The following is a 144,179-nucleotide window of genomic DNA, read 5'->3' on the forward strand; positions in this document are numbered from 1 at the left end:
CTGGCACAAACACAGGTGCTGTGCTCTGGTAAGAGCTGCTCTGACCACAGACACTGAGACCACGTCTGGCTTCTCCTTCCCATTAAATGCACACTATTTCCCTGTGAGCAAAGCTCAGTGTAACTCCTGTGGGAAGTGCTTCTGCAGAGCCCACTGTAGTTTTTTGGGCTGGATATTAATGAGTCTTTTCTGTGTCAGCTGATCAAGTGCTGAACATAAGAGGAGAGGATTTTCCAGGGGAAAACAAGCTCATAAGAGTATTTTCCAGGACATTATAATGCTCATAGGTTTACCAACTAACCAGTTCATGCCTTTTCTTTGCTTTTATCCTTGACCTTTGGATAGCAGAGTTTTAGATTCACCAAGCACCAACAGTTCTCTAACAGCAGAAATGTAGTCATTGACATGAGATTTTGGTCACTATCTAAATGTTTTAAGCATTTTCCTTACCTGCGGTTACCCATTTGTTGAGACTGGAATGACTCAAACATGAAGTTTTTCTGCAATAAAATAAGGAATTAAAGCAACTGAGAGGCTCCTGTTGAATCTTTTTGACTCTATGTTCTCGTTCTTGTACTCCCTATCCTTTAAGGTTTAACTGTATTTTTTATAGTCTATAAAGTGAGAAATCTAAATCTTGAACACCAGTGTGTTATTTTAACTGCAGGAAGATTCACAGCACAGGTAGGTCTGGAGTCAAAAGGAAAAATTAACTAGTAATACTCATAAATATATTAAACATGGATTGGGAAGTAGATGAGGCTTGTTTCACCAATATATTCTATTTATAGAGAGCTGTTCATGTGTGTATATGTCAGTATAGACACATTTCTACAGATGCACCCAAACTTTAACAGAAAAGCACTGATTGCTGGGCTGTGCTGGTGTTTTCTACAGATGGACTATAGGCTGAGGAGTCAGAAGTGGGACAGTGTTGAATAATGTTATTTATCACTTGGTGCAGGGATGCAGCTTACTGGAGGCCAGGAGGATCAGCTCAACTCCATACTCTGTCTTAGGTGAAGGAGAATCTTGCTGATTACCTCAAGGCTGCCTGATCTTTTTCCTGATTTCTCTATTAGCCTCCACTGAGGTCCTAAATGTACTTTGATTCTGTGCAGGGCTATCTCAAGGACTGAACAGGTGTTGAATACATGGTGTTTCAAAAAGCCCACCTCTGTCATCATCAAGTCTGAAAAATCCTGTAGCTTTGAGCCATGTCGTTCATGGGGGTTATTCTGTGTCTCTGTCTGAACTTAGAGTGTTTCATGACCAAATTCCTGCTCACAGTCATTTGTTCAGGACCTCACACAGAGACCTCACTTAAACTCTGCAGTTGCCGCATTGATTTGGTGCAACAGTTTCAGATGTCTGGATTTTTAATTTTGTTTGGGTTTTTTTTTCAGTATTCCATTGGTTGGAATTTCATTGCATCCTTTTAACACTTTTCTTCTCACAATTGCACTGTATGATTTTGCAATTTGTTCAGTTTTGCCACTCTGTTGGAGACTGGCTGGGCTTTTTCTCTTACAAAAAGAGAATTTATGTTTAAATAGAGCTTCAAATAAATTAGATAAAATAAACAACACTATATAGCTCAACAAAACTAATTCTTATTTTGATAAATCTAGACTTCCTTCAGCTTTGACAGGAGGAATCTCTCAATTTTGTGAAAAATATGTAATTTTTTTCTTATGTAAGTCCAGTGTAGCTATGATACATCATTCATATTCATAGCTGGTAACTGTTAATTGATACGAGGAGATGTGTCCATTGTGCTCTGGAGCATTTCCCCATCTTTCTCACAATATTGCAGAAATATTTGTCAATAGCTAGGATAATGTTGTTTCTTTTTTTTTTTAGTCATGGAAGAAATACATGAAAATATACTATCAATTTGTTTGTAGAGGGTTGCCAGCCTTAGTGGGAACAGACCAAGGCAGCCTCTGCCAGATATTTAGAATGCATGTAAATTTATGACATTATTCACTGAGGTGTAATTTTGGTTTGAATTGTGCTGAGGATTTCTTTGTTTATTAGTTTGCTTTGTGATGAATGGGGTTTTTTTTTAAGACTGTAATGAATAAGCTCAAAAATACAAATTTTATTTTATAAGTTTCAAGCAAGAACATGTTGAGGGCAGGATTTGTATGAGAAGTATTTTGTGTCATGTCAAAATGCTTGCCTTCCTTTAATCCCATTTAAGAACCTGATGAACCAAGTGTCTTCAGCCAACTCATTTTAATGGCTTTGGGAAAATGATGAGCAAATGATGGTGAGCCATATACAACCATATGTAGGTATTCACACGGATGCTTAAAGAAAGAGGCAGTGGGGTTGCACCACTATTGGGAGGGTTACAGGAACAAGTTATGGGGGCAAAAAGACTGCTGTAATGAGAAATGGCTGGCCACTGAGATTGGCAAAGGAGTATTTGGAGAGCAGAACCTCAAGCAGACTTATGAAACAAGGTACAGTAGATTCAGATCAAGTGGAAGCTTTATCCTTGATTTGAACTCATTGTTGGTATGATGAATTTGAAATTTGGGATCTAGGCAAGTGGGTGGAAATTGTTGCTTTGAAAGCCATGTAGTGAGGGTGTAAGAAGATGTGAAGCTGGAAGGTGAGAAGGAAACTGCTGAAACCTTGTTGACTCCTGCCTTTTCTGTGATATTAAACTCAGGTATCGTGAAGCCATCACTCCGTCACCCTGTTTGTTCCATTAGCCAGCAGTATTTTGGCACTTAAATTCATGCTGGCCCCCGGTGTTGTTCTGGTGCAGCAGAGAGACATGGGATCCCATGGGGTCATCCCTGCCTCTCTGCTGGGTGGTTTGGTTTCCCTCCACTCTGTCAGCATTCCCAGGTGTGAAAATGTGCCCTCATTCAGAACTTGAGGGGTCAAAGAGGAAGCAATGCTTTAATTTAGAACTTTTGAGGAGACCAGTTTAGGCAGCAAATGCCTGAGCAAGTTATTTGTAGGTCAGAGTTGACTTCTAAAGGAGGGAATGGTGACAGTGAGCTTCTCAGGGTAGGCTGGGAGAGCAACCTTTTCCAGGACTGGCCTACAGCAGAACAGAGTGTGTTATTCCTACATCCTGCTTGTTTCCACTCTGCTAGGCAGCTCACAAGCCTCTACCATGTCTGTCTGTGCAGTCCTTGGATGCTTTGACTAAGCCTGCCTACCAGTGCACTTTCCCTTCTCCCTGTTCTCTCCTGCCTTTTCTTTACTCCTTATTCCCTGTGGCTTTGCAGCTCATTAGACAAAAAATATCAGTTCAACTTGACACTGTGGGAACAGCAATTTACAATTTTTTCAGTTGATTTCTCTGCTGCTTCTCCTGGATTCCCGATGAAGTGGAGGGTTACAGACACTTTGACCATCGGAATGGTCGGTAATGACCTCGGACTGAGGAGTACCCAAAACAAACTCCCTGAATGATGAAGCTTAGGCTATAAGCAGAGCAAGGGTCACCCAGACACAGGCATATTTTCCCCCTGTTGCCTCAGGGTTAAGAGTGGGTAATTGGTATTTCCAGTTTGGCTTCTTTCTCATTTTGTGTCATCCCATCATGGCATGCCAGGATGCATTACATTAAATGGCATCAAATAGTTGGAGAGTGTGACACTATACATTATACGACATGTCATCTCACACCCTGTCATAACACAGTGTACTCAAAGATCAGTGGGGACCAAAAATTCATTTGTCTGATTCCATTTTATCAGTCAATCCAAAGGGAGGCAAGCATATTAATTATTTGCATCATAGTTTGCATCCAGTGCTGGTGGGAAGAGTTTGGGGAATGAGACAGAAGGACCATATCTATGCAGAAGGACAATTTCCAGGCTTCAGAACAATTTTAGATCTACTCTCTATGAATATTATGGTGGTCAGGGGGACATGATAGTGAAAGATCAGTCTCTAAAACTTGATGCATGATGAAAAACAACACAAAAATAATGAGAAGAAATGTTGGTTCCTCAGCGTGAGCAGGCACTGGAATATGAATTAAGTATCTGCTCTGCTAGAGTGATTGCACAAGCCCAAATTGTAAGGATGTCTAAAAAAACCTTTGTTCACAGAAGATCTTAATATGTAGATTTTTGTATGCTTCAGAAAACTTGCTTCAATGTTTATAAAGTATCTGATAAATGAACCTTCAATGGATTTAGCTGGGGTGCTTTATGACATTTGTTTCTTGTTTTTAATGTCCAAACTCTGCACAGAGGCCAACAATGTTGATCTCAGCTATATCCATATGTAACCTACATGTTAGCTGATACTCTCTGAAGAGTTCTTATGGCATGAGACTGGATATGTAGAAAAGGTGACAGCAAATGATTTGGGCACCTGAAAAGAAAAAGGTTCCATTTCTAACTGATTTGCTAAACTATAAATAAGTCTGAGCTCTTCCTGATTTCTCTATGTGCTTTTTTTTGTGATTAATTGTATTCTATGACCAGAAATTTGGAGCCCCAAACTGAGATTTGTATGAATAAATGAACAAAGGTTGTTTGAACTCATCAAACAGGTGAATGTCACAGCAGCTTAGAAAATGTTCCTTGATAAGTTACAGGTGTCACATGAACTCACAGACATAGTGTATGTAAAAGAAGCAGTCATGCATCTCAGTGAGTGAATTTAAATACAGGGGTATGTGCTGCAAACAGTGTGAGCAACGCTTACCTCTATGATTGCTTTTAAAGAGGGAGACACTGAATTGTGGAGCATATCCCAGGAATTTGTGTCCTAACCTTGCTGCAGAAGGTGTTGCTGGTAACTTGCATGTGCGAGCAAACCACTGGTGGTGTCTCGTACCGCTGGCTGTGGAGAGAAGCAGCTCCAGTGCATGGTTCAATTATATCCCCCACATCATTCTTGTTCTGTAATGCTTTAGCATTAGTTTTAAGGCACTCCTTGAAGTGGCTTCTGCTGTATGGTGTAAGTAGTAAGCAATGTTAGCGCTGGAGTAACACAAAGCTGTGTCCTGTGCCAGGGTATTTGCCCCTGGCCCACATTTCCCCCTGCTTTTCAGACCAGCTGTAGTTTGACTTGTGGATGAAGGCTCACATCAGTTCTTCCATATGAACTGGGCAGTGCTTCCCTATTTAGCACAGATCTGCAGAGAAGAGTACACATTAAACATCTGCACTGGCAACTCTGTTTCTTGTGGTAGGAAACTGCATTCCCCTCCTTTGTCTGCAGATATCCTTGGCAATGTCCCAGGTTTGTGGAGTGGGATGGTGGAGAGACCATAGTTTGCCTCTGGGGAGCAGGATGGAAAGGCATTGTTGGTTCCAAAGATGTGTCTGCAGCAGGGAAATGGATTTCACTCACACACATCCTTTAGGGAAATATCCCTGAAGTCTTTCAGCTTTATGACTTGGATCCATGCAGGCTGCACAATGGAGAGATGTGTGAAATCAGAATGTCAATGAACAGTGTATCCTCATCCTGTACAGCCAGTGCAAAAGTATATGGAAATTAAAAAATCTTTTCTGGTAGATGACAGCTTCAGATGAGTCATTTATTTTGGACATGAATGCTGCAGCCATGATAGACATATGCAAAACTCCCAAAGACCTGGTCTGGTCACAAACTTCTGAGAAAAGACATTTTTGGGTGGAACTTATCATTGCTTGTAATTAGACCGTGCTTTCATCCTCAAACCAGACCAAAAAACAGTACCCCAAAACACACTGAGGATGAAGTCATCCTGTTCCTGAGTTGGTAAAGCAAGTCATGAATAATGGCAGATGTACTGTGCAGGTTGTTCTCTGCTGTTTCAAAGAGACCTTTTCTCTTGGTGCAACTTGCTTTGGTTCAGACATGGTGTATCATGAAAGGGAAGAAAGGAAGTTAGTAGGTTTTATCAGCCATGGTACTAAGCCAGTATAGTCAAAAGGGAAATTATTTATATTTTCCCAAGGAAAATTCTCTGCAAACAAATACAGAAAGTGTGAGTGAATTCTAGGAAAGGGGGGTATTTTACACAGATTATGACTAATGAGTCTCCTGTGGCTCAAACCACAGTACAAAAGGGCTGAAATCTTTCATATAAACTCGTATAGACATTGTAAAGGAGAGAGTGGGAACGGGTGTGGTATGGAAAGTTCATGATGTATAGACTTAGAAAAGGTCAGAGGAGAGGAAGGGATTGAATATGAGTAGAAGGAGGAGAATAAAGAAGAAAATACACTTAGAGCTTTAAGATGTGAGTTTGAGTGACACTCCTGATGGTTGCCTGTGCTATTTCAGCTTTTGGTGAGAGAATGTATCTCTGCAAAAGCAGGCAAAGGGCTGGGGCTGTGATCAGGATGTGTTCTGTAGAATTTGTACAGATGACAGGTCCCAGTGCTACAAAGAAATTAGTGCAGAGAACATCAGGAAAGCAGAGATTTAGGCCACCTCATTGCAGCCACTCAAGTGAAGTGTCCCATTAAGGAGCCTAGCAAGCTTTAGACCCCTTCAATAGCCACTGAAGGCAGGGAAAGATGCAGGTCTCACAGACAATATGCATCCTTCTGCTTGCTTGCTAAGGCACAAGCCTTAGCTTGTGCTTGATCTGGTTCAAAGCCAAGTCAATAAAGTGGATTCCAATAAGCTCGCTGTCACATCCATTGAAAAGTGCCTTCTGAAGTCAGAAATATGGATGGGCTTCAGTCTACCTACCATGTCCATCTCACATTTGGTGCATCAATAGAGTCTCATTTGCTGGGGCAAATGAGTTATGCTAAGATGAATCCTTCTTTTTGACTGGATGGAGTCCAGACAAGCAATACAGACTACATAAACAGCTGAAGATGGACAACAGAGAGGGTACACTAGAAGTTTTGATTCGGTGATCTGCTCAGGACTAGTCCATATCATGGGCAAAATGCATGGTTTCCTAAAGACTGCTCAACAGATGACATCTCACTTTGCTATCCTCTGAGTGCTGTGGCGGATGTGAGTGAGAAAACACATCGTACTTATGGTCAAGAACTAGCCAGCTTCAATTCAGATGAATCTTTGGCTCACATGGCAAAAAGTGATTTGAAAAATTGGGGGTTTGATTTTCAAAGAGGCTTTCTCACAAGCAGCAGGGCTGGTTCTGGGAACAGTGCTGTGGTGATGGGGTGTGGAGAAGACAATGTGATTCCCTATGCTGGCCTCATTGTTGTTTTGCTTATGCAACATTCCCCTCTGCCCACAACGCTTGGGTGACCAGAACTTGCGAACTGTTTTTCCTCTTGGCCACATCTTATTGCTGTTATCCCTCAAGATCGTCAATATCTAATTGAATGTGGGTTTTGTTGTATGCTCAATGAATTCCATGTGTTCATCTCTTAGAAGCAATTTGACAACAATTAAGACAAGAAAAATTGCAAAAAATAGTGACAACTCCTTTTCAGGGAAAAGTAATTGAAATGACACAAGCCCAAGTCCTGGCTGAATTTCTCAGTCCATGACATGGCTTGAGCAGAAGGTGATAGCAGTTCTGGCAGGGTTTGTTCCAGAAACATATAAAAATGTCTAGAAATTCTGTATGTATCATGTAATGCCCTGTTGATTCAGTAAAATGCAGATGCAGGTTTAACCTTTGCCTATTACCAAATTGAAATGATCAGAAGAGTGTAAGTTTATTTATATCATGTGAATGAATATATAACAACAAAAACCAAAGCACATTGGATACCCTGATCAAAATTGGAAATTAAATAATGCACAAAACCGTGTAACTGCTTGAGCAGATTGAAAAAAGGATGTGACAATTATACCAGCCACCTTTCACAAAATACTACTTTCCATATCCTGGGATGTTATATTGCACTGATTCTGATCTTGTGTGATCACCGACCAAATGGCAATACAAAAGAATTAACACCCACTCACACACACACTGGGAACAAACAAACAAAGAAAACCAGGAAGGGGAAGCAATAACCTGAGGGGTGCTTGTGGACAGAATATATTTTGCTCTGAAGAAAAATCAGTTTCTCGTGTAAGGGATGAGAAGCTATCAAATTTACCGTTTCCCTCAATTTCTTAATTAATCACGACCATACACAAGCATTTCATGCCTTTCTTCTCGCTCTGTTCTTTCCCTCTAATAGACATTTTTCCTAACGGTGTCTGGCTCATTAAGCACTCAACAGCCTATTGCACGATGTTAACCCGGTGCTATCTGACCATGGGCTTTGTGTAGATTTCCAGTTTATCATATTTTTCTCTGCTCGGTGCCTGTGATCCATGCAGTAGTTCTGGTGATCGCCCATTCATTCACATTGTGTTGAAGGGCTGACTATAAAATTCTTCTTTCTTTCCCCCCTCCTCTTCTTGCAACTTAATGCCTCTTCTTGCTCTTTGATTCTGGCTGCATTCTTCTGGGATTAAGGGTTTTCTGTTTCCTAGAAGGAATAAAATATGACTATCTGAGCCAGAGGAGTAGGAAATCTCTCTGTACAGTCCTTAATGGGGGTTTTTATGGGATATATTTTCACCTCATTTAGTTTTTATTTCAGTATGGCCCTTTCATCAGTCTGAACATCTGAAGGAAATGACAACTTTATGGGAAAGCAAGTAAGAATCATTGGATTAAAAGGAGATATGAAAACAGAACTCAAAAAATAGAAAGGTTTAGAAAGAATAAAGGCCTAAAAGGTGATTCACTGAAGTTAAACTAAAAGGGTTTTTTGGATGGAGAGATTCCTGAGACATTCTACATGATGGCCAAGAGCTGCACGGGATGGTACATAAAAGTGGGCAGAATATCTTTCTTCACAAATTTTAAAACCAGTTAAGAGGCTTTGATCTCCCATGCTGCTTTCTTCTCAGCAAGGGCCCTGATCATCCCCATATCAAGGTGAATACTTCCTTCAGCCAGGTTATGGCATCATGGAAGACAAAGTGGCCTTTCAGATGTCATGAGATCTGCAAATCTACTGCTTTCCTGGGAAAGTTATTTCAGTGATTATCTGAACTCATCATTAGTATATATAAAAATGTATATTTTATCTCACCTGTGTGATTTCAAAATCTAGCTGGTCAGACATTGCATGCCTTTTGTCTGCTAAACTGAGCAACTTTTTCTTGTCAGAAATCCAGTTCCAAATACAGACTGTGATTCCATTGCTTCTCAATTTTTTCTAAGACAAGTAAAGAGGCTGAGCTTCTTACATCTTTTGTTTTAAGGCAGAATCTCCAGACAAAGAATCATCGCTGTAGCCTTTTTTTGATCACTTTCCAGTAATTCAGCTTCCTCCTTGGAATCTGCATGTTATTTGAAGAATGGACTCACCAGCACTGTGTGCTGAGGTAATAACAACATTCCATTTGGCTCAACATGCTCTTTGTATATCTAATACAAGCATTGTATCTTCTGTTTTACAGGATAGTATACAGGAATTTGAGTACCTGCTTCTGAATATGCTCTTAGAGTGGCTCTCCTAGATGTAGAAATAATGTGTTTTACGGCAGGACGATGTTGGGAATAATGGTGTCAATTAAGCTTTGAGGACATTTGGCCTGTTCCCATTATTGTTGAGTGTTCTCCAAGAGTTTGTGTCCTCTGAAAACTTCACCATCCTGGCTAAAGATGTTGAACAACTTTTGACAAAAAGAGATCTCTGTAGGATGCACAGAAAATGCCCCTCTTTGGTGATAATTTCTTATTAACAATTGTTTTTAGGAGTGTAACTGTGGAAGAGACCTCCTGGGTCACTGAGTCTAATCCTCAGCTATTTCAAGTAACCACATCATACAGTTAGTATTAGAAATCTAGTTCAATTTTAATCAATTTAATATGCACTGTATTGGTTTTAATATAGTGCTGCTTTTGTGCTGAATGCCATGTGATAGTAAATTATTAAGTCATTATTTTATTTCTAGTAATGACAAAACCCAGCTGAAGTGATTTTTATATATTGCAACTTCAGTCTAGAAACAATTAAACCCTCCCCAAAAAAAGAGTCTGAGGTTTTTCTTCTTTACTCATTTCAAATGAAATGTTTTTAAAAATTAAAATAACAACTAAAATGACACCAATCATTTTCTGAGACACATTGCTGAAAAAATAACATGTGGGAGGTTTTTAGTAGGATAGTTCAAAGTTCCAAACGGATTTTTTCCTAAGGATATTGATTCATAAGAACAGGAAGATAAAACGTAGATGGCAGATTTAATTGCCTTCCCCAGTACTTCCTTCCCTTCTTCTCCCAAAGGTTGATCCTTTCCTTTTCCTGGAAGCTGAGATCCATGTGAAGTAACTTTTGGACTACGGCCATTTGCATCTGCTCTGTTAAAATCACCCGGACTGGAGATGGCTGGAGACGGTTTGGGAACTGGAATACACACAGTGTGACTGTAACCTCTGCAGTGCCACAGTCTCTAGGAAGCAGAACGGGTTCTTGAGGGAGGTCCCTATTTAAGCTGCTGGCTGCCACAAGTAAGCAGCCCTAGGCCCAGGCTGCTGCTGGGCTCATGATGCTGGAGGAGGCCAGGCAGTGTCTGGCTCAGTGTCCTGCAGAAGTGACGAGCTGCAGGATGAGGTGGCCGCTGTCACCCATTGCTGAGTTCAGCCATGGCTGATGGCACCTACTGATGTGCTTCCTCCTCCTCTGTGTTCCATGGCCATCAGTGATCAAAGGAGATGCCTGTGTGTGTTTTGGGACGAGTGAATACAGCACTCAAGCCAGATGCCTATGTACTCTGAGGATTTTGCTGTATATCTTCCTTTCCATTTGGTAACTGGGAGCTAGATGGAGCTTGGTTGTTTATGGAAATATACTTTAATTTTTTGTAAGAGTGGATTTAGGTAACATGTATATCCTTCTGTCATAATTTCATCCCAACCAGCAACTTAGCATCACAGAGTCACTCACTCACACTACCCTGGTGGGATGGGTGAGATAATCAGAGGAGAAAAAGGGAGAAAACTCGCAGGTTGAAAAAAAAGACAGTTTGAAGGCAAAACAAAATCTGTGCATGCCAGCAAAGCAAAACAAGGAATTGATTCACTACTTCCCATAGGCAGGTGCTCACACCTCCAGGGAAGTAGGGCTCCATCAGCTGCAATGGGGACTAGGGAAGACAAATAAAATCACTCCAAATGTTCCTGCCTTCTTCTTCCCCAGCTTTATATGCTTTATAGGATGCTATATGGTGTGGAATGTCCCTTGTGTCAGCTGGGGTCAGCTGTCCTGGGACCCCTCCCAACTGCTTGCGCACCCCCGGCATCCTTGCTGGAGGGGTGGGGTGAGGAGCAAAAAAGACCTTGTCTGTATAAACACTGCTCAGCGGTAGCAAAACATCCCTGTGCTATCAACACTGTGTCCAGAACACCTCCAAAGCACAGCCCCATTCCATTTACTGTGAAAAAAAAAGACTCTACCCCAGTCAAAGCAAGAATATTTTCTGAAATGTTGGAGACTATTTCTGAGCTCATCTTTACGAGTTAGGGATGTGAGAAGAGTTGGAAAAATGTTGGGTCTCAGACAATATATTCAACCTCATTTATTTGATGAATTATACTTCTTGAAGCCAGCCTACAGTATATCTAAGGCTTCCCTACCCCACTGTCATAATCACAGATGTTTACAAGAGGTGTTTTCATGCCAGTGACTTGTGTCCAAACAAAGAACAGAGCTTTGGAGGCTTCAAAAAGGGAGTTATTTGGTCCTGCTCAAAACCTCAGAAATATCAATCCTGCCACTTCTATAAATGCATTTCATCAGGGACCTGTTCAGCTTTGGTATCAGAGTGGAAAACACTAGGGTAGTAACTGAGGGAAGCCATTCCCTGCACAGCTGAGTGCTGGTGGGATGAGGGCACTGGTGTGATGGTGTGGGACTGAAGCCAATGGAGCAAAACTGTAATCTCAGAACTTTTCCCCTTCCATTTCATGTGACTTCTATTTCCTGCTCCTGATAGACAGCTTTTACAGAGACTGCCTATGCAGAATTTAGGACCCAAAGATCTTTGTGATCTGCAAAGACCACATTTAAAAATGTATTTAAAAATAATCACCTGGTTTCTAAGTCTATATATTTACCAACTGCATTTTACTTGAATTCTGCTGGGTGGAAGGACTCTCTCATTTGTCAGTGTTCCAAAATGTGAATGTTCCAGGGAATTTAATTTTATTATAGATTACTGTCCTTGTTCTATCCAAGCGAGCATGCAGTCTTTCCTATTGACAGGTTAGGAAGCTGTCCAGATCTGACTTTTTAAAGCACTCTGATGTGGCCAAATGCCTAATTTCTAGGCATCACAATATCCAAACTGAAGGAAGCTAAGGCATTTTATTGCCCACAGCCTCCCTTTATGCCTTAGTTCCCATCTCAGCACTGGGGTAGCCCATTCCCCCTTCTAAGGATGGTGTGAGGATAAATACATTAAAAGGGATGAAGTGCTCAATTATTATGGTAATAGGGCTCCTATAAATACCTAAGATATATATGTATATTTGGATTTTAGCAGAACCTGAATTACAACTGCTGTTTAAAAAAAAAAAACCTGCCATAACCCCCATATAAATTCCATCTGTGAATATTTGATCAGATGCTATGTGGGTGGAAAAGTATGTTTCATTGCTATTGTGATTGCTTTCTTTCTTTAGCTTTTCATGAGTAATAAATGTGAAGAATGTCCCAATGCTTTTATGCTCTCCCAGTCAGTAATATTTTCTCTGAACCTGTATGTGAATGTTTAATTCATTAAATGGCATCATGCAACTTTATGGTGTAATCATAAATCTGCTCTGTTGCATTGCTTATTGGAAAATCTTCCACCCCAAGCAAGCCCCTAGCACTATAGCTTGCCTCCCTTGATTACATACGGCCTTTTTTGGCTGCTTCCCACTTTCTCTTAGGTTGTTTTCTCCCTTTGCTTCCAAACTCTTCACTTTATAGTAGTGAATCCCACTGGTTTAAGAAGAGGACTTTTTATGAGTGCATATAGCTGACAACAAGGAAGATACATCTTGTCCTGCCTTTTACTTCATAGGGATTTTGTGCTCAATACAGCCCAGATTTTCAGCATGATTGTCAGTGCAGCAGTGCTGGAAAATTCCCAAGGGGCATGAGACACCTGTGAATGTACTTGAGGTTAAAAAACTCAGAAGTGTTTTTACTTTCTTTTTAGCCATTTCCAGTATTACCAAAACTGTGCAGGATAGTGTGCCACATGCAATATCATCCATTGCCATCCTTCTCAGCATCATGCTTTGTTCATGGTCATGAGTAATCCTACAAGGCTTTCAGGAAATGTCTCGGGAGACCTGGAGGTGAGTGTCACTAAACTGAAGAGCTCCTAGGAAAGCAGTTTGATAGCAAGCACATAGGCAGATAAATCTCTGCAGAAAAGCCCAGCATGCAGCCTGCACAATCTGCCAGAGGCGTCCAAGTTTTGGCTGTGATTAGAGACCAAATACCTGTCCAGAGTGATGATAAATTAACTGCTTTTTCTAGAGTACTGTGGCCATGCTTTTTCCCAGAATCCCAGTGAAATGTAGTCAAAGCCAGCATAGCTGTGAACAGCACCCCAAGGGACAGATGAAGATGCTCCCTTCTTGTGGCTCCTTGCAGCTGCCTTATCTGTGAGACCATCAGCATGTGCAGCTGTGAGACAAACAGGGCAAGGTGCCCAATGCTCAACTGCTCCAGATTCTCTTGAACACTACCTTTGAATCCTTCTTCCTGAGCTGTGTTGTGCTTTTTGTGGTCACAAATGAGCTAGCTGGGCAGTAATTATTACTGAAGGCTTGTTGGGGGATCTTTGATGAATTCTTAGTGGTCCAATCTTCACATCAAGAAACTGCCCAGGCAATTGGAAATAGTTGGTGTCTTCTTGGTAGTGTCAGCTGAAACACTCAAAAGAAGAGATTAAACCTTTACTCTAAAGCTGGCTCAGAGGCCCGAAGTTACAAGAAAATTGCCTTTTCCTGCTATGTCTACTGCTTGTGGCTGCTACTGCTTTGGATCTCTTCTGTCCCCATGCTCTGATTTTGAGAATGCTCAGCAGAAAGGTTTCAATCCAACAAGATATGATGCCACTATGGTATCATTGGGCTTAACAGTACAACTCATGTCTGTGCCTAAAGGCAACTTTCTAAGTGCCTAGGTACTACCAAGAGCCATAGGATACAATAATTTTTAGGCATCTAAAGGCACAGAATGAGATGACACTGGTTTTTAAAACCCACATGTAAGCTCACACATTGTTTTATGGAATCCAAAAATCTCCTTTATTTAAGGTGGGCATGTGCTCAAGTGCTCTGGTCTATTTTTTCTTTTTCCTTTAAAGCCTCCTGTATTTTAAAAGAATGATTACATTTGCATTGAGGAATGTCCTCTGTACAAAGGGTGGGATTCCAGTATATTTTCAGGAAAGTGAACCAGGCAATTATCTTGCAGGACCAGTGCGGGCGCCAGAATGAGGAGGTGTGGTAAAGGGGAACGCGTGATTGATTTCTCTTCTACTCCAGAGCTGGATGAAATGCCTGACACAGCTGTTAGCTTACACTGCTTACAAGAACGAGGAATCAATCTCACCACATGTTGTTCATTTCCTCTGTTGCTGTGTGGCCAGCTCTGTTGTACAGCGGATGAGGGGGGCGGAGGGGAGGGAGGGAAAAGGGAGAAAATCTCAGTCTAAATTACACAAGAGGGCCCAGTGTGGGAATTCAGCGTAAACGAGGAACACAAAAATGAGCCATGACTGAGAAACTGGAAGCTGGAAGACAGAGTCTACTCATTCATGAGCCTGATTCATTCTCTGGGGAGCACAGCACACTCCTGTTCCCTGTGGGACAACACATGACCATCTTATGAGTTCTCCTGAAAGTTAATGTTTTCAATTAAAAGTATGCAGGAGGTCCACGGGGAGGCTTTGGTATCAAATGATTCAAGGCCACATCTGCCAGCTGCATCATGTGCTGTGTTGGGTGAATCTGTGGGGTGCTTACTCCCATATGTAGAGTCTTTGAGCAACATTCAAGGAAGGGATCACAGTTCTAGTGCGATGTGCTGCTACCACAAACAAACTGCCTGTGTGCTTGGGGTCCTGTGTATGCCAGCACCATTTCCAGCCACCTTCTTTCCCCAGGCCGGAACAAGCTCCTGTGCTAGGAGGTGCAGCTGGGGAGACCAGTCCTGACACGAGAGGTACCTGGTGCTGGGAAGCAACTGGGATGTTAATCCCCTCTTCCAGCTGTTTTCTCCAGAGCAGTTGTCTTCTGCAGATCCTTAAAAGGTTTCTTTGCCAGTGTGACTACTTGACAAGGAAATAAGCAGATGCAGAGGAAGACACCCTCAAATGAGGAGGGAACTTAAAGCTAAGGGTAAATGTTTCAGGAAGAGAGATATGAAATGAGCTATCTTTGCAGATGAGCTGTAGAGGTGCCACAGACCAGGAGAGGGCATGGTGATATCTGTTTCCCATGGAGAAAAGCTGTCTTCGTAAAGCAGTTGAACCCTGGCTAAATTATCATCATTTGTTCTGGAACATCCAGTCCAAAGTGAATTGATTTTTTTTGTACACTTTTTGGATACCTTTTTCTGCACATTCGCTATTTCTTTGCTGTATGGAGCATGTAGGTTACTGCCTCTGCTTCTCTACCATCCTTAGCAGGTGTAAGGAAAAGGGGAATGCTCACAGGGCTGCTGCCATGGTAGCTAAGACCAACTGCTCACCATCAAGCACTGGTTTGAAGTCTGTGAGGAAGGGCTACTGCCATGCTTTGTGACTTTCTGTGTAAAACACTTGAAAATAAGCCCATCTCTCTACTGTTTTACATTTAATGCATTATTGGTAAAAACAAAAATCCCAAAGACTTAAAAACCAAATAAAAAAGGATATTACTGAGGAAGGGACAGCCAGCCTCCTGCTCTCTGGATGTAGGACAGATATATTCTTGCTGAGGTGAGAATTGGAAACTGGACTGTAATGCTCCCAATAACAGTGTTGTGTTGCATGATGTATCGCCTGCAATTATGGATCAGGATCAACCTGCTCTTAAGATGTCTTCTCATGAAACTGTTACTTCTGCCACAGGTGGGAGACTGGGTTCTATGGAGCACTCCTTTCACTGTTGTGCCAGTTCTGGTTATCAAAGGGAGTATAAATTAACTGAGGAAGCTTTGTGTTGAAAGTAATGCAAAGGTTCTGTTCTCCAGATGCAAGGATGCTGAATTCTGAATCAGTCTATTGACATCAGTGCAGATAATCTAGATTTACACCAGTGCAAAATGTGGTCATTCAGATGGATTATCTGAAGTGACTCTTTATGGGTGAATAGAATGCTCTCACAGGGCATGTTAGAGGCTCTGGTGAAAGGAATTCTTGTATGGCTCCTGGGAATGTGGATGAGGCATCCTGATGCTCTATAGTTACTTTGATCAGATCCTCACTATTGCTCAAGGCAGCCTGGGAGTTATTCCTTGAAGTCCATAAATTTCCTGTTTCGTTGCAATTACATTCAACCAACTCCTACTTTGTCACATGACTTAAATAGACCACTCTGAACATCACCTTGGATGTCCTTTAATCACTGTACTTTTTGAAGTCTTTTATGCAACCCATGAGGTATGCCAAGGGGACCCTTTCCTTCAGTGCCAAAGCTGGCAGCTTCTGGTAAGTTCTTTGCTCAATGCAAACCTCCTTTGCCATTGCTGAAAAGCAGAAAATGCATGTGCAGTTTGAAGCAACGGTTAAAATTACATGGAAAGAAAATGACAGGAGCAGCTGTCATATTTTTAACAAAACTTGGTCACTGCGGATATGAAACCTGAGAACTTGCATAAGAGACCCGCTCCAGTGAGTGTTGGTTTAGTCCACAGAGCAGCTGCAGGAAGGGGGGCATTTCACCGCTCCTCTGGAGCTCCTTGTCTGGGGAATTGTGGCTGCAGGTTCCCGAGGGCCCCCTGGTGTTTTGCGCAATCTATCTTTAGAGAACTGCACGTTAATTTCTGAGAAGGGCACTGGCTTTGAGCAGGGGCTACCTCCAAACTGACAAACCACTTCCTGCAATCGTTAACTGAATTAAGAACTTGCTGTCCCCCTTCACTCCCCTGAAAAGACCCCACTTCCCACCCCTTCACCACCACCACCACCACCACCCCCTTGGCTTGGCATCAGGAAATATTGGTAAAGACAAAAGAACAGGGAAGGTTGAAGTGATACTAATTAATACATTTCCCCCTTGCCTGTGTCTTCTACAGAGAGCTCTGATATCAGTCCCATTGGCTTTCTGCAGGAGCTAAAGCTGTGGCAATTCCAGAGTGTTTTCCAGTCAAAGGAAGGAAGATGCCTGTGTGTTTGGTGCTTTGTTTGTATTTCTACCAGGATAACCCTCCTCTGACACTGATGCAAAAGGGTGTTGTAATTTTTGGTGAAATTTTTAGGAAGTAAAAGAACACCTGCAACTCCTGGGACAGGATTTCCTTCCAAAAATATCCCAGATCTTGTCAGTATCATGAAATGATATAGCAGAACCTTCCAGTCATCACTGTTGACTTCAATGATCTATTCTTGTAGCCATTGAGAAAAAGAATAGCAAAGCTATTCTGAATTCTTTCTGTTTGATTTTGTACTTGGTGATGGTGGTTGTGGGTCTTTTTTTCACTTTATTTGTTCCCAGATGTGTGGTCTTTTAATAACTACTTCATTCAATTTTGGCATATGTGTGTCTCCAAAATGTCTTTCTACTGGGTGAGATTTTCTGCTAAGTGGTTACTTAGTACACATTGCTCTCTCCCTGGGTTCCTGGTCCTCACACTTTGAAGGTCCTCAGGCAGGCTTATTCCCTGTGGACTTACAGATGCCAATCAGAATTTTGAAAATCATTAACTGAAATGGAAATGTTAACTCACTAACACTTTTCAGTTATTTATTTGGTAAGCAAATTTATTTAAAGTAATTTATTTGAAAGCATGATTTTCTTTCATTTTTAAGATTCTAGCAGTGTTGCAGATACCAATTGGTTCTCTACACATGAAACACAGAGGAAGTTTGAAGACTGTAAACACACTTTAAACATGCTCTTCTGTTTCATTTTTATTATATAAGCTCCATGGAAACATGACCCTTACTTCATAACTTAAATGGTCATGAAGGATATTCTTCCTGCAGACATGTCTATCTCAAAATATAATATAAGGGTTTTGACTGTTTTCACATACAAATATAAATAAAAGTTTGTTTTGCAAACAAGTATTTTCACTCAAATCAGCTGCTTTCCTTCTACTTTGCCACAGATGTGATGCCAACAAGAATCAAGGAAGAACTAAATGGGGAACATATGCTCTATAGTATCCAAAAGTGGGAAATGCATGGAGGAGTGCATAGGATGAGTAGAAGAAGCCAAAAATTGAGAATATATGCAAATATAGAAGAAACCATTTGAATTTCTTATTAAACTTTGAAGGTTACTTCCAGGTGCTTGCTTTTTATCTTGACAACATTTGCAGGGCTGAGTACTATGTGTTAAAAGACCTTCCAAAAGCTGCTGACTTCTGTCCCAAAAATAAACAGAAAAGGATCTGGAAGCCTCAAATTCTGCTGTCTGTGCAGGATGAGCAGGAACAAATGACCAGGCACAGTTTGTCATCCCTCTCCATCTGGAATGGGGACCCACAATGGTGCATTTTAATTTTTGCAGAAGATGGACTGAAGAAGCACTCAATCACCACAGTATCAGAGGTCCTGATCCAGTATTTCCTAAGTGTGTAGGGCACCTGAAAGCATGATGAGCCTTTCAATTAGCCCAAAAGACAGAACTAATGAAAAGATTTTCAGCAGAACAGATTCTCATTGGGAAATAACATTTCTTTGAAATAAGCACTTTCCCTGGGAACATACCAGTTGGAGTGAGACTTGTCATTGCTGAAAAATCTGCAAACTCCAGAGGTTTATAAAAACTGAAACTGCCTAAGAAAGACATACAGGCACGTAGCTTGAATACATTCTAACAATATATACACCCCAGGAGCCTGGAGTGTATAGAAGCAGGCATTTGCTCCCACCAAAAGCATTTGGAGTGTTTCCATTTTCTTAATAGAAGCAAGGCCCTGAGTATGAAAAATGCAGAGGCAGATAGTGTGAGCCCAGGCGAGATGCTCATTTGTTTGGCCATTGCTGCATGTCTGTTGGCTGCTCATGTTAGCTGCAATATTCCTTTTTCAGTAGGAAGCCACTGATGCCAAGGATGACATTTTTTGCACCTGTGCAAATTTCAGTTCAGTCCATAAATGCACTGAAGCTTTCACTGGCTCTTTGGTAATGCTGGGAGTAAGAGTGATATCCACTTCCACTTCTGTAAACAAGGTTTTTGAGATAAATAGATAAAACATGCTATGAACACACACAGGATTGTGTCACTGTGGTTTGCACAGGGGTTGGCTATCTAGCTGCCTCTCTCCCACGTAATTCACACAAGATCAATGGGCTGTGGTTCACAGCCAGCCGTGCACCCTGGGCTATCTGAACCCACTTCCCTCACCTCTGAGAAGAGCATCCTGCCAAGCGTGCCCAAAGGATATTTGCAGCAAGAGCAGTGCGAGCTGAATTTGGATTCTTCACTAGAGGTGGAAGGTTCTGAGAAGAGCAGGAAGTGTGAGTGAGACCGTGCAGCCCAGTGGCTGGGCTGGCTCTGGGCACTGGGAGGCCCCGGTCCAACAGCAGCATCTGGGCTTATCATCTGCTGTTGCAGATGGACAGGAGCATTCACAGAGACAATGAAAGGAGGAAGGTGAAGAACATGTCTCTGTAAGGCCTTTCTGAACCCTGCATTTCTATACATTTATCATCCCTTTTTGCATATTTATTTCTAACTTGCAGATACTCTATTTGATAATGGTGGGTTTTTAATGGTATAATTTTCAACTAAGCACTCTGTTGGTTGTCTAATGGAAAGACCTGTGTTAAACTGCTTTTACAGTCTCTGACCTAGGACTACAAACCTCTGCCTCAAGAGGCAGACTAAGATTAGACTAAATGCAGGTATGCTTGTTCACGGGTCTGTGTTCTAATGTATTTTTCACCCACCCACTGCCAGCATCTCCCACTTTGAACTTGATGTGATGTAGTCCTTTGACTCAAATGCCTAAGCAAAAAATGCATGCATGCAGAAGATCTACTAAGATCTACCAAAGCAAAGCACCACTACTATGAATTTTTCTGGGTTACCCCAGAGATCAGCAGTGACTTTTGAGAAAGATTCCTCAATGTCATGGGCCCATTTCAAGAAGCAGAGCTAACTTTTGGCCAGAGTTTGTCCCCACTGCAGCAGAGGTTGTCACTGCACTGAGTTACACCCCCATGCTGCTTGTGCAGTTGCCCATCCTTGTTGCTCTCCTTTCTTGGCTACTCCCCCAGCCTTTCCCTGTCTCTGCTCCTATTTAAGAGAGTTCAGCTTCTCAGTGCAAAGCAATAGAAATCAGGGCCTGAATGGATTTTGTGGGAGCTGTCTAGTCCCTCCCCCTTGCCCACAGAAATTCAGCTATACCTAAATTTGTACATGAGGAAGGGGAAGAAGGGGCAGAGAGGCTGTGAGGCTCCAAGCTACTTTTGGCTTGGCTCTGATTAGCACCAAGCACAGGTGTTAAGCACCTCTTCGCTGTCAGATTTTCCATGCAGTGTGTGTCCTTAATACAGGCAGAAACTATTTTTGGTTACAACACAATCAGCTATCTTTAGCAAGGGGTTTTCTACAGGACCCATCTGTATAGCAGCCAAGCACTTCCCAGACAGATTCAGTCTTCATGGCAGGAATGAGAAAGCATTTCTCTGACAAATTATTTAAAAATAGTATGGGCAGATTTATTAACACCTTATAAAAACCTAGGCAGCTGCTGCTAAGTATAAAGTCAGGCAGCAAAACGATGGGTAAAAGCTGGTTTGTGTTTTATGAGAAGTTTTCTAGACATAAAAGATCACTTTTTTAAAAGTGATTTTTTAAGAAAAATGATGCATTTGAAAAGTTTTGTTTGCGATTCACTTCTGCATTCTAGACACACAACCCACAAAATAAACATCTTAAACCTGAGAGACTCACTTCAGTTTACTTGATTCCAGTCACTAATTACAGATATTAAATTTCTGTAAATAACATCTAAGCTAAATTTACATTGTCTGCAGAAAGGTTTGCACCATTTAAATCTATTTAGAAATCTGTTAAGTAAATCTGACTCGAGTTTAGTTATAGCAAATATTTTAGCTAATAAATTTCTTGGGACTGTGTTTTATGTTTTCTGCATGCATGGATGAAACTCAAGTGCTCTCAAAGCCTCAGCAGATAAATAATAAATGATGCAAAATAGCTTTTTGATATATAATAATATCATAACTTTAAAATGTTGGGGTTTTTTTCCCCCTAGGACTAGAAATGAGTGAGTTGTGTCCCTCTGGGAAGTTATTAAATACCAAGAAAAAAGAGCTATTTCTAGTGCTGGAAGCTGGTCGATGCATCTCTCACCACACCCTGGTTCCTGGTAATCATTTACACTCATCTCTTACCCCCTTCCAAAGGGTGTAGCTATGAACTGTGAACTACTGCCAGCTCTGTATGTTGCACCTACCTTATCACAGGGGAAAACAAATTTCAAAGCCATGAAGATTCCAATCTTTGGTATACCCATGCACAGAAAAGCTGCTTCTTTGGCTTATCAGACACCTTTATTTTGCTTTATTCCATGGTAGCCTCATGTTTTATACTCTTAACCCTTTCTCAGCTAATACTTGAGCCTGTATATCAGAGGTCTGCTCTCTCTTGTGTGTCCATAAAGCTTTCTTACTCAGATTAATCTCCATTTAGACAAAAACTGTTTCTCAGCTCACTAAACTGATCACTATCCCTTGTGACCACATGGCTTATTCTCGGGGCTCTTGGGTTTTTAAGGCAATCCAAAATCTAGCCAAAGCTGAAATCACTTAACTGATGTGGTCAGGTGGAGTATAGTCAATATTACAGGTGAATAATATTTCTTAATCCATTTTCAATTATGATAAGTAAATTTTAAAAATCTCTTAAATATTTTAAGGCTCTATTATAACCTTAGATAACCAAATCTTCCCTTCTGTGATAAGTTTAAATGGAAGTTAGACTTAACCCTTGATTTTCCTTCTTGGCAGGAGGTGAACAGGCTGAGGACATGACATCTGTTCCTCTCTTTCCCTTTACATTTGCAGGAGCAATATCCTTCCTTTCAACACACCTGATGTCCCTGCACAGCCCCCTGCAGCTGTTACTGCAAAGCTCCCAGGACAGTTTCTTAGCACCTCACAGAGGTCTTGCCTGCTTCTCTGCTGCTGCCATGTCCCTGTTCCTGGGACACTCTCAGGACAAAGAGGCAGATATTTGCCATCAGCTTTGACAAATGACTCCTGCCACCTCCAGCACAGTAATTCAGAAGTGTTCCTTGTAGTATTTGTCAAAACCTTTATGAAAGTCCCTTTTTTAAGTATTGAAAGAAGCTTGCAATGGTGGCAAATTTAAATACTCCCAAATTAGGAGATAAAGAAGATGAAATTGTCTATGCAGCTCCAACTTGATTTCTTCATATCAACAAGTCATCTTTAATGATGCGATTGCAGACCCCTGCATTTCCTGGGGCTCCCATGCACAGTAGTCACTTAACACTGGGCACTTCCGATCAGAACTCCTGAGTGCAGCACCACTCTTTTTCCAAGTGTTTTACTATCATGGTAGGAGTCAAATGTTGTGCCAACTCTAAAGGAAATATTTGCTCACTAACGCCCAAAGACTTAAGCTATCACTCTCATTTTTGGTGGCAGAGAGATTCAATAGTTTTTAATACAGGTCATGATTTCTCAGGACCCTTGGTGCATTGTGCATGCTCAGGGTATGGGTTCCTGCACCTCCAGTCACAGCTGAGGATTAAAACAGTTTTATCGTTTGCTCTGAATAAAGATGGGAGAAGCAGGCTGAGTATGACAGTATGGATTTGAAACTACTAGAAAAATGGCAGAAAGAGGCTGGGTATGTGGCCTTTTTTCATCATGTATTTACAAACTTTGTAATCTAAATATTCCTTTCTAAATTGGAACAGAGTGCATTTTTAGATTATATTTTCAACACATCAAAAAATTTGAAAGCACAACATATAACATCATTAGGAATCTGAACTTGCCATTGGATCAACCAAACACTTAAATTCAGTGTATAAGCCCTGCCAAGTTAATCCTGAGAATTAGTGTGTCCCCATCTCCCCTACAGTCTTGAAGAAAATGGAACATGTGGCCTATAAGTGTCCCAGATGTTTGTGGAGAACAGAGGAATGAGGAGATTTGAAAAACAGGAGGCTCAGACCATGGAGGGGAAGTGGGTTTAAGACAGAACAAAAAAGAATTTGGGGCTGGAGTGTAGAACTAATGATTCTTTAATGCAATCACATCAGAAAAACTGGCATTTTAGGATAGAGGAAGAGGGGACCTTCATGCGCTGCTGAAGCCACTGCTATCAGTGCTGGCTCCCGTGACCACTGCTTTCAGCTCACACACGATGGGAGGAATACATTGTATTTTATCTCAAGCTTCCTAAAGGACCAATTACTCTAACACCTCATTCCTACTCAGAAGCAAATTAAAGATTTCCACCAGGTTTCAACCAATCTCTGAGCTGACCATCTCTGTCCTGTGGATATCTGAAGCCCTTCATGAGTTTTAACTCTGCTTTGCTCAGCCTTGAGCCTTCTCTTGCTTTATCTCTGACTTCTGTTGGTTTTTGTTTTGATATCAAGAGTCCAGATTTTTTTTACCTTCCTTTTGTTGTGGTAACTGTGGATCTGTCTTCTATTAGTAATTACATTGTGGGAGGGAGGCAACTTCACAAGAGGCTATTGTCCTCTGATGTAATACACTAGTCCAGCATCCTGCAGACCCATTACTTTCATGTTATCCAAGATCATGACAGATTTTCTGCTTCACTTTTTTTGTTGGTGAAAATGCTTCACTTCTTAGGCAGAAGTGCTCTCTGCAAGTGGCAATCCTGTTCAGAGGGTATTGCTTTGTTCTAAGTCTGATTCTTCATTTCTTTTAAGTGCCCTTTGAACAGTTTATTTTTATAGCAGAAATAAAATATAACTATCACAGAGCTGAAATAATGCTATTTTTAAATAAAACTTTTTTTCAAAAGAGAGCCACAGCATTTGTGGCCAGCGAGCCATTACTTCTGCAGATGGTATGTTGGGGCTCACAAAGAAAAAAGATTTTATGTGCGAGATGTCATGTTTGGGGTCATATTCTATAATAATGCTCTTTATGGGTAAAAAGGGATGACGATCTAGATTTTTTTTCCCCAGAACAGCTAAATGAATTGCTATCAGTCTTGGATATTTAAATTTTTTTGAGTTGTCATTCTGTGCTGCTTCTGTTTGTCTATTCTGGCCCTTTTAAATGGCCTTTTCTTTACAACATTACTCAGATCATATTAGTCAGTATTGTTCTGTGTATGAAATTTCTCTACATCCTGGGTATTTTGAGCTTTCTTTTGTAATTTCTATATTTAATCACTTCTCCTTCCCCCTTACCTCTCTTTTTTGCTTTCTATTTTCCTATTTCCCTGCATCCTTTTCTGATCTGAGCTCTCCAAGATTGCTGTGCCTCAGGTGGACCTTCTGACAAAGTAACTGCAAACCTCATCCTCTCAAGATTTTGTTCTATCTGAATATGTTCTCATGACAGAAAGGTTTGTTCTCTTGGTTTTCACAGGCATGCTTATGATCCACTAAGACTGAATATTTTTCCCAACTCTGGACACTTCCCTTCTCCTTTCCATTGGGAGCAGCTCAGGGAATTAATGGATAGAGAGGCTGTGACGTTACTGAGGATGCAGCTGGACCCTGGGACATGGGTCAGCTGCAACATGTGCTGGGACTGTGATGAGTTTGGTTAGGCCTCAGAAATGAATGGAAAAACTCTCTAGAGAGCAGAGGGCACTGGACAGTGTTTGCTGCCATGCTGCAGTGCTCATACAGGCTGGAAACAACAACCTCCAGGAGGAGCATGGACAGGAGCTGGTTGTGTATAAATACTGCTTCTTCCACTTGCCTTACCAAGCTGGGTTTTGTTAATTTAAAAAGTGAAGGTTTCATTCAAAATCAAAGATACCTTTTTGGGTAGTACACTTCCCAGAAGTCTCTGGGCAGTGCCACCACTCCAGCCAGATGACTGTCCTAATGTGCCACCTCTTCAGGAGTGCTGTGTCCCCTGTACAAGCTGAGCATTGCTGTTTCTGATTCTATCTTCACACTCTGGATTTTAAATCAGGTATCACCCTGATCTGTGCACCCATTTAAGTCAATAAAGTATCTGCTAGTGTGTGAGGTAAAATCTACTCCATGGAGGTATTTAAATCTTTCCAATAAAGAATTAGGCTTGCTTGCATAGAGGTAATATAGTTTACACCCTCTTGTGTAAATTCTGTTTTTATGGCAGGACAGGTAGAGAAGAAAATTATCTCAAGCAAATATCTGTGCATCAGGGTTAAGGGGAGACATTCTCAATGTGAAAGGTTGTGAGAGTTCAGATTCATTCTGAGATCTAATGCATGCATAATGCATTTATAATACTATAAATAGGTAGGAGGTCATGAGAAAATCTCCAGTGTTTAGAGCTGGCTGGACACGAAAGCTGTTTGTAAACAAGTGAAGTGAGCAAGAGTCACCATTTTCATGTGTGAGGATAAATCCAGAGCTGGTTCTCTGTGGATCACTGGGCATTTCTAAATTTGTCCGGATAGGATAAAGGCGACTGTGATTCAATGGCATTTCACTCACTGAGGATAATGACCTCTTCCTATGCCCATACTGACCACAGGATACCAAGAGATTAGGAGACGAATCTAAGTGTAAGAAAGGTATGAAATGGAATTGAATTTGTCAACTGTAACTAAAAGCCAGGACAGAAGCTCCTATTGAGAGTTTAGGTGACCTTAATTCACATTTGTCTGGCTAACTCTAAGTGAACTAACCACTGGCTTTCTTGTGCATAAGGACATCCAGGTTCATCTTCTTCATAAGGAATAACATACTCAGGATGTGCAAGACAACTCCAAGTTTCCTTTTAAACAGCTGGAGTTTTACATTAATTACATCTATCCATAAATATACTTTCTTCATCCTTCAATAAAAACAAAGAACAGCTGTACTGATGTTAGTTGTAATGTGAGTATGCACACATCTCTAGAGATTACCCCATCCCAGGCCTATGTGCTCATCTCAGATCTGACTTCGTGAGACAGTTTGTTCTGGATTTTATATCCAAACTTTTAAAAATTTCTTCATATATATATATATATATATATATATATATATATATGTGTGTGTGTGTGTGTGTGTGTGTGTGTGTGTGTATGTATGTATATATATGCTGGTTTTTGGGCTTTTAAAATATATATCTATCTTTCTAGGACCACTGGAAGCATAAAACTTTTTTTTGACACAGCTGTGTGGCAAGACTATTCCTGTTCTGGTCAGTGTTGAGTTATTGTAATCCTGTATCAGCAAGGCACAGTGTAAAGAAAAGTAGTTTCTAGATGAAAATGTCACTTTTACTTCTCACTAGCCTCCAGACAAATGAAGTGATCCCTGATGTTGTGCATTTCATCCCCTCATCCTCAGCACTTTGCTCTGTGTTCAGACAGTGGCTTTTTGAAGCATGATCTTGTCTGAGGCTGAAATTTACTGTAGATCGAATTTATTTCTGTCCTCTCTTTCTTACCTTTTTCCTGATAATCTTGCCCTTAACCTCTGTGTGCCATCACAGACCTTTCTAGCAGACGTCTCTATAACTTTGACACAAGGGACTTACCACCTTACTTGTCCCAGAGGAGGTTATGGTTGGCTGATAGAGGGGGAACCAGGTGGCTCTTCCTCTCCAGTGATGGCCCAAGAGACTGGAGGACACAAGTTTTGCGGTTATTACCCAGGGCGATTACTCCCAAATGGAAGGGAGGATTGAGATCACTCTCAGTTTGCAGATGACACCAAGCTGGTGGAATTTTCTGGAAGGCAGGAAGGATCTACAGAGGGATCTGGACAGGCTGGATCAAAGGGCCAAGACCATTTGTATGAGGGTCAACAAGGCCAAGTGCCAGGTCCTGCTCTCAGGTCACAACAATCCCCTGGAGTGCTCCAAGCTGGGAGCAGAGTGGCTGGAAAGCTGCCCAGAAGAAAAGGACCTGGAGGTGCTTGTCAACAGTGGCTGAACATGAGCCAGTGTGTGCCCAGGTGGCCAAGAAGGTCAATGACACCTGGTCTGTGTCAGTAATAGTGTCACCAGGACCAGGGTTGTGATTGTTCCCCTGTACTTGGTACTATAAAGCCAAACCTTGAATCCTGTGCTCAGGTTTTAGCTCTTCACTTCAGGAAAGATATGGAGGGGCTGAAGCGTGTCCAGAGAATAACAGAGCTGGGGGAGGGTCTGGATCATAGGTCATATGAGGAGCAGCTGAGGGAGATCAGGGTGTTTAGCCTGGAGAAAAGGAGGTTCAGGGGAGACTACACTGCTCTCTACAACTGCCTGAAAGGAGGCTGTAGCCAGGTTGGGTTGGTCTATTCTCTCAAGAAACAAGTAAAGAGACAAGAAGGAATGGTCTCAAGCTGCACCAAAAAGGTTTAGATTGAAAATTAGAAAGCATTTCTTAATCAAAACCATTATCAAGAGTTGGAATGGGCTGCCCAGGGAAGTGGTTGAGTCACCATTCTTGGAGATGTTTAAAAGATGTGTAGATGTGGTGCTTAGGGACATGGTTCAGTAGTGGAGTAGGCAGTGTTGGGTTTACAGCTGGATTCCATGATCTTAGAAATGATCAATTATTCTAAGGTTTTCCTGGAGGAGGTCCTGGCTGGCTGATACCGAGTGGGAGCCAGGCTGGTCTTCCTCTCCGATGACAGCCCAGAAAGCTGGGGGACACAAGTTTGGGCAGACATACTTGACTGGCATCTGTAGGGTGACACTTGGAACTTCTGTTTCCCAAGAAAGGTTGCAATCGGTTTTGATTTCAAATGTGATGACAAAGTAGAAAAAAAAAAAAAAAAAGATACATGGATATGTGCTGTTGAATTAAAGAAGATAAACTGACTACTCTAAGTGGCTTAAAAAGCCAGACAAAAAGTGACAATAGCTTTCAGGTTTTCTGCTGCATTGTGACAGGTGAGCAGTGGTAGTGCAGTATATAATTTTTAAAAAATCTCTAGTGAGCTTTCAAGATTTTTCCTCAAAATTTTTCCACAGTAAAATGTTATAACTTTAACATTTTTTTCTGCAGGAAAGCGAATTAAGTTTTACATAATTTTACAAGGAAATATATTTGATTTTGATATTTTTCCTTCCCTGAAGTAAAGCTCCCAGATTGTTTTGCAGAAAATGTTTCAGTATATTCTAATCTTATAAAAATAACTAGTGATGTTGCAAAATTTTGATATTTGGTTCAGATAATACCACTGCTGAAGCAGAGAGCTTTAGTCCTTGCATACTCAGAGAAAATTCTTAATGCAGTAATTTGGTTTAGTATGCAGTCAATTAGATACCAAGACTTAAACCACATGGATTTTGGAAAAAAAAAAATTATGTGTTATAAAACCGACTGGCTTTATGTGTTTGTGCTCAGACTTTCTCCAGGAGATTTTAATCTAAGTCAAGTCGATTGATATAAGATCTGATCTCTAAGGAATAGCACAGGAGCTTCTGGAAGGGGATGGGTGATTTAGCAAGAGCATTCTTTCTGCACTGACTGGAACAGAAATCATAAAGCTGATGGAGTTCCCAGCTAACACACCAGAGATAAAAAAGATCACCAAATATTTGTGTTTATGAAAGATCTCCTGGCATTTTGCAAAAAAAACCACCCAGGAAGCTGAACTTCAAATCTGCATCCTGGCTGATTGCAACTTGTATTCTCCTCCTATAGACACCCTTCTTCTAGCAAGAGGAAAAGGGTGTTGTGCTTCCCATCTCCAACTTCACCCTTTACTTCATCTCAGAGGGCGTGTGCACTGGGAGACCTGCAAAGGTCCTGTGTTCTGACAGTGGTGCTGTGAGCACATGGCACACATTAATTCAATCCTAGAATTTAGTTGCCATGACTGTTTATGACAGGAGAGATGGATGCTATAAATTTACATTAATGAAAGCATGAGAGTGGTAAGATTACAGAATCACAGAATCCCAAAATAGTCTGAGTTGGAAGGGACCCACAAGGATCATTACAGTCCAACTCCTGGCACTGCACAGGGCAGCCCCAAGAATCACACCATGGGCCTGTGATTATGGGATTATCTTCTCTGCTTTTGGTGTCCAGGCTCTGGGCAGGGTACATAATGCTAGTGACAATCCTGCCCAGATTATTAATAAATTTTAATTCTTCTTGGGCCCCAAAACAAATATCTGACTGAATTTCAATTTGCTATATACTGTGTATGGTTTTGATGCCTTTTGCTGTCCATCGTAATTCTGATTAAGATGAACTGCACTGACTGGCAGAGATGCTGATATTCATATGTGTGAGACACATGTTGGTACAATCCCTGGGTTCATTGATCATTCAAACTCCTGCTGTCTTTTCCTAAACTCTACACTCCACTTCTGGAAAGCACCATGTAGTCTTTTAACCATCAGATAGTGGTACAAATTACATCATTATGTATGTGATTTGTTTGAAGGACCAAGTTTAGATGGAACTGGTTATAGCAAGTACATGTGTAAGAAGATGAGGTCCTTTACATTTGGATTGTAAACCTGTGTATGGTTGAATCCCATGCTGGAAGCGGGGGAGACTGTAGAACACCATTGGTTCCACTGCTTTGGAGACCACTTAGGCACTGCAGGATCTGTGGACAGAACAGGTACATTCCTCAGGTACAAGAATCACACAGTCTGTGGTCCTCTGGGGGAACTGGGCCTGGTGGTATGGAATCCAGGCTTTATCCTGTCCTGTGACACACATTTCCTTCTTAAGCTTGGGCAACTTTTGATCTTGGGCATTAGAAATGCTAACACAGTTGGACTTCCTTTTTGGAAGGGCCATGGGGAAAGGAAAATATGGAATATTCAACCAACAAGATATAAACCAAAAAGGAAATAAAATAATTATATGCAAGTGATGTTTTCACAGAATCACAGAATCATGATTCTGTAATTATATGCAAGTAGTGTTTTGTTTAGTCTTACCAATTTGCTATGAATTAATCAAAAATTCATGCCAATCTTTCAACTGGCTGTGTCTGTCTGATGAGAGATATTTATTTTGGGTGACTAATGGATGTGAATAAAGATAAACCACAAGAGAACATGTGTTTTCACGATTATGTCTAATAAAAAAATTCCCTTGGCCAAAACCTTTTTCAGAGATTCCCAATTTCAAAAATACTCATTGCAAAACCAACTGAAATTAAAGCACATTTGTCTGAATCAAGTTTAGTTTTTCATTCTCCAACTGCTTTAGAGCCTTCTTTTTTCTTTTTTCTTTTTTCTTTTTTCTTTTTTCTTTTTTCTTTTTTCTTTTTTCTTTTTTCTTTTTTCTTTTTTTTCTTTTTTCTTTTTTCTTTTTTCTTTTTTTTTCTTTTTTTATTTTTTCTTTTTTTTTCTTTTTTCTTTTTTCTTTTTTCTTTTTTCTTTTTTTTTCTTTTTTCTTTTTCCTGTTACATTTCAATTCACATTAACAAAATTTCTCTGTCTGAAGGGTGTAAAATATTGACCATTTTCTCGGCGCTCACTGCAATCCTTCCAGGGATCAGCAGGGGCTCCTCTTGCACTGTGGCTAACCAGGCTCTCTGCTCTCCTCCCTTGCCATTGACCAGCCCAGGGGATTTCCTCACTGGCTACCTGGTGCAGATTCTGTAATGCTGGGGAAACACAATAGTGCAAATATGTTCATGAATTCTCTCATTTTCCCTCTCCAGAGAATATCCAAAAAGTGTAAATGGGTGGATGACTATAGATGGGTTTTCAAAGAAGACTGACTGTAGTTTAAAAGCCAGGCAATAACAGAGCGGTATCACCACCACATTCAGGAGATTATGATCACTGATGATGTGGGCAAACTTTGATACAGTTTTTCTACATCTGCAGTTAATGCATTATGAATCACAAATCTGGATAATAGAGGAAAAAACCCCACACAGATGTCTTCTCTGATGTTATTACATTGTCACAGCTGAATATAAGCCTACCTAGAATATAATGCTCTTGTTTGTCTGCAGTATGTTTAGTTTAGCTTCCTCTAGCTCAAGGATATTTGTACTCAGCATTTGGGTTTCAGGTCCCCTGGGAGCTGAGGAGTTTGACCCAGATGACAGGGAGATGCAGCTGACTTGGTGGCCAAGGTGGCTTGTGATAGCATGACCTACATTCTCAGGGTGACCAAATGACTCAGGTGCTTTCCTTCACATGCTGCAAAAAACAGGAACAGAAAGAATTAGCTCCATTCCACCAACAAGACTGGCCAAATGGTCACAAACCTGTGTTCCTGATAAACAGACAGACTGGACAGTTGGAAAACCATGTAATTAATGGAGGTGGGGCTTAGGACAGAACCAGCTTCCAGAAGAGAACTGAAGATGATGGAAAAAGTGAGTCTTTACCTAGTTTATGTTGAATAATTTATGCCATTACTTAAAATCTGAGAGGATAAATTATTCCTTTCAGCTACTTTCCATCATATAGAACCCCAAATCTCATACTACAAAACATTAATTGAAGGCTATTATGACCTATCATGAAAAAAATTAGACACTAAGAGCAGTTTCTGTAAATTGAGTTGTAGATATATGAAACAATGCAAACCAATGCCTCTCCATTTTTGCTACAGAAACACGAAGAACAGTAATAGTTGATGGCTCAATCTTTCCTAACCTTTAGTAATATAAAATTCTTTATTTTTTACGGAATGGGAGAGAAGGGAAGGAATATTTTTTGGAACCAGCATTCATGTGATCTTTCTTTCTCACTCTGCCATTTTCTATACCGTTTTTGTTCATCAAAGCTCAACTGAAAGAAGCTTTTAAGGTTGGGTTTCAAGCCTTTTACCTTAAGGTGTTCACAGTGTAGGTGTCTGGATCTGAGCTGGCTGGCAGTGATCTGACCTCTGTGACAGTCTGTGAGTCCTAATGAAGCCAGTGGAGTTCAGGGTGAGATATGACCTCCTGAGCCAGGGGTCTGTCTGTGCTGGGGTCTGTCTTGCTCCCTAAAGGACATAGATGCTATTGGTCAGCTCTTGATGGACTTTGCAGATGTGCTCACATTATAAGCCTATGTTATAAGCAGTTAGATTTGGCACCTCACCTCTTAGGACTTGCATTCCAAGTGCCACTTTGGGACTCTGGGCTTTTTGGAGGCTGCCCAGTCTGCCAGGGTGGACATGGATTCCTGGATGAATGCCAGTGAAACCTCTGGGTAAAATTCCAGCTTTCATTACAATTCTCTATGATTTGCTTGTACTTTTAGTGAGGGTGTGATTTCATTCCATGGCTTATGCTGCTCAAGCTGAAAAATATGTTCTGGACATTACCTAGGGCAAAAATAGGGTACATGTTCATGGCACTGTACCTAAACCTGGGAATTTGGTGCATAAAATACCCCAAAAAACCCAGGCTTATGCATTTCCTATCAGGCCACCTGAATGAAAGTGATGATTTGTTTTCTGGCTTGTGTAGCCTGAGATTGTATGGACCAAAGGTGAGGAGGCTTCTCCATGGATGTAGGGGATGAGTTCGAGGTCAGGTCCAGGCTTGTGCTGAAGCTCATTCCTCTTGATTTGCATGTGTGATAAAGCTGGCCAGGCACCCATCTCCAGAGAAATGCCTGCTCATCAGAGTACTCAGACCTTGCTTTGCACACCTTCATCTTTGCTTCCTAAGACCTGGGCTTTGTCAGGAAGAGCATAGCACCAGCTGTCTAACATGGAGAGAGAGTGGGAACTGGAATGACAGCCAGGAGCAACACCACTGGATCACACCTGGCTGACTGCTAGGACCAGCCACACCACCTGATGTGGCTGGTTCTGTTTGTCACTGGCTGAGTAGGTCAGCTGTCCCAGCTGCTGTAACATTGTCTTGTGCCACAGATCTTCTGTCGACTTGGCTTCAAAATAGTTTGGAGGAGGTTCTGTCTCTTGGAGAACTCATCTGCAATTCTGCTCTTGCAGGGACATGTAGACACTACAGCTATGCAAATAACATCTAGCTAATAAAACAATCCCAAATGTTGTGGTTATTGCAATGAGCACAAAACTGTTGTATCCCTTCTTTCTTCATACTTGCAGTATGCTAGAATGATAAACATGAATTACCAGGTAAGGATTTGTTTTGAGTACTGTTATTGAGGAATCAGCTGTGCTATTCTCCTGACAGGCAATGGGATGTGCATGACTAATTCCCTGAGAAATGAAAGGATAATGTCCTTTGTTAATATTAGATAGAAGGAAAACATTTACATTATGAATGCAATGATTTTGTTACTGAATGTAATCAGCTTTGCTCAGTCTATTGCCCTTAAATGATTTCTCTGTCTTGCATGCAGAGCAAAAAAACCATTTCACAGCTCCTCATGAAAAGTGTCCAATCATTACTGCAACCCTTGGGACAGCCCAGGCTATGATAACATTATTCAAGATGAATTGGTGGGGCATCTATGGAACCTTAACGCCTCTGGGTTGTATTTCAGACTACTGTAGACTGGTTTATATTTTTCTCTTCACTCACAGAGAAGTTTTTCCAGTCACTAAAAGTATCTTATTCACAACATCTCATCTGACTATTTGTTACAGTACAACTGCAGATTTTTGCTTTTGTGAGGTCAGAGCAATGAACTTAGCTCTTCTGATAAAAATGGCTTAACCATAAGCAAACTGGAGACTATATGATCTCTGAAGAAATTAGAGCCCTGAAACAGTTCAAAAATCTTACAAGCTGCTCACTCTAAAAAAAAAAAAAAAAAAGATCAAGGGGAAAACTTATCTCTTCCTCTGTGATTGATCTTTTTCTCTTCCAATTGCCCTCTGACCTACAATAAATCATTTTAGAGTGTGTCAGGAAAATCCCTTCAATAGCTTTAGAGCTGGGAGGAGAAATGTTTTGTCTCTCAAAGTATTATCACAAAAAACATCCAAACAATAGCAGCTTTTCTGTTTTTTTTCCCACATCCAGTGAGATGATGAAGGAAGGTTTTCCCCATGCTGCTGTGAGTTGGTAGTGTTTAATGAATATTCCCATCTAAAATCCATATACAATTGTAATGCTGTAGGAGATATATAGAAGCAGACTTGGATTTCCTTATGGCTAAAGAGCTTAAAAGGAAAAAACACATTGGAGGAATTATTGCCCTGCTTTATGGAGAGGGTTCTTGCTTGGAAATAAGGGTATATTTGAAAGAATTCTTTATTAAACAGTCAAAAGTATATTGTTGAAACCATTGCTCCATTGGTGTCAGGAGGCAGGAATGGGTATGAAGGCTCACTTTCCTCTGATCTGTGTTGAGGTAGTATGATCTCTCATGTAATTTTTGTGGCAAGTTGCTTCTAGAAAACCTCTGTGCCTGCAAAACCACCTGAGCCGTTGTGAGAGGTAGCAATGCCTTCTAACACATGTTGGCCTCATAAAACCTGAACTTGTTGGCCTTTGATGAATGCATCCTACACAAGGCATTCATTTCACGAGTAATTTGGAGGTGGGCGATGCCTTCTATAATGACAAAAACCTGGAAAATACTTTCTGTAGGAAGCTGAACTAGTTCCCACTACAATAGTGGTGAAAGTTGCCAATATTATGCATTATTATATATATAAAACATATTTTAGGACATTTGGGACGTGATTTCTGTGGGTAAAACAAGCATCTACTATACATCTACCTACATGTGGGCTAATAACTATGCACTCTCAGTAGCCACTGCAGACCAGAGAAAAGTTTGATGCATTCTGAAGAAAACATCTAAATTGGCATTCTAAAAACATCCTCAAAGTGCCTATTTCTTTTAATGGGCTTTTAATTTCTCTTTCTGGAGCTCTCAGAGCTTAACTCAGAGATAGATGTCAATGTTTCAGATGTGTGATTTTAGGAGAGATGGATCACTGTGGATCACAAGCAAATTTATAGGCATTTTAAAAGCAGAACTCCAAGCCTAAACACAATAATAGATTCAATAGGTTTTAAACATTGACTTGCTATATTTAATTTTACAAGTATATGGGTTTGTTGCATGTTATATATTACAAAAAATTGTTAAATTGTTCTCTCATTTAAATTCAATTTCTTGTGGTTTTGCTATCCACACCCCCCATCCCTCTCTACTAAGAGGCCCCCCACATATTTACCGTAAAACATCCCAGAAATGTCATTATGTAACTCTGATACCCTCCTAATCAGTTGAGCTCTGGCTGGGTGGGTAACCCCAGAGGCAGCAAGAATCTCCTGCACCTACAGCTTGTCCAGCTTCCCGTTCTCAGAACTACCGACCACAAGAAACTCCTGTGGTTACTAACAGAAGAAACAAGTTCCCTCCAATCTCCCAGTGCACCTTGTCACTTGTGGTTTGTCAGAATTACACTCTGCTCTTATCCAAAGCAGTCAGGACCAGTGCAGGCTTTGTGCCCCTTTGTGCTGCTGCTTTGGGGTCCTCAGCTCTCGGCTTCGAACTTTCCAGCATGGTGGCTCCATTCTGTGGAAAATTGTTCAAATTAGTCCCACAAAGAATGCAAATGCCTTGGGAAAACTACCTGTACTCAATCATAACCACTCTGTGGAAATGAAACAATGCTTCCCTTGAGATTTTTTTGATTTATTTTTCATTTATGTGTATGTTAAATTGTGAGATTGTTAGGCAAAAGATCTTGGTGCTTTCTTCCTTCTAACACTTTCTGAGCAGCCTGTGTTCATTTATATCATTACCTTTGCTGTGAGAACGATAGGAAATGAACCATTTAATGGCAGTGAGATGGGAGCTGGGCGATGTGAAATGACATGTTTCCTAATTAAACCACTAATGACCATAAAATATGGTACCAGGTTCTTTTATTATAACACATAGCTACAGCAGAAAAACCTTTGGAATATAGTTAGTCTCTCCCTTTTCATTTCCTTGAACCTTCACGTACATTTGTTTCTCAATATGATCCAAAAGATCAGGCCTTGGAAAACATCTTCCTTTGTAAAAAGCTGCCCTGTGCTCTGTCAGTGCATCTCTCCTGTCGCTGCTTTTGCCCTGTGACCGCTTGGCTGCGATCCTGGTGGGATTACACCAGCCTCTAATGGGCATGTTTTCCCTGGTTGCTCCTGGCTATTCTGCAATAGCACCACTCAGCTCCATCAAGGAAATAACTGCAATTTTCTCTTCCCTAATGAATTTCATAATGTAATCAGTGTAAGGCCATGACTGAGAATGAAACTAAAATTTGATGTAATGGTCAAGCAAGAAATTTGACTTGGAGCTTTGTTTTGACTGGGTCCCAAATGAGGAGAGGCATTGCTGACAGCTCTGAATATACTCTGTGGATGGTGATGGCTCCAGTGGCAATAAAAATGTTCACAGTTTTTTTTTTTTGTTTGTTTTGTTTTTGTCTTGTTTTCATTACCACTGTCATGTTGCTTCTTTCTGTGAAGTTTGGGTTGCTAGCTAATGAACTGCTTCCAGGGACAGGAATGGCCTTTGGCTTCCTGCAGAGATTAATTAAAGAAAATACAATAAAATCACGCTGGGAGTTCTTGTGTGGAGGCTCAGCCTCCACAGGGTGCTAGCTGAGAGCAGGTAGACAGCTGAAGATGTCACCAGGCACACAAAGGTGTCACCAGGCACCCAGGGGTTCTCAGAAATACTCAGATGTTGAGTGTGCTTGGGATGTTGAATATGAGTTATTAGGTGTAAAACACCAGGGAAAAACTGGTGAAGGGGCATCAAGCTTCACACACACAAGGGCACAGCTCCACAATATTTTTGTACTCTTCAGTATGTCTCAGTTTAGTTTGGACCTCGTACAGTGAGCAAGAAATGGTCAAATAGTGACAAGCTGGACTCCTACTCCCTTCCCCACTTTTCCATGCATTCGGCAGCAACTGGCCATTTCAGTAAGTCTGGGGGAAAATTCTGTTTGGATCTGCACATCTTTTTTGGCTTTGTGACAGGACAGTTCAGGACTCCCAAGCCAAACATCTGTTTGAATCTGGAGACTTACAAAGTGCAGATCCAGAGAGTTTTATTATAAGAAACAATTTGGCTTAGTCAACATGTTGGCATGGAGAACATCTGAATGATGCCAGATCCAGAGGAGACCCATGCAGCAATGAGCAGGCAAAGCAGCGTGACTTTTTCTTCAACATGTCAGCCCAGCACAGGTCAGATACCACCATAAGTGCTGCAGCTTCTCTGAGTTCCCTTGGTGAGCCTGAGCCTGGCGGTGAATCACCAGGACGGTTGTCTCTCTGAAAACACTGATTTCCCAGGAGGGAAATGAGATGGCTGTCTGGGAACCCTTGAGTTTGCAACTGGAAGAAAAAAAGCCACCCATAGTTCTATTGTGCTCAGTTGTGGCTGCAGTTACTGTGCCAGCCCTCCTCCCTCAGAGCCTTATCCAGATGCTGTGGTTCTTCCCCTGGGGCTGATGGCTTGGGAGCTGAAGCAATAGGAGACTTCTGGAAAGACAGTTGGGATTTCTCCTTGCTACAGGTGAGGTGGCTGCTGCTTTCACACCACTGAGAGTGGTGGTGAACATTCCTGATGGGCTGACTTATAGTGCTGATAAGCAGAATCCCACACTTCTGGAGTGCTTTGGAGGGTCAGGGCAAGCTGTAGCACTTTAGGTGAAGTGCATGCAAGGCTTCACAGAGTCATTTATTACAATTGCTGTTCCACTGCCAAAATCTCTGCTATGGTCATTTGGCACCTGTTTGTGGAGTGGAGCTTAACAGAGACTACAGCCACCAACAGAGACTTGGCCCTCTCTGCTGGAAAATCCCAACCTTCCAGGATACACTTATCTTGCTGCAGCTATTTTATTTTGTCTGCAGTAAATCTGGACAAGTGATTTGGCATTGATGGGCTAGGCTGTTGAAAGCATCCATAAATGTGAGGAGTTTCATCACTGCAGAGGACTCAGCTCCACCCCCCCCACTGAGGGCAGCAGTCTCACTTCAGTGAAGACAGGCAGCCAACAGTGCTGACCCCTCTAGTTTCTGAGCCCAGAAAATGGTTAATCTTCCCTGCCTCTTGTCCTAATATGATTTATTATGGATATGTCTAACCTGACACCTTGAGTTTTCAAATCCCATGGCTCACCCATTTGTGAGTATTTGGCATCCCCAGCGCTGTGCTGAGCTGCTCTCCTCCCCTTGATTGGGATGCTCTGATGCTGTGCCCCTGGTGATGTGCCTTCCCCTTCTAGGAAGTGGCTCATGGCTCTGGGTACACCACAGGTGGCACAATGTGTCTGCTCATAGAGAAAAGCACCATAAGGATGCTGATGTTCATGATCTATTTCTGACTGGGTCCCAGACCATCTCTTGAGTGGATTAAACTTGGAGTTGGTCCACAGGACAGTTTGGAAAGGCGATGTTTCCGGAGAGAGCCACCCAACATAAAACAGAAAGCTCAAACTATAGTTTCTGAAATATGCAGATAATGACACACTTTCTCCTGCTCCTGAACTGAAAAGTGAATATTGGTGCTAGGCTGTGTTCAGGACCTTGCTATTTTGGTTTGGTGGTCACATATGCATTAAGAGACTCACTTGGTGTTCTCTTCACTTGAGAGGGAGGGAGACTCTTGTGCACTGTGCAGAGCTCAGTGCTCTCAGACTGGCAGGGGTGATATTGATGAATGCAAAGTGCACTGAAGTTTCACAAGTCTTTTTTTAGGATGAAGAAACTGTTCAATAAAAATGTATGTTTGATGGAATACAGCAAATTCTATCAGTAATGGCAAAGAGAAGCCTCACAGGGATGTCACTTCCACACAAACTTTCTCCTGTAAAGAGGAAAGGTGAATTGCTCAGATGAATGATACAAAATAGTTGCAATAGTTGTGGATTGTTTTCTTGGTTTCCCTTTGTGATAATGTGATTGTTTCAAGGTACACACTGCCTTTCCTCCCAGGACTCCAGTCAAAACATGGCTTGTGGAAAGCAGTTCCCTTTTACACTTTGACTGCCTGGTATTTACATTCTCTGCTCACTGTTTGTTCTCACTTTCCTCTTGCCTCTGCACAAGTGCCTGCTGAGAGTTGTGCCATTTGTTAGGGACAGCCAGAAGATGTTGACTCTACTGCCTTCCCTGCAGGAGTCTTCTTTGCAGTGGTGCTCATGGCAGCTGGGCCTAATTTCCTGAATGGTGTGCAAGGCAAACGTGCAATCAATTAGGTGTACTGCACAAGAGATGGGATCACATTGCTGGGATCCATTGATTTTAAGAACAGAAAGAGCTCTTATCATGAAGCCCAATCTTGCATTTTCAAAGTTTTGTTGCACATTTTATTAAAATCCCTTTCCCTCCTTTGTGGTCTGTAGGAATAGGCAGCACTATATGTAAGGCTGATGCCCACATCCCAGAAGCAAGCCCCTGGAGGAGATGTGAAGTTGGAAACCTGGTGAATCAAACTGGCATTTAGCTGCTATAGCACCTAAATGCCGATTTCAGCAACTACTTGGAATATATGGACATCCTGTTTGGGCATGGACAGGATATCATGCACTGCAGTCTCCTAGCACTAAATTTTAGAAAATCAGGCCAATGACTTCCTTTAGATTTTAAGTTTCAGACCAATAAATATATTAGAAAGATTATCTGTATGTTCTATTGTAAAGTGTATTTTTGCAAAGATAGAAAATAATTTTAACGCACAGCAAATTAAAAAGGGGTCCTTAAGTAACAATCAGAAGTTTCTACACTTCTTACAAGCAATCATTCCCCCCTCCTCAATTAATGTCTCCCTAGGCAAATCAATAATTTTAATTAAATGCCTTATTTCTCAAAAATCCTGTTAGAATCATAAAATATCCTGAGTTGGAAGGGACCTATAAGGATGATCAAAGTCCCACTCCTGGCCATTTATAAAATTACACCATGTGCCTGATAGAGTCATCCAAATGTTTCTTGAAGTCTGTCAGGTTTGATGCTGTGATTCCTTTCCCGGTGAGACTGTTCTGCTGCCCAACCACTCTCTGGATGAAGAATCTTTTCCTAAATTCCAACTTAAACCTCCACGACACAGGTCCATGCCCTTCCCTTGACAAAATCTATTAGTTAGATTTTGTCCAAGGTAGCAGCTATGGGGGCTTCATGTGACTATTTTAAAACAAATTTTGATTTCTTAACTCTTTAAATCAGGCAGCAGTTGCTCAGGAAACAAAGCAGGTTGGAGACTGTGTTGTTTTGGACAGTTTGCAGGATAAGTCTAGCTAGGAGGAGAGGATGGTCTCCACTACATATGGAGTGTAGACTGCCTGCACCCAAGGGGTGGGAGTGGATGTGGTGTTCTGTCAGGTCAGAGCTGCAGCATTTGTGTTTCACTTTGGTCTGGTGTGAAGGACCTCACACACCCTGCAGCAGTGCACACCACTCTGCATAGTCCACATTAAGCTCAGGTTACTTTCAGCACCACATTAAAGAGTGTTGCTGTGGGTTGCTCTTAAGTGACTCCTGACTGACTGAGGACACAATTTAAGGGGAAAATTTCTTGATTTAGTAATCTTAACAGAACTCCACAGGTGTGTGGGCTGATCCCAGATCTCCTACGTGATTGCTGCCCACCAGGCAGCCCTTACTAACACAGATAAAAGTAATTAGTGCTATTGGGAAAGTTGATAGTTCCAGGGGCAAAAAAATCAAAACTCTTCTAATAAAAGGAGTCTTGTAATCAACCCAAAGGTACAAGAGAGGCAAAGATCAGAAATCACTGAAATTTCTGTGCATGTAATAGAGTTCTGTGGGGCTTTCTCTATGGCTATGTGAATCAAGAGCTATTGTCAGCCCCACTCTCCCTGAGACCACCAGGAAAACCCTTGCTGATTTCTCTAGATATGAGAACCTGCAAGTGTTTCCCCAAACAGGCAGACATCAATAGAAGAAATAAAAAGCTGGAATGGTGTTAGGCAGCTGGATCAAACACCAGCATAGCCGGTTCAGAAATTACCCTCTTTGACCTAAGTTGTGGCCATCCTGTGCAACCACAGGAGCACTTGACTTTCCTTCCATTTCACAGGCAGCCTTTTATAGGTATACAGGTATCTACATATGGTTAGTTTGCTCTGTGTTGGTAAAGGGGCTGTTTCCAGCAACATATGAAAAAAGTACTGCCAGGGCCACTGTAAATAAAGACAGTGCATGTGTGCACCACAGCAGATCAACCCCTAATCTGTGCCTCCTGTCAAAATACTGTTTATTGCTGCTTGTCAGTAAAGACTGACCAGCAAATGGAGATGCCAGCTCCATCTGGGAGCCAGATTACCAGAAGGAGAGTTTCTTCCTTTGGATCTTCCTGACAGATTTCTAACAATTAAGCAAGACCTTTCCTTCCCTGAGACTGACTTCCAGCTATCATTAGAGGGAGCTCTTGCCCCAGTGAGCTCCAACCTCTCTCTGCGTTCCTCATCGGACCTGCCCCGAGCTGCCGTGCCGAGGAAATTCCCTTGAATCGTGAGTTGGCACCTTTCTGTAAGCACTGTCAGTCATGTCAGCTCTTGAGGGCGCCTCGCAAATAAAGACCTTCACTTCCATTTGTTTGGTTTTCTATACACAACAAGAAGAAGAGAGACATCTGAGCTGAGCCGTGGAGGTGCGGGGATCTTCCAATGCTGGCTGGGCAAGATGGGAAAGCCTTTTAGCCCTTCTGTTAACCTGCGTTAACAAAAGCAGGGGAGATCCTTGACATAATTTTCTGTCATTTTAGTAGCCTTTTGTTTGAACTATCAGTCTTTTCCCTCATCTTGACTCTGTTCTCATTTCCATCGTGACTGGAGTAATTCAAACCAAGCCAGGAAGTTACACGAGTACAAACCACTGTAAATGAGATCAGAGTTGGTCTTTTTGTAAAAAATAACAAAGGCCTGTGACTAAAACTTAGCAAAGTCAAGCATCTGATTCAGTGGTAAACCTTTGCTTTTAACTTGTCATGATTTTTCTTGGAATCAATCATCAGAATGGTGGCTCTGAGTACTCTGTCTCCATGCATTCCTTGCTTGTTTTCCTGTTGGGGATGGGCACATTCTTAGGTTTTGTTTTCTGACGAGAAATGTGTGGAGATTAGATACACGATGTCACTGGTGTTATTCCAGGCTGATAACATCACATCGTGTATTTCATACTAAGAGAGGGTGTAGATTGAATTACTGCAGGCCCAGCATGGGTCGTGCAGTGAGTGTGGAAGAGAGTATTTCAGCTGCATGAAGCAACACGTGGGGCATTGTTTTAAATGTGCATGGGCTAAATAAAAAATGCCAGCTATCACATGAGGTTTGTTTTTTAATGGATGGGAACAATTGTGTAACTGGATCCCCATGCTTATTAAGCCAAATTCAGATTGGTGGATAAAATTTAAATAGGAATTTATTTGGGTGTTTACTCCAAATATCTCAAAGCTGGGAGCTGGCTCACTTGCTGCAGTGGAACTGTGCCTTGTATACCTGTAAACCACCATTCTTAAAACTGTGCTACTCATTTGAAGCAGATAAGGTTATCTTGGTGTTTGCAATCTCCCTTCTACTCTTCTGTTTTTCCTGGGGAGAGCACTTGGCACTGTCTCTGCTCTAAGGTAATGCTATTTAATTTTCCAAAGCAATTTGTCAGGTTTCTAAGTGTGACCATTCAGCATGTAAATTCAATGCATAATCCTTGTGCTGTCATCTTACTCACTTAAATTAACTGAATACAAGGCATATTTTTGTAATCTGTCTCTGCTCTCTTGGGACAGCTTTGTAAATGACATGTTACATTCCCGAGTCTCAGCCAGGCAAAGAGGTTTATTCAGTGCCAGTAAAGAGCAGTTATTTCCTAATATGTACGATAACTGCTCAAACGTTGTTGTGAAGATCTGAGAAAATGCTCTGTCAACAGAAAGCAAGTGTGAGCGAGCAGCAAGTGGCTCTGATCAGGCTGTGTGTCCATCAGGCTGGCAGTGTGTGTCCGTCCAGCACACTGCTGACAGACCTGGCCTCTTTGCCTCGAGTGCTGGGTTGAGCTGTTCTGAGGTCAAAGTGCCCACTACAAAGCAGAAGGTGCCCAGGAGTCAAGAGCTGTTTCTGGGCTCTCTGTAAGCCAGCAGCAGCTGCCACTGCACTCAAAGCCAGCAGCTCTGCCTTTGCCTGCCCTTTCTGTACCATCACCAAGAGTAGGTTTTTCTCAGTTCTGCAAGTAACAGGATCTTGGAAGTGACCTGGTTTAAAACTACCCAGGAAATGGCAACCAAAAATCATTTTGACTGATCTGATTTATTGTAAAGCCACAGGCACTGGCCCCAAGGCATGGTGAATAAATTGCAGAAATAAATTGTGTGGAGCAGCAATAGGACTACTACTTCTGGTTGCAGTGCTGGTTTATGATGGTTTAAAGTGAGCATTAAGCTCCAGGTTAAGATACCTATTGCAGCCAAAAGCTCCTACCTGCCTCAGCTCCACAGTGCTGAGCCATTAATTCCCTAAGTTTAAGGGCTCCAAATGGAGCTCTGTCAGCCTCCTGGCTATACCCCTGCCCAGCTTTGCACCTCCTCTCTGTCTTGGGCAGTTTGGTTCAATCAGTGCCAGTATCTCCTCTAGTGAGTTCTCTTTGTTTCTCCTTCTTTTGCTGCCTTAGTTTGTCAAGTCACGGTCTTAAATTTCAAGCAAAGCAAAGAAAATAATTTCACAGGGTTCAGAATTGACCAGGGGAAACCACTGCCAAGGGATATAGATGGCAAAAGCATGAAGAATTTTGTTAAAGGCTTGTAACCTTATGAAGGAGGCCTATATTGACAATGATTACATATGATGATCTTAGGAATGCTATTATTATCTAATTCACTAGAAAAGGATCATTCTGCAAATTACCTCCTCTGCTCTGTTCCTTAAACCTAATGTACCCCCTCTGTCTCCTTCTCAATGTGACAGGGGCAAAGATTCAGGACAGCAAACTGGAATGTTCAACTTTTGGTTTGATCCAGAATAGCCATTCCTACACTTCACAATATTTTAATAATCTGTGAATGGAACTGAAGATCTGAATGTGCATTGTCACACTTAGTGCACAAATTATCACCTGCAAAAGCAGTAGCTTATCTGGCAAACTGCATGGTTGTTTATTCTCAAGAAAGAATAAGATCTGGGTGTTAGCTTACAAACATGAGGCTTTCCAGTCCTGCACAGCAAAGATAAGACCAACTATGTCAAACTTCCATGTTCTTACTCCAGATGGTATTCTGCTGTGGACACTGAGCTCTTGGGGAGAAAGGAGGAATGTGAAACCTGCTCTCTTTGGTATATAGCTTTAATGATAATAATTTATTTATCCTACAAGCAAATGTTTGTAACTGAAAATCTGCACAAACTATTTGGAGACTTGCTTTTATTTGCATGAGAATAAACAGAGAAGAATTCCTGTTGCATGTGGGACAGTGTGACAATGAGCAGAATCAGGCCTTTAGTATGTCATGGTGCCTTCTCTCCCTGTGTCAGATACAGCAGAGTCAGGGAGAGATCCTCATTCCTGTCCTCTTCTTATCCCATTGGCAGTGCAGGTGTAGCTCTCAAATGGCAACTGGGAACATTGAATCAGTGTGAGTTATTTTTGTTTTGTTTTGCTGTGTTTGGTTGGTGGTTTTTTGTGGGTTTTTTTTGGTTTTTTTTTTTTTTTGGTTTTTTTTTTTGTAAATGTTCTTTAAACCTATCTCATAAAATAAGAGGGAAAGACAAATACTCCATCATCCCTCCACCTCCAAATACTTTGCAGGTCATCTGTGGACGATGTAAGAACTTCTTAAATCTGTGCCATTACTTATTGCTGGCCCAATGAACTAAGACACACTGTCACCCGTAGTGACTGTGGAGCTATACCAGGTGAAAGAGGGATTCCTCCCTGCTGGGAAGCCTGTGGCAGTAGTGCCAGGTGGTGTGTGAGGAAGGGACTTCTTGTAGTTGACTCTGGGGTTCCTTGAGCTCCTGGAGACAAGGATACCTCTCAGGGTGTTCTTCAGATATGTGACCTCAGGCACACTAGAGGGCCTGTGGGATTTATCAAGAAAAAGAGAGATGGTTGTATCCTTTCACTGTGTGATTTGGAAACTACACACAGCGTGGCACTGCCAAGTGAACCTGTTTCCAGTGCAGTGAACTGCACAAAGCCCATTTTTAGTAGCAAAATGCACAAAGAGCTCCAAGGTCTTCTGCCACAATAGCTGCCAACAGAGATGCAGGAATTTCAGGGCTGAGCTGAGCTGTAGCAGGACATGCAGCAAGGAGGGGATCCTGCCCAAAAACAGCAAAGAAAGAAGTGGTTTCATTCAGAAAGGCAGTTTCTGCTTTTCATTGAGAGTGGGAAGTGTGTGACAGGATCCAGCGAGGTGATGGAGGGAAGTAACCTGGAGGGAAGTAACCTTTACACGCTGTGGGAAAAGGAATTCATTGAAGAAATACCTCCCCATCCCAACCCATCTCCTAAACCCATCTTCTGCCCCAGGAAAGATAATTTACCAGATACTGGTCAGGCTCTTATTTTTCTCAAAGAAAAGTAGGAAGCTCTGAGCATCAGACACACAGATCCTGCTTCCTGCTGCGGGCCAGAGTAGCAGGCGCTTTCAGAGCACTTCGTGGGGGGAAGAAAGTGCTCTCTGGGGGGTTTGGCCTTCAGGGCGGCTATGGCTATCGCTCTCCTCCGGGAGTCATGTGCCTTAATCCCCCAAAGTGGACTGCCCCGCAGTCGAACATTCCCCGCATTCCTGCCGCCTGCTGACACGCAGCCCATTCAAAGCCAGCTCCGAGGCTGTGGGAAACCTTTGCACCAGCTCTGGGGGCGGCCGCAGCTCTCGCTCGTGTCCCCTGTGCCAGCCGTGCGCTTCTGTTCGCGCTGCCGGGCCACCCGCGCCGGGGACGGAGGGAGCTGGGGAGCAGCGGGACAAAGCTTCTGGAGAGCCACCAGCAGCACCCATGGCTGGATGCTTGCTGGCTTCCAGAGACCTGATGCAGCGTAAATCCCCCTGCTTGCTAGACAGAAACTGAGGCAGGGGCCAAGAAGGATTTTTTGGGGAGGCTGGATCTCCAATCACAGGAGCATGGAGGTTGAACTGGGATGGAAGGAGAGGTCCAGAGAAGAGGACAAGCTATGGTGACTGTTTGTACCTCCATCCCCCTAAACGAGACCTAGCAAGGTGGGAAGGGTAGTGCTTCTGTCTAGAGTGTGCTGTAGGCAAGGTCTCATAAAGCCTTAAAATTCAAGAGAAAGTGACATTTCTGCCATCCCAGAAGGGTGGAAAATTTTATCCTTGTCCTGCCTATGTGTTTGGCAAACCTTAACATAAACTCTGGTCCAGATCAAGGCTGAAAAGGAAGGCTGACCTTCTCTTGTTTCTCTGTTTGCAAAGTGGAAATAATAATAATAATAATAATAATAATAATAATAATAATAATAATAATAATAATAATAATAATAATAATAATAATTCTATCACATAAAGAATGTTCTAAATTTGTTTATTAATAAAAAATGCAGATGTCTGCATCCTTTAAAAAGACAGAGAAGTCTTGAGAGTATCAGTAAGATGGCTGTGCTGAGTAAGGATTGTGCTTATGAGAAAAGGCTAAGGACCCAGGCAATGGTAGAATAGGAAGGATCACATTTATTTTTTCTCAGTCTGTTATGGTTTCTCATTTTCTAAGAATTTCAGTGACAGGTAGGAATTTGGAAGCTTTTGTGGGCTGATAACAATGGCCGTTAGGATTTGACAACTGTGAAAGACAGGCATATGTTGTCCCCAAAGATATGCAACACCAACCCTCAATGCATCATCTGTGGACGAGTGTTTACATTGTACAACTTTCTGAATCAACTGTCACTTTTTCTCACTCTCTCTCTCTCTCTCACTCTCTTTTTTTTTTTTTTTTTTTTTTATGAATGAAGTCTGAAGCAAGCCAGACAGAAAGGAAGGCTGCAGCATGTTTTATAGCTTGTGTTTCCTTCTGGTGAGGATGTTACATTTGCTGAAGTGAATTTCTGAAAGAGATGTGGAAGGGTTTTCTGGTCAGGGTTAGGGGATATTTCATTCATGCAGGAAGTTGCAAAAGCTGAACAGAAAGTGTATATTCTAGAAGTTTCAATTTAAAAAAAACTAGGCTGAAGGGTAAAATTGCTAAATAGCAGCTGAGGCTCAGAAGTTGAATTCAATTCATAGTCTTAGTAAAGTTTAATATTAATAGCAATAAAAAAATGCTTAAAATCCAAGACAGAGGAATACTGTTTCTTTCAATCTTTTAGTGCAAATTTTACAAAATGCTCTTTTCTGTGATGTATTTCCATACATCAATAATAGCTTCCTCTTATATAAGCAGTTCCATGGACTGAACATGGGGAATTCCTCAAAGTCATGTTGGATGGGATAGACATAATATCACCTGAATTTAGGTTTAGGGAGTTTCAACATGTTGCTTTCAAGCAAATCACCAGAGCAGCAAGAAATTGAAATGCTGCTCTGTTGTCCAGAATGGATGCATGAGCTGATTTGAACAGGGATTGTGGTTCAAATGCCTTTAATACTCCACATACCAGCGCATGAGGGAGTGGAAGCTGATGTGTTTTAGCTTTGTTCAGTTAAGCAGTTAGTTTTTCTCATTCATATGTCCTAGACCCATGGCACACAGCTTTGCTACAGATGTGTAGCCTCAGTGGGAAGGATGCCTGGGGGATGGGAAGGGAGTGTTGGTATAGACAGTGAATTATATCTTACTGAACCACAAGGATTCGTAGTTTTATAGGTTTTGATGTCAAAAAGAGTTCGCTTTGGCTATCTACATTCACTCTTTGTGTCACATGGGTGAAAGAATCTCTCCCCAAACTTTCTACACCACTCTTGAAGTTTTTGTTTGGATGTCTGTGTATTTTTAGAGAGACAAAATCAATCTCAATTTAAAAGTCTTCCAATGAATTTTCCACATCTCTAGTTAAGGTTATGCATAGATCCAACTCAAGTTATGTGAGTCCTTTATGCAGAGCAGTTTCAGCCAGTTCAATCCTCTCTTGCATCACTATTCCAAATGGATAATTTCCCAGGTCTGAGCACATGATAAAGAATAATTGAGTTACTGATAATGCCCATTCTATGAAACCTGCTAACTAACCATGTGCATGCTGTAAGCCTGGCCCACTGAGAAGTGTGTTAGTTTAAACTGCCTCTACAGTGGATTTCATTTTCATTAGGAGCTAAGCTGGCAAACTTTACTTTGCAGCTGCATTATGCTAAGGACATATGCATGGTCAGGCACCAGCCATTACTGTGGCTTAGCTGACAATCAGTAGCTTGATTAACTGCGTGAATTCACTCATGCACCTCAGCCCAAAAGAAGTGGGTGGAAAAGATCTAAATATCGATATTGTTATCTCATTTAGTTGTCCCTGGACACTTTTTATAAGCTAGAGGAGGCCTTGAATGCAGTTCAGAAGTCAGTTTACTGCACTATTTAAAAGTGAAGGGCAAACAGAAGCAAAATTTACATTTCTCCACCCAGAAACAGGACCTCTAACTTCAGCTTTTTTTGTTAGAGAAAGCAGTCTGTGAACTTCAAAGGTCACAAGTGTTCGCAACAGCAGCTTAAAGTCTCATCCAGAAAAAGGACGTTTTCTGTAGCTTAGCCACCTCCTAAAATCACATGAGGGCACTGCTCTGAGGGCTGTGACTGCCTTGCCTGTGTGATCTCATGGAATCAGAGCCTGGAATGGCATGTAAAGTGACAGGCTGACCCAACAGATGGTTTCATTAGTACTGCACAGGTCATGACAGCAATGCCTGCAGTAGCCCATGAGCATATTGAGAACTGAGTGCCAGGACACTGAGAAAGCAAAGACTAGTTGACAAAATCACCAGAAGAAAAGTAGACTAAGTAGCAAAGCATATTAAACCTGCAGGCAGACCAGGTTTTCTGCTGGTGTGCATACCTGCCTCTCCAAAACACCAGTAACCAAGTGCTTGACATGGACTCCAACAAGTGTTCAAAATCATGAAATATTTGGAGGTCTCTGTCTTGTGTTTTCTTTGCTGTCGTTTCTAAAAATTGGCAGGTAGTTTACAAAAGGGATATTTATTCAACAGCTCGGTGTCTGTCAGTGCTTTGCAGGCTGACTGAACCACCCTCCCTAAGTCACAGCCCCATGAGCCCCATTCAGCAGGGGTCCATGATGTTTCATGGTGTGTTGTATGGAGAAGAGACTGTTCCTACCTGTGCTCCAGAGGATTGCAGAAATGGCTGGTGGAAGGGAGCCTTTGGGGACAACTAGTCCTTCCTCCCTGAGGAAACAGGAATATTCTCAAATGGAGGGAAATGCAGAGTCACTGTATGGATTGAAGCATAGCTCAGGGCTTGCAAGAACAGAACATCTCAATGCAGTCAAGAAACACCAAATGGGAAAAGAAAATAAAGGAAAAGGGGAAAACCCTCATGGTTTTCCCAGGAGAAAAAAAGAAGCAGTGAGAACACATTTTGACATCTATCATGGAGAAAATACACAGAGGAAATCTTTGAACAGGAGAGAAGTAACTTTTGGCGCAATCTGGGTATAAAAATGGAAGATTTCCTCTCTCATGGGATGAAACTCTGGGGTTCAGCAGAAATTTGCAAATAACATCCAGTTGCACTGGAAAGAAAAATTACCCACTGCTGGTTATCAACCCAGCTAGGCCTACATGCCTAGTGGAGAAAACTAGCTCAAAAAAATAGTCTCTGGCAAGGTTTTTCGTCGCTGAATGTGAATGCCATTGATCTGCTGAGCTTAATTAAACTGTCTGTCTTTTTCAGCTTGCACAATTTAGATAAGAAAATGACTATTCGTCCTAGACTCAGAAAGAAGCAACTCACACTCTTCCTTATGTAGTATGAGCATGTTGCTGTCCTGCTGCCCAGTTTGTAACACTGAACTGCCTGTACTCAAATTGAAAGCTGTTCCCACCACAGATCAGAATTCTGTTTTGCTTCCCCTCTAGGTGGCAAACTCGCCCTAATTTTGGAAGGGGAACAGCCATGGTGATTGCTGCTGGCTTCTGCAATCATTAATTTGCAGCACAAATTTAGTTTCTAGTTTTGAATCAACCAGACCCAAGAAAATAGATCCCAGGAGTGGCAATGGAAAAGGAGGGAAAGGGGGATCAGTGGGGACATGCATGAGTTTCACAGATTCCTGGTGAGTGACAATGGGAATTAACAGACATTGATACACCACATACATTGGGAAGTGCAGTCTGGCCCCTGCAGCTGGGTGCTGTGGATCTCCGGGAGTTCCTTCTCCAGGGGTACTACATAGTTCTGCTTAGGTGCTTCAGTTATGATTGAAGCAAGAATAAACCTGAATATTTATTTATTTATTTATTTATTTATTTATACATTCATTCATTCATTCATTTTGCCAGTGAGAGGAGCCTCAAGCAAGGAGTCATGGATCCTAGTTTCTTAGTAGACAGCAAGTTCTCCTGTTCTTCTCTTGTCAGCCCATCCCCATGGCTTTACCTGTCATCCTGTTTCAAAGTCTGTTTCTCCTTTTCAGCTGCCATCTCCTGCCAAATGTTTTCTATTCTCTTTTTTCAACCACAATCCAGCCCTGACACTCCAGGAGTTGGGCTTTGAACCTTGTGAATCCCTTCCAGCTCAGGATACTCTGATTGTATGATTCTTCAACCCCTGCAGCTATGCACCCCATTCCCAAGCCTCACCTCTCCTCTCTGCCCAATTCCAATTTTCCCCTAAAAATTCAGATCCAAAACATGGTCAGCACTTTTGCAAAGCACTTTGGCAAAGTTGCAAATAACCATCTCTCAATTGCCTCTCAATATCATATGCTCCACTAGATGCAAATATTTGAAGTCCTACAAATTGAAGAAAGTTTGTTGAGTCAGTTCTTAACCATCCCCCCTTTCCCAGAAGCACAGGGCCTTGGGAGAGAGTGTAGGCTTCCAGGGAGGGATTTATCTGCTTAAAGTGATTGTCTACAGTGGAGTAATCAATATCTGAGCTAGCCACCTGGGCTGCAGTTGCAATCAGTGGAGAGTTGTCAGCAGAGTTCAGGGAATCTAGGGTACTTCCTAAAGTGGTGACCCACTTTAGTTAAAAGCGTGGCACTCCCTAAACTGCCCATAAAGAGAGCCTGGACACTCTGCTTAGATGGAAACTCATACCACAGGCAGAATTAGGGAAGATGAATCTCATTTTTTTTGTACCTCAAGTCAGCTGGGGCGACATTTTAATTTTATCTATTTATTGGAATTCAGGATATTTCAGACTTCCTCTTTGTGCAGGAAACAGAACAGCCTTTAGCATGACTAGTAAGACTTCCTCCTTCCTTTCTTCTTGAAAGCTTTTAGAAATCAATTCTCAGCCCCTCTAGTAGAATTTTTAAATTTAAAAAATAAAAGAAAGTGAGAAAAGCCCTCTGGAAAATAAAGTAAGAAGGTAAATGTAGTGTTTTCCAAATCAGAATTGGGTAAACATAATTTCTTATGTATACTCTTGATGAATAACCTAGGCAGGAATATGAGGTTTCATAAAGGAACTCCTTGTCCTTTCATTTTTGGTATGATGAGGGGGATGAGGAGACCCAGCTGAATATCTGTGTTTGCTGTCTTATCTAGCACTGCAATATTTTCCTATGGCAAGTGAAACACCATTTGTCTTTTCTTAATCATCAGTTCTCAGGATAGAAAAGGAACAAGTAATTTCCAGACTATATACAGCCAGCTTGATAAATTGCTCCCCTTCCCAGTGAAATATTTACTAGTTTCCTTTATGTTGCTATGTTGGTACCAAAGGAAGGTGCTAGGCATGTTCCTGGATGGGAACATGTTCTCAGGATAACAGGGGTTTCAGAGCTGCACACCCAGTGACTTCCCTGTTCATGAGACAGTTAGTGGAAGTGTCTCAATTTTCAAGCAGCTGGGCCAATAGTCTTTCATTACAGAGAGTGATTTCTTATGCTTCATGTAATCTGGTTTGAAAATTATCAGTTAATAAAAGAATCAAAATTAAAACTGCTTGTTTTACCCACCACATTCAGACCTATGGAGATTTAATACAGAGCTGTGCTGGAAAGGAAAGGGCCAAGGAATGTGAAGGTCTGGATCTCACAGTGATGTATTAGAGTGCTCCTGTTGAGGCATTACAAAAGGCAGTGAGCAGCTGCTTTGCAAAATGCATGTAAAGACATCAGCTCATGACATCTGAGCTTTGATTTTATGAAGGTCTTGCTCAGCTTTATGTGAGTTTTTAGTTGCAGATTATGTTTAGTTATCAGGTGATTGTTATCTAGTCTTCAAGTCATAGAAGATTTGTACTTTGAATATTTGTTAGGACTCCAAAAAGCTGGCTTATTTTGCATGTAAAGAAAAATATATTAATGAAAGAAAGGAAGCTGTGTGAAAAGTGCCAATGGTTGATCTCAATTTAAGCAGAGACCCCGCCAGTAATTACATTATTATGAGCACACTGCTGTAGAGCTCTTATTACTCATGGGAAACTATTATTTTTTATTAATTGATATGTACTTAACAATTTCAGCCATGACTCAATGCCTGTATCCCAGAGATTGTAAGGGTGCAGAGGAAAAAGACATAAGTCAGAGGGAGAGAGCCTAAGGCTGCCTTTTCCCAAATTTGCCTTTATATTTACAGATGGTTGGGAATTATCCTACTAGGATATGCTAGTTTTGCAGAACTAAAATTCGCATTAGGGAAAATATAAATTTGGCATGAAAATGTTGAGGGTTTTTTTGGGAATTTGAAAATGTGGTGGGTACCTACTGATCTGGGAGTCCAATGACATGTCCGATTGCTCTTGCTGGTACTTGCCAAGAAAGCAGCCTGTCTTACATCTGAACTGGAGGCTCAGGGTAGAAAAAGAGGTGAACAGAACAGTTGCAGATAAATCAGCTTTCCTAGATATTGTAAGGCCCAGTACCTCCACATACAATCACCTCTGGGAACAGGTGGATAAGGGAATTAGCCCTGTTAATTACTTGGTGTGGTGAAGGGGTTAACTATTATTCCCACATGACAATATTGTTTTTCTGAAGCCCTGTTATTTTCTTTAGAGCAGAAATTTCACTGATGGCCAAGTGCAGAGCACAAACCTTGCTCTTACAGTGCCAGTTACTGCTGACTGACTGTCCTGCAATGCAGGCTAGCAAGTACCTGGCTTAACCATTCATCTCAATTGGTCCATCATATCTCTGCAAACATCTCTAAATCCAAATTGATTACCTTTATTGCTATCTCAGGATAAACCCTACACAAGTTGGTCTTCCAGTGATTTGTAAATGCATGCCTCTCCATAGGCTGTTTATCTGACATGTCGTATGGAATGAATGATGTTTATTCCCAGCTGACCAATTTGCATTAGTGCCACCTTTACCCAGTTGCAGGATATGCTTGAGCTGACCCTCCACAATTAATCATGCCCATCAACACTGACTGTGCAGCATTCACTCAGTCCCCATTAACCAGCTGGCAACTGTTGATTCATAATAGGTGGAGGTACTCATTGGACTTCCTGTGAAGAAAAGCAGAAATTCAATCTCACATGATATTTTTTCTATACATGTACCTTACAAATACACTGGGCTTAATTCTGGACTAAAAAAGGAGGTAATTTCTCATGCACACAGCACTCTCAATTTTGACTAATAAACTCCAACATTTTGACTCATCCACACAGTTTCATTTACTTAATTCAGAAGCCAAACGAAAAGATTTTACCAGCAGACTTGTTATAGTTGAGAGAGAGAGAGACAGGGATGGCCTTCTCCAGGGTGTGCTTTAGCTCACTAAAAATTAAACCAAGAGAGGTACCTATACCTTTCCACTCATGACTCTCCAGCTTACAGAGAAAAATCATAGGCCAAAATGGGTGGGAATGGCCTAAGAAAGGGCAGAATAGAAATCTCAGGAAATCTTCATAGGCATGCTTCCAAATGAAAGAGGATTCCTGAAGGATGAGGAAAGTCAACTTTGCTGATGGAGAAGAATTTGCTTAGGACGGGTTTTGAGTTACTTGTATTCCACATCAATCATTAGTCTAAATATATGGTCTGGTGACATTTCAGATGCCCTGACTTGCCCAACCTAACCTTCAGCTGCTGGAGAAGGGCACAGATTTCATGTAGTTTATGTGTCACATCTAGAAGACTGACCACATCTGTCTACTTCAGAAACAGAAGGGCATCTCAAATGGCATCAGATACTTGGGTTTAGGTAAACCAAATCTGCTTGAAAGTTATGTAATATCAAAAGGTTAAAGAATCCTTCAGACTGGAGGAGATGCCCTGGTATTTGGGTTCTTTTGGACAGGGAAATTGTTTGTGTCCATCCTTCATGCTGGCAGCCTACTGTGGAGAATATACCCCTGCTACAATATTGAGTGACTGATTAATCTCTGGGCTCATGATACAGTGGTTGTGAAAGGTGTCTGCTGGCATATTCAGTTCTAGGTGGGTTGAATTACTCAGGTCTCAAAGACTGATCAGAAAAAGACAAAGGGATAAATGTGTATATTTAAACATGGTCCTGTGGAGTGACTATGTTTCAGTTGCATTATTTAAAATTAGAACGGTCAAAATTTAAACCATGCCCTCCAATTTAGTTAAGAAAAAGAAAAATTATTCCTTTCTTCTGATTTTATTCTTTCTCCTACATTTCCTCTCATTTTCCTAGCAAGTTCCTTTTTGCATGGGATTGTCCCTTTTGCCAGGGTGTTGCTGCTTTTAATGGTGTGGGAGCCTGTCTTTGGCTCTTGGATTAACCCAGAGTTCAGGGCCTTACTACTCATTTCACTTAAAAGGGAAAACCAGGGGTGTGTGATGTTTCTCTTTGTTGTAATCTGCTTATACTAAGGGGAGATGAGGTCCTTGTTGGTGGGATCAATAATAGATACTGAGGATGCTCAAAACATTTCAGGCACCTGTCTTTGAAGCCTCTGTGCAGCTGCCAGCTGCAGGCACACCTGGATGGAGCCTAGACACATTTGTACAGGCAATGGATAAGGTTCCATTGGAGAAATTAGATTTCTTAAAATAGATTCCTAAAATCAATGGCTTGAGTAGTGTCTGTCACATACAGTATCTCCTCTGACAACTTCTGTCTGCATCAGCATTTGCTCCCTCTTTGCAAACTTAGTTCCATAGTTTTCTCTGGAATGGATCTGGTCATTTTTAATTCATTTTCTGCCAACCTTTCTCACAGAACACATTACTCAGTGAAAGCCTCCTGGTCCACACATGCTTTAAATACACCTGTGACAGGAGCAGCTCACGTACCCATGAGGTGGTGGAGTTTGCAGTTACTTGTCTTTTGATGAAGGCTTGGCCCAAATCAGCACAAACTGTTCCTCCTGAGCAGTGTTTTCCCCAAAAACAAGGAATCAAATGTGGCTTCAGCTTTCCCTCCACCCCCTCACTCACTGTATTGAACCTATTGGCAATGTTTTCTGTTAGCAAGGTCAGTAACAATGTGTATTAGTGTATTTTATATTCATGCATCTGTGTGTATCATATCATTCTTTCTTCACCCCAATAAGTTCACTTTCCCAAGCACACATTTAAATACCTTGACTACAGTCTAGCATTAAGCCAAGCCTTTGAAACTCTGAATGCAAAATTTTGAAGAAAAATAGCAGATTTGCTATTTAACTAGAAAAGCAATAATTTCCTTTTTATTTTACTAAACTGTTAATATCAAGATTGCCCAAATAGTTTTCACTGGTATGTGAAAATTCAGTCCAGAATTATTTGATTAACAGCTGCTTGACTAGGAGGCTCCAGCAGATTACTGAGGCCATGGGATTTACTCTACAGAAGTGTACTCACCTAATCATGTGAAAAAGAGTTATGCAGGAAGATGGAGAAAACATGGACCTAAGAAGACTCTCAGTGCGTGTACAAATGAAGTAATTAATTAGTAGATTGAGGCTGCCAGTCCAAAAGTGCAGGTTTTTTTCTTTAAAGATGACTCCAAGAGCTATGTTAATTTGGGGGGGTGTGTGTGGAATAAACAGTTTCCTGAAGCACTGTGGTGACATTACTGCAATGCCTACACTGCCACCCAAGTTCAGAAGCTCTGCAGTGCTCAAGTGAAGTGGTGATTATGCAAGTTTTCACTCCATAATTGGTGCATTTCAGGGGTAAACATGTTCCTGGCTTATGACAAAAGGTGGATTAATCTTGATTTGGCTTAGATGTCCACAGCGTAGAAGCACATGCATACCAGCCGGTCACCTATGGCTTTTTACTATTTGATGGAGAGAAATAGTACTTTTCAGAGCATTATTCCTGTGATGTATTTTAGATGTCAGCTTTACTGTGAGATAAACTGTGCCCCAGAAGAGCCTGTTTCTCTCCACTGGTGATAAAGGAAATTTAGGTGGTTAGCTCAGAAGTAAACAACTACAAGGAACTGACTGGAGTGCTGTCTGAGAGAATATGCAGAAAGCATGAATCTGATGGCTTCAAGCTGTGTGTGTTCTCTGCACGGTCACATTCTTCTGGCAATGGACCCCCTTCCATTTTGTTTTGATTGTGATTAATGACACATTTTCTGCCAAGTAAATTTCGTCTGGGCCATTTGCTGACCTTTGCAGCTCATATTTGCACTTCAGTATTCATTTTTAATTGGATTTATTTTGGTCTTAGTGAACTTTTCATTTGGAAAGCAGAATTTTGACTTGACCCGCAAGTATCAACCCTTTTTGCAAAGTCAAGCCCAGTGCTGCAATAACATTGATCTGACCTTGTTATCAGTTACACTACAAATAATCTGCTAACTAATCCATTTCCTATATAATTAATTCTCAGTAGTCTAGTTTTAGCAGCTTTCAGTAATTCTCATGCTTCTTCTGAAGAGTACTGTCAGTTTCCAGTGTCTTTGGAGCTGCCATATCCTATACTAGGGAAGATTTCAGTCTAACTTCCCTGCATTAAGGCTTGCTTCCAGATACAATTAGGAAAATGACAATCATTTTTTCTACTTCTGTGCCTCAAAGGAAGAACCTGAATTTCTTGCATCATGCTGTCAAATAACTGCTTCTATTATGTCTGATACCTGTCGTTATACAGCATCCTCTTCAAAGTGGGTAGAAATTCATGAGTGCCAATAAATGCTAGATATATCAGACTGGAAGTATTATGTTGATGATTCAGTTCAGACCTTGGAATCAGATGTAAGGAAGGTGCATGGAACATCCAGTTTGCCCCATTCCTGACTGTCCACATCTATGACAACTTCCCAATGATTTTGTCTATCAATGCCCTCTAGGAAAGAAGTCTGACAGCCATTAGAACTAGCATGATATTAAAAGTGAGATAGAGAGAAAAACAAGAAAATGTGCAGAAGAGATCAGCAACATCAATTATGTTCTGTAGCTACAGAACTGAAAAAGGGAGAGGCTGAGGATATTTGGGCCACAAGATGGAGAACCAGAAACTGCTTAAGTCATCTGTTTCATGAAAGATCACTAGATATGTGAAGGTGTGAAATCACTTACACAACAATGAAAAGAAACCATGGTAGTGAAAATTGCTCAGGATATAAAAAAGAGGATTCATCTCACTAAACTGTAAGTGAAAAGTCAGCCATCAGGCGTGGCCAGCTCCCTTGGAGTCAGTGGAGAAATTATTATTACCATTAGCAGAGTTTAGGGTGCACTGCAGTATTTTTAAGGAAACTCTGATATTTGGCCAAATGTATTTCATCTGGCCTCACTCTTGCAGGACCAAATAATTCCATGATGCCTTGGGCATTTACCCTTACAGAGCAAGCCAAGTACTGTCCTCACTGTATAACCAATTTATAAATGTTTATTTCCTGCATTGTAAATGGAACCTTCATGTGTTCTTTGCCAAACACACCGACTTGAATTTTATTCAATTAGTAATGAAGAAGCATGGAATACTGAAGACCAGGAACTTTGGTGATTTTATGCACCAATGTTTGGCACTTCAACAGCAAGCAAACACTGATTTCCTACAGACATAGTTACACACTGGTGGGGCAGAACCAAAGTCAACAAACATCTTAATTACCCTTGGTACCATATCCACAGGTTTCACATTACAGCCCATGTACTTCAGAGAAAGCCGCAGCTTAGCTGCAAGGAGACCAGAGCCTTTGCACCAAGCAAGGTCAAAAGTCAAAGGAAATGCCAGTGGGAGCAGTAGTCACAGTAAAGAAGCTCAATAAACCCCTCACCTTCTTGTTTATTCTTGATTTCTCATTTATTGTATAATAAAGGCAAATCTAAATGCATAACGGCACAAGAAGCAGCTGGACTGTGTTTGTTCAGGGGGTCTCAGCTGCTGACGGAGACAGGAACTTGGTTAATCAAACCACACTGCTGTTCTGCTCCTCAGAGCCCTGAGGCCATGCATGCAGTAGCTGGAATTAAGTCCTAACATTTGGAGTGATGGACAGGATGTCTTTGACAGCCTCATGGGAGAAGGAAAAAGTTGCCACTAATATTAAGTACATAAATAAAGCCAATGGATGAGATTAATACAATTGCATGTCTAGTGCATATGCGTGGTTTCTTTAATTGAATGTGGGACCCAGATAACGCTGGATTATTGCTTGACAGCTGCATAACCACCAGGCTGCCTTCCCACCTTCCTGCAGCCAGCTGGGACAGACTCTTGATCACAGCTATGTTGGTATAGTCTTTCTGTCTTAATGGGTTTAACTCAGTTCATAGATTAGTGCAGCTACAATAAGGCCCAGATTTACTGGGGCAGGTCCTTAATAGATGTGGTCAGGGCACAAGTGTTGTGGCATGAGGTCTTGTGGTATGAGTGGCTGGAGCATTGGGCAGCTGCCTTTGCAGGCTTTGTACCAAGGTCCAGCTGCCCTTAAGAAGCTGTGGCCCTCACCCTGGCCATTGTCCTGAACCTCGCTGGTGTGTCATCTGCTCTGATTGGTGTCTCTCATCCTCTGCCACCACTGTCAATGTAAACATGCTGACACTATCAACAGTCTGTTTCTGTTCTGCTTGAGATGTCACCATGGACCATCCCAGGGATTGCCAGGAGGTGCATCCTGATTGCCAGTGATTTCAAGTGGTCCCATCATTATGGTGCTGATGTGTGGTGCAAATCTAAAGCAATGGGTATCCCAAGTACATTTCTTCTGGTTAGAAAAGATTACTTTGTCTCTCTGGTGATTCTTGTTTTCTTCATTCCTAGTAACTTTCCATCTTGAGTGACCCCGAGGGTAGCTTCTAAGATGGAACATGTATGGCATGTCCTTACAGAAACCCAGAGCTCAGCTGCTGGGCAAAGAGTGGTACAAGGTCTCAGTTAAATCTAGTGCTCTGCCATAATTTCTTGTGTGGCATTGGACTGTCCCCTTAGATACCCATAAATCACAAGTAAGCTGGGTGTCTGTCCACGTCTCAGATACCCTGTGCACAGCCTACTCCTCACTCCTGCTGCTGCCTCCACACTCAAGGAGTGTTGAGAGAGCTGAGATCCTGCTGCACTTGAGCTGAGCAAAGAGCAGAGTAGTGACAGCCAGGATTAAAGCAGCTACTCTGGGGAAGTAATCTGAAGATGATGTGTTAGGGACACTGAGGTGCTCAGGTGCTGCACTGACTGGTTTTAAACGCTAAGAATTCACCAAAAGCTTCACAATGTTTATGTGGATTAAATGATTAATTTTAATAGTAAAAATGCCCATTTCGTTATGCAACCATTTAAAATAGCCTGTTATATACTAAATCACACACCTGCTTTCAAGTCAGTAATAGTTACTTCCATTTTCTTCTCTCTCACTGTAACTCATTGGTGTAAACAAATTCATCCCAATGACTAAATTTATCCTGGTACACAATCTGACTTTTCATAATTACTGAAAAGAAAGCGGATACTCAGACTAACTGCAGAATTATGTCCTTACTCTTACAGAAGGAGATGGTGGTTATTTATCAGCATCTCATAGAATTAAAGCTGTAGCTTATGTATTATATGTTAAATACAGTAATTCAGTAAATAGTGTGGGTTTCAGAATCTGGGATGGAAATGCTTACATGTAATGCCTGCCACAGAAAAACACAGAATGGGCAAAATTACTCTTTTTCTGCATTCACAAAAGTTTTAAAAAATTGCCAAAGCTGCTTTGGGGTCACCTGCATCAAGTTCCAATTCCCAGAAGCATATGGGAGAATTTTCAAAGTCAAAAATCAATGGCTATGAAATTACTCATTAGTCTAGGGGAATGTATTTGCCTGTTTTCACAGTTAACATTCATCTTCCTATAGTAATAGTGGCATAGACAATTTGACACAGTAAAGTTGATCTATAAGTGCTTTAATTAGAGCTCTGACAGCAAATTGAAATCTTATTTTACTTACAGAGCAGACAGAATTCATCTCCCTCTCACCTGAGGACTCAGGTTTAGAGGAAGACCTCAGGACTGACATAAGTCTGGGAGGTACATTAGGAAAACACACACTCATCAAACTCTAAGCTAATGCTGTTATGTTTTCTCTCCCATGATGTTGTTATGGTTTGGATATTTCTTGGACATTAAGACTCATCACCTCTTTAACAAAGGTCTCTGGACACTTCAAAGTGCTGGTTTGTAGGAATTGGGGGGAGATTTTTTAGCTGGCTAGCACAAAGGTAAGAGATGAGAGCAGCACCCTGTATGAGCAAGGCATGGAAGCTGCACAGAGAGAGGACATGACAAGGAGAAAATGTCACATCTTTAGTAAGGAATCTTTGACTTTTTTTCCTCATGCTAGAATAAGGCAGTAGCCCAGAGGAAGGAGAGATTTGTCACAGACTTTGACAGACTCCAAGCCAATGCTCAGAAAAGAGAAGGAAAGTAAGGCAATAGTCCATTGCAAATTTTATTGATATCTGTGGCTCTGCTGTGCCGTGTAAGATACAGCCCATGGTTGAGCATGCTTCAAATGGAGGCCAGGGTAGCTATCCAAAGTAGAGGTGGAAATGGCAAAACTGCAGTTTGGGGAGAGATACCCTTGGTCTTGTAGAAGCATTAGTGTCTCTGTGAGAGGCAGGTGCAGCTCAGTGCAGCAGGATGGAGGGAAAACCCCAGCAGTGCTATCAAGTCCTGATGTACTTTACCCCCAGGGCTGCCACCCTCCTTGGCAGCTCTTCCTCTTCCACTGCTGACCAAAAGTCTGTGAATGTTGTAGAGTTGTGTCTGCTGAGAAGGCAAAGTCTGGGAGCCCTGGTTCCTGGCTGCATTCATTGCTCTTGCACACCACAGCACACTGGGTGCACCATCAACTCTGGCAACGGAACGGACTGGGGACAGGGCATGCAGGGCCATGACAGAATGCTGCAAGAATTTTGTGCTCCTGGGTTATTTAAGAGATGCTGATGCCCAGAGGAGTTGTTCTGCTTCCTGTGCCAACATGAACTTTGCCTTTGCTGATGAGAAATCCTTTACTCTGTGAGTTTAGAGATCCCACCTTTCACTGATTTAGGCATAAGAGGTGTCTGTCTGTTTCCACTGACTGGAGAGGGCATCTATAAAGGCATGGAAAGACCTGAAGAGCTTAGAGTCCTGAGAAAAAGCTAATACCAATCAAAATGAATAATCAAACATTTGCAGTCATAGAAAGGAACATCTTTACTCCTATGAGTTCAGTGAGAGAATTAGGTGGTCTATAAGAAGCTATATATCATCTCCTACCTTATCAACTAAATTAAACTGGGATCAATGGCTATAACTCAACTTTCTCTGTTCCCAATTTTCCCTATGCAAAAGCAAGTATAAAGTATATATATTTCTTACAAGGCAGAAACCTCTGGTGAGATGGATGCTAATATTTTGATTGAGCTTTAAAAGTGATCTGAGAATTGGCAAACTGTCATGCCATACATGTTTTCTGTCATAAATTCCCTCTGCAGGTTATCTCCCTCTTTCTCTCCCTCTCTCTATTTTTTTTTTTCAGCCAGGGTAGAAAAATCCTAGAAAGTCACCAAGGCTGATGCCTAATTTTCACAAAGTGAGGCCATGGTGGTTAACCCACAAGAAGGAGTCATGAATCTTTTCTAAGTCTGGCATCTCCTTTTGGGACTCACACAGCAGTTTGGTTTTGTAATTATTTATAGAACATTAATTTTCAGTCAGAAAAGAACTAATTGTTTACTATTAGCATAACACTCAATTTGAAATAATTAACAAGAACTTTTTTTTTTTCACTAATCTTAATCTAAGTCTAAAATGTATCCCTAAAGTCCATTAAAAACCAAGCAAAATCCACTGTTAATTATCAAATTGCTCCATTACAATAGCTGTGAGTTTTAATAAGTTCAGCCAAGGACTATGCAACATAATACAATAAATCTTCTGGTTTGTCACATTTGAGAGTTACTAATAAAGAGAATAATTTAGCATTATAAAAGTGCTTACTTTGTCTGGGAAGGCCTCACAGTATGTCAGTATTGTATAAATTCACATGATGGCAGATCAGAAGAGAGATATAAATTGTCTGGTTGAGTAAATTAACTGAGGATTGATTCTCTCTGTTTTAATTTAGCATCAGAATGCTAGAAAACTTCTAAAAGCAGATGGGCTATTGATCCAACAAGAGAGTAATCAGTGCATCAAAACAGGGAGAGGACAAGAAATGGATACTCTTGAGGCTCTTGGGCAATTGCTGCTTTAGACAGAGAGATCTTATTCACAGCAAGTAAGGAAGGGGAAGAGGATAATGGGGGAGGAGAGGCTGCTTTGGGACAAACCCTTACCCATGAAAGTGAAGCTGAAAAATATATCTAACAGTAGAGGAAATGTAAAATTTAGAGGGAAGATCTTAAATCATAAGAGCATGGGGTAAGGGAAGGTCTTACAATCACTCACTGAGGACACATGATCCATCAATGTCCATCCTGTCTTCATGGCACTAATTGCCATGCCCATGAAAGGAGCTTGAGAGACCTGAGGGGATGGGCTCCCAAGAAACCAAGAGTTTTCTGATGTGTGAGGTCCAAGTCCTGGCATGAACCTCCATGACAATTTACTTCTCTCTGAAGTTTTTGATCTGGTTGTGTCTCTTTGGCTCTGTAAGCAGAACATTTCTGTGTCCATGTTAACCACACAGAAATGATGCTGTCCGATGGGAGGCCTTGTTACAGGCAGAGTCAGAACGTTCTGACTCCTGGCACAACACAGTTATGTGCAGTGTCCTAAAAGCAGCATGGGAGCATCACTTCTTGAGAAGAATAGGGAGGAGAAGAATATAATTCTCATGTTTAGCCAGCAGTGCTTAACACAGATCCTGGAGGGAATCCAGGAGGACTTAAAGCAATATTTTTGTTTCCTTCATCTCAGTTACTTTCCCAACATAGTTTCTCTCTGGCAAAATTTTGATGACCCAGAAGGGGCTCTGTCTTGTACACACCCTGTAAATCTGTAGTCCTAATACAGCACTTGGGGAATATTTGAGGAATGCTGTATCTCATTTCCAGACAGTGCACCTTACTATGGTGTGTCTGTGCACACAGATGGGGGCTATGGGAGTGTGGTCTTTGATTGATGCACCAGAATGAGACTGGCCTATGAACCATAGACTTCCTCAGTGATTCCAAGTAAATCACTGTCTCTTTCTCCAATTTACATAAAAACAGGATGAAAATTTCTTTCCCCTTAACCCTCATGTGGCTGTTTTGATTATAAAGCCTTTCTAGGAAGATAGGCTTTCTCATTATGTAGAATGCATCAAACAAGATAATCTATCAACACTTAGCTGCCTCTCAGTTGGAGAGTTAGCACCATTTCACACATCCCTGGGTATACTGCAGACCATGGTCTGCTGGGATCCTGCATCAGACCTGTCAGCCCCCTGTGGACATCCTGGATGCCTTTGGGCTCCTCACAGTTCTCTGACTCACGCCTTGTTTGCTGTGGTGGATCCATTAACAGTCATCACTTCACTTATTTGTGTTTCTAAACACTTCTGAGGCATAAATTTGGTTGAATGAAGTGGATGTTTGATCCTTGGAAGTGTTCAAGGACAGGATGGATGGGGCTCTGAGCAACCTAGTGAGCAAGGTGCCTCTGTCTGCGACAGGGAGTTTGGAAACAGATAATCTTCAAGGTCCCTTCCAAACCAAACCATTCTGTGATACTCAGATAAATCTTACAAAGCAATAACATTGGGAACTTAGTGACATTTAGCCATTTTTTATAACATTGAACTAATTCTAAACTGTTTACTGACTCGATGATGCTTCCAATAGGTTGCAGTGACTCCCAAAGTTTGCTCATCATGGGCTTTCTTTTAATAGTGATGTATTCATACAGCTATTAAGCCATGCCTTGGCATTGGTGTGAGCTGCTTCTCAGTTTCCAGAATACTCTTGGAATGGGTGGAATGGCCAATGCTCAGAACAGTGATATGAGGAAGATTGTGGGATGTTTTCACTTGTTTTGGATTCAGGACCATCCCAACCCCTATGGGACAGTAATTGTGCCATTGCCATCAGCTCTTCCTCTTCTTCCCTCCGACACCCAGAGGAGGAGCCAAAATCATACACAGGATTAAGGTCTCTGTGAACCAAAAGCAGGTGCTCTCTTGACCACAAAATTCTGTGTTTGTGCTGGCCAGCCATAAAATGAGTACAATTTGTCCTGATCTTGATATTCTGAACCAGCTGCTCCAATATAGCTGGCTCAGAAATGGCTATGTAAAGAACAAATGGGCAGGGTTGGAGATGCTCCCTGTAATTCTGAGGTTTGCTCCTATCTGGGGACATTCAGTTTGTGGTATCTCCAGAGGAAGTGATTTTGTATCACAGGGACTCTGGGAAGGACAACTAAAACCTACTTCCTTCCTTGGGATCAAGCTAAATGCTCCTGCCTGAGAGACATCAAATAGCTCTCTCTTATTTTGTTAAGTGGCAAGGGTGCAGTTCACTGAAACCAAAATACTGTGCTTGCTAATGTCTTGTGGATTTGAGTCTACAATTGAGACACAGGCAGTAAAAATGCTTAGGGATTCACTGAGGAGTGGAAAAAATTTTTTGTTTCAGCATTTTTTAATATTATAATCTCAAAATGATAAAATGTTTTTTAGAAACTTTAAATTTCTGTGACAAAATGAAGTTGTATTTATACCTACATTAAAAATTCCAGTCTGAATTTGCAAGGAAAATTTGAGAATTAACAAGCTGAAAGCCGATAAATCCCTACGCTAGAGCCCAAACCTTTAAAATACCCTTTAATTTTTTACAGGATTTAGAGTTGTAATAACTTTGAAGTAGGTTGATAATGCCATGTAGACAGAATGTAAACCTCTTCCTTCTGCTGCTGGCTGACTCAGCAGCTTGTCACTCAGTGCTGGTTTCTCACATCACTCTTTTCCTTTTCACTGTGTTGACAACCTGTGTGCTTACCTGAAACCTCCATTAGCTGGCAGGGAGATGTCAGAGGAGAACACTGAAAAGTTTGTGGTCCAGATGGGGAAGGGAGATGTTATGACCTCAATTCTAAAGGTACTGAACCCAAAGGACAGTAAAAAATGTAGCAGATACAGTGTTCAAACCCCCCTTGCACTCATTCCCCTGTTCACTGATGGTTGCATGTAAATGTTCCTGCCAAAGCTAGTTGTCATGAAGTTTACTTTTCAATTGTTTTAGTCGTCAATAAAAGACGTTTGAAAAAGGTGAAATTGCAATGATGACTTTAAAGGGCTTTCTCTGGGAGAAAAAGTTGCCTGTGTTAATAATTATGTGTATTATAATTGTACCTTCAGCCTTCATGCAGAAGCTGCTTTTGCCAGGGAAGAATTCGGAATTAACATCCTGCAGGGTGTTAATCCAAGCAGACCAGACAGACAGAGAAATGATTATCCCTTACTTATCAATGGAGATTTGAGGGATTAAACCCTGGTTCCAGAGACCCAGGTATGACCTTGATGGAACTAAACCCAAATAATCTAAAACCCTGTTCAGTGCTATTGGCTAACATTATTTCTTTGGCCTTAATAGTCTAAAAACAAACAAAGAGCCAAAAAGAAAAGCATTGTACAGGTGTCCAAAACCAGTGATAGAGCCAATTAAGGAAGCATGATGACATTGCATTGAGCACTTAGGTTCATTCCTCAGAAAATACCCCAGGGAACTGCTGTTGCCTCGTTTATGGCACTGAGGAGTTGACTGTTATGGATGGGTATGAGGGATGTGAGCAGCACATTTAATAGTGAGGGGTAAAATAATTTCTTAGACCAGCTAAGATAGATAGAAGAAGCAGGCAGTATTTTAGGCAGTCAATTCCTTCCACTGGTTACCATGTCATAATTAGATGATAAGGGGATTGCTAAGTATTCTTTAATGGCTTTTAAAATATCACAAGTCATTCCCTCCTAACCAAGCAGTTTGTTTCCAGCAATTATGCAGTCTTTGTTTTGAAAGGGCACCAGAATCCCACTGCAAGTGGCTCCCTGAGTACAAAACCTGTCACTGTGGCAAGGAGCACTTGCGGGTTCCACAGGGTCATTGGTGTGAAGATTGAAACTCTTTGGTTTTATATTTTTGGACCACAAAACAAATGAAAGTATACTGTTTCTCTGGAGTATTTGCATGGCCCAGTTCAGTAAATGATCTCGTTCATGTGGTGGAATCATCCGTTTAGCATAATATCCACTGGAGCAGCTTAATTTATCAAGGAAAGCACGTAAGCCTGAGTGTGACTGCACTGTTTCTGATCCAGCACTGCTTTAACTGTCTCCTTCCTTCTCTGCTCTGGTCCTTTAAGATGGACATACCCTCTGAGGACCTCATGTCAGATTCCTGAAGGATAGCCAAGCAGGCCACATCAAACCCTCCTGAGAGGAAGACTATTCCTCCTCTTGGGCTGGCATTATCACTAGAGAGACACAGGTACGAAACAGACACAAAGCCCAACTACACTGTAGGTGAGTGAACCCTAAAGAACTCTACAGGATCAAATTGTGAACCCTAAACATCTCTACAGGTTCAAACTGCCTCTTCATCAAGCCATTTTCACAGAAATTTTGGTTTTGGAGCCACTCTAGGTCTTCTTATTCAGTGCTGCAGGTAGGGACAGGTAAGTGTATGGATACGCACACTTTGATTACTGCACACTTCCAAGGGTCATTTTTCCTGGTGGATACTTGACTATGAATGCTGCCTTCTCTTGGCCCAGCTGAAGCACAGTATATGAACCTTCTGCTTGAAGGAAGGGGCGTGTCCTGCTTTGCACAATACCAGGAGTAAAAGTTTATGAAGAACCTCTCAGGACTTCCCTCTTTTGCTATCTGCTATCTTGTCTCTTCTATTGCCCTGTGAAATGAGGCTGCCTGGAAACCAGAAAGAAAAAGGAAAAGAGAGGGTCTGGGTCTTCCAGGGTTATAGAATTGTTTTTCAGTAAATAAATCTGCAGAGACTTGTGGCCACCAAAATGGTAGCTCCTGGTGTCTGGTGGTGTTTGAATACTCCACCCACTATGCCTGAGTGAGTATTTCCCCAGTTAATTGTTTTCAGCTCTTCCCTGTTCAGTGGCTTATGGAAATTTATGATTCTATGATTCACAAAGGAAATAAAAATACTTCAATTGGTGTAATGCATCTAACATATAAAGTTTATAGAGATTCTTTTAGTAAGTAAAAGCATGATTTTATTGGCCAATATTGAAGTAAGTAACTGAGTTTGATTGCTAAGCAATCATGCATCATTCAATTTGGTTTCTTTGAAGATGTCCTGAAAATTGCCACTGTAAAACAAAGCAGAGCATTTGGGGTGTGTTACTTACATCACGGGCCATTGTTTTAACTGACATTGTAGTTAACTATTTAATTATACCCATATCATCACCAGGCCTTAGGCTTTGAAAAAAAGCATCCTAATAGAAGTTGGATGAAGACCAGTCCACCTCTAGAAAAATTTGGTTTCAGACTAGCCATATGCCTTGCTAAAAAGCCATTCTGGGAGGCTTTGTTTGTGCCTTTGGGCTGTAGTTCCCAAACAGGACCCCTTTAGTGCAGGAGAGCTCTCATGTCCTGCTCTGTGCAACAAGGAAGGGGTCACCAGGAGTTTTCAGCACCAGCCTTCACCCAGATGTGGATTGCATCACACTCCCAGGGGTGAGGAATTCCCTGAGCACAGAGCATAGGGGTGGGGATGTATACTATTCAGTCTCAGGTTGGCTCAAACTGATTACCTCCTCCAAAAAAAAAAAAAAAAAAACCCTGAAACAAACTCAAACAAAAACTAAATGCAGACTGTACAGCCAACACATTTCAAGAACCAAAGGCAGTGCAGTGTAGTGCTTCACATCCTTAGAGCTTTGGAAAAGCATATTGCTTTTAAAGGACAAACACACTAGTGCAATTCCTGTTCCTTCATTCTCCTCTCCTTTTCTGGGCAAGTCCAAAACTAAGAGCCTTTTACTATCCTCTTAAGGAAGGAATGCCTTGTGGGAGACGCTTGTTAAAATCTTGGCAGTGTATCATTGCAATGCACCTTTCCAAACAAACCCACAGACCTTATGATTGCTTCATGGTGTTTAATGTGTAACAGGGAGTTCTGCTGCTATTGTAAAAATACCAGTTGACTTTTAACAGGACCATTAATTGATACAGTATCTTATTAGAACTCTTGTTTAAGTGGCAGTAAAATGTTAAACATTCTTGAATGTATTAATAAAGAAAGGCAATTAGACATGCTTGTTTCAAGAGTCTTGATAAATGAATAAATCTTGAGTTAATTACAGAGCTGGGCACTGAGATTTAGCTCTCAGAGGCTACAATCAGTACATTTCAAAAGGACTCATCATAGTTAAGTATGTGCATGCACTAATGATAAATCTGGCAGGAATGATTGTAAGGGATAACAATTCTATTATCTTCATTATTTATGATTATTTTTTTCCAAAGTTCAGATGAAATCCAGTTAACACTGCAATCTGAACATCTCCAGAGGTGTGAGAGGAGGTTTGACTGCCTACTTTTCTTCAGATCCTTTGGTACCATTCATTACCAGATCAGAACTAAGTCACATGAAATAGGGTGACACTGTACATAAACCAAAGCCATTTCCTACCTACCATTTTTATCTCACTCTGCCTTTGAGGTGGGATAGAGATAGAATCAAGGCTGAATATAGACCTGAAACAGTGTCTGCTTCTCCACCAGAACCATTTGCTCTAGAACTGTATGCCTAAATCTTGGTATATACATGATGACTCAGCTTTCACTTACTGTTTTTAGTAAGTACATGTATTTTTACACATGACAACTTTGATGCAATACACCCTTGCTATAATTCTGAAAATCTTTGTGATGCTGTTTTTATGCCTGTTTGCCTGAACATCTGGTCTGCTATAACTGGAGACAATGTTCTACTTGATTTTTAAAGGTTTTGATTGATTTAATCTATAAAATTACGTGTATCCTATATCCAGTAGTAATGTTTAGTAGACTTTCTACTTTTACAACTGGTTCACACTCTGTGAAATGTTAAGTTATTATCTTGAACTCTGCCTGTACTGGCCAAGACCCAGTGGCACTATTCTGCAGAGTATAGGGTAACCAATATGTGGACTATTCCGTTTTTTATTTATCTGTCCAATAACACTCCTCTGTCCCTCTGGACACCATGAAATTCTCCAGAACCCATTGCTTTTCAGATCTTGGTTTCTTAGGTGGAATTTAAATAAAGCTTGATGGAAATGCAGAGAGGAGAGAAGCCCGGCTCCAGCTGTAGGATTCAGGAGGACTGAACTCCATGGTGTTATTCCCCAAATTCAGAGTCAAGAGAAGCAAGGTTTTGAAAAGATGTGTGTGGTTAGTAACACAACAGTCTCAACAGTGTATTTCTGACATGTTGCAAACTGGAAATGACCCATGCTGAGAACAGCTCAGAGTGTAAAATTCAGTTTAAGAACACTATTCTGCCATGGTCATGCAATTTAAATCATACATGTTGCACTGTCTTTTTATACCAAAGATAATTTTTTGACAAACAGAGCATGGGTTTGAAGCTGAAGAAAGGTACAAGGAGCAGAACACAAACAGGATCCTTTCTTTTAAGTCTGTGTGAAGAAGAACCAAAAGTTTTATTACCTTAATGTAACTCAAGGCTCAGTGAAAGCAGATAAGCTGTATTCCTCTGAAATAAGCATGGCAAACATTGACCCCTCCAATTGTATGGAGATCACATTTAATTTATTCTGCTTTTTACTAGGCAACTGGCACATAAATGCAAAACTTTGAGTCTTTACTTCAACAATTATTAGAAAGATAAGACTCTTAAATGAAATGTTATAGTAAAAATCCTTATGAGAGGCAATCAGAAGAAAGGTTGAAAGTCTAGTTTCTAGTTTTCATAATTTCCTTTTGACCAGATAGTTATTTGCATTTCAGTTCAATCTAGCCATACACACTGTATTTTGCCTTTGGTAAGCCATTGCTTTACCTGGGTATTTTTTTATTGATTCCTTCAAGCTGGAGATTCCCTTTGCTGGATTTCTGCAGTAACTGACAGTCAAGTCTGATGACAAACTATTGGTCTGTGAGAGCTATTAATAAAGAAATGTCAACTGTTTGTGAAGTCAGCAGAGAGATTTCTGATCTCTCTCACTCTTTAAACACAATGACATTGCTTCAGTTTTACAACAGTCCCTCTGCACCCTGGGATCTGTCCCGAGAAATTTACTTTTGAGAGGAGTGGGTGAAGAATGAAGATTATGACTCTAAATTCTAATTGTTATATCCTAGCCTAACAGAATGACAACTGTGGATAGCAACAGGGTCATTTCTGTAATGAGAAAGCCAATGCTATTTGTATTGTGTGGCTTTTTATGATTAGAGAAGCAAATCTAAGCAATTTGTAAGGAAGTTAATTACTTTACAAATGTGCTCAGATTTGCTTGTCTGCAAAGCTGTGTGCCAAAAGATATTTACAAAGGTTTTACTTGGATTAATGGTGGGAGGCCAGAGGGCCAGCACAGTGCTGGTGCAGTGCAGGGCTGTGAGGAAGCCCTCCTGAGTGGGTGGCTGGGAGCACTCAGGGCAGAGTGCCTCTCATCTCTGCCTCGTGCAGAGAAGTTAGAGCCCAACACAAGTAGGTGGTGTTGTTCCTGTGAGCAATCACAGCCTCTGTTCCCTTGACTGTTTAAGAGGTGGGATCAGGAAACCCTTGCCTCAGTTTGGGGCAGGATACCACCTACTCAGTGCTGCCTTTTCTCTGTTTAAGGTGGGCACTCCCCTTCCTGCCCCAGTTATGATCTTTGTGTGTTGCTGGATAGCAAACTGGGACATACAGCTGGCTGGCCCCTGCTGCCCTGGCCTCAGAGACAACCAGATCCCTCAGGCTCAACACATATGAATTATCCTGCAGCTCATCAAGCATTACCAAGGTCTGTGTGTAACTGTTTCTGTATGTTATGGTGGATACCTCTTTAAACACTGCTGGAAAGAGAAGTCAGTCATGATGGAGGTCACCACACATCACACTGCATTTAAAGCCATGGTACTCCACTGGAAGCAGATCTGTGCACTCTGGTACCTCAACACCAGGCACAAGCCAAAGGGCTGAGCCTCTGCACAGACTCATCCACACACTGTGGAAACTTCCTCACTCCCAAGGAAGTGTGCCCAGTGCTAACCCACGGCCAGGGAGGGTTTGCTGTAACGGTGCCTTATTTATCAGAGGGTCTGGTGATATGCAGTTGAGGGGAATAGAAACAACAAATATCAGAAATGTTTAGGTCAAGTGAAACCAGTTGACAACTATTAGAGGTCTCTACCTAATAAAAGGGGTAAGTGACAACACCTCTGTATTATGAACTCAGATTGTCCCCAACAGTGTTAGGTTTTAGGCCCATTTCCAATGGCAGAATCCACAAAGGGCACTAACCTGATCTATTTTACCTTTTTTTTTTCTGTCCACCCTCTTCTATTAAAAAAGAATAATTACCATCTTCAACCAAAATGCTGAAAAATAATGTTTTTAGCTGAAAAGATGAGAAAGAAGAAATGCTGTCTTCGCTACCCAATGCCAAAATTACCTGCTTTCAGAGGTGAAGTTTCCCTGACCAACTCAATATGCCACATTTCTCCTGGAATTAAAGTAACAGGTCCTTTTAAAATGGAAAGGACTGAGGACTGATTTTCTTTAAACCCCGTATTCCTTTATACAGACCAGTTCCCTTGTCTAATGTTCTCTACAGCTTGGTCACTGAGGTAATGACTCCCTGAGACAGTTCTGCAGCACAATGACAATGCCTTTTTCTAGCCATATGTCTGATTTTCATGCCAGATCTGACAACTCTTCATTTGAGCTGAACCAACCTGCTCCTAACAGCAGAAGAACCAAAGCAAAACATCACCGACTACGTGGGGAAAAAGAAGGGTCAGAAGGGTTTGTGCTTTCACGCCTTTCTTAAACTTTGCTTTCTTCACCTCACTTAAATATTTGTACTGGCTATGTCCTCTAAACAGATCTCACTTGGTTTTTGTATTAGAAGGAAGCTTTTTAAGTGAAATGATTGCCCAGGAAATTTTCTGACTGATATTCCCAGGCAAGATGACACTTCTTCCACCTGAAGGTAAGGTCTAAGTGGACTTGAGGTCACTGCTTTTTGTTTTATATTGAAGGGAAGATGATACAATCTACAAAGGCAGTGCTGTCCTGACTGCTGTCTGTCAGGCTGTCCAGACAGTGCTGCCAAAATAAGAACTGCATGTCTATCCTGGATCTCATTTCCCACTTGTGAAAATCTGCCTTCCTCTCAGGGATGTCACACTCCTCCTCCCATGACTCTGGATCGATCCCACCATTCTTTGGTCTGGTGTAATTTTATGTGTTTATAGAAGAATTTTGTGCTGTTTATATACTGTACTTGCTGCTAATAATGTATTGTGAATAATAATAATAATAATATTTTATCTATGATTATTATGGCACTGCCTGTCCTTTCTGCCAGGATGACAAAAAAGCTTCAGAAGCTTCAGAAGTAAGATTAGTTAACTGAGGGGGGGCCACGTGCAACACTGGTGAAGACCTAAGAAAGAAAGAAAGTGTTGATAGATTTGCATGGAAGGAACAACAGAACAAGGAAGAGGACAGGTTGCTGTCTTCAGTGAGACCTGCACGGCCACAGATCTACAGTGGACACGTGTGTACAGTGTGAGCTTCCCACACTCCACATATGGGGCTTGGGATGAAATCTGTGCAACCTCATTCCCCACGTCCTCTCACCGTCAGTAATAGAGCAAGACAACAAAAATGTGAGAGCCACTCTAATTTGAGTGGCATCGGCCGATGTGTGCTGCTCTGCTGTGCTGCTCCTCATGTTGAAATCGGGTGCTGGGAGAAGCTGAGCCGTCACTCAAGGCCCCCTTTGCCTGGCTCTGAAGGGCAGTGCCAAACAGCCACCACAGCTTCCCTTCCTGCATGTGACACCTGGCATACACCGTGCCAAATGGGATTGAAAGATGTCTTTTTATAAAGCCTCAGCAAATCTGCTCTTTAGGAGCTGTGTGCATCCAGTTTGGAGTCTGCAAGGGAGAATGTAAAACTTGTGCTGTGGTCAGAGATCCCCAGGTACTGCAGATGTGCCTCATCTGGCAGTCAGGCTGAACTATGGGATGCTCAGACACTCCTGTCTGGTTGTGTCTTCTTGTGTATATCTCCTGAAATGCACCAGTGTAGCTGTGAAGAGGGCTGAGAAGCTTTCTGCCACAATGAGGGAAAGTGAACCCTGTATGCTGCTTTTGCAGCAATGTAAGAGAGACATTTCTTTTATCTCTGGGACCACCTATAGGACTAGTCCGAATTCATCCACCTTCAAAAATTGCACTCTTTTGTGCAGTTTTGGAAGTATCATTTCTGCTGAGCATGGAGTCCAAACTCCAAGGAAGATAAGCAATAAGCCTTAATAGTTGCATCTTCAGGAAAATTGGGTGGCAAATAGGGATGTTTGTCCCCATTAAAAGATGAAGCCGAGAGTTACAGATTGCTGTGGTGGACAGTGGTGTTCCTGTTGAAGGAAAGACAAATTGGAACCGGGTGGAAGATAGTGTCTCCATTTGTTATGGGACTGGTACCCATTTCCACAGAGTCACAATAGTTCTGCCTGGAAAAAATTTTAGAATTCCAAAATGATCACACATAATTGGAAAATCTGTTTTCATTAGGCACCCTAAAACTACAATGGACACTGGCAGAACAGACAGTTGTCTGGTGTAGTAAAAGCTAAAACTGCCTTTTGTCATCTCCCTGTCTGTGAAAGGCTTCTTGCTCCATATTCTATGGGGCAGCCATTTGAGGTCTCCACTTCAAACCAGATTGAAATGTAATCTCTACCCAAGACACCCATCAGCAGGAAGGTCTCCAGACAAAATACTAAGGTTAAAAAGGGAGAGCATTCACCTTAAAATCAAATTCACCATACACTGTTGGCCCTGCCAACAAGCTGGCCTATTTGAAACAGTAGCCAGGAGCAGGAAAATCTAGATTTATTTCAAGACATCTGGAGCTATTTGTGCTTTTATTGAGGGTGTGTTTCAGAGTTCACAGCCACTGAAGTTCAGGCTTATGTATGTGGTCCATGTAAGTTATTTTGTTCCTCACAGAGAATGAGGACCAGTCCCATGCATGGCAATAATTTTCAACCACTATCCTTTCCTGCAAAAATTTTCAAAGATAAAAATGCTATCAACATATTTAATTCTTGTTTTATATCACCTAAATATTTCCCACCACTCCTTAGAGCTGGATTTCACCTCAGATAATGGCACTGCCATTATCAGCTGTATGTTAGGCAGGCAGCAAATGAAAAATATGATGAATTTCTCTGATGCATGTGATAATAGTATGAAAGTGTTTAGATTAGTACCAACTCATCGATAGTTATGCACAAAAAAAAATGAGATTAAATATATGAGGAAAAATACAGTTTTTGAATTCAAAGATTTCCTTTTCCTTTGAAAAAAAGGTTAACTCAGTATTCAGAGAGTTGTATAAAATTATGTGTCTGCCCTGATGTGCTGAGAACTATGAAGCAATGACATTTGCAGGGCTATGTCCTTTTCCTTCTTTGGATAGCCAAGCTGTAAATGCAAAGCTTCAATTTGTCAGGCAAAGTTAACCCAAAGTTTAGAACAGAGTAAAGATGGAGACTGAGAGCTGCATTTTTAATCTTTCATTATTTCAAGCCTCAGAGAAGTAAGGTTTTGATTCAAGGCCACTGGTGCTTTCATTTCTGTTGAAAAGGAGCCAGGCTTTGAATGTAAGCATCTTTTTAAAAAGTACTGTAATAATTTTATCAATATTCACACTGACAATTTATAACTAGTTTCACAAGTCTCAAAACCTTTAAGAGTTATTTACCTTCTGGATCCTGCTTTTAAAAACATCTACAAACTGCTACATATCTTTTAAAAAGCCCAAGCTGTTATTGGTGATTTTACACTGGCAGCAGTCAAATTCTCTGTACTATAAGCCTTTTGGGCACTACCAGTTAATGACTGAAACTGAGTAGCAGTAAAAGAATGATTAATGGAAAAACCTCATGTCTCCCTATCAAAGCTGTCTCAAGAGCTATGTTCATATAGTTGCAGATACAATATTTCTTAGCTTTGCAGTCTCCAGACAATGAAAAATGGCATCTTATATATTTCTAAGATAGATAGTTCTCTTAATATTGGCTCCGTTATAAGAGAAAATTATGCTTTATTATTGACATATTTTATTATGGAAAAGAAACTCACATTTGATTCAAAATGCCACTACTATCTTCTTCAGTGAATTATTGTTTAATCATTATTTAAATTTTGGGTTGATTTACTCAGAAAAAAGGACACTTCAAAAGCAGATAGTTTAAGAAGCTAAAGCAGCACAGAAACTACAAGAACCCAAACATTTAAAAAGCACAGAAAGTTAAGAGTGACATAACCGGGAAAAACACTGTGAAGGGGTTTTAATGAGAAGAAATCATGGCATGTTAATACCTCTTAAAGCACGTTCTTTGGGTTTAAAATGTTTCATACAGGCAGTTTTAGAAATCATGTGTGAGGGGTTCTCAGGAAACTACAGCAGACATGTCTTGTGAAACCCAGGCCAGGTTTGAAGAGCCACAGCTCAGAGAGCTTCATGCAGCTGCCTCACAAGGTACCACAGCCTCTGGAGGTACCTGGTGACTGCTCTGCCAGGAGCTTGATGAACTCTGCAGTGCCACACCCTGCTGAAGGCAGAGGAGTTTCTGGTGTGGGGTTTAGTGCTGTCCATGGGTCCTGGATCCAAACATAGGACGACAGAACAGGTGCACTTTAAACTTAGGAAACAGGTGGATTTTAAACTTATTGCTGGTATAAGTTTGAAACTAAGTGTGCTAATGACACTGGAGGCTTTTGATTGCAGTATTGATCACTGGATTTCTCTTCTTTCCCAGAAAAGAAGTGTCTTGTAATGTTCTGTCTTATATAAATTCATTATTTAATTTTATTATATCTTATTTCATTTGTTTTCTTTAATTTGTGCTAGCATTGGAATTGGGCTGGAAATGCTTCCACCACACAAAATGCTTTATGGTTTTGAAAACAAATAAATATTTAATATGGAAAATGATCCTTAATCCCTTAGTGTTCTGTGTGCAAAAAGTGAGAGGTGGCTTCTGAGTTCCATGTGAATAAAGGCACTCAAAATGCAAGAGTTTGGCGCTCTTGTGATTCCTGGGCAGATGACAGATCTGAACTGTTTTTTTCCAGGTTATTAATTATAACTACTTTCAGTCGTCCACTCTTTGGGCAGAATTAGAAGCCTTGTCCTGATCTTTGCTGATAGAACTTCCCCTGAGAGATTTTTATCTCTCTGTAAAAAGATTTCCTTTCCCAGACAGGTGCTGTCATTTGGACAACAATCTTGCACTACTCAATCTGAAAAAAAGAAAAAAAAATTAAAGACATTTCAAGCCCCTTGGAGAGCAGGAGTGCTCACTCTGAGCTGGCAGCATCCTTAACCTCAGCAGAGACTTCTGCTAACAGAAAGAAATGGCAGAGGTGAATTAATATTTTGTTTTTAGAACATGTTAAGATCTACAGCATTTCCTCAACAAATTGCCACAGAAACCTGGACAGAGATGTGGACTGTGGGGAGGTTCAGGTGAATATCCAGATGGCACTATCATGTCTTGTAATTACTACAGCCTCCAGTAAAATTAATTTGTAAGCTATTGGCTTTCTAAAGGCCACATGTCTAGAATTATTTTTTTCTCCTTTGTTCTAAGATACATTTTTTCAAGAAAAAAGTATTGCTAAGCAAAGGGCACCTGTCTAAAATTACTAAGGCTCAAGTAAGAGATTTGCAGATCAACTTCGTTGCCCTTTTCCCCTTGCAGTAAAACTATATGCTTTTCCTACTGAGAGTTTGATAACAAGAGAACATGCCCTTGCCTTGATTTGTGAACTCTTAAAATGCTCAAAAAGTATTTGTGAGAAAAATGCAAAATTGGCCTTCAGCTGTGAAGGATTTATTTTTCCTCATTTTTTAAGAAACAAAATAAATATGCCATAAACAATCTGTATTTATTCTTGTGGCCCTCTGTTTTTCCTTCAAATAATTATTACAAGGTTTATTTACACCATTTATTGATGTACACTCTAGGCAAAGCCAATATATTTTCAATATCAAAAAAAAAAAAGTAAAATCCACATCTGAATTTGTTTGTTTCAGTAGCTGTATTCAGACCTAGTCAGAAAATAGAATTTACAGTCTACATGGAAGTGTAGAATGTCTGTATTTCATTTTGGTCTTCATTCAGTATAAAAAGACTATCACTGGCAGAATATAACACTGCAGAATACTTTGATTTAGAAATAATAACAAAGCATTATTTATTTTCATATTAAAGTTGAACAGAGTTTTCTGCTGTGAAATAACCATCTGTCCACCTCCTTGCTATGTCTGCCTTTTCTTGTGCAACTTTTAACTGGAGGAAGATTTGCTGTGTAACACACTTTTCCACTGAAAATAATTTTATTAAACCCGCTTCCATCAAAATACATCATTTCAAAATGATAATTATTAAGAATCTAATTAAATCTTAAGAATAGTAAAACTTGGGGATTTCCAAGCTGATTTCCTACAGCTGTGTGATCACTGTATTTGCTGCAGTCCTTAACTGCCCTAGGACAGGGACAGCTGTGCAGGGCCAATGAAGGGGTTTTGTGTGCTGGATTCCTGCACCATCTTCTTCAACCTATTAGGAAAGAATCATAAAAACAAAAAAGAGAGAATTTGATGAGTTGACAGTATAAAACTGATGACAAAATACCACATCCTGACTGATAAAACCAGTCCTAAAAGGAAGCAAATGTTTTGGGCCCTTGCAGTGGATCTCTCATGATTCAAATGTGGCCAGGGTTAGCCCTTTACCTGGTGCATAAAATTCTAAAGAGCTGGTTCCTGCTATCCTCTGCAAAGGAAGATGCCACTGAATAGCAATGACTTCATCTCTACTACAGTTTCTTTAGTAATAGTAAATATTACTAAGGCACTGCCTTGCTCCCATGATAATACCTGCAAAATCTGCTGTGTGTTTTTGTATGTTACAAATTACGTTTCCAATAAAAATGTATTTGCAATTGGAAATATCAGGAAAACAAATTAAGAAGGTGCATGGCTTAGTTGTTATTAGCATATGTTAAACATTGCCACTCTATGTTGTACATGAAAATTAAATGTAGAGACCTGAAATCTGAGGGTCTGTGTTATAACTGTGCAACATTGCTCAGTCTGTAGATATCCTTCAAATCTGTGACAATAGTTCTTCAGGTGCTGTAATCAGCTTAACTATGGCAATTTACTTCATTGCAAGATTCCTGCTCCAATTCAAAATTTTAAATTCCCCTGGGCTGAAGGTAGTTATGGAAGAGTCTCTCAGATAAATTCTTTCATGTTGCAAAATGGTGCAGTTTTATGCACACGGGTTCTTGCTCCAAACCAATTGTTGCATGACAGGAAGGAAACAGCTTCAAAATCAAATTCAGAAGCTGCTTTTTTTCCCCAAAATATAAACAATTTTTTCACTTCATACCAATGTGTATATTCACCTGAAGGAAGAACTTAGCTTCAGTTAAGTGTCATTTTTATAAGTCTCATTTTTATAAGACCAAATGGGTCTTATGAAATGAGACTCATTTCTTATAAGACCAAAAGGCTTCTGTGGGTAATTTTCTAGGAGTAAATGTACATGTTACTTTTTCAAAAAGTGTGTGTGTCACTAGTGATGTCTATACATGTACCTGCCTCTTTTTAATGCATAAGAGTCAAGGACATAAACTTGAGCAGCTTCCAGATTTTGCACAAATAGATAGTCTCTAAGCAGCTCAGTAGACACATGAGATACATAGAAGTGGTATTAGGGCAGTGTTGTTACCTGGGTTTAAATCATTAAAAACAAATAAAATTTCTTTGCAGATTGTCTTCTTTTTCCCTCATCTCTCTACAATTCTGTGCAAAGTAACCAAAGAAGCAAAACCAGACTCCAGCCACTGACATGAGAGATGACTCCAGTGTCACAATCAGTGAAGCTGGGAAGAATTTCTCTCTCATGAAGCAATGTGTCCTGATAATCCTGGATATCCTTCAGTGGGAAGAACAGCCTTTTATAGGGCTCAATTTTCTGCTTTGAATGAAATTTGCTGAGTGTCTGGGTCACTGTGGATCATGGGAGACATTTTCAAAGGCACTTCAGGCACCAAGGAGCTCAAATACAAAGAGATTTGGTGGTACCTGGATCCTTTATCTATTTCTAAAATGTTCTCATTAAGGAAAAAAATATATAGAAAAACTTTAAAACAAATCAAAGCACTTATAAAGGACAAGTGATATGTGGTGTGGTGACAAGAAGTGCAGCAACAGGAAATAGGTCAGTGTTTTAAAGCACAGATTCAAAGTGTCACAATATTTATTTATTTTTTTACAATGACCTTTTGAACTGGAGCTAGCAAGTGATGAAATAATACTGGCAAAATAAGATAGAAAAGTTCACCCTATGGACGGCACAAGTCCCGCGATGCTGATAACAGCAGTCTGTGCCCAAACTTTTTGATTCCCAGGGAGCCCTGGCTCTCCTGACAATGCCCTGCAAAAGATGCTGCAGGTCCATGAGCAGTTTGCATCAGATCTCCATGCACTTGCATTTCACTCTGTTTTCAGAGCATTAGCTCAGCTTCACAGATTTGAGCGCTGGTGCCTGGTGTGGTTAGGAGTGAGCTGGCACTCTCACCCCCTGGCATTGAGCACAGAGCACATTGCACCCAGAAAGAGTCAGTAGCTGATCCAGCAGTTGCTTGCTGTTTATAGGAACAGCTCAAGATCCCACAGTAAATTGCCAGAAAGCCACTTTCATGGCAGACCACATTCCTTTCCCCCTCATCGCTCCCCTCTCCACATGACATAGCTGGATTTCCAATTATGGTTGAACACTGATGTGTCTTTTATGCCCCTTTTATTTTTTTTCCTAACCTCAGAAGCCATTGCCAACCTGCTCTTCTCTTAACTAACCATATTCTTCCCTCATCAACATGAACAAGTGTGGCACCATTGAGCCCTGTGTGAAGAGCCACAGTGACATCTGAAACAACAGAAATGTTCATATTCGCTTGATGGAGGTTTTTAACAACATGCTTGGAGATGTCGAGGGTTTGCTTTACATCTGCAGCATATTCACTATGTGATCTGTTGATGGGTTGCAGATGGCATCATGAGCCACTGCTTGCAGCAGAAGTAACAACCCTGGTCACATTTTACCACATTAAACAATTTACTTGGGTGGTAATTACACAGCAATTAACTTTGCTGCCTCACAAACGCTATGTGAGCAGTCTGGCTTTTGCAGTTTTTTCTTCTCTGTCAGCTTCAATCTTTTATCTAAGGCTGGGTACAAGTGTTCTTGCCAGAACAAGCCATTAGGAAATGAGGGCCAGCCATGATCTCTGTGGGAAACAACGTCTGCTCCTCTGGGCAGGGCTGGGAGACGAGCTACTGGGGTATATTTTAGCTGCCACTGGATTACTGTTACCACTTAAAGGACAGTCTCTGTCTTGATCAAAACATTTGATGTCTACTCAGAATCTGTTGTCCAGGCTCCTTCTGCAGTCACTGGATGGAGCAGTATATCGACAGGGGGATTCACAGCTGTTGTCTAGTGGTGAGGTGAATTTCTGATGCTGAACATAGACATGATGTGCATAAGATGCACTTTTTAAATAACTACATGTTAGGTGAAAGGAGCCTTGTTCAGCCTGGCTACAATCTGAAAACATCTAAATATTGTATGGAGTGTGGACAAAGTCTTAAAAGAGAGAACAGCTTGACCTATCCATTTCAAAAACATTTACTTACAGGTGATAAGACAAAGTGGCTCTCTGGTACTTTCTAGATTTATAACCAAAAAACTTACAGTAGAAACATTTGTGTAGAACCAAGGTGTTATCAATCACTGAGACTTCTGTGGTGCTCTGTGGTAGGCTCCTGAATACTTGACATGAAGACTGGGCATCTTTCCAAAATATATGCTGTAATACATACAAATGATGTGCTACATATTAATGCAATGAGTAATGTATGGATATTTTCTCATTGAATGGCTAGTGTAATCTTTGTGGTGCAAAGTCTGTGAAAAATTTCTTACATACATAGCTTTTGTCTACAAGTTTTGCTGATAACATATCTTTGTTGTATTAACATATTTTCATCACTAAATTATTAATAACTACCTTTGAAGAGGAAAGGTGATCATGGAAGAAGGCATTGCATGAAAACAGAATTCATCCAGTTCCCATTCTGCCAGTGATTTTATTTGTTTCACTAAGGCTCAGAACTTGCAATGCTTTTAATATTGCTTTTGAAATCTGCGGGAGAATGATTCATAATTGAGCTTTGGGTTATATGGGTTGCATGTAGAATTTCTACAATAAGAGCACAACAACGCCACTTCTGCTTGTTTGACATCAGTGCTCAATGATTATCTACTGTGCCTGGCTCTTGTTCAGAGCTGCCAGACCTTTGCACCTTAATCAGTTGAGAGAGAATGAGTCTCAGCTCATAGTTTGGCACCTCCAGTAGCAGGTCAGAATGGGATCTTTTCTTTTTCATATCTGATTTTTTTTGGCAATCCTCTTCTTTTTCTGCAAAGGATGTAATCATATTATCTGTAGACATTTCAAATTGCAGATTCAGCTGCGAGTGCCACTTTAGCATAAATAAAAGCCAGCTACACAGGGCAGTCACACTTGATAAGTTTCTTTCGAAGGCTTTGCCATTTTGAGCACTGTTACTGGACATTGTGGAATTGCTCACATTATACAAGATGTTCTGTAAATTGATAGATTTTGCAGCATAGAAGGAACATGGCATCTGCAGAAGTCAGGAGTTTAAAGTCCATTAAAAGTCAGTAGTATTGTTTTATAATCTCCTTGTGTAGTTTTTACTATCTCTGACCATCTGTTCTGACAGAACTTCTCTATGTTCTGAACAAAATCCTGGTAAGATATTTTTCTAGTGCCATAAACTTCATTCAGTCTAAGCTCTGCTTACAGTAGGGTAATGGAGTTTTTTACCTGTGTTTAGATAATTATTATGCCAAAATTGCTGTAAAGCAAATGGTGTGCTTACTGCCTAGAAAACTCAACACTTCAATTTTTCTCCTTGTCTAATATTTAGCAAGTGTCATTTCGCTCCGTGACATCTGGACAAGAGCAGTCCAGCAAAAGCTGTTAATGTTATTTTTAATGATATGTTTCCCTTCCTGACTATCTTGCTTCCTACAACAGCTGCTGGAAGCACTAAAATGCAACTTCTACCAGCCTTTAAGTTATTATTACTATTATTGTCGTTATTGTTATTATCGCTATTTTCCTAGTGCGACACACACAGATAAAGAAAGTTTGGCAACAGGCAAGTCAATCTGTGTATGGAACTTCTGTTGTGGCTCATTTTTTCCAAAATTACAAGAGTCTTCTCAGACTTATGCTAGAAACATACCTGGAAAGAGAGTAATATTGTTGAGACTTTTACTAAGCTATCTGAGCCATCACTACTGAGTTAGATTAATGTTTTCCTAGTTTATATCAGACTGGCCTGGAATTTTTGTGGCAAAAATAGTGTTACAGAAAATCCAGTTCTAGCAAAAGAGACCTTACTACACTTTAGGTACTGATTGGACCAACTAAATTGAAAATTCACATTTGTTAATTTGAACTGAAATTGTTACTGTTTAGATTAATCCATGTTTGCCTAATGCTGTGGCAACATTTAAAATATAAAAGTACTTTTTGACACTTTCCTTTTTTTAACAGATCAGTATTTGCTTGCAGGATAGCACAGATATCCTAATGAAAAATAAATTAAGGTTTGTGTTGCTTTAAGGTAATCTGGATGTGTACTAGCTGAGTATCTAACCAGGGAACTTCACCTAGGCCTTATAAAGGGAAAACCAAGAAATTTCCCTATCTTCTAGATACTTATGTGATCTTCATTAATGTAATGTAGGGTCACATAATTTTCTTTCTTCTCAACATCCATGAGTCAGAAAACTGCTAGTATTTCTGTTTTTCATGTGAGGATGGAAGCCCAGTTCACACACTTGCTCTCTGTGAACAGGAATAGACAGGGATCTATGCTGCATGCTCAGCTACCTGCTGGGCTGAGGGTAAAGGCAGTAAAAGGAAGTTTAGGATTAAACCTCTTATTTGCAAAATGGCTGCCAAAAGTAAAAGAAATGTAAACTGTTTTTGTTTTGCTTAGGCCAAGCTAGCTCTTTGTGGATGGGGACCTTCAAATTCAGCCTTTGCTTGATTTGGAGCAGAGCTTGTGGGTCATTTTTCTTCTCCAAAAGAAGTGAAAATTACAGTCCTTCTTCTGGTAGAGTCATACTTTATCTAGAACTGCTCTTCACCATGGCAGCATCTGGACTCCACTAATTAAGGACCGTGATGTTTAGGATGGCTTTTTCTTATATTATACCGCCTGTAGGAAGAGAAAACAGCAGTCTGAGTACTCAAGAACTCTCCTAGAGCTGACTTATAGTATCAGGTTCCTGTTTTGGTCTGGAAAGTGAAAAGAAATGTTTCTTCTGGTGCAGAGACAGGCTGAAATAACTGGATAAATCAGGGCAGCAGTGGCACCAGTCCAGCTGTCAGACTGTTCACCACCTTGGGTGTGGGGACAGAGGGTAGCACACAAATTGTGAGTGTGGAAGAGGCTCTGCAGATCACCAGGTCACTTTACATATTTCAAGAAAAAGAATTGTCATTGTTGAAGGGGTTCCCTGGGAAAAAAACCAAAAAAAAAAAAAAAAAAAAAAAAACAACAAAAAAAAACCCAAAAAAACAACACCTTGGTGCTTTCAGGGTAGACAGAAACTGAGTGGCAGTGTTGAAATTTTAGTGATGCTAAAATGTTAGACTTTTCCATTTAATGGCCTGAGATCAGTCTGGAAACTTTAATCAATCTGCTTTAGAAGCAGGTTGTTTTTTATGTTGGTGTTAACACCTTAGATGAAAAGATCCCTAACACTATCCTTGTTTACGGACTCTCTGGAAACACTGCAGAATGGGACTTTGTCCCATGACTGTACTTTGAGAAACTTCCTCTTCTACTGTGGTCTAACTATGCCACGTGGCTGACATTTACAGTCTGAGCTAAGCACAGGTGTGACTGCTGAGGTGTCAGCTCCGAGGGAGCGGCACTGAGCCATCCACAGCGCAGAGATCCCGTGCTGCGCCCTGAACTGGTGGTGCCAATGCTGCCCCAAAGATGGCATGGGCAGCAGAAATGAGCATCTGAGAACCTGGCTCTCTTCTTGATTCTTGGTTGCTGAAGGTGGAAAATCTTTAAGTCACCCTGACAGTTTCAGAGCAGCTGAGGGAAACAGGCTGTTACCTAACTTTCCATGACAGTTCAATTTCCCACAGAACTTCTCCTCTACCCGAGAAATCCCAGTTAAACAAACCTGCATGATTACTCTCCAGGGAAGTAGAAGAAGAAAGTGAAGAAAATAATGGGAGCCACATGAAGGAAAAAACTATATACAAGGAAAAGCTTCACTCTTTGGTTTTCATGCTGCAGTCACCAAATTTAGCTGTTTATACCCAAAAATAATAAGATCATAAGTCATAGAATAATTTGGAAGGAACCTCCAGAGGTCATCTGGTCCCTGTCTTATTTTTCATTCATTCTCCTGATCTGAATGTGGCAATCTGTCAAGTAACATTCTTGTTATAAGGTGTCTCATTGTAAATATGTAACTGTGATTTGCATCTCTCCAATCTAATGTGTAATCCAAAGGATTTTCCTGCCCTGACAAAACAAATACAGCATCAGTATTCATAAAAAGTTAGACATTGAAATAATATTGAGTAATCTTTTAACTGTAAACAATGTGGTCAAGGGGATTCAGTGTGAGAAGAGCAGGGAAAGGCAATAAGGATTCACATCCGTGTTGTGCATTCTCCCCAGTGTATACATGGACAGAAGAAGAAAGCTGTGCATGGATGACTGCTCTGACTCAGAAACATTAAAAAAATCCAGGCATATGAACTGTAAACACATGACTAATTCTGTTTGCCTTAATCTGAATTTTCTCACTGATGCCTCCTATTGTGTCTATATAATAATTTATGGCTAATATCTTTGCATAATCTGCATATGTATGACAGGATATATCTAACAGACAAAATCAGCATGTAATTCTAGACATCTGCTAGAAAACATTACATGTTCATATATGTGCTCAAATGTTTTATAAGCACAAGTTGCAGTGAAAATGACTATTATTTCATTCCTTCATCTGCTGTAGAACTGAGGGCACTTTAGAGACCTAGTAATCTTACATTCATGCCATTTAAAACTGAATAAAGTCCAAGAAAATAATATAGGAAATTATGCATCACTGGAGGAAGAGGGAAAGGTTGGCTGCATTCCTTATACTCATTAAGAGGCTTCTGTTCCAGATTTCAAAAATGTAAATATGATGAGTTCTCAGAGGAGTCAATGAGAGTTGAACTGCATGAGGGGTCAAAATAAAGGTCTGACTAGCTCAGCATCCCTCTCCTGTCTATATTGTGCTTAATGTAGGACAAACAAGATATTCTTGGGACCTTGCAAAAGGTTCAGGAGAAATTCCATATAAGAAGAGCAAAATTCACTGTCTCAGTCTTCTACATGGTGTTTCCTGAAGGAATCAGTACATGTCATTTTGGGGCAAGGCATGGAAGGAAATAAAGTTTCTGTTTCACATGTGCCTAGACAAGATATCCCCTAAGGCTCTTTCTTCTTGTCTCCACCTGACAACTCAACTTCTCTGGGATGTCTTGAGGTGAAAATAGCTTCCTTGTCCTCCTGAAGCTTCCTGAACATAGTCCTTTCCAGCCTAAACTACTCTGATTTGTCAGGGGTGGATTCAGTCAGGAGAGAGGAGCAATTAACTGTATCTTGCCCCGGTTTCTGCACCTCAGGACCAATCACTCCAGCTTGTGATTGTCATCACGTCATGCCAGAGTCTGCCATGTGGCTGCTTTCATCTGCTCAAATTAACACAGGGCTGGGTTCAGTTGGCCAGACGCTGCCACCAGCTGTATTTAGTTCTCACAGCCTTGGCAGGTGCAGTAATTCAATGAGGTTAACCACCAGCTAAGGGATGCAGAAACCACTTCTCATGTTTCAAGCTATTGTATTTTGTGTGGTAGGAAATGTCCCTTCTATCTATATGGTTATTGATCATATCATTAAAACGTAACAGTGGCTGGAAACTAGAGCTATGCAAAAGTATCAGCGGTTTTATTTCCCAGAGATATGACCAAGAAATGTCACCTCCCATGCCCTCCATCAGGTTGGTATTTAGATTAACCCAATATTTCTAAATTTAAAAAGCACATGTTTAGCAACTAGTATGCATTGAATTTAGTGCTTTTTCTCCAGGGAAAAATTTAACAAGGATGAAGAAGTGATCAAAACCACAGAATAATCAGAGACAGCTTTGAACCCAGCTTACATATCTACTATTTTTTCAAATGTTGGCCAAAGTTTTGGATCAGGAATGGAATAAAAAATCAATCCAAACATCTCTATTCCATCATAAATTAATAGCAGGACTGTGCAGGGAATCACTGAGATCACTGTGTAGACTCACCATTTAGCTCCCTGATCATAGGTTTGTTTCCCTGTAGCATAAGCCCCCTCGGTTGGTCTCACTTCTTTTTTCCTACTCCTGTTAGGGAAGAGCAGCTTTATTGCCACTGGGTATAGCACTTAGCACATTAGTGCCTTATAATGTTCTACTGCACATGCAGAGCACCCTTCCCATGGTGAGACCAGCAGTCCTTTGGCTGGATTTGTAGGTGCAGCTTTCCAGAGTTACATCTGATTTATATATAATTAGGTTTGTTTGGGTTTTTGGTTTTTAGGTTTGTTTTTTGGTTTTTTTTTTTTTTTAACAGAAATATGCTATGTGCAATTTCTGAAGTTATGATCAAACAAAATAATAAATGTTTAAACCTACTAATTGCAGACTGACCCATCATGGTAAGAGTCCTGCTGAAATGTGTGCTGTGTCTAATTCTGACTTTCCACATTATATCTGAGATTGTGCTTAACAAAGATACCACTTCATTTCCAAATAATTTACAAAGGGTGTATTTTTCCCCACTGAGAAGTTGCATTGTAACAGCAAGCAGCAATTCAGAGCTTTCAATTAAACATTGTGGCAGTAAATGGCAGTAAAAATGAAATGGTTGAGCAGAATAGGAAGGAATCTAAAACCAGTTGCAATTACATTCATTTTTATTTCAGACTCTTAAATTTTAATGCCTTTTACAGGCACACGAATAAATGAGTTATGCAGGATTCACAAATGTTTGAAATTAATTCATACTGTTCCAGAAAACTCTAGTTCAGAAAAAGTAGAAAGTGGAATAATAGGTTCTAAATGTGCCAGCTATTGGCCATAGGTCTCCTAGTGATTCCAACTACAGGTTACAGCACCTGCGGTGTGGCTTGGGATCAGGGGAAGGGGTCACACCACACCCTGACAAAGTCACTCCTTATGAATATCACTGGGAGAGAGCTGGCTTCTTATTTTGTCTCCAAGGAGAACAGAGGTGCTTCTTACTGCACTCCACACTTTGCTCCTCCATCCTCAAGTAGTATTGACAATATAAGTTGCTTTCTCTCGCCTTTGTATCACTGCACACAAGGGCACATAGTGATAGGACAAGGGGAGATGGCTTCAAATTGAGAGTTAGTTTAGAGTAGATATTAGGAAGGAGTTTTTTTGGTTTTTTTTTTTCTGTGAGAGTGATGAGACACTGGAACAGGTTGCCAGGAGAAGCTGTGGATGATCCATCCCTGGCAGTGTTCAGGGCCAGGTTGGATGGGGCTTGGAACAACCTGGTCTAGTGGAAGATGTCCCTGGCCATGGCAGGGGGATTGGAAATAGATGATATTTAAGATCTCCTCCAACACAAGCTATTCTATGACTCTAAAATAACAAGCACACTCTCCCATACTTTGGACATTGGTAGCTGTCATTATAAGCTCAGTGGCCTGTCATGAAGATCCAAACATCAATTTCTACTTAGATTTACACTGCATAATTCTATCCATAACCTGGGACATTTTCACTTTGGCTCCTTGTGGGTTGCAAATTTCCTTCAATTCACGGCTATTAACACCTAGTGGGATTTACAGTTGCTAATTATAATTCAGGAGCTAAGGCTACTGCTCTGCTCAATGAAAGTTTGAAAATTCCTCTGAGGATCTTACTGTCTGATGTCTGATGATATGAATACTCCTCCTTTATCTAAGGCAAAGGTATGAAATCACAGCTCCAAAATGAAGCACTGACTTGCTTAAACAGGAAAGTAATTTCTCTTATCCATGAAAGAACTGGAATAAGACTTGTCCTGGGTTATTTTATCATTTTGGGCAGGAATTCAACCCTTTATAAATGTCAGGGAACATCAGTGGCTGACCTGAATAATATTTGACCATGTTTTGAGTACTCTGTGTTCTCACCCCTCAGCAGAAGTGAAAGAATCTGAGAAGCTCAGGTGAGATTTTCTGAACCTTGCAAAACCAGGAATCTATTAAACCATCATTCCCTACCAGTTTCTGCAAACAGCTGCAACTTCCCAGACTGCCTTTCTACAGCACTTCTCTCTGAAGTGAGCCAGAGTGGTCAAAACAAAAACCTGTTTTCCAGGTCTGGAAAACAAGATACCCCCTTGTATTCGGGTATCTTTTCTCATATGGGAAGTAGCAACGAAAGGTCAGATGGCCACAACACTGGTTTGCAGTGCGGTTTTTGTACCAGACATGAGATGCTGCTATGTGTCTCTTGCTCAGTAGCCATCACCCTCATGGAATCATAGAATAGAATGATAAAATATGCTGTGTTAGAGGGGACCCCCAAGGATCATCGAGTCGAACTCCTGGCTCTGCACAGGACTGCCACAAGAATCACATCATGTGCTTGAGAGCATTGTCTAAATGCTTCTTGAGCTTTGTCAGGCTTGGTGCTGTGATCACTTCTCTGAGGAGCCTGTTCCAGTGCCCAACCACCCTCTGGGTGAAGAATATTTTCTTAATATCCAACCTGAACGTCCCTTGACACAGCTTCAGGTCATTCCTTTGAGTCTATCACTGGTCTACCACAGAAAAGAGATCAGTGTCTGCCCCTCCTCTTCCCTCACAAGGAGATGTAGACTGCAATGAAGTCTCCTTTCAGTCTCTTCTCAAAGCTGAACAGACCAAGTGACCTCAGCTGCTCTTCATATGGCTTCCCCCTCAGACCCTTCACCATTTTTGTCTTCCAATTCCATAGTACTTCCACATCTATTTGAAGGCTGGGTCACACTAAAGGCCTGGCACAGTGGACCCAGAACATGAAGAAGGCCACAGAATGCCCATTAAATTCTGCTGAAGCTGCAAAAGTGTGTGAAGAGGGGACACTGACTCAGACACAAAGGCAGCTGCTTTGTGCAGCTGATGAGTTCAGTATCTGGTCATCTTGGGTTGGGTTATAAAGTTCACACAGGAACAAACAGGAACAGAAAAAGGAACTTTGATGTTCAGCTTTACCTACATCCACTAAAAGAGTAACTTTTTTTTGGTCTCATGACCCTCATGACCTCCCCTCCCCAGCACTGCATTTCTTCGTGTTACTGTACTATCCTAAACTTTCATTATTATTCTTCAGAGCATTACACTGACATCATTGCCACTCCCATCACATCAGGGCAAACTGGCTAGATAAAAAGGTGAACCTGTCTGTCCTCTGTCTGCACCAAGGACAACTGTTTTAGAGAGGAATTGCAATATGAGGCTACTAAGAGCATCAGGTTCTAACTTTGCTAACAGCAGGGTAACTTCACTCCCTTTTTCCATGGTGCTTTGTAATTTATTCTCTTCTGAGAATATCCTTGATTCTGGGGCTAGGAACACACAAGGAGTTTGCAAAATTTGTCTTTGAATTAAACTTGCTTCATCTCAGATAAAGAACTGAGATAGCATTAGGAGGAACACAGAGTCCTCCCAGTACTTCCCTCCCTTCTATCCCTTGTAGTGAGATCAAAGATCCCTGGAGTATAACCACAGTTTATAAAGGGAAAGGCAAATCTTCACCCCTCTCCTGCTGAGGCCTTTCCCTGATTTCAGGCTGCTTTCTGAGTGCAATGTGGTATGGAGAGTAGGGTGCTGCCAGAGAAGTCCTAAGCTCTTTAATCCCCAACTACTCTGGTTTGGCATTTTTGACAACCTTGTGGCTTGCATTTGCAGCCACAGGACAATGTACAACCTTTAACAGGAGACTGACTGATACCTCTGGAGTTGTTTTCACACTGATAAGGAATCATTTAAGGTAAATCTAAACAAATAAGATTTTCTTGAGTGCTAAAAGACACAGCAGCTGGGGAAGCAGCTTCTTGTTGGTCAATCATTGGAACATATCTTCTGTTATTGCAGTGGGATCTCCTGGAAGTGGTTCTGTCCCTCAGCTGGCTGATCCACAGCACCTTTGTCCTTTGTGTGCATTAGCAAAGGGGATAAAAACAAACCCTCCCTCGTTCCAGAGGACAAACCACTCATCTGTGTCAGCTTACTGTCACTCCTCTTGCAGTTAAGCTCCTTTAGAAAAGGCATAACAAAGTCTGGCTCAGACTTTCTCTCCCAGAGCTGCCAGCTCCTCCCCACTACCCATCTGTGCTGTCCAGGGAGAGCTCTGCCAGGTCTTACACAGCCCAGTGGTACATACAACCTCCTCTGGGAAACCTGTGAACTCTACACCCAACACTTCTGTCAGGGTAGGTAAGGAGGAGTCTGCTGCTCTGCTCTGTCCTCTGGGGCCAGGATGGATTCCCTCTGTGTGGAGACCTTAGGTGTCCTTTGCTCCACTGGGAAAGAAAAGTGCTCTGAACAGAAGCTGAAGTCCTGCTTTGGTAAGCCAGATGAGCATAAGCCCAGCTCATGTATTTTCTGTCAACACTTTTCAAGTGTGAGACTCTAAGTGTATTTTTGTAATTTCCAAAGTAGATATTTTGGGAGCCACCACCTGTGAAAATCCTTCAGCTCAATTGTATTCTGGTATTTTTATCAGAGGGCTAAAAGTGCTGGAGTTAGTAAAGATTTCTTTTTTTTATGTCATCACACTGCTGACCTGATATCAGAGCCATATTATATTTTCTAATGCATCTAAGTCACGAAGACTTTATTTATGAAATATTAGCTCCCTTCATGATAGCAGCAATTTTAAAGTGTCCAATTTTTGGAAGCACTAAAAAAAATAAGAGAGTTGACTCTCTGGACTCTTTAAGAATAGTTCTTTCTAGAAAAACAAATAATCTGAAAAGAAGAATTTATAGGAATCTGATTTAAATAGTTTTACCTTGTTGGTAGCTTATCAACCAGTGGTGGCACATAATTCTCATCAACATTCATAAATGGCTGTAAAAATACAGAAATGAAACAAACACCTCATTCCCACAGCTGCAAACAAAATTGGAGAAGCTATAGTGCTTTCTGTATTCAGCCTGGTCCTTATTTGCTTTTAATGACGTGCCACTGGGGCAGCATTGCAGAAAATTGTCCTAAGACTTCCTGCAAAAGGCGGCATTTTTTGATTCAAAACAGTTGGAAAAACGCATGACTAAATGAAAGTGCATTCAGAGTACCAGCTGTTGAGTTGACTGTACCACTTGAAGTCTTGGAGAATATAGTGGAAAACTTTCTCAGAACTGGCAAAGAAACAAGGTCAGGACTGATCTTCCCACCAGAAGTCAGTGTGCCAACAGGAGTGCAGATACAAGGGTGGGCAAAAACTTGGATGTGAAGGCACAGCCACATCAAAGCAACAAAGACCTATAAATGGTATTATTTCTTGAAACAATCTGGGTTTTGTTCTTCTTATAATATGGAAAATTTCACCAGGCTATGACTGCCTTACTAAGGGAGGTACTAGAAAATGACAATTCAAGGAAGAACCATCAATGGCAAGAAAAATGTGACTTCAGAGACATGACACAGATTCATTATGCAATTATTAAACTCCATTGATTTATATGGGAAGTCATGTAAACTATTACTTACCAGAAGTGTACAATTGCCAGCCTCTAATGGACATACAATTAAAAAGAATAGTGAGTGGAGGTTATGTACAAACAGTACATACAAACAGTATGTACAAACAGTAAAGAAAGAAAGAAATCCCTCTTTTTACAGTTTCTGAAGGTAACAGCAGACACACCTGAAAATGAAGTACTGTGTTGGTTGTTGACTAGTCTCAAAGGAAAATCTCTGAAAACCAGAGAAGTTTTCTGGTCCATGTTTGATAACTTATGGAGGTCTGCCCCTGACATGCACCAATCTAACATCCAAATTTCAAATCTCTGAGTGATGATATGTACCGGCATGGTGGGCAAGGGAGGGAGCATGCTGCAGTCACCTCTTCTGAGAGAGCAGAAAAGCAATGCTAATAAAGCAGGGGGAGAAGTGTCTGGGCATTAAAAGCAGAAAGTCACCATGTCACTGTTTCAGCTGTGCTCTGCACACCAAGGAGCTGGGACTGCTAGCTCTGAGAGGAGGAGGCAGTGAGACATGGAGGAATTCAGCTGATTCAGTATGGAATAACCAGATGTGGAATTTTAAGGCATGAACAGGTGCAGACATCTCTAAATGCACTTTTGTCTGGGTAAGTGCCCTGCAGAGCCACAAGATCAAAGTTAGGCTCTGGTGGGGGAAGAGAGGTTTGTCTTTTGAAGAACTAGGGGAAAGCTCATTTTGTGAGCAGACGGTAAGTGAATAAATGCTAGCCGGGAGTGCTCAGGGCTGACAAAATCAGAACAATGAGTTTGCCAGGATTAAAAGCATCATCCTCTGCAAGTTTCCTCATTATGCTCTTTCACTCAACTGGCTGTGATCCAGCATATGCTTTAGTAAAGCTCATGGTTACATAAAGGAAAACACCTGAACTCTTTTTCATATGTGCACCCACACACGTATGGGTACATAACCTCCAGATTTAAAACTTGTCCTACTGGAAAGTGAAGAATTGCCACTGGACATGCTTGTGAAGCATCACCCCTGCCTTCATCTCTATCCAATTGCTTTGTCTGCAGCATAACTGAGGTTGCAAAGGGCCTCACACATTTGTGTGTCTGCCACTAGAAACAAACATAAAATTAAAAAATTTGGTAGAAGGAAAACAATGGGCTTTATTCAACTCCCAGAGTCTCTTTGTTTTACTGCTGACCACACGCGTGGGCTTTGCTGCTATCCTGATTTTAACCAAGTCAGTTCTCTATTGGTCCCTTCTTGCCTAGATAAAACTTACCAAGTTCATACTTGCCTTTCTGCACATGCATTCGCTAGTGGACATAGATTTGTCTGATGTGTGGCATATTAAAACTTTGCATTTCATCCCACTCTTATTACTATTGTGATTGTTAAGCATGGCTGCAGTTCCAAGCACTGCACAAGCACAGAGCATAAAAAAGGCCCTGCTTAGTAGAATTTGAAGACAGACATCAACAACCACCATCACCACAACAACAACAAAACAATCAGAAATTGAGAGAGCAGAGATTTTTTCCCCTCTTCTCTTGCCTTTTGCTAACCACCCCTCTCATCTCTGTCCAGCAGTGAAGACACGTGCTCCACCCTGCTTTGTCCATGCAGAATGCTGCCCCTGGCACAAAGGGGCCTCATGCCACATTTGCATTGTGCAGGGAAGGCAGAGGGAAAAGAACAAACTGGAATGCTGCTGACTGACCCATGCCATTGGTGTGGGTAACACCAGCAGGCAGAACTCCAGCAGGCAGCATGTCTCATATGCATATTTGCACACAGATGAGGCTGCACTGCTGCTGCTTCCAGCTCTGCTCAGCAATGGTTTATGTTGGCACAAGCACAGTAAATGCATATCCTTCTTGAAAGGGGGGAAAAAAAAGGAAGAGGAATCCCCAACCTACTCTCTCCAGGCTTGCTCATCCCCAACATTCTTCCCTGTAGTAGCTTTCAGAAGGGCAGATCTGGGAGCTCCCAGCTTTCATCCCTGTGTCATGAAACCCACACATTGGGCCTGAATGAGTGCTGGCACGTCTGACCAGTAGCTGTTCTATGTATACAGGAGGGCTGCAATCTGAAGAGCAACTCCCAGCCCTTAGATGAGGGACAGTGACTGCTTTCACCTCCTCCATGCAATGAATATGGATAAAATGATGACAGAGAGACAAGAATAATTTGAATTTGAGGAAGTCAGTCCTTGGTTGCTGATGTTCATATCACATCCAACATAGGTTTTACTGTCCTTGCACTACCATTTTCCAAAGTGCCACAGAGTTTGGACTGACAGATTTTAAACTGCATCAAAGGAACAGTCATAAGTGAAGCTACATGTTTTGACAGCTGGAGAGTGGACAGCTGATGCTTTAGACACCTGGAAAGGCCTTGGGAGTCAGTTTGAAGCTCTAGGATAAGCACATTAAGTGGATGTATTGGCAGAGTAACAAAGTTATTAAGAATGGTGGGATTTAAACTGTCATTATAAAACCTTCACCATCCTGGCTTGCACTCCATTCTTGCTTTCTGGGTTACCTGTGCAGGGACACACTGTTTCTTGAGGCCTGGTGATTTCCACAGTGGTGGAGGCCCACATTGTCATGGGGAGCATGCACCTGACCTGCTTCACCTGTGCTCCCAGTAATTACAACACTGGCCTGGATTTTATACTTTTTAACATGTGAAAGTTGGGTGGGTCTCACTTTGTCTTCTTTGTCTTCAGCTTCCCTGATCACACATGGTCATTCTTCTCTGACTAGCCTGCAAACCTGTTTTGCAAAGACTGAATGTAATAAAAGAAGATGATTTGAAGCAGTTGGAGATTTTGTTAGCAGTCTACTTCACTGGATTTGAAAATTCAGTACTAAAGCTCCACCACCAAGCTTTTTTTGCTGGGCTGTGGCAAACCCTTAGAGTTCCTACCTGAAATTCATAACATTTGTTGCACAGATGTCAGAAATACATCTGTGGTGACACATACACACACAACCCAAACTCATTTGCAGAGCAATCCATCATCTTAGTGATTATTTTCCTTTCCTTGTTTTCCCTTGGATATGATTAATTCACTTCAAAACTCATTCCTTCATCTTGAGGGCTAATGCAAGGCTTATTTAGGACTAGGTCTAACCAAGATATGCGAGGACATTTGTAGCTGAGCCAAGAGGCCCTGTTCCAGATCCAGCTGACATGCAGCCCCAACAGCTGATCCAGACATCTACCAAACAGCTGGCAGGATGCAGCCCACAGCTGTTGGGAAAAAACAAGGAACAGTATCTGTTTAAAGAGGCAGAAAAGATAGTTTAAATCCTATGACCCAGGGACTAGCAATGCATGAAAAAAGATCCTTTCAACCACCCATGGATGTGTGGGGATGCAGACGTGCTTAATTGCAGTAGGCTGAAACAAAGTACAGTGAGATAATTGCAGCCTCGGTGCAGCTAGTCATGGCAGAGCTGCATCATTCAACAAGGTGTTGTTTTACTCCCAACAAGAGGATCCCCATGGGCTCATTCCTCCATGTGAGGGAAATAAAAACTGGGGGGAATGGCAGGGTGTGTGAGTGGGGCTGCTCTAGAATCTAAGGAGTTGCATTAGTGAAATGGTTCCATTGCTGCCATGTGATGCAAAGCTATGCCAAGTGTTTTGATAGGTTCTGTGTATATCAGAGAGCAAAAAAGGCTGAGACCATCTGTCTTGCTGTTCAATGAGATCACTGTTTAGATGTCAGAGTGGCTTAAGATCAGATTTCAAAAGTTTAGGAGTCTAGAAGTAAAGTGCTTTAATGTTTGATATTTAGGAGCCAGGTCTCTGGAGTAGGATCCAGAAGTTGAATTGCTCCTCACACGATGCCTGAGGAGCACTGGTCTGTCCAAGCTGCTGCCCAGACAGGAAGAATATGCAGTTACAGATACTGGGGAAACACTGGTGACAGTTATATGGGTAGAGTCCAATCCCCCCAAAAGCCTCACTCCAGATAACAGGGAAAAGGCAAGAAAAATATTGTACTGACCTGACCTGGTACCTGAGTTGATTATCTCCAAGTGAGGTCTCACCATAGTCTACATTGGGCTGACATGAGACTGTACAAAGGCCATGTGTGAAGATACACCCATCCACAGCTTGCAGTCTCCTGTATTTTGTCACATAAAAGCTTGAGGATTAATGTAGTCAGAGATGGAAAACCTCCCTTAGCTGCTGAACCCCAGCCTCCTGCAGTATGGGATTATCCTCTTGGATAGCTCAGTCAACAGGGAAAACAGAAAACCAAATGAAATTAGATATTTGGCTTCACGGAACTCAGTTTGGAAGCTTCACTTTTATGAACATCTGGTAATGTTGCCTCCCACTCATAAATGTCAAATGCAGGACTCTCTCTGTCCCTTTGGTCAAGATCTTCCCCTTCTGCTGCAGTACTTTATCCAGGGAGGAATTTAGAACATTTCCTCCTTCCCAGCAGGTTGGAAAGTGGAGGCCTTAAGGTAAAAAAATTTGTTTCCCACTGCTTCATTTTTGCTTTCTGATCAGAAGGGACCATTTTATATCTTCTCATTCATTAAAAGTCCTCACACATTTTCCTGGTCTTTGTGTCAAAACCAGTAAGCAACTGTAGGTCAGAGCTTTTAATTCATTATATAACAATCATTTATTTAACTGTAGGTTTTTGAAAGGTCTTAATCTGGAAGGTCAGCTGGGGTCCTGGGGTAGGCTCTGGCCTGTGGACCAATTTCCCACAGAGGAGACAGGGACATCTGTTTTGACAGTGAATATGCTGACAACTGCAGATAGTCCAGTGCCAGCCCTTAGTAGACACATAAACCCACACACCACAGATGGGGACATGGGAGCACACAAGGACCCTGAGTATCAGATGAGCTCTGGACCATGTCTCTAATTTGGCCTCCCAAAGAGAGTCATTTAACTAGGATTTAGTTCCTGTGGTGGGCAGTCAGATGTTCCAGGTTAAACTCTTGCTCATCTTAAGTACAATGAAAAATCTAACAATGGTTGTCACATGGATCATATTTGAAACAGAAGATGGGCTTGAATACTTAGGCTACAATGGATGAAACTTAAGTAGTTGTAAACCATTTCTAACCTCAGGGCAGCCTTTCCTCCTGCTATGCTTTGTTCTGCCCACATGTACATAAGATAAACAAGATTTCCATGTCAGCACAGGAGCAGCAAAGAGTATGTGCCCTTTGTTCTCTTATTGGGATAGACAGTTGACCTCAGCCACAAATTCACTGAAATCAATGTTAATTGCTTTCCATAGGTGTTGGTTTAAAAGTGATTAAAAAATAAAATATTATTTAGAGAAAAAAAAAGCCTCCATTGACTTCTCCTCAAAGGTAAAGAACAATAAAACCATGTCAGTGTGAACAGACACAGATAGAAGAGTTCCTAGCTTGATGCTAGTACAAAGATTCCAGGCTGTGGAGGATTGCTGTTCCCAAAGGGGTTTTCCTTCCTTTCTCACCATGATCAATCATCCTCTAAGACCATAATTAACTGTCTTGTGAGGTCCCTAATGGAGTGGGAAGAGAAGAAACAAATCCATGTGACTAGACTCTGCACAAGGGTTTAGCTTCACATTTGACATTATTCCTCTTACACCAGACTACCTGGGTGGTGCCTCTGGTTGCTCCCTGGAGGTGTTACATTAATGGTAGTGTGGGCCTCCACTGGAGGAGAACAACTTCCATTAATGAGCTCCTGTGTTTGGAAAGGGAAGACATTCCAAAGGATAAAATGTTAACTTTCCTACTAACACATTCATGCACTTAGCCCACATGAAATGACTACAAATCAGTTTATCCAAAATCAGCATCCTTTGCATTTTTAATTTTATTACTTGTCTTAAAAATAGCATTCAGTGGTCCAAGCCCAGAAGGTGTAGTATTTAATTAGAGACTGCCCTTGACTTAAAAAATTTGTAGACTAAGTTCAGATGCCGTGTAATATAAGAAAACCACTAGAGATCTAGTAAGAAAACCTTGCTGAGATTCTTTAACGTAAACAACTGTGGAGCAGTTTCTGTGTTCCTGGTTTTTGTCTTCATGAGGATGGCTCTTCAGAATCCCACTAGCAAACGTTCATAGAATCTTAGGATATCCTGAGTTGGAAGGGACCCACAAGGATCAACTAGACAGGCATTTGCTTTGGTTAAACTTTGTATGGATGATGATTGCCCAGCCCCCAATTTGTCAGGGTCTCTTTGCAGGGCCTTTCTGCTTTCATGTCACTGCTCTTTCCCTCTTCATGTTGCTTGTATCTGTCTAAAAACTGTCTTAGGAAGAAGATATGCTCCTTCTGCATCTTTCTGTCAAACAATATACAACCCTGGCTGAATTCCCCCTCACAAGTATATACTAAACAATTTAAGTGAAATTTCTCACCTTTATTGTCTTTTGCTTATACAAACATTGACCAGAACACACAATTGAATGTTGTAAAATTTTAATGGAAAATATTAAATTTTTAGATAAACATTTCAGCAGAGTTTAGTGTTTAAATTTAAAGAGCTCTGTAGAAATATTTTATTCATTAATTCAACAGTTCTTTTCTTGACCTTTCTTAGGGACTTGAAGAAACTTCATTTAGTCTTTCCCCAGAATAACCCATTAACCCATTCCAGGACTGCAACAGGGAATAGAATTCAGCCCTGTTCATCACATTCACCTTAACAATGCAGTTGTGCTCTGATATGGAGCATTTATAAAGCTGTTTCCATGGGTTAACTCATCCTCCAACTACACCATGGCAACACTAGGAGACAAAAAAGAACTGTGGATATTTTAATGGTGGCTTGTACAGCGATTTCTTTAAGGCATTTTTGCCAAATAAAATCTTAAATGACAAAAGCAAATTTGTAGTTCTGGTGGAGTTCATATGTTTTCATGCCTACATCTATGTGCCTTCAGCCTTCTGATTTATTTTGTTACCCCTTTGGGATCTGGACCATCTATTTATTTCCTCCCACAGCATAGTCATGACCAAGTCCAGGATGCTTAAGCACATATGATCATTTAACTAAAAACAGCAGAGAAATTGCCCATGTTCCTGAGACATCCTAAAAGAGAATAGGAGATTCTCAAATTTCTCATGGCAGCCAGTGAAAAATCAGGGTGTTAAATAGTACTATGCAAGAAACCCTTTAAAATACAGTTAGAAGTTGCCTAACAGTCATCCATCCCCTCCAAATGCCTGTGGCAAAATACTAGTAATGACATAAGTGCAAAAGATTATAAATGTATCTTCATGTAAGCCTTCATTATATAATTATTGATCAACCTCCACAGGCATAAAATAATTTTTGTACACGGGCTGGCATGAGACAACATTCAGATATGACGATCTTCACTCAATGTTGCTTCCTTGCCACCAAAAAATCAGCCTCTAAAAGGTTTACTCTTCTGCACAGCATGGTGAATCCATAACACCTCAGCCTTCAAGACCTAGATGCATATTCCTATTAAGTAAGTCAAAGCTTTGTCAGTTTAAGATCTCAGTCTCCTAATGACAAGACATGGTATTGATCAGAACTGACAACATTTTTATGGCATATAATTTTGTTAAAATCATAAGCAATTTCCTGGCATCATTTGGATAAAATTTATTGTATCTAGATTTCCTTTCCAAACTATAAGTTAGCAGGGAATTATTTATCTAGGCTGATTCAGGATGTAGAAAAATGATAGTGTAAAATACTAGACTTTCACTGGAAAGGAAATGACATGCTCACAATCTCAGGAGTAGCTCAAGTTCCTGGGATAAAGAAGATCCATTAAATACAAATAAACAATTGAGTGGTTAAAGATGTGTTATTAATTTTTAAATTTAATTTGGACCTTAGCTGGCCTCTTGCAGCTAAGAGCTGTACACATACCCAACAGCTTGTGATCAAAGGATAAGCTAAAAAACAGCACATGAATACAGACAGAGTGAAAGACAGAGGCAGTGAAAGTTATAGAACTAGACAGAATAGGTGACTTTGTGCCACTTCAGTGTCAGACTCTTAAAAAAGTATTTCTATGATTATTTTGCTGATTTCTATGATTATTTTGATGCAAGGTAGCAAGGTCCCTTTTCTCCATTCTTCTCCCAGTATTAATTTGGAAGACCTGTGTATTTCTGCTTCTAGTCCCAGCAGAAGCCAAACCATGAAGACCTGCAGAGAGAAATTTAGAATAGTATCAGTTTTATTACTTCCATAAAACAATCACAACTAGAGTGAATTCTGTGGGAAGATTTGGTCTTCTGGAACTCTTCCTGTCAGAGCTGATCTGGCCATACAGTTTAGACATAATCTGCAAGATCACATCCTCAGCCACACAAGAGCACCAGGATGGAGAATGGGTGATAGAATGCATGGACAGCTCCTGTTGGGTAAATACTAAGAGATTATGACTCTTCAAGCCAGAGAATAGACACTTATGGGAGAAGTCTGTAAAATCAGAAACAATGCAGGGAAAGTGCCTCTTACAGAACAGGGAGATGTTATGTAAAAGTATTAGGAAACAAGTGCAGAGACAGCTCCATACAACACACTGGTAAGCTGTAGGACTGCTCCCTACAGGATGTGGGGGATCCAGGTTTAGGAAGGAACTGGACCGCTTCATGAAGGAAAAATCCATTGAGGGCTATTAAATACAAAAAAATCCAAGTCTGGTTTAGAACATCACCAAATTACAAATTATTGGCAGCTGGGACACTTTTCTGGGAAAGTATCCTTGAATGCTTTCCCTAGCTCTTCCATGGGGATCTACAATGGGGCTAAGCTGACCTTTGATGTGTGATAGTGCAGTTGCTCTTTTGTACTAAAATCACAGAATTACTTTAGACCTAAAGGAAAAAATGCCCAGCTTGTACAATTATAAAACAGTACATTTCAGGATTTGTTTCCTGCTTCAGAAAGCAAGTCAAGGCTGTAAAGAAGCTTCCCACATACTTTTAGCTCCAATGAAATTAATGCCAAGCTTAAGGCCCACACTTAAGCTAAACTGGAACACAAGCTGCAGGTTCAAAGACACAGGAGGAAGAGTCTATGATGGGAATTATCCACATTCTAAATGTGGACACTTCCAAGACTGTGTTGTAATCAACTACATATAAATTAAAGTATGATTGAGAATTGTTCTTTTAAAGACCTTGCTTTAGCCCTGCATATTCATTTTGAAACTTAGAAAGCTGTTTTGAACAATGAACTTGGAAGATAATGCGGTTAATAGCTGAGTTATATCAATGTCCCAGGCTAAACTTCCCAGGTGACAAAGCATCAGCGGGTTTCTCTTCTTTAACTGAAAACTTAACCATGAAACCCAGAGCAATTCATCATCAAACAGATTTTTCACACCTGTTCGGAAAAGGTAAAAACCACCAAGGAACCATCTGGTGTCAGAAGCAGCATCTGGAGTTGTGGGGAGAGCCACCACCCAACTAGGAAGCAGAGGTGTTATTTTTTTCCCTAGGGTACTGACCTATGTTCCACCACCCTTTTCTTGCATAGCTGAGAGATTAGTCTCCCTCTGCCCTCTACTATATCAATAAGGAAGAGGCCTTTGTGATGTGCAATGACCTGGTTACACTAGTGTTATTTGAAGATGATGGCAAACAGGCAGATTGTTATAGCTGGAGTCTGAAGACAAATGTTTCCTTCCCCTTGAAGCCAGAGCTTCTTAACTTTGGGACAAGTGTAAATAGACAGATTCACCTTAGGAAAAACATATATGAACTTTTTTACTATTGCTTTATTTATTTTTATTTATTTAATGCATTTTGAACAATGGAAACCTGTATTTCATATGCTTTTTATCTCTCTTCAATTGAGATGTTGACACTTTTGATTAAATCTTTGATTGACCCAAACCTGAACCCATTTTCTCATGCGTGAAACAAGGAAATACTTTTTTTTCCCACACCTTTTAGGATGACTGGTAATTTTCTGTCATTACTGTAACATTTCTCAGCATGTGCAATCTTGCAATATCACCTCAAGCTTTTAATTCCATCCAGAAAAATTGCTTCAACTCAGTACAAATTATGTCAGATAATGTCTCTTTTCACACAGGATAAAAGAATAGCAAGTGCAAACAACAAGAACTTAGATTATTTATTTAGCCCTCACTGTGTTTAAGGGTTCAATGCTCATTATAATGGGATCCCGCAGACAAAAACATCACTGGATTTTGAAGAAATCAATGGAAGGTATCAGATTTAGAAAAAAGTCAAGAGCAGTCAATCAGTGCTCTCAGTGCAGAGTTGTTTGGAAGGTGTGACTGTAGCTGTCTAAAAGTCTGTCTAGTGTAAAGACCATTAATTTAGGTGCCTAACCTCAATGGGAGAGGTAGGAAAAAATTATCTCTGTTAACTCTCTCTATTGGGAGCTCCAAATTTTAGGGGGTGGTCAAATTAACTTAGGGGTTGTCCTTGAACCTTATGGAAAAAGGGATACTCTCATTGGAATCTGCAATGTAAGATATTCTGCTGTGAAATAATAACCAAAAAAGCATGCAACATCAGAGTTTCAATCCATTTGCTATTGTTATAAATCTACCACCCCTTGTCTTTAATCCAACCTTTAGTTACTTATTAATACTTCATTACTTGCCTAGATTTTATGGTCATGGGCTGTCTGATGAAACCTTCAAGGTAAAGTTGGGTGGTTTCTGGAAGATTGCTAACAGCGCAGGAAGCAGGACTCAACACACCAGAGAAGTTGAGCATGATGTATATTGGATTGTTATGATATTATGTATTCATTTGCATATTTTGTACTTATCAGAATAGATCAATTAATAATGATCCTGCCAGGCCTATTTACAACAGTGTCTCTGTGGAACATTATTCAAGTAATTTCAGTCATTTGAATCTAAATTTTAGGCAGCCAACATTGTGAATTTAGTCCAATGCTTTTTTTCTTTTCCCTCCTCTAGGTATTTTTAGAGCAAATAGTGCTGCTTTTGTTGTTTCACTGGCTTTTTAAAAAGCCTTTTATTTGCATGCTGAAAAAAAGCTCTGCTTGCATCTTTTCCCTGCAGAACCAGCCACGCCATGTTGTAATAATAACCAAATCCCTCCCCACATCAATGTCACAATGTTTGTTTTAGCAATCTTAAGTTCAGCTGCCAGCTGTTCTGTTCTTTGGATTTTATTGCAGGAAGTATAAATTCCCCTAGGTTTGGCTGGAGGTGATTTTAGAAGCCTTCAAGTGAGGGGGAAGGGTAATGGAGGAGGGATGGGAGAGCAGGGAACAGCGTGTCTATTTTTGTTGGGGCGGGGTGACAATCAGTTAAGGACTATTAAGCTTAATGGCCTTGATGTTATAGCATTGCATCTCTTTCTACCATTTCTTAATCACTACAGAGTAATAACATCTTTAAAATTTATTGGGGCAATTAGAAGAAAGCGAAGTTCCTTTGACCCCAGCTGTTTCAAAGACTTCTATGGTTTTCTCTTCTTTCTCTCTCTTTTTTTTTTCTTTTTTTTTTTTTAAGGAAAAATAATCACTGGGTTGAACTTCTCCTTAAGCAGTTTCTACCTTGAGATTTATGTCGAGTTCCAAGTTGCTGATCAGATGATAATTAAACTCAAAAAGAGAAGGATTGTATTAATGAATAACATAGCTACCTTCATGAATTTAAAATTGTGTGACAAAGATCTCACTTGGGTAAAGAAAAAAAGTCCCTCCAGTTCTTTGCCTGAAATTTGAGGCAAATACTTTTTTAAGAGGTTGGAAGAAAGGGGTGGAAATTGAGTTAACACTTCCCTTTGTTTACATTCCTGGTGGCACTTTAAGTCAAGTGATACTGAAACACAATAACAAAGATTGCTTCTTGTCTTTTATCAGTCTAAATGTACTGTCCCCTGTCCATTCATCATCCCATTTCCTCCTTCCAGTTCAGCTTTTCTCCTCTTCAATGCACTCTTTTCCATTTTGTTAAAAATCTGTGAATTTTTGTGGCTCTGAATTCCTCTCTCATTTTCTTTTCTTCCCCACCCCCCCCTGCCATGTCCCATGTAAAGATAATTGCCATTGTTCATTTTGTCTGTGTTTCCCACCCTAAAAGATAGCTTGCTTCTTTGCTCTGATACCAATGCATCTATAATCAGGTTTTTGATAATTTTTACATTGATTTTTTATAGCTTCCATGTCAGGAAAAATTACACATTTTAAAAGAAGAGATGAAACTCATGGGTTAGAACATTAAATACCTAAATGAGACAACTAAGTTATGAGTGTAGTCAACAGTGCTTCAAGTAAATAGCTATCAGAAAAAGATAATAATCTTCAGAGTACTACTCAACCCAGCTAAATCTTAATTCAAGTTTTCAACTACATCTTCATAGAAATGCCTACTAAAAAAAAGAAAAGTATTTGAACTCAGATAATCCAAAGATCTGGACATGTGCCAAATTGTTGTAGTGAAAATTGTGTCAAGATGCAGGTTTTGTTCAAAGGGCAACATCCTGGATAACATTTATGGCTTTTTCAGAACAGCCAAGTGAACTTTGAGTTCTCACTTTCCACGTAAGCATCCTAGCAGGTGGCAGGGCATCACCCCCTCTTTTGGGACATGCTCCATTTGGAACAATAATTTCAATTAGGTCAGAGTGAGAAAGACTGCACAGCCCCATTAACCACACTTGGAGACCCTGTGTGCTCATTCATTCACTGGGAACCCCCCTGAGTATTTGCATCAGAAGAGGTGTCCTGAAGAACATCATCATTCAACCTATTTGATGATAGAGTAATCTGGTTTTTCCCTACAGTATGTTATGAAAAGTATATCCTGAAGCAATATGGAAGCAAATGTTAAAATAGCAGCAGTTTGCCAAATACACTTTTTCTTTTCTATCCAGCTTTGTCCCTATATTTCTGCTTTAATCACTGGACCAGCTTTCTTCCATTACAGTCCTAGAAGTAGTATTATGGGGCTGTCATCCTTTTATGACCTTCGAGACTGAAATCATATCATGCCACATTGCTTGAGAAATGCCATGTATTTTCACAATATAGTACTCATTGTATCATCTTCTAGGTTTGATCACCCTGAGGCCCAATTTATTAATCACCTCCAACATGAATCTAAGCAGTTACCTGAAATGATACGCTATATTGATTATGGAGTTGAAAGCATGAACATGAAGGACCAGAGCTTTTCCTGTGGCCCTGTGTTGAGAGCTCTAATTCAGTACTGTGAGATCAGGATTCATGTATAAATATTTTAACATCTGTATACTGCCCCAAAATTCTGCAGACACAGTCAGTAGTCAGCCAGCAGTTAAAGCTGGGCAAGCACTGGCTCATCACAGTTTCCTCCATTCATTATTTTTTTCCACAATGTACCCAGATATTGTACTACCTAATAATCCAGCTTCAATCCATAATAATAGAAATTTTAGATTAGAGAGTTAATGTCACAGCCTGGCAACAAAAAATTCCAACAGGATTTTGTTCTCTTTTTTGCTTTCTTTTTGAAGATTATATACTCATCTCTCTCTACTGAAATCGAACTGTAGACAGAATGTCACAAATATATTAATATGTCTGAAATATTTCTCTTTTAAAAAAAGAAAGACTTGAAAGTTTTGAACAGCAACATTTGACAATTATGAGTTGCTCTAATTCAGCTATTCTTGTCCATTTCTCTTAGAAGATTCATGATCTTCTTGCATAAGTCAGGATCCTAATTGAGCTAGTTAAATGTTATGGATTCAATAAGGCTGTATAAACAGACACTATTGAAATGGCATATAGAGAGCTGGAAGATCAGTGGTATAAATAGGCACTCTTACAGTAATTATGCAGGAAGCACATAGATGTGTCCATGTGCATTTATTTATATATAATGTGAACAGTATTTTGTTATTGTTATACTTTATTGAGCCCATTGATTACATTTACATAATGTCATTAAATATCTCTGCAGAGGCTCATCTGCATCAATATTGTTATAGCTCTAAATCACCAATGGATTGGGCTTCACAGTCACAGTAAATAGCTCCCCCTAAGATATGCTACAGAGAAACAAAACCAAACTGTGAAAAACTGCAAGACATTGCAGTCCTACTAATTTAGTAGTTTGGTTACTGCTGAGAGCTGAAGTCTATCTAGTTGTACAGCCAAAGAAGTTAATGAGAAGGAAGGAAAAAATACTGGTTATAAACAGTCATGAAGTCCTGGAAGACCAATGGAGATCTCTGAATATTCATTCAGCAATAAATTAAAGAGCAAGAGCCTTGAAGAAAAGCAAAGACTTCCATAAGCATAGAAATGAACTAGAAAGGCCATGATATCAAAGAGTACAGTGTATAAATGGAGAAAATGGATAAAATGATAATTCTAAAGGTAGCAGAAAAAAACTCTGTTTATGTCATTTACCAGAATGAATGCATGTGCAAATCTCAAGACCCTGAGTGCATCTCCTTTCCAGAGTTAAGGAGCTAATCCGTGTGTATCTACCTTTGCTGGTAACAGCTTTTGTGAAGAAAGCTGAAGAGAGAAGGTACAAGTCCAGGCAGAGACACAGCTGTGATGCCACTGCAATGCAGCACAGTTGAGGGCCAGTGACAAAGCCCCAGTTTAAATGCAAATCCCAAGGGTTTCCCAAAAGTGGGGAAGGACAAGCTATTACTCCTAGTTCTAAAGAGGTGTGTTCAGGGCCCTGACACCAAGGGGAACGTGGCATGTAGAGAAGAAAGCCCTGTGTGTACTATCAGCTCCTGTACAGCTCACAGATATTGAACTAAGCTTGTATATGATGTTTGGTGAGCTTCACATTAGAAGTGGTAGGACCAGCTTTGAATCTCATTATTTTCGACATCTGAAATTGAGAAGGGTAGTACTTCTTTTAGAGAAGTGGTCCAAAATGTTACAACAGCTATAATTTTCAATGGAAATATAAGCTTAAAGTATTACAGCTTCTGTATGGTGAGTTCAATAGTGGCTCCCTATTCATTTGCAGAAACCAGGACCATTTTTGTGGCAATTTGTTGAAAGGACATTCATGGTTCTGAGCTGCCCTTCCAGGGAAGCAGTAGGCTTCCCCTCCTGCAGAGCATTGTTGTAAAGCTACACAAATGTCACATGAAGCAGCTGTCTGCAGCCTCCTGTACAGTGCTGGAAACACTATTTTCTGCTCCTTGAAACTCAGAAAACATGGAAAAAAATGATCAATTGAAATCTAAACGCATAAGTTAAAGTGTAAGTGTAATTGTGTATGGGTTCAATAGTGTTGCATGTATTTTATGGGGTGTAAAGGACTGGTTGTTTGAAAATAAATGGTGACGTTTGTCTGACATTTCACACTGACTCTGATTCCAGTACTTTATCTTCACCAATTGTGAACAATTTTATTTAAGTTTTTGAACAATTCTCTATTTCAGGAGATTCTTTTTCTTTTTCTTTGCATATGCCTGGGAGGAATTTACTTTTAAGTTCCAGCAAAAAAGTTCAGTTATTTTAATGAAAAAGATTAGGAGGAAAAAAGATGAAGTTTTGTTACTATTGAACCACATTTTATGAAAACCATGTTTTGAAGCAAGTGTTTCAAATTTGGAGGTTTGTGAACTTTATTAGTCATAGATCTCTTGCTGATGTCATGTTGGAAATCCCAGCATAAGTAGCTAAGCTATAAATAAAGGAAAAACCTTAGTTAACAGTTGCTCTGAATTCTATTTTGGACAGATGACCTTCCAAATCCTCTCTCCTCATGGATATCATGCTAAGATGGCACAGCTGAATACACCTCTCCCCACAGCTTCTGATCCAGACTGTGTTGGTATGATCCTCCCTCCTCTGGCCTGATACCCAAATCCTGGTGTGGTGAGAGGACAGTATCTTCCCTCAGCTTCAGATGGGATAAAAGCCAGATCAAACAGAGAGAAGATGACAACACACAGGTACAACAAATGTGTCTGCAGGTACCAAAACAACATAGGCAGTAGCTGAATTTAATTATCATCTGATCAGCAACTTGGAACTTGACATAAATCTCAAGGTAGAAACTGCTTAAGGAGAAGTTCAATCCAGTGATTATTTTTCTTTAAAAAAAGAAAAAAAAAGAGAGAGAGAAAGAAGAGAAAACCATAGAAGTTCATTTAGCTGACTAATGAACTTTGTTAGTTTCTTTGCCAGGACTGGAGCAATTTCTCCCTGTGTTTCTTACTGTTCTTACTGACAGGAAGCGCTGCAATGTATCAGCACTGTTCTCAACTGGGAAGAAACCTGTAGTGCTGGTTTTTTTACTGGGTAAAGGACCTAAGGGACTTTGGGGTAAATGAGATGGTTAATCTTGAGATTCATGCAAATGGTGAATAGGGCTCATTAAGAGGTTGTTAAGTAAGAGCAAGCCTGGCAGAAAGAAGGTTGAAACCATGAAAAGTCCAATGTTTTTGTCCAGACTCCCCTACTTTACTGTCCAGGTGAGCAGCCCATTCTGAGTACCTCATAGTTATCTTCTGGCCTAAAACTTGATCTTTCTTTTCATGGGAAACTTTCATGGAATGGTGAGAAGCTGCAGAATGTGCAGACAACTGATCTCTGCTGTGTCATCTCAGTTTTGAGTGGGAGCATGGACAAGATATGAAACCAACACTCCTGGGAGTGATCGGAAACTGAAATTGGTTTTCAGAAACTGGAAGAGATGGGTGCATAAAAAAATATCTGGGCATCAGGAGGTTGATAAATCATGATGATTATTTTCACTTTGTCTACTTGTAGAAGGAGAATAACAACTTCTTCTCCAAACAGCTGCTGAGTGAAGCAAAATTTGTAGCCTTCTTTAATTTGGTATTTAGTCTAAGTGTTCAAAGGATGTCACTCCACAGCTTGGCATACTCCTCCTAAAAAGCATCACAAAAATAATAGTGTTCCAATGTCTGTGAATAAATGAGATAAAAGCCAGAGTATCTATATTTGGAGCAGTGTCGGTAGACAATATGCTAAACAAACATGAAAGCAGACACTTATTAGTGAGGTTGGAGGTTGAAAATGCAATATGTAAATTCCATGAGTATAATTGCTTTTGCATAGTAAAGAGGGCACATTAAAAAAAATCTATCATTCTGTAATTAAAGGATATTTGATAAAATGTGCATATAAGGTATAACTGAAGTTGTATATTCATCCTTAATGATGGCATTTCCTAACTGATGATTACTTGATCTTATCACTTTATTGCTCTTTAAACAAAAGGGTTGGATTTAATGTAGTTATACACTCCAAAATATGCATATTCCTCTGAACCAGATAGCCTTCTGTATATAGAATGCATACAGATATTCTTGATTTTTAATTAAATAAAAAGTATAGGGAATCGTGTATTTTTAAATATTTTAAAAGATATCAAAATAAAGCTTAACACCCACGAAACATCATGAACCAGAAATACAGATGAGACCAACAGTGTGTAGGATAAAACAAAATTTTGTCTATGAGAGTTCAAGTGGCTGATGACTTTCAGTCAGGAAGGAAGGCAAAAGGATTTTGAATAAACAAGTTTATTTACTAATGTGATAATGGTACATTAATAGCACGGAAAAAACATGACATATTGGAATTGTTTTCTAAATTGAAGTTTGTTATCCTATTGCTTACACTGAAAGTGTCTGGTTATCAACAGGATGTGAAATCATGCTTCAAGTCAAGCATGTGTTCAAGTGTTTTTCTTCATCCTCGAGACAGTGAGATTGTGAGCACACAGCTCCTCATCTCTCCATGGGGAAGAAGTGAGCAGCATCATGCTGCTTGCAGAGGCTGCTGTTCAGCAGAGCCAAAGGAGGAAGACCAGTGATAATCACTTGGTGGGAATAATTAGTATTTAAAAAGAGAAAAAAAGTAAGTGTAGGTTTAATTTTTTTCTCTAAAATTGGTGAAAACCAACCATGCCAAGGAAAGACACATTTAGACATACTGTGGAAGTATCAGAAGTAAAATTAAGTTCTAAATCTAGTGAGACATGAAATGCAAAGCCCCTATCTGTAGACTAAGCCCATAGTACCTCGTATTAAGAAGATTATGTGGGGATTAGTTCCAGTGTAACTGCCATATTAAAATATATGGTGACAGGTGTTTCTAAATTGCTGTAACAAGGTGGAACCTTCTCTCATACCCAAAAATTTTGACAACAAAAGAAACTGGGTTTTAAGAATAAGAAGCTGCAGACAACTGGAACAAAGAGAAATCTATTGACAACAAGTGGAAGACTCTGGTGTATATTTATCACAGAGACTAGCGTGTTTGCCTTAAACTTGGCCATGTATTGTCAAAAGAATAAAAAGAAAAAGAAATTCTGCTGAAAAATTTCCCCCTACTCACTTAAAAGTTCTCCTAGCAGCACATTTCCAACCAGCTTTCCTGAGATTATTTAACATTTCTGTGCTGTGTGGTGAGGAGTCACAAACAAAAAAGGGGATGAGAATCCTCATATGTGAGCTCTACATCAAGTTCAAGAATTTTGATCAGGATGCAACAACTGAAATCCAACTCTAGAGATAAACAATACCCAATGAATGGCAAAAAAATCTCTGCCTGACTTAGTGGATCACTGGGCTACTGCCCTTAAGGCATTTATAAGTCACTGGCCCATAAAGGAGTGACCTGACTTGTGTTGTATCTTTCCCACATGGAAGGATGGGTCCAACCCTAAGTGACTCAATCCAGAGTGAGCTCTAAAATCATTCATTCTTAAACCTATGAGACAGAACCTATGGTTCTTTGGAGACCTACTGTGATTCAGGAAAAAAAAAAAAAGAAACAGACAAACTGGTTAGGATTATTTTTGTTGACTTCCAACTAAATTGATGACTTTAAGTTTTACAGTGTGAATTAGAACCAACCAGTGCAGCAAATGAGGGAAGGAAATCCCTATGGGCCCACCTTAATAGAGTAGTGGAATAATGAGAAATGGGAACCAAAGGTGGAGTCAAAATCATTCATAAACTATTTCTTGCTGCACTAGTATGTTACAGACACTTAACCTCGATCACACATTTGCCTGAACTCTGAGACTATTGGCAAAAAGGCTTTCATCCCTCTAAGATATAGGTATTTAAGGTCTCTTAGTATATTAATATATGCTTAGTAAATACAGCTTAGTTTAGGTGTCTAAAGCATGGACCTTTGCCCATCTGAGCTACTGCTTGACTCCTGCTAAAGCTCAGTAAGGTGTTATCTCTAACAGCCAGTGGAGGCTGATTTGTACTCATCTGATCTCACAGTACCTATTTAAACTATGATACTTTCATACATTTCAGTAGCAGGCTCTTTACTGACTATAATGGCATCCAAGATGATTTTCTCAGCTGTGAATACCTAAATTGTAGGCATTCTGACTTAGGGGAATCCCAAAATGTCATTTTTTTACTTTCTTACTTCACAGGTATGTGGACCTCTTGACTTTCCTGTTGCGGTGCATGACTCTGTCCACGTACCAGTTGACAAGGCAATGAAAGAGGAACTGGCTGTTCCCTGCATTGCTATGCCCTTCTTAGCAGGGATGCTCTAGATCTCTTCCTCCCCCAGACTGGATTGATCCTGGGGGCTGCCCTGACCCAGGGACAGGTCCTTAAACTTAGCCTTGCTGAACTTTTCCCAGGCCGAGAGGAGTAGCTCACTTCAATGGAATATTTCTTAAGTATAGACTACAAATACTGTTTTCAATCCAGAGTAGATATGCTCACGTGGCTCTCAAAAAAATCTGCAAAGTGGTGGTAGTTCAGAACCTCTTTGTAGGAGATGAATTTATAAATGTTCTTGAGCATTTTTTCAGCTGGCCTATATCCAACAGAGGTATCTCCTCACACCTTCATAGTACAACGACATGGAAATTGAAGTCCTTTGCTGTAGAATAAAGCACTGCAGGAAAGTATTCATGCTGCTCCAGTAGTAGTAACAATCACACAGTGTAAGTCATCTCACTCTTTAGACAATAGCTCAGATTAAGTTGTTTCAGCAGAGTTTGACTGCAGCACAGATACAGGTGCCTGGTCTGGAGGTACTTACCAGAGCACAGCCCAAATTAGCCCAGCCTGATGGAGCTTTGCTGAGGCCAGCAGAGGCATTGGATTTAGAATGCTTGAGGGTCTGCCTCACAAGTTTTACTACACTTTGAACATTTGTGTTTATACATGTGGATTCTTTTGATTTTTAACACTTTTTGGCATTGCAAACCTCCTGCAGATGAATAGTTAATTACCCTCCCCCCTGTGCACTTAATAGTATAAGTGGCATTTGCGGGGTTTTTAAGAGCATGTGCCAAGCAAAAGAACTTTCAACAACCACAAGAATATGAGTTCTTATGATCCCCTGGCTGGAAGTGTATGCAGAGGTCTTGCGTGGTGGCACTGCAGTCTGCAAATCCTGGCACCGTTTGGTTTTACATGTGCCGAAGAATGCCTGCCCTTCCTCTGCATTCAATTTCCCTGTCTCCAGCTTTATTTAGCTAGATGTTTCTCTTGTGCATCCAGTAAAACTCAACCACAAGAATGAGTAGTTGCTGTTTATAAAATCAGCACATTGTTATGTAATCCAGATGACAGGAGAAGTGTGAAATGCTGTTAAATACTCGACTATAACCACAGCTCAGTTAGATCTAGACAGTTAAAGTGCAGTGGCGTCTAGGTTTCCTGAAGGGTTGACTCTAGAAGTGGGAGGCCCACTTCACTTTCAGGGTGTAGGAAACAGAACAGCTTTCACTGAAGTGTACACACTTATTCTGACTCTTTCCTGGTATAAATGAAGGAGCAAGACTACCAGTGTGACAGAAAATTTTAGATACATTCATAATTTCTCTTAAAATATTAAACTTCTGAGAAACTCCAGAATATTTACGTTCACTTAGAGAATGATCACACTGATAAAATGTCAGTTTTGTTGACAGAAATATTTCAACAAAATTCTTTCATCTCCTTATTCTAATGGGAAAAAATAACAACTAAGGAGTTCTGGACACTGGGTTTAAGGTCTGGCATTCTGTTCAGGAACACCAGTTACTAAATGTGCAAATATCTTCTTGTTCACAAGTGATTTTTTTTCAGTACTGTTAGTGTGGACTGGAAGAAATTTTGTTTTTTCTTTACAAATGTGGTTCCTTCTGATGCCTTATATGCTAGCCAGTATATTTGATTCTGTATCCAAGTAAAATATTTAAGGCTGAAAATAAACCAGAATTGCTGAAGGGAGACACCTCCCTGCTCCAATTCTACTGTCTGCCCACTGACCCCGCTAAAATATAGGGAGGAATGGTGAAACAGCTGGGTGGTGACAACCCTCATGTTACCCTCCATGTTTTCCTAAATTGTGTCCCATACTACCTGGTGGAAAGTACAACCTGCCATGACCCACTATTGATGTCAACAACCCCAATAAACTAACACTTACCAACATTGCAATGTGTTATTGTGAATGAGATGAGGTGGTTCCTATTAACTCCACACCCAGACATATTTTCGTTACTGGCAATGTATTATTGAAAACAGGAAGATATGAATTTAAAACATCTTCATTTCTTTGTAAAACAGAGAAATACTGCTAACTTGAACCTCACTCCCACATGACAAAGAAACACCTCTCCCAGGTTCTCTTCAGAAATGGTGTTTCTGTAGCTATAGGAACAGGAATTCTGAATAAAACAAAGAAATATTTTATAAATAAGAATGACCTTAGAATTTGGGGGAAAAAAGTCCAAACACAAGGTGGTACTCAGACATTATTTCATTTCCCTGTCCAAAGCTGTGAATTTCCTAAAAGAAAAACCCAGTCACTTCCTGGTTTTTATGTCTCTGCCACATTCATCTCAGAGTTTTGGAGGTGTATCTCAGCATGGTCCAATTATACAGGGTCTGTCTTCAGTCTCTAAAATTTTTTTTGTATCACTGTAAAAAAACAGTTGCACCGAGTTTAGTTTTACTGATACTTATTGAATTATTACCTGGATTTATTCAATTTTGTTGCAGTCATCTCTAACAAGAAACATCTTTGATGCTGCCTCCTGCTGCCCAACCATCTTTAGAAAATCCCATTACAAAACTCTCAGGGGGTGATGTGTCAAAAGCATAATTTGTCACAGAGTTGGTTCCTACAACAAGATGCGAATCCTGTTGTAAGATTCTCTTTTACCTTGCCTTGCTCAATCCTGCTACCTCCTAGCTCTGAGTTTCTGTCTGTTCTGGGGGCTCCTCAGGTTATCAGTCAAGGTAGAAGAGAAGTAAATTTCATCTCTTAGCTGCAGTTTCTGCTGTCCCCATGTGGAGTGACAAACAACTCATTCCAATGAGCAGCTGCTGTCCATTGCTCCCTCTCTCCCTTAGAGGACTGTGGCAAGCTCAGCATTTTGTGAATTACAAGGACATAGAATTAAGTCCAGAAAAATTCTATTTAAAAGGTACTATTCCCAAGATCATGCAGAGGGATTACAATTTTTATCTGTCCGCAGCAGCCATTTCCTATGGAAGAGTTAATGTTCAATATTAAATTCTACACCAAACAAATAGGTCTTTTTTACTTAAAAAGTGAGCAAACTTTATCTGCTCAGATGTAACAGTGGAGAGAGCAGACACTGGTGCCCATGAACACCAGGAGCGTGGACAGCTGTGTGAGCTGCCCACTCTCTCTTGCTTTCTCCAACTTTCATCCTGGGAAAATTGTTCCTTGTATATATGGAAGCCTCTTCTTTCCTTCTGAGAGCTGAACATGGTCTACTTCAAAGGTTGTCTCCGATCTAGCAAAAAGTTTAACAAAGTGGAGTGCTTCATGTAGCAGTGAACAAGGACTGCATATTTCTGAAACTGGTCAATATCTGCTTTAATGTTCTCCCAGAAGCTGCTGAGGATTGTATTTGATCTGTTCACTGTCTTTCCATGATTCTTCTTCCAGTTATGCTCACAAGGAGCTCATCTCCCTCTCCCTCTCCCTCTCCCTCTCCCTCTCCCTCTCTCTCTCCCTCTCCCTCTCCCTCTCCCTCTCTCTCTCCCTCTCCCTCTCCCTCTTTGGGATAGATACCCAACTACTCCCAACCTTTGGCCTAGCAGCAGTGCCCCTGGCCCACTCCTGTTTCCAGGAAGTGCTTTTAGAGACAGAAGGGATCAAATGTTATCTCAAATTTAATTTTTGGATAAGTGCATTATCAGGGCATGCATCATGAACAGGGATTACTTTCATTTAAATGAAAAAAAAAAAAGAAACAACAAAAAACCTAGAAGAACATTCTGATGTTCCCCCAGCAAATTATGACTTAATATTTTGAGTAAATGAGTAGATCAAATTTATGAAACAGACGTTTTAAAAGTAGGAAATTAGGGACCTGCATGAATTTTTGTCACAGGCTCCATTTTACAAGCTACATTTTATAATTCACAGTACAAAATGAAAGTAAAGAGCTCTGTTTCATCAGTTACTTATATCCAGCTGCTATGAAAATAATATGTTTGATATAATTCATTTGACATTTGATAGGTTTAAGGTTCCTCTGACAAGATATAATCAACTCATTATGGAGAAACAGAAACCTTCCTTGTTACAAATAAATTATTCCTAGTCATGATTGAATTACTGTGTATTCAATGAAAATGGGATGGAGGGGTTTCCAGTAGAAGTGGATATTTTATCATCAGGCCTGTGTGATAAAAGTCAACTCAAGCCACTTTATGTTTTCTCTCTTCAGTGCTCTGATTAATGAATGGCATTACTTTTTCAAACCATCAAATTAGGTCTTTCCATTTTTTCACATTAAAGCTGTTAGATCAAAGTATAAAAACTGTGTCTTTCCTTTTTATGCTGGATAAACAGCTTGAACAAAGTGTTCTTTAACATTATTTTGTTAGTTTATTTTTAAAAATCTCAAAGGTGTTTGTGAAGCAAAGCTAGCTTTATGGGTGGGGTGTGAACTGTCTAAGTCAGAATATGTGATTAATTTAATTTTGTTCTTAACATCAAATATGTTGCACACTGTGTTCTGCACCATTGCTTTGTAGGAACAGGAGAAAGTTGTATCATTTGCTGGAATTAATTAATTAAAAATGCATCTCCAGAGGCAGCTGAGGCAATGCAGCCATCCAGGACTACAGAGCTGAACATGTTTGGGACTGAAGGAACGGCAGAGTGTGCACCAGTCTCTGAGATCAGCTTCCATGATTTCAAAGGAATTTGCACATGCACAATCTTTTTGCAGTTTTTATGGCCTGTAAAATCGATCAAAATAATGTTACATGGTGGAAACAAAAACAGCAATGAAAATAAATCTGGGATGACAAGTTTGGGGAGCAGATCAACATGTGAGGTGGAACCCTGCAAACACCACCAGAAGACCAGGTTGCCTGCTTCAAAAGCTTCTAATTATAACTTCTTAGATACTAGAACAAAAAACACTAGGGCCATTTGGAAGCAAAGGCACATAAATTACCCAGCAGCTACTGATTGTTTCTCTAGACCTCCAGAAATATTGTCTCTCATAGGAGCCACTTATTATTTCTGCATATCTAAAGCATAAAAAAGATTTCATATACAGGTAAAAGGAAGAAGAACAGACCTGAGAGCTATGCACCATTTCCCCTGTTCTTTCTTGTTCGTCTTTGTCAGGAAAGAAAGAAAAAAACCTATTACTTTTTTCTTTGCCATTATTATAGCATAAAATGTATGATTTGTGTGTGGCTTCATAGCTCATAAAAAAAAATTTTCCTGTACTGTGCTTAATTAATGTTACCACACAGGGTCATCTGAAAAAGATCTAAAAAAATTGAAAATGAGCAATTGATGCCACTAATATTGTAGAACATTAGAATGATGCAATATGCATAAAGTCACTCTAAGTCTCACAGATTCCACATGTGCCAGTCCTGACTCTGCTCTGCATTGCCAGTTACAAGCAGTACAATCCACCACGACACAGGGATTTAAAAATTAACCTCCAGCTATTCCACTAAATACCATTCACTAGAATGTGATGATCGCTCACGGGAAAGTTTGCAAGGTCTTGCACACTGCCTATTGAGACTGAATAGTAAAGCAATATACTCTCACAAGTCCCTGCTGCTTTTCAAAGTGCAGCTCTGTAACCCTTGCCAAAAGTCAGAATAATCTCATGTTGCCATACTTTTAACTCTCTTAGGTGGCTTTGAAAGCCACAGCATCCAAAGTCTTCATCATGCTGACAGGTTTGAGTCTTCAGTTTCTTCTTGAGGGCTGGAATTCTTTGTAATTTTTCAACTCTATTGCTCAAAGTAACTTTGACATGTTTCATTTGGTCTTTGTTTCTTCTGCATTTTGTCCTTTTTTTCCTGTAACTATGAATCACATTTCTCACCTATTTACAAATGTTTTATAGGAGTTTTTCCTTGCCGTGGGTCAGCTGACTACACTTGCTTTTCAGAGGGATGTGAAAAAGAGATGGAAGAGACCTATATACACAATTAATATACAGATAATTTATAGCACTGGTTTCCCCATTTAGACAAAATTAGATAACCTCTATGGGAAAATACATGACTGCTCTATGGAGAGCAGAGACTTTAATATATGTGTAGCTAGCCAGGATTTCTTCAGGTCATGCTTTTGTTTCTGCTGTTGTTTGTAACGACAATTGTGACAGACATGTCAATTGTGTCTCTCTCACTGAGTTAATTACACGTGATAACTATTTTCTGGAATTCAAGCTCCTCTGAAACATAAAAGCTTCTTGGCTGTAATGCAGCTGTACTGTTCACACATGCACATAGGCAGAGGATATGAACTATAATATAGTGTATAGGATATGAACTATAATACAGGTGTTTTAACTAAGACTATGGAAGTGGGAATGTGCATTTTTAGAGTGGGCATTTCAGTCGTCTACGCTATCAAGTAGCCATAATTTAGTCAGCAGCTGTAGCCTTTGCCAGTGAAATTAAAGCAGTTCCTGCACAGCTGGGAGAGGATGAGAACAAGATCTCTGTGGATACTTTGGGGGGATGAATGGCCAGGCCAGTGGTGGGAGGGAATAAGAGTTGATGGAGAAAAGCAGAAAAACTCATGGAAGGGGTAGAATTTATCTGCTGTTGATGGTAAATAAGTTCGTAGAAGAAATTTGTATTAAAACTAGAAGAAATAAAGACTCTCTTCCCACCATCCTCTCTCAACAGGAAAGGGAGTTGAATTTGCTAAGAAAGAAAAAATAATCTTGGCAGTGAGTGCCTAGAAATACAGGAAATTTAAAATCTATGGAAGTTAGACCTGCCACATTGCAAGAATCTGTCTACATTGCAGGAACTGCTAAGAGAAAGGCTGCTTGGGGTGACTCCTTTTGTTACCATGGGAATAGAAATAACTGATTTAGTAGCACAACAGCCAGTCAGATTGGGTTAATTGATTTATATTTCACAAAAAGATTTTTTTTAGCTTCATGATCTTAATTTTCATAAATATTTATCTGTTTATTTGGCAATATTCAACCAAAAAAAACCATAACCACATGCCTTAAAAATTGACATCAGAATTTGAACAATTATTTTGCAGAGTGTGAACCTGAAAAGTTTTTTTTTTCCTTTTTTTTTTTAGAAAACAAATTAGAAATGAAGCAAAGCAAGGCTGATTGATTGATATAGATTTTTAACTGCTTCTTGCTAAAATCTATTGTATAGACAAGCTGATGCCAATAGCAAAACTATTTCCTCTGATCAGCAATAAAAAAAAATATTAGGGATTGGCAAATGGATTCAATAAGATAATTTAAACAATCATTATTTTATAAATGATGTTTTAACTGTCCTCAATAACTGCAGAATGTGATTAGCTTAGTTCCCTTCAATCAAGGCTTACTCTGTTTTCCCCTCTTAAGACGTGAGCAGATTTTTTTCTCAAATCAGAAATTGCCTAGAATTACAGAGCCTCACATTTCTATTCTCTGAATTATCTTCCACTGTAGAAATGGGTTATAATTGAAATTACAGGTGTGTTTAACGTTCCTCAAACTAAATTCTGAGAGAAAAAAAATTCATCCACCTCAAATGCATCGATTTGGATCATATATAATGGAATTGCTATTGTCATCATTTTGTCTATGCCATGAGTTTTAACAGGGGCATTTAAGAAGATTGAGGACCTAAAAAAATTAAATTTTGAGTTTTCCATTTGAGACAGAATCTTTTCTATTATTTTCTACAGCAAATATGGGTCAATTGCTGAATGCCTTTGTAAGGATATTCTTGATGAAAAATCTGGCTAAGGAACCTGGATGAAAAAGTGGATTCTGGGTGTTAAACTCATGAATTGCTTAAAAATTCAACTAGAATTTCGTAGAAGAAAAGGGACCCCAAACAGCTATAAAATGCAAAGCTGGTCTCTATTTCAGAGAGCCTTTAAGCCACAGACTTCAGAAGAAAAGTTCCTATCACAGCTCTGCATGATGTCCCTAATCCAAAGAGGGGCAGGAGCCATTCAGGTGTGTGAGCTTTGCTGTGCATCTCCTGTTGCAGGCATTGCCATGGTTTGTTAGATTGTGTCTCCTAATAGCAGTGGGACTGAAGCCTTCTGAATTAAGAAACAGGGTTTTTTGAAACTGAAATTCTTTCCAAATAATTTTTTTTGGCATTCCGAATTTCAGCTTGTAACATTTGTCATTTTATGTCACTTGCTTACAGCTTCTTATTATAATGACAGATTATAATTTTTTAATTTTATTTCAGAATCACTAGAGAATTGCCACTTATGCTTTAATATGTTTCCTAGACCAAACTACCTCCTTTTTATTAAATTGTAGGAAACTCCACGCACAGAAATTAAACAAAAGGGACATGGGAACAAATTTTTTTCCAGTTTGAACAGTTATCATTAAATAGAAATTTCCTGTAATTATGTTATAATAAAGGAATACTAATAATATTAAAATTAAATAAAATTCTAGAGTCAAAATATTTTGCAATTAAAACATCTGATTATATGTCACTAAAGTATTTTGAAACTGGATAAAAACACATCCCATAATGATGGAATTTCTTCAGAAAACTGGAAATTCCCATTTATCACCAGTTTCATTTTGTAAGCTCTTGCTCAGCATCAGTTTTACATCTAAATCTCCTAGCTGACATGGAACTTATTTAAACATAACTCTGAGGCTTTTGAGATACACATCTCATTTCCGAGATGGGCCCAGTGGGACAGCAATTAAGCAATCATCTTCCAACCCAGTTCAATAATGGCAAATAAGGGCTTGAAAATCAACCAAAACACTACTTGAATATATATTAGTGTTGTTTATTATTAAATAAAGTTGTCACTTTTAATTTTGTCCTGCCTTTTAGTCATTCCACAAAGCCCCAACACAATGCCTGGAGCATTGTTTTCATTAATACCTTCCTCAGGCATTGTGGAAAATGCATTGTGAAGAACTTCCGTGAAATAAAAATCCTTACTGGGATATTTTAAATCATACCATGGTTATTTTTTGCTGTTCTTGTTGTTTGGCAATAGCAGTGGAGTCTTACTAAGTCCTGTGAATGCCCTCAAGTCCCATGAGTAACTTCCCAAGGGAATTCATGTTGTTTCCATCAATAGCAATATCCCAAGACCATCCAGGACTGCAACTAAAGCAGCCTGGAGACTTCCTTGGCTGATTGCAGTGGGGTCATCTTGATCTGCATGGACAGTTCCTGCGCTCAGATGGTTTTGCTTTCAGACACATCCATTTTCTCCCTCCAATTCTGATTCCTTAGGCATTCACCCCCTCACCAAGCACAGCCAGGGAAATTCCCAGGAGGACAAGTCTGCTGGCTGCACATCCCCTCTGTGCTGCTGCTGGGTGTAATGCAGAGCTGGGCATGGTGTGGACACAGATCACAGCTGCAAAGCTCCTTTCCAACCAGCTGCTCTTCATACTTATTTCTTTCTTGTCTGGCTCCTGAAGAAGAAGGGCATAATTTTATGGACTGTACAGAATTTTTCCACTGGGAAAAGAAAATAAAAAATATTACCACCAAGGGAAAAAGACAGGAAAAAATTTCAGTATCTTTATCCTTATGTTCTTTCCCAGCAGCAGTGACAGTGAGAGAGGCACAAAGAAATGCTTTGCTTAGTGAACTAGATGTTTCAGAGAAATATATTTTTTTTCCAAATAGTTTTGCACAGGATTCATATTTTTTGTTTTTCAGAAAGAAAATAGAAAAGCATAGAAAAATATTTCACCATTTGGGAAAGGTTCTCTCAAGACTTTACCAATAAAACTAGTGAATGTTTCATACTAAATGAATGAATTGTATTTAAGTCTTCCAAAGAGTAACAACAATGCTTGTTGTTATTCTGAATTTGATTAATAATTCACAAAAATTACATCATTTTGCTCACTGGTTTTCTAACACAGAATTTTATTACTTCATTTAGTGAAATATGCAGTAAGACAGATTAGTGCAACTAGAGTAAAACCAGGACTCTTAAGAATTGTTCCTGCATCTTTAGAGTTAACCATCTGCATTCCCTAAAGGCTTTTCTCACAAATGTTGTACCCTGTGCATCAGATGTGACCAGCCAAAGAGCTACTTATTGATCCAGAAGCCTCATTACAACTTGTACAATGTGAACTTACCATCACTGGTCATGCCATTAGTGTAATTATCTTATTTCATTAGCGATAATGCCATTTCACATTACAGTATATCGGCTCACTTAAAAAGTAATAAAGATTTGCAATCCAGAGATGCATTTGTTAACTTAAGAGCATGCCTCTGAACTTGTCCTTGCCCATGCTAACTACCAGGATGTGCAGCAGTACCCAAGGCTGCGTGGTTCTGAGAGTGGCAACCCTCCTACACTGGTAGTGTAATGAAATTTTAATAAGTGTAAGGCACTGGTGTCCACGCCTGGCTTCTTGGAGTTTAGAAGAGACAACTGCATCTCTGGGATCCTGAAAGGCAGTTTATTTCTCATTAATGTGCCAATAACTATAAGCCAGACCCACTGAGGAAGCATTTTTGCTCTCAACATCACAGTCTCTATCACGATCTGACCTTTCACAGTGGCTTCCGAGCAGGATGCAAACACTGGTGGGTGATACATCAAAATCTAATGTATGTGAGTATTTTTGGAAATTTCCTCTTCTCCTTCCTTTCACACACTGACTAGTAGAGCAAAATGTAAGTTTCTGTGGTGACTACCAAAACTCATCACCTGCTTGGGTTTAGAACTTGAGGCTGTGCCTCAGGTCCTTCATTGCTGGGCAGTAGAAATGGATGCTGGATCCTGAGTATTTGTTAATACCCCCATTCTCAGTCAAGCAGAGGCTGTCAGATGTTTTCTACTTCCCCTTGGCCCCCTTTTTTGTGTCTCACCTGTGAGATCAGCAAGGAAGTAAGTTCTGGGATGGCTCCATCTCACACTTTTGCTCTCTAAGCTTTAAGAGAATGAGCAGAACATCCTCTTCCATCACATGCTTCTGCAGTAACAGAAAGGCTCTTTCTCACCACAGACCTGCAGCACTTGGCCTTTGAATCACAGATCACAAAACCCACTCAGATGTGACACTGGAATTGCTGCATATGTTAATACATCAATTTTAGTTTCATATATTTAATTCACACTTATGCATTTTAACAGTGGACAAGCTGATAGCTGTTTTTCAGCAAAGTAAAAAGCTAAAGTACATGGAAAAGTGTTCAGAAGAAAAGCAGAAATCTAGCATGATAAAAGAAAACACAGGCTTTCACTGTCTTGTCCTTGCTTTCAGTTATAAAAATATACCATAGCCCTTCTCAGTCACAGATGAGAAGTGACTTTTCTTAGAGAAGAAGTTTTTCAGAGTGGACAAAGCCTGAGTTCTCTCTGGCAGATACACACAAAAATGATTAATATTTTATGCAGTTCGTGTGGTCTCCACTTTTATTTCTTCTAACTAGCTAGTATTAATGGAATCTGCTGCCTTAGCACTTTTGTTCTTAAACTTTATGACAGCATGAATAAAACAACATTTCAGATTACTTATTTCTGGCCAGTCCTTGGAAACACACTGACACTAGTGTGTTGTTTTCTTTCACTGGGTTTTTGTTCCTCAAGGATTCCCATTAAAACCACAGTTAGTAGACTGGGGTATCTCAATTTGCCACTTTGGTCAGTCTCAGGCATTTGGCATGGCATGTAAGGGATGCAAGAATTGCCATCTTCAGTGTCAGCTCTGAACTGTGTCTTGTCCCATGTCCAAGAACACTGAACCCAGGAATTTTGGAAAAAAACATAAGTTCAAAAAATAAGATTTATCATATGTAATTAGCAAACCATGCTCAACTGTGATGCCAGTCTGAAGCTGGAACAGTATTTAGTAGTTGAATAACATTTGAAAGACACTTTTCATCTTAGTAGAATCATTTTTATTGTAATGGAAAAATTAAATTTTACTCTTTTCTCTTAATATTCTATCGCTATGATAGACAAGTACAAATTTGTACATAAAAAAAGAAATTGAGAAGCTCAGAAGTGAAAAAGTTTATTAAAATTAATATCTAATAAATTATTTTAACATGCTAATAACTTGAACAAGGATGACTTGGGACTTTCCTCTTGCAGCAGTGTTCAAAAAGAGTTTTAAGCCATTTAATGGCCACTTCTCAAAACCAATGAGCCTCATTACCTACTGTAAGGCTGTAGATGCTGGTGATGAATCTCCCCTAACAGCTGGTAATATAGGTCTTTAAATGTAAACAGATGCTGTTCTCTCATGGCAGATAGATGCAGTAAACTCACATTCTAGCTCCTTGACTCCAGGACACAAGTCAAGAAACATGCACGTTCAATGTATTTGCAGTGAAATATAAAATAAGAAACCTGAACATCTAAATCTTTTTGCTTATCCAAAACTGCCACCTTATCATGTTCTTGTCATTCAAAGAAATTGTCTTCACTAAGAAAACACACGGGATAAATACCAGAAATCATCCTGCTTTTGACACATAGAGAGAAACACACTCACAAAATGTCTCAGTTCTGCACAGCTGATCATTTAATTCTGCAAGTCTAGACAGTATCAGAGCACTACACACTGCCAGAAATAATCTCACATAGTCAAAGTGATGGATTAGCGAATTTCATCACTCTTTTCTAGTACTGAGATTTTATGAATTTTGCATTGTGGGTTTTGATTTGATGTTATGAAAGATGGACTCGATAAATCCCTTGTTTGTGTGTATGTAATTTTTCACTATAGTTCTAGCTGAAACATTGATGATTTCTTCAGAGTACACACGAAGATAGCACTGTTGAGGGTAAATAATGGTGTGATATAAATGCAAAGTGTCTAAATGGGGGGGTGTGGGAGGGAGAGAACAGCTGCTCCTTTCAAGATCAATCTCAGGTATCAAGAGTGTGAATTACTACTTTCTAATCTCCTCAGTCATGCCCTGAGACTGTAAAACCAAAGGCTTTATTGCAGAATTACTACTAGAAAACCATCTAAAAATTATCTGATCTTTGAAATGGATACAAACTCACCATATCTTTGGGAGCAGCAGGTAAAGGTCACACACTGAAATTGCTACTGGTATAGACAACCAGACATGCTGGCTATTCCTGGCTTAAAGATATTTGTAATGACAAATCTTACCATGCCATCAGAAAAGTGTAAAATATAATGGTTAGAATCTGGTCAGAAACATATTGCAAGTAACCCTGACCATTACAAGAACAGGATGCTATTCTGTAAGTACTTCCCTAAAATATTTTATTGCATCTATTGCCTCTAGGATTCCACTGTATTCAAAGGAAATTGTGAGGTTCCCACAGAAAATTATTCAAAGCAAGAACCTTCCTTTGATTCTTTGAATATGCCTTTGAGGAGCCCTTCCCTCTGCGGAAGATAGAGTCGAGTCATGAATATTTTATGGAGTGTACTGCAAAGCCTTGGTGCTACTGCCCACCCACACCAAAGGGCAGCCAGTGCTTTGTGAATCCACGCCCTGCTTCTCCAGTGTGAACTTCTTCCTAATCTGGCATAAAGATTTCCAGTGAAGGCAAAGCTCCATTTTGCTATTGTAGGGCTGAGGTTCAGACCTGTCAAGAAGAGACCAGCTCTTCCCATTACCCCTACAAGAACCTGTCATGGCTGAGGGGACAGAGACTGGGAGGTGTCATCCCAAATTTCACACATTGTGTACATGCTGCTGTTTCAGACACTTTCATACATATTTTCAGACTAATGTCCCTATGTCCTGACATGTGTGGTGGGGAAAGGGGGATTGTTCTGCTCAGCTTTGCCAGTCCTATTTGACAGAGCGCTTTCCTTGAAAATCTGTGGAGCAGAGCTGTGCCCTTCTGTTTTATCAAAATCCATGCAAAGACAATGGGAGAAACAGTTCAATAGAGTACTAGAGCTATGGCTGAAGTTACCTGACTAGTGGTAGTGAGTGCCCCTTCCTTTGCAGATTTTCTGTTGTTTGGGAAGAGGATATTACTGGGAGGAAAAATCCACTTGACTATAGGATTATGGTAATTTTTTCTCGTTAAATCTATCCTCTGAAATTTGATTAATAGAAAATACAGCCACTCCAAAACAGAAAAGAAAAAATGAAAGGAGTGTATAAGAGATAACATAATAATGTAAAACCCAAACAAGAAACATGTCAGAAGAGTTTAAAGTCCTGCTGCAGGGATGCTGGCTCTGTTTGGAGCGATGCAGTACCTGAGTAGGAACTTTACTTCTGAGTATCTCTGTCTTTAGAAGAATTACCTAAAATCTGTGTACTAGCAAGAGAAGGCATGGTGGAAAGGGCAAAGTGGGGCAAGACAGCTAAAACAAAGGGCCAGATGATAAAGTAATCATTAGCTCACACCTGAAGGAGACCTGTGGCAGTGCTCCTGAAAAGAAAATACGCTGTGAGCGTCTTCTCACTGTCTGAGGTTTCCAAAGGATTCCTGAGCAAACAACCATGGGTAGTTCAACACCCTAATTATAGCCTGCTCACCCTCCATTCTTGAAGTGTTGCTGAGTTCTCTGGCATAGCATTTGTTTGAGTGTGTTTCCCAGAAGTCTTGGGCTCCCTGCCATGGTAACACACTTGATTTATATCAGACTTTTACCAGGGGACCTAGGGGAGACCTGATTGTGGAGCTGATGATGATTTTTTCCTTCAGACCTGGGAGCCAAGAGCAGTCCTTATTCTGTTCATGCCTGTAGGTGTCCACATCAAAGGTCCTGGAGTCATATGCTCCCTCACATTCTCCCTGGAGAAGTGATATCTGCCTCCATGTGGGATGAAGAGCTTTTTCTTCCTCGTGCTTGTTCACTTGACAAAGTACTAGACTTTTTTTTTTTCTTTTTTTCTTGAGTTACTGTAAGGTTTAAAGCTTCTAAGCACAAATAATTTTTTTTAATTGTTTAAAGAAAGAAGTGAGAACATGGGGCCAAAACACCTCTCAGCTCCCCATGGTGCAAGTCCCTGGCTTCAGTCCAGGGAGGGAATGAGACTGAGTCCCTCCACACTGGCAGCAGGAGGATTAAGTACAGTGAGTCTTGGCCCTATGTACAGAGCAGGCCCTGTGCTCTCCCCATACCACAGATCCAGCCTACTGAAAAGGTTTACACCTAGGATGAAGCTGGCAAGGCAGAATTTCTCCTTTTTGTGTATGGAGTATCCCTTAAGTTTCCACTGTGTCAAGATTATTTGTTTCTTGGAGACACGGAAACGTGTTCGACAAATAGTGCAGGCAAATCACATTGCTTGAAACTCTCTTGGCTGGAAGGTCCAGAGTGGGACTGTAGCTGATTAAAATTCCTTTTATATTCTGAGGAGGCTCAACAATCCTTAACTGTGCTTCATAAATAAGAAGTGATCATTACTTGCCAGTAAATAAAACTGATTTTAAAGTTGTGACTTCCAAGATTCTAGTGACCATAGCTTATTTATGAACACATAATGGGCTAAATGCTTCCCTGCAAAGGATACACATAGAATAAGTACCTAAACTGTGAATTAACAGTGATTGCTAAGTACCATGAACATCAAGGCTAAGTGCTCTTCTGAGTTAAGCACCGTTCAATTGTTTGCTTCTGCACTACACAAGAGGAGGTGGAAACTGCATTGATGATGTAAGAATAAGAAAAAAAACATCTTGACAGTGGCGATGCAGTGGCACTCATAAGTAAGAGCTGGTCATGATATACAGCAAAACCCAAAAGACAAGGAGCTTCAGATTCATGTTTTTCATTCAGAAATAGACACCAATAATATTCACAAGCAAGAACACAAAATCTGAGGGTTGTTGGCCAGATTTCTAAAAATCACAACTAACTTTGGAGGTATAACTTGGGAATATTTGACAGCTTGATTTGGAGAAGGGAAATATTAAATGCCAGCTAGAAAATCAAATGCAAGGTAAACCATCCAAACCTGCATAAGTATCCAGTGAAATTATGGCACAGCTGGTCACAATCTGCCCCAGCATATGGAAGATGTCCAATGCCTTTATTTCCAATCCCACCCAAATGCTACTTTGGTGTAGTATAAACGTGGACTTTTCCACAAAACTGTCATCATGAGAGATTCAGTCTGATCAGAGAAAATGCTACTCCTGGGTAGTTTATTTCAGTATACTAGATTATTATACTTGGATAATATCAGCAAAACTTTGTCTTCTTTGTCTGTACACAGAGAAGGAAGAAGTTTCTTTCAGAATAAACCTCAATACTAATTCAGAGCCTTTATTTAAATGCTAAATGTATGCATATATTAATACACATTATATTGTGTACTAATTGTACATTGTACATCTCTGCATGGTGCTAAAAGTCAGCACTGGCACCTCCATCACCAACAGGTTATGTCTAGCACTCCTCTGTGAAAATGGATGTTGAAAGACAGATGAGACCTGCTCCTTTCAGTCACCTGAACACACCCTTGTGAACAGACCTAAGAAGTCAGTGAGAATAATGGAAAAGGATAGTGCTTGAATGAAAATAACTATGAACTTAACATTCTGTAACTTCATTGAAGAGTAGAAATAATTTGAATCATGTAGGGATTATTCTACATTGTTTTGAATGATGGCAAATTGAATTACTAACAGGGTATTACACTACCAGCATTTTTCATAGTGCTAACATTTCAAATATCCCTGAAGCACCAAGTATAGATTGTTACTGAAAGGAAGGAGACCTACAGCCAGTATGGCATCTCCTTTCTTGAGTGTGCAAAATGAATCATTAATCTAGGATCATGTGGCTGAATATTCTGCAAATAGAAATCAACAGATGTCAAGTAACATAATCTGAAGGAGGGCAAATGAAACAAAAAAATCCATTTGCTATAAGAATTTCACCCAATTTTAACATAGATCGTGTCTTTTCACGTCTAAAAAATTGTTAGACAGGTAAAAAGCTTCAAAATGCTAGGAGAATCTACCATGGAATGCAATTTAAGGGTGTTACTGGTTGATTTTTGGCATTTACAGATAATTAATGTTTTTCCTTGGATGGATCTATCTTTAGTGAACCTTTGTTCCTAGGAAAATGGTGAAAGCACCATTTTTGTGCCTTTCATGACCAGCTGGTCTATATAGATGTTTGTAAGGCCCTGTGGCCATCCACCCCAGAAATAATCCATGTGGAGGGCAACCAATAGGTTTGACCACTGCATTGCTCCAATCCTATGTGTCGTATTTGTGAAATCACGGTAGATACATCTCTGTGTTTTGTCAGTTTACATAAGCCAAGTTTTCTGAATTGTCAGGTTAGATCATGCTATTTTGTGAGTTCTTACAGGTTATTTGATAACATTTTCTCTGCTTGAGTCAAGGCTAGTAAAATTATCCAAAGAACAATTGAGGGTAGGAACTTTTTCCCAGGCTGTATATTTTGTCATCAAATTTTTATTGGCTAGTGAAGGTCAGTGCAGAATAATGATCCCACATTTGGTGGAGAGAGAAAAAAATATCCTTTTTGCATTTAGACACAGGTGAAGTTCAGCTGGGAGAGATTAATCACCTTTGCAAAATGGCCACCCAGGTAAGGGCTAGATAAAAACTTTGGCACAAAAGAATTTCCTCTTTGTGTGGATTTGATTTCACAGTCCTGGCTTTTGCATGTTATTTAATACATGGGATGGTTGAAGTCAAGTGGAGAGAGTCAAAATGTTCTGTTCCCTGATTCCTGTTAGGTAGATGACCTCTCTGAACTGCTGGTAGACTTTGGAGAAGGGCCAGACTTAGGGCTGAAGCTGAAGTCAAGGCAAGGAATAGCAAACAGTTTTAAAGTAATCTCTTAGTCTTCAAAAAGTTAAAAAACCCTCTTTTGCTGATTTATACAATCTGATGTGCAAGGGAGAAAATATTTATATCAGAGCTTCAGTCATTCAAGTTCTGAGTCGTGTGAGTAGCAGTTTATTCATGTTAATTCAATGAATACATCAGCTTCAAAGACAATGCTCGTGTGACTCCAGATTTGGAGGATCAGGTCTTATTTATGTAATAGCTCGAAGAATGAGAAAACCAAGAACTGTCTTCCCTAATATTCCCTCATTGTATAACTTTTTTACATTTTTTGTAAACATTGATTAGCACAGATGGTCCGAATAAGATTTTTACATCTGATCTGAATACATTTTGCTATTATTTTGCCCTTGAGAAGCTAGAAAAGAGGCAAAAAACCGATTCCCTGCTCCTCAACATCCTATAAAGAAAGAGAAAGGATTTTTTATTGTATGAACACAAAGAAAATCTATTTGTGGGTAGATCTTGTGTGTATTCTTTGGCTGAACTACATTTTAGTCAGAAACAAAGATGTAATTCCAGAAACCAAATCTTAATCAACACATGTATAGCATTACTTTACCAAGTTATTTTCATTATGTATGAGATGGAATAAATATTAATAATAACCCTGGGCAAGAGACTTTAAAATAATTTCAGAGATCATGGTGTAAGTAGGCACAGTGACAATGAGCTCATTGTCTAGCCTTAAGTATCTTTTAAGAGCCAGCTTAATCAGGAAATGCTAGCAGGCTTTCCCATAAAGAAACAATCCAAGGAGCACTAGTGCAGCGCTGCAAACTTCTCTCCTACACAGATAATGGCTCACTGTGACAGAGCTCTCTGTGACTGGGCTCTAGCAAACACATGGTAAAATGGCCAGTCAATCTAGCTTCATTTGCACACTTACAGATGTAAAAAATAAAATATTTTTTAAAAAATTACTTTTATTTCCTTGACATGATTAACTCACTAATTTGTAGGATTTTTTTTTCCCTGTGAACTGTGTTAACTAGAATCAAGGAAAAAAGACTCAAAGGAAATTATAGCACTTGGGTTTAATTTCTAGAAGGGCAGGGAGTATCTCCTACAGTGTAAAATCTCTTTTCTGTGCCTGAAAACATATCTGGAATCCAACTAGGTTCGGACACTGAATTGCAATTTTTAGCATTTATTTCTGAGAGGCAAAGAGTAAAACATATTATAATGACCACTACTTAAGATTATTAGCCTTTTATTGGAAACATCTGCTTAACTGCCAAATATCTGCTATACAGGAACATTTAATCACAGAGACAGTGGAAAGCCTGTTTCAGAACAAGCCTTTAAGCAGTAGTTTTGCCACCCATTTGGGTAGAAGAACATCCAAGATAAGATGAGGTCTGAACCATCGTTCCTCAGGACAGGCAAACTAAAATGTCTTTGCTCCTGAGATTAAGTCATACGCACTGAGAATCAACAGTAGCTCAGATTTGATCCTTAAGATCTTTGGTGGGGCAACAGAGCATCTGGACTCCATGTCCTGCCCTAGTTAAGGGTTAATTATTCACTCAGTGGAAGGGGCAAGGTTAACCACAGTGAGCATCAGTTCTCCTCCTTCTACCCCCACATTACACTGATGCTTGAAATGAAAAAATGGAAATTGAAGTCTGTATCCACCTTCTGTCTATAACAAGCTGAAATCACTTCAGGACGTAGAATGACATGAAGGAAGTTTTCCTACATCCAAGGAAAATATCCTAACCAGTCATCTGATAGAAAATAAAAGGCTAACACCTGCATTGTGCATATTTCATTGATCTGATTGAAGAAGGATTAAAAATACTTTGGTGAATTCATAATGAATATTTTTTTTTTCTTTTTTTTCTGTATTGCAATCACTGCAGAGACATTATAAAGGAGAAAACCACATTTTAAAATACAAAAATACAAAGGTATTTTTACATTTGTCCCAGTAAAGCCAAGTCTTATAATGTAGTAGTTTTCACAGAATATTAGGCAGTACAATTTCATCTTCCTCAAAATGTAATTATCAAAATAAAATTCACATATCTTTCAGATTACAAGGAACTAATTTAGAATATTGAGAGTTTGTGTAGAGTTTAAGCTTTCTAACTCCTTTGTCTGGCACTGTTTTTTATATACTCTAGAAGGGTCTTGCCAGCCATTTTGGATTTGCTGAGCAATGGCTCAATAGCAGGGTTAATTGATTAGTTGTGAATCCCACTTCTGATGTCCATTTTACCAGGCTGGCATTGACTGTGTGGCTGTGGGATCACGGTGGTATTAATGGCACTGAGATCTATACACAACAGAGAGTAGTCATGAGCCTACTGAGTTTAGAAAACAGGAACTTTCATTCAAAGTCTGTATTTTTTTTTATTTGAAACATTATGCTCAGCTCCAAATCACATGCAGTAACATGTGAAGCCAAAATTCAGCGTATTTTAGTTTTACTGGGACACAACTTGTGCAACAACAGTTTGAAGTCCTCATTCAAAAATCTGATGATTAGAAGAGCTCACTGAAACAATATATTTTATATACATCATTGTACTTAAATTGCTTCAGGAATACTCCAGACTTCCAGGCTTGCTAAACAGAGTGGAAAACCATAACTTAATTATGCAACTAAAGGCAATGACAAATTTACCTAATTTTAACCAGAGAGAAGAAGAAATATTTAAAATTTGAAAAAGACTCAAGGTATAAGCTTCAAACTTTAGTCTTAGGGTGTTTTAAAAGGTCTCTCTGTTTCTTCACAAACAAAATTATTAAGCTTTCTGGTTGTCTTAATAGTAGAAGGTAAGATTCCCCCTCTGTTCCCTTTTGACTGCAATTTTTCATGTTAATAGCCTATTTGGGAAATGCAGTGTTCTTCTTCCCAAGAAGAATGTGGAACTAAGAACAAAAGTCTCTGTATAATAAATATTAGAGAAAATGTGAATGGCATAGAATTTCATGAGTATTTCTCCAACTTATTATATTAAGAAAGTGAGGTCATGCTCAAAGAAACAACTGTGGTGTCTGTCTCTGCAAAACTATGCTGCTGCCAAAGCTCTGGCCTAAAGGAATCATGGAACAGAGACCAATTAGGAAATAGGGATGGAGGGATTAACTCCTAACAACTGAGAAATACATGTTGAGTCCAAAGTACCTGGAGAATGGGACATCGGTGCAGCTTAGTACAAGTGTACTTTGTTGTTACTTTATTTGATACTAAAAAATGGCACAAGAACTTTTGTTTGTCTCAGGGAAGACCCACTACAGACCAACTACAGTCTAAGAGAAAAAACTGAACAAGATAAATGTGGCAATTATTTAGAACAATGCAGTCAGATGAAGAATAGGGAAGTCTTTGTCCAGGATCAAGATTTTCCCATTTTCTATGCATACATCTTCATTTCTTTTCTTTTAAAGTTTTTACAGCAAGACCTGAAGTCCAACTACAATAATGGAAACAAAATGTTTAGCAATTATTTTAAATTTCACTTACTACATATGGTGGCAGACCAGTTTATCTTTGTGATTGAGGGATGACCACAAAATTCACAAGTGGTGAAGTACAGAGAAACCATAAGTGCTAATTACACAAGGCTATATCCCTTGAGTGAAAATAAATTGGTTATTCTGACCTCCACACACTGCATGTTTGATTTATATAGTTTCATACCCTCTCTTTATATTTATTATTATAGTTTCAATACTTTCAATTACCAGTGCTGGCTACTGTCCTTGGGTTGGCACCTGAAATAATTTTGTATCTAACTGATAAAGCATTGACAGGAGAGATTTACAATATTAGTAATAATAAGTATTTGCGCATAGTCTTGTAGCTGTTTCACTCTGAAAATCTCAAAGCACTTTATAAATGGTGATTAAGCTCTATAACTGCATATTTTGTGAGGCAGCAAAATTTATCTCACACTCCTTTACACTGCAAGATTATGAAACAGCATTTGATCCTTGCTAGCATAAGGATTTCAGCAAAAAGGAGGAAGCAGATGGACTCTGAAATCTAGCTGCTGTAAGAAGATTGATATGGATTTGTGATTAGAGTTGTGTAAGATCTTAGGTCATGACAAAATTCAAGTGGCTCTTGAAAGGTGGTAGTGTGACTGAAATCAATGTGGAAAAACTAGAAAGAAGATGATACATATATTTTTGTATAAAAATACAAAGATGTTGTTATGCTATTCCCCGTAAAAGGCAATCATACCCTGTCAACTCTTTAGAACACCACAATATGAAAGAAGACAGTCCTGAATCACAAGAATCAAGGAAGATCTCTTTTAGCCTCTACCTCAACTACCAGGCAAGAAAGATGACTAGAAGTTGAAATACCACATGGGTATTCTCTCCTTCTTCTCAAAGAAAGGCTGGGGTTTTTGCCTTACAATACTTCCCAAAGCATAAACAACATTGGGAGTTTTTTGAAGGTCTCAGTTTTGGGACAGTTCATTTTTCTGCTGATTTCTGAAAATATCCCAAGTAAGAATATAAGACTGCTACATGTTACAGTGCATGTGACTACAAATCTCATCTGTCACTGGGAAAGCAATACCAAATTTCTCACCAGTGCTAATGCTCAGCTACATGGCTTCTACTATCCTGAGTATTGTGCATGGACTTGTTATGATACACCTACTCTTTCTCCATGAGGACTGCACAGCTAGGCAAATTCAAAGTAAAAATTGTCTTAGGAAAATACTTGGCAAAACATAAAATTAAATACTCTTTGAGTTTAAAGAGAAAACTATTACAGTTTTTCACCAAATTTGCCTTCAAAAGAGTAACACTAAGTTTTCTGAATAGTACTGGTTTTATTTTGTGTTTTTTGTCAGCATTAACATCTTGTGAATTAGCATCAAAGGAAACAAGAATAAAACATTTTGTATAATTGGAATACATCCCATTAAATGAGAGTCAACAGAGATACATCAGAGAAGGGATTAAGCTGTTTAAAAGGCATTAAAGATTAAACAAACCCCATGGCAAAACACTATCTGTTTTCCATGTGAGTTTGAATATGAAGGGTCCCAAACAAAAGCAGTGTGGCTGGTGCATGGTTTGAAGCATCTCTTGTCATCAGTGAGGTTGCACTAAGTCAGGATTAGGGTTAGGATTTGTGTTAGGGTTAAAATAACATGTCCCTTAGCCTGACATCCTTGCATAGACATTACAGCTGTGAAAACTTGCAAGAACCCTTACAGCAGGTAGGTGGGAAAATGGCTTAAGTGAACAGTTGGTGCACTGATATCAGTTCTTGTCTCCTTGATGTCAGTGGGACTTTTGTCATTGATCTCAGTGATGCCAGGAGTTGTCTCATCTTAATTTGTTTTCTAATTTTTATCTACAGTTTCCATTAGGCTGGCTGCAGTTCAGGAAAATTATTGAACCAGTGGATGGTTTCTCATATTTTTGCCTTCCTCATTCATTTCAGTAAGACCATTCTTAATGAAAAACTATTACAACCACCTCAGTGCAGAGCAATACTCATTACTACAGCATATTTGCAAAAGAGAGACATATTCCAGCTAGGATGAAATCCTTTCCTTCCAGAACAAATCTTTACACTTTCCCTTAAAGTTTATTCCCCTCTTATACTAGTCCCCAGTCCCACACTCCTGACTGAAAATGCTGTTTTTCTTTAGGAAAGCAATAAAAAAAGAGTCAAGTTCTCTTTAGAGTTGGGTCTCTTTATAAAGGTTTGGCTGAACTTTGCAAACTTTACCGAAGGGGGAAACCTTTCCCACAATCCATTTCAAGACCAACCCCTTTGATGTCACAGCTGGCTCAAGTAAACTCATTTCCTTCTTCCCTAATGTGTGTCTGATGCAATTTTGGCAAGGCATCTCTCCCTGCTGTTGCTGCTGCCTGTTTTGAAAGGAGGCCAAGTGCAATGTTTAATGTGAATGTTTGCTTTGGCCTAATCATCTGTGCTTTGTTTCACTGGTACTCCACATTATATATTTATATATCCAGATCTATCTATAGAGATCTATAGGCATTTCTTTCCCTCTTTCGCTCCTCCTTTGCAAATAATTCCCACCACATGTTTTCATTTTATTCCTTTGTGGTCTACTCCACCCAGTTCCTAAATCAGTAAATCATCTTCATGCTTCTTCCCACAATGAATGAAAGTAAGTTCTCAATTACGGAGACAGAATTGATTCTTCAAGCCTTTGTGGTAGATGTTGATTAGTTTCTTGGTGAAACTTGAAGGTGCTTGAAAACAGTAGAGAAGGTTTTAGAATGGCAAGGTTTGCCCAATATTATACATGCTGCTTTAATATCAATGGCAGTTTGAAGATGTTAGTGGCATGTCAGGAGCAGCTTGTGAAGGAAATGACATAGTGCAGCAAACTTGTGGGGATGATTTGCTTCTCCTGACAAGGAGATATTGATAGGGGTGGAACTCACCCACTGCAAGAAATTATCTGAATAGCCCCAGAGAAGGAGATGTGAGCCTGCAGAGCAGTGTGTTTGAGGGTCATATGTGGGATTCCCACCTTTTTGACCTTCTGCAAAACCTCTTTGTGTTAACACACTTATTCAAATTTGTTTCAGGGATTAAATTTGACTCTAAAGTTGAACTTGTATTAGGAAATCAAACAGTATCAGGGGGCATTCCCATGCCATGGGGCTTGATTGCTTGTGTTGCTGTACTGTTAGAATGGCCCTTGGCATTGCTTTGCCCCCAGACAACCTTCTAGACAATTCTGTGTATTGCTCAGGAAACAGTAGGGCCAAAGGCCATTCATGTTAAACAAAAAGAATACAGCCCTTGCTGTTTTAAAAGATAAGGGAGTTTAAAACTATCTTTTGTATTGCTCAATATCTGTGCCAGAGAAGGTGCTGGAAATAATGTGCCAGAGAGGGTGCTGGGAAATGATGGATTTCCCAACACAGTCGGGATTTTTTTTTTTTTTTAACTGTACCTGGCATTAAATACCTCCTTTGCAGCTTAAATGCAGGAATGAATGTTTCCTACTGCATGTAGTTCAGAGAAATACATTCTTTGTCCCTTCCTCTCCTCTGAAAGTAACTCCAGTGTATCTGAGGTTGTCACAATCCGCTCGGAGGAGCAGGGTGTCATGATGGTTCATTTACCGATCCCAAAAGTGCAAAAAGGCAAACAGCAGGGGACCATCAATTTAATCATAACAAATGCACCTTTATTATGGAGTGCCAACAGCAAATGCAATAGAGGGTTCAGAAAAGGAGATAAAAGATAGAAAGAAAAAAGAGGGGAAAGGGGATTATAGCTACCAACGCAGATGAAATCCTCACTAGTCTGGACAATGGAGATCCGTCTTGTCCCTTCGGGGAGAATCTCAAAGTCCCGGTTATCTCAGGGGTCTTTTATAGTCCTTTGTCAAAGAGGGGGGAACAGGCAAAAGACAATGAAAGTATATTGAAATTGTTGAGGGGGAACAGGTACAATGAAGAAATAAGTCTACTGAAGACACCGAGGGGGAGCAGGTCATGTTATCAGCAGTAAGTGAGAGCCATTGTCTTCTTGGTCCAATGACCATACCTGGGGAAACATCTCGCATTGATCAGGCCAGCCCTCCTCCCTGTGGTAGGGGTCTCAGTCTCAGTCCTTGGGAGAGGGCTTCAATCTCCGTCCATCATAGTGGTCATGAGGCAGAGGAGGGGTCTTCCATGGGAGATCACCAGAGTTACCCCAGAAAGTTCATTTGGCCAGCAGGTTGGAAAATTCATGGGTTGGGCAGGTATCGTGAAGCAGGTATAAGCACGTAGAACAAGCCACTCTTTGCCAGGTCTTTGCCAAGCTCTGCTCGAAGCAGTGGTCCGTGGTGGGAATAAGCCTCTCCTTGCCAGGTCCTTGCCAGGCCCTGCTCGAAGCAGTGGTCCATGGTGGTACAGCAAATACACCTGCAAAAATAATCATCCACTTCTCCAAGCTGGAACTCCAATGAAGGTCTCCAGGATCTCAGTCTCTGCCATTGCAGCAAACGTGAGGCAAAAATGAGGGGATCATGGGACCATCTCTTACAGAGGTAGGCTGCACTGAATCACCAAATCCATTCCAGAGGACCCTTCTCCTCTCATTGACGGTAAAGAAGAAGCAGGGTCCAGCTCTCAAACAATAACTCTGGGATCTAAAAGACATGCTGCAATTGAACTCTGGCAAAACAATAATGAGACAGAAACTAGGAATGCTCCTGAATGTGGATAAATAGTATTGCAATAAACCAATGTGGCAGGTTAACCTTGGACAGCTTCCAGATGCCTGACCAGCTGCTCTCTCAACAGGGTGGGGGAGAAAAAAGATGGAAAAACTCCTTCATCAACATAAAGACAGGGAGATCACCTGCTAGTTCCCATCACAGGCAAAACACACTCAATTTGGGAAAAATCAATTTAATCATCACCAATTAAAATAAATTTGGATAGTGAGAAAAAACAACAACAAAAAAAACCATAACTTCTCCCCACACTTTATTCTCTCAGTGGGTGCAAGAGTGGGGAATGGGCTGTGGTCAGTCCCTCCTGGCCCCTCTCAATTGCTCCCTCCAGCCCCTATGTCCAGCTACCACTGCATGGACACATAAATGGGGTAAAATCAGCACTCAAAAAAAGATGGAATGGGAAGAGAGCCTTTTAGACTCCTATACTACAAGTTGCTTTTTTCTGGAAGTCAAGTGAGACTTGACCACAAGTTTCAATGCCCCACACAATTGGATAGAAATAGCAAGAGCCCACCCTGATTTCAGGTAAATGGGAAGGACTGACAAGGTTCAGGTCATAAAAAAGCGTCTATCAAAATTGTGAGACTTTGATACAAACTAGAACCCTAAGTTTAGCAGTTGGGTTTCAATTGTCCTAGTTTTCCTTTTTTCAAATGGGCACCTTTGAAGAAATAACAATTGCACAGTAGTGCATTTCAGAACACATGCAGATCACAGGCCCAAGCTCTTCTGGATAACAGGAGAAAAAGGGGTGAGAAAAGAAGGTGTGAGTCTCAGAGACCTGACAAAACTTATTCCAAAGTTAGATGGTCAGCGTGTTTACATGGTGCTAAGTGTTTGTTCTTAAAATAAAACAAAAACAATCACAGACCCTGCATCCCAAAGAGCTGTGATAGAGCAAGGCACTACTGTTCTACCTCTGCTCGACCAGCCAAATTCATTTTCTGATATCTTCAAAGTTATTCTATTATCTGTTTACATTGTATACACTCACCATCTTCAGTCAACATCAGGAGGGGATTAGTGTGGGAGGAAATGTGATCTCAGAATGAGGTCCTCAGCTATGAGTGAAGAACATCAGTGCATAAGTGTACACAGAGCAGGAGGAACAAAAATTCCCAAAGCAATAGTACAATAATAGTCACTTTTATTTGGCTAATTACATCCAACTGATTAGTTTTGGTGATTCAGTTCTGCCTGTTGTCTCACTTACTTTTTATCAGTTGTATTAGAATATAAAGAGACACAATCAATTTTTTTACTAGACTCTGCAGGAAAAAAAAATTAATAAAAATCATGGCATGTAATTGAACAATATCAATTTTGGTGGTTGGAAGTTGAAACAGTTATTAAAGAGAATTGGCTTTTTCATTTTAATAAGGTGACTGTTTCTTTCTGATTTGTGCCCAGAGTATACTTTGAGTGTTTTAAATAATTTTAATTTTATTCTGACATTAGGACACCAATTGCAATAGTAAGATAGCAATTTTCTTATATTGAAGATTTGGATTTGGCTAGATGAATAATACCAAAGAAGAAAGGTTTCCTGAATTAGTTTCTATCTGCAGCTGTATTTTAGATTTCAGCTTTAATTCAGGGGAAAAAAATACTGAATTTTGGAATATACTGCAGAATAAATATTTCTGCTTTTGACTAGGCATACTGGGAAACAGTACAAAACAGCACAGTTAATTTGTAGAAGATATTCTTAGCACACAGTGACTGCAGTCACACTGATCACTAGGAGTGATTGGAATGGATATAGATCAAATAAGAATTTATGAATTGGGTAAATGTTCAGAAGATATGATACCTGACAATTTTAATTACTTGCTGTAGTTCTTATATCTCCTATAAGTCAGTGACTATGTCATCTTTATTGCCTATTAAGCATGAGGCATTTTGAAGAGACAGAAAGCAAAGCCTATGAGTCTTTGTGATGATATTACCTACGTTTGTGAGACTGGACTCAGACCTGGGTTTGTGAAACAGAAATTGGTGCACAAATGTGGTCTCGTTATGATGTGAAGAAGAAAACTACAGTAATGTCATTCTTGTGCTGAAATTCATCTTATTTGTTGTTATAGACACTGACCACAGAAAAACAGAATTAAATCTATGTGTTGAAAGAATTTACCATTTTCTAATGAATTATATTTTAGATACAAGAATAAGCTGTCCAATTTTAAAGCAAACAAACAAACAAACAAACAAACAAAAAGCCCCACAGAAATTTAGAGAGATTCAAACTTGGTGAAGCCATGTATTCTTCAAAGAACTTGAGCCCCACAATAAAACAGAGAAAAACAGACGTGGCATCAAAGTTCCTGAGACCAACTGCAAATGTGATGGAAGAAAAGTAAAAAAAAAAAATCAGAAGAGCAAAGACAAAAATTAGATCAAATGGTAAATGAATACAGCACAATATTTCATAGTGCGTTACTGTAAGAGGATGGAATAAGATTGGCATGATCCTTCACAGAGAAGGAAAATGATTGGTAGAAGGAGCTGAAAGGACTTAAGTCCTTTTTTTTGTAAATTCTGACACTGGTTGAACTTGCTGGGCTGACATATGTGAGTTGGATACCTTTTATCCATGCCTTAAGAAAATTCTTCCTAGCATACTCAGGTGACTGGCCAAAGAGATTTCCAAGGAGACTTCAAGGAAGCTGAAAAAAATTCATATTATTTTATGAAGAATTAATAATAATTTAGACCTATCCACTTTCTTCTTGCATCAGGAAAGAAATAAATTATTGCTGTAGCTCAGTAGGCATGGTGCAAAAAGCTACTGTCTTAAATCACAGAGGGGATGACTTATGTTTGGCAATAGAAAAAGTCTTACTAAGAGAAGTTAAGTTCTGGAATAGCTTGCCTAGGGAAATGCTGAAGTTTGTACCACAAGGAAGTTTTAAAGAATGTGGGAGATAAATATAATGAGATATTCAGGAACAGTTAATTTGGCATTTGGAATACATCTGGCTGAATAAATTATAGTAACTTTTCATCTCTACACTTGGTCAAAATGTTTTACTTTGTGTACTGCTGGGGAACTGTCAGGGTACAGATCTCCTCTACCTTTTTTTGAATGTATATTCCTATATAGATATATAGAAATAGTACTGAGGGGAAATTTGCCAGAATATTGCTATTTCCACATATACACATAAATCTATATATATACATTTCCATATATATGGAAATAGCAATATCATAACATAGTAATATATTTACATGGAAATGGAAGAGACTTTAGCCTACAAGAGGAATGTTTAGCAGGGCTTTCGCGATGTACATGTATATAAAAGGGACTTCTGATAACTCCAGTACTGAACTTCAACAGCTTGGTTTCTTTCCACTATCAGGCACAGCTTTCCTACTTCCATCATCTTTCTTTACTTTTTACCTAAATAAAAGGTGAATATTTTTGAAAATAACAATCTGTCTAATCTACTTTTTCTTTTTAGGCTTCTGTAAGATGAAAGCTCCCACCTTTTGCAGTGACTGAAGCCCTACTGTGCACAGAAGCAGAGCACATGAAAGTCTCCAGTAGCAGCAAGGAAGTCACACCCGTATTAAGGAGAAGACTTGGTAATTTTGTAGCTTTGTCACAAGTGGATAAATTGATTTGAAAAAAACTAGAACTAATCTGAATTGCCAACCCTTTAAATTTTAATCAGACTGGGTCTTTCAGTAATAAGTTCTAGTAAATTTCAGACTCTTCGTTCACCAGAAACTTTGAATCACTTGGGCAGAATTAGCGTGAAGTCGGAGCACCACCTAGTATTGGGGGAAAGGAAATAAAGGAATTGCAAAATTCTGAATGAAAATAATTGTTGATACTAACAGAGAAGTCAAGCTATAAAGAGAAAACCTGAAATATGATTTAGGTAACAAAAGTACAATCTAGGTGGACTGTAGCCACTAACTTCAGAAAATTCACCTCCAAATATGCCAGTCCACAACAGCCTCTACTACTGTCCAGCTGGGAGCTGAGCTGAGCACAAGAACACCAAAGCACAGTCCTCCCTGTGAACACCCATATCTGCCTCCACTCTCTTGTCCTTCAAGTGGGGAAGCTGGATCCAAAGCTGCTGTTGAAGCTGAGCACCAGGAGGTCTCAGCACAGAATTTACAACCTGCCTATGCTCTTCACTCCCCAAGAATTCCTATAGACCCACCCACTGCTCAGCTTCCTGACCTCATTGCCATGTTGCAGCACACTGTATAGATGTTTGCTGCATTTTTCAAGCTGTAGCCCAGATCCTGCCAATATCTGTCTGGATATCTTGAGGAAGATGAAGACACATCTCTATATCTCTTCCTTTATCTTTTGCAAATAACAGTACTGAAAGAACTCACCCACTTCACAGCACAGTTGTGAGACAGAAGTCATTGTTGCATTGTGACTTTGAAGAGGTAAATAGTAAGCATTATTATTTGATCATCACTCCTGAGCTATTAAAAAAAAAAAAAAAAAAAAAAAAAAAAACCCAAAAAACCCAAACCCCTTCTGCAGTCAGGTTGCTCAAAAGAAGAGATAAATGCTGTGATGAAAGAAAGGCCTTGAACACAGATGTGAAGTATCTCTTGAAACCTGTGTGATCTCCCCACCTGCACATCTCTCTCCACCTGCTCAGCAGCCCCTGCTGTCACTGAATGGAAAACATTTGGCTTTTTCACTAATGCAACAGAGGGAAACACTGTACACTGAATATTCTTAACCCCTCCTCTACATCTGTCCTTAGAACCTCTGATATATAGATTGCGTAATCCTCTCTGAGAACATTTTTCTAACCTCCTGAATAGGTGCTTTAAGAAATGCTTGTGAGTCTTCTTGGTATATCCAAGGGGGGCAGCAACATCAACATTTTGATTATCACTGTGAAAGCAAAATTAATCTCTACTAATTTTCAACAGGATTTGGACACCTTATGAAGTTGTGAGATCATTTTAATCCATCAGTTTCAAGAAAGTAGTGACCAAGAAGCAGACAGGTGGCCATACACATGCACATGTTCTCCAGGAAGTACACCTGCTTGGGCTGATTGTCAAGGACTACAAATACATTGATACTTTCACCACCTGCGATGCACAGTGATGAGGCTACAGCCTCTCTGTGTCCAAGTGCTTCAAGAAGAGGATTATCTTTTGTCACACCTACGGTACATTGCTTTGTACTAACAGTGTGGGATTATATCACCGCCAGGGAAACAGATCCATGGAAAAGCAATGCTGCTCTCTGAGCTCTTGTTCTGTTAAACCATGACCTCAGTCCTCTCCATCTTATGTGGTTATTACTTGATTAGTCCTCCATCACCAGAGTGCCTTTTAAAGTAGAAAAGGCAGGACTTTAATTGGTGAGACAAAACATTTGTGTTTCCTAATCTCATATGATAGAAGACTAGAACAAAACCACATCATTTTTTGTTCCTTTTCAAGTCAAAATTTATAAGGGTTCAGAAATGAAATAAAGAAATGTATCTTCACCTATTTGATTAGGAAATAAGAAATTAAGGTTCTTTCTAGTATTTGTAACTGTAAGATTAACTCAGTAATCTGGTTTGTGGTCTGGCTTCTACCTGCCATGCCGATCTCTGGTACATGGGAGAAGTCAAAAGCACTTAACTTCTCTAATTGAAATCAGCCTGCTGACTGAGTCTGCCCATGGATACAGAAGCTGGACTGTAATAATCTGTTCTGCAGAGAATTAATCTCCTGGGAGTGAGGCAGACCTAATTACCAGACTCAGTGAAAAGTCTGGATTTGCTATTGCTGCTTGTGGGCCCAGCTGGAGGAAAAGGCCCAGCATACAATTTAACTAATCTCTTCCCAAAATGTTTGAAACATGCCTAATACTGCATCTTGTGCAATTGGTTTTCATAACTCCAGTAACAGGGTAGAGGCTCTTTTTCAATCACACTTTAACATTAAAACACTCCGGCCCTTGCATCTGGCTCAGGGCAATGGCCTGAAAGTCTCTAGAAGTTATGAGTAACCCCAGGCTTACAAATGGGATTTTGACCATGTGTTTTGCAATTACAAGTC

Source organism: Anomalospiza imberbis, chromosome 1, assembly GCF_031753505.1.
Source record: "Anomalospiza imberbis isolate Cuckoo-Finch-1a 21T00152 chromosome 1, ASM3175350v1, whole genome shotgun sequence".
Taxonomy (NCBI): domain Eukaryota; kingdom Metazoa; phylum Chordata; class Aves; order Passeriformes; family Viduidae; genus Anomalospiza; species Anomalospiza imberbis.